A 144,179-nucleotide genomic window follows, 5' to 3' on the forward strand; every position below is an offset into this window, starting at 1 on the left:
AAACAGGAGTGGCAATGCAAGACCTTTCTCTGTCGCTCTGAAAATATACCTTCAACTTCCTTTACCCCAAGGGACTACATCATATGTTGTTTCGCCACACAGGGAAAATCAGAAATAAGTATCCCTACATAAGCAAAAGGCTCACTCTTTAAATACTAGCTGTTTCTTATTTTTTGTGTGGGTTGGTTTTTGCTTTTTTGTTTGTTTGTTTTTTTCTTCACACTTGGGTCCCTGTTTTCATTTCCTTACCTCACTTTCTTTCTCCAGGGACCAAAAAAAAAAAAAAAAAAAAAAAAAAAAAATCCTATATCATTCACTCTCCTTTTGTCTTTCCTTCCCCCCTGTAATTCTTCACTTTAGAGGAACACCACAGAGTTGAGAAGCTGGAGGAGTAGAGAGGTTGTCACAGCTGGATACAGAGAGGTAGCAATATCTCTTAATTGTCACCACCTTGCAGGAACAGTGGGACTTCCTCTTTTCTGCCTGACTTCTAAAACACTCCTCAACAAAAAGCAGGCTAGCTGCAGAGCTGCTGTTAAAATGGCTCCACTTTCCACCAAAGAACTTTCACAAAAGTCAAAAAAGTGGCAGTGTACCAGTGTTCTCAGCACATAATACATACAAAACAAATGCATCAAGCCTGCTCTACTGTAGTTTTACGGCTGCTCTCTGAGGCAGAAATGGAGCTAGCTTTACGGACTTGGATTTGTATTCTAATGACAGGGACTAAATTCTGCTCTGTACCCCACGTTTGTCTCCACACTTCTCTAATAGTATATATTCCAGTTTTAATGTGAAATAGCTTCTGGAAGCTCCTGTGCTTGAACACAACATCCCCAGCTGGTGATGCTGATTGGGAAAATGGAGAAATTTCTAGGAGGTAGAGCTGAGCTTTAAGAGGTAGGTGCCAAGCCTGGGGATTAGGGGCTTCGGGGTTTATCTCATCCAACCCTACTTCTGGCCCAACTCTGTTTGCTTCCAAATCTGCTGGATGCCACAAAATTATCACCATGAGGCAGCCCCTGCCACCACCTTTTTCCATGTCCCAACGGACTGTATTCCAGACTATAAGCCAAAATAAACCCTTTGAGTTGCTTCTGTTAGGTATTTTGTCACCGTGAGGAGGAAATGAAGTCTTCCCGAGAATTTAAGGAATCACTGAACATAATTAGTTTCACAATAATAGGATCACAGGTCATATTTACTTGTAATTACAGAAATTACTCTCAGGACATGGGCTGTTATATAAGCTTCAGTATGGTTATTATGCACCGTAGGAACAAAAGAAGACATGGGCTAATGAAGATGTTGTCCTCATGTTACCCCCCTACCCCCCAACCCCAGTGTTTATAGCTTCAAGGAACACATCTGCCCTTGTGTTTTGCAGAATATGACTTGTGTGCTTTGTACTGAACACCAGCTTTTCTAAGCACCTCTGCCTCTAATGAGGTTTGGAGCTGAGCACTGGACAGAGTAAAATCTACTTTTAATATTCTGTGTGCCCTGCTTCACATTTCAGTTATCCTTGGTTACCCACTTGAACTAGGAATCTTCCTCTTTATTGCTCTGTCTCTCCCTACTCATGAGATATTCTCTGCCCTTTACTGATCTACAGCAGTCCGTAACCCTGCAAGGAAGCCCTGCTTCATGAGAAACCTCCCTCAATTATCAACTACTCAAAGAATACTATCCCCTTGTCTGGCCCTTCTAGAAGGCCTCACTTTTCCTGCCTCACCCAGAGTGGACACTTTTTCTTCTCCTGAGCTTCACATGACACAGATCTTAAAGAATTCATTCCTCCTCCCCATGGGGCACATTGCACATTGTATGAGCAGAGGACAAAGAGATTATTCTTCAGGGTTCTTTTCAATGCTCGCGATTTACATTGCAAGGTTATTGATGGCAATACACTCTTATAAACACTTGTTTTAGGTTACACCTAAAACTAGACATTAATCCTAAGAGATTTGAATATAATTTAATTAGGAAGTAACTTCTAAGAAACATGGTTGAGAACACAGAAGTGACCTAGGAAAAAAGAGTAAGTTGCCGTTGCACATAAAATGTGGGTCACATAGAAAAATCTGGAAGTCTGTGTAGAATCTGTCTTCAGATTGTCCCACATCAGGGTTAATTAAGAAAGCTGTGAACTTTGTAAAATCAATCCCCACCCCCACCCCCAGCAGTGATGGGTTGAGACAACTGAGACATGGCTACAGACACAAAAGCAGATCTGCAGATGCTGAAGGGATCATGTTGGAACTCAAGTTAATTATCCTAAAATTAGACAAGCTCCAGACCAGCACTAAACACAACGTAATAATCTAACTCTCAAATCTGGTTCCCTTCTTTCTCTACTTTTATTTTATTTGAGATAATGCTATGTTAACAGTTAACTTCAAAAGACCAACAGAGTCCAATACAAGCTTGTACTCAAGTCCTATTCAATCATCTCTCATAGGGAATTCATCTAGGCTAAGTTTGGTTCTACTTATTTTAATATTAGTTAAATATTCTTCCCCCCCCACAGGAGCAGACTTAATTTAGTTCCATTTTACTTTGGCATCCTACTGGCTTATCATCCTCCTTGGGTTTTTTAATTCAATTTAATAGTATAACCTCTGTGTTTGTCATCTATGGAGTATAAGTTTTAAGTTCATCTATTTTAAAACCACTCAGGTCTTTCTTGCTTTATTAAAAAGACAAATGTGATCATGATGACAGAGGATGCATGAGGAATCACCTCAGTACTGGTAAGCATTAAAAACTGAAATGGAATCTTGTACTCTTAGGCAAAGGTTTAAATACAAAAAGGGATTGGAGACAACACAGATTTCAGGAGAGTCAGGCTGTTTGGCAACAGAAAAATAGACATTTAACTAGATTCATGGATGGGTCTGGGATTTGCTAGTTATGAAGAATGAAGACCTCCTGGCTTTTGAAAACTTTTTTTCTGATAGTTTAAGGGGAATTTTCTAAGTGACAGATATAAATCAAAGACCAAATTGTCTGTGGAGACATTTTGGCATTATTTTTTACCTAGTGGTGTTTTCTCTATTATCAGGTGTGTAAAGCAGGTATGTTCCAACCCTGTTGATAGGAAGGAGAGACACTCAGTAGCTGAAAGTCTTTAAGGATGGTGGCAGGCAAACCCATGGCTTTTCATAACCCTGAGTGTCCCTATCACAAGTTTGACTATTTAAATGCCCCAGCCTTATTTACAAGTCTTCTGTAATGCCTCACAACATGGAAACTCAATCTTGGCTTCTTTGGCATGGCTTATGAGTTTTTAGTGTAGCCTCTGCTTACCCAACCACACTCCACTCAATGTCTAATCTTTTCACAGCTTCTCTGTCATCTAAGACAGGCAGCTACCTCCATATCAACAGAGCATGCCCAGAGATCCATGTCTTAGTTGACAATACACTTTTCGTCCTTAGTATGCCCACAAACTAGTTTATTGCTTCTCCTTCCCAAGCAGGTACACACTGTGTTCTTCATATTACAGACAACATGTTCTTCTGATCATCTCAGGTTTGGAAGTTTTCCTAAGTATTTCTGGATGGCAAATTATCTTCATAATGAAGTTAAGTTTGTTAAGTAATGCACAGTTATGTGTTCAACTTTGTGTTTTAAATGCCTAGTACTATACTTGGTATATAGTATTCTTTTGGAACTACATTTTAAGAAAAATGAATAATGAAATTATTTTTTATATAATGTTTTTCCTCTTCCCAGTAGTCTCATTTGCCTTGTATTTCTTATTCTACTTCTAATATCTGGTATACACACAATTTTTTAATAAAATTAGAAATATGAACTTTTTGTTACAATGATGAATGATTATAAACATGTCTCTTCAGAGACAACTATATGTCATCAATTTAATATAAATGTGAAATGTCTGTTAGCTTTCATACCAATGAATAATATTTTAAATAGCTATTTTTTAAGTAATTTTTTTAAAATGTGTACTTCATTTATGTGTCAAGAAAACACACAACTCACTTGATTAGCATAAATCAAGTTGCCACAAACTGTTATCTGAACCACTACCATGCTGTTTTGACTGTGTGTTAAGTAGTAAATCAACTTCATTGGAACTGTTGGGTATCATCATTATATTGAGAATGCTGTACACTCTTTCCAGAGATGTAATAAGTCTTTCACATCTCTGGAGTGTCTTCAATAAATTGCTCCCTATTTACTAAATTATCACACCACTAAATAACACAAAATAATGAAAGTATTAAAATACATCCAAAAGCCACATTTCTGCGTTCTTCTGAAACTGGGCTGAATTCCGGTTGCCTTCTCCTTTCAGAGATTTCTCATTCACCTTTGACCAACTTAGGACAGTTATGTGTCACCATCCATTGGCAAACATCAGATAGTGTGGTATGCTTTTGGAGAGTTACTAGACTAAATGATAATAAAAATTATAGTGAAGTATTTAATGAAACAATATTATCCTTCATTGGATGTATGAAAGTCATAGCATGCCACAAACATCACCTGTATATGCATATACTAAATTATCTATACTCTAGGTTTTTTCTATTTTATAGAAAATTTATCACCAGTGTACTGAAAGCAAGACTAGTTTGGCTTCACATTTAAGCCTGTTGGCATCCAGGTGCTGTGAAGTGTAGTGTCAAGTTTATTGCAGAAAAGTAATATATGTTTTAAACTTTTTAAGGTAGGAGAAGGTACATTTGGTACATGAAAAGTTCTTTCTTGAACAGTGTGAATACAAGAGGGCAGCTTTTTTCTTAAACTGAAATAGTTTTCATGTCCCTTGTGACATGATGGCTTCTATTTTCCAGGAAGTGCACACATATATGATCTGCTCAAATAAAATTATTCATGATTTCGAATCTGGGATCAGGTACATAATAAGTTAACACACTTTAACTGGCTGTTAGGATGGCATTTTAGTCCACCTAGTTTTAGAAGCAGTTTTCAGTGCAGCCTGGTGCCTTGGTAGCAACTGTGGGTTGCGTGGTCCTTTGAAAGCACTTCTACAAATATTTCTTTGCAGGAATGATCTGCTCATATTACATTTGCTAATGCTATCTTATAGCAGAACAAACAAATAGTTCAGATATCACATCACCACACATGGGAACAGTAAGGGGAACCCTGGTGAGTGTACCTCATCACCAAGAATCACATCACTGATTGTCTCTGGGGGAGACATATCTCTTGGTAACTTGTCAGAAGGAGACATGTGAATGTTCTGCGAACAAAGAATAACGTTGTTAACATTACCTTTAATCTCCCAGCCTGTGACAAAATGGAAACATCTTTTTTAAGGTCTATACTGAATTAACAGAATCACAAGAGAATATCACACTGAAAGTTTAAAAAAAAATTACTGTGTCTGATTAAAATGCTTTTAATTTATAGCAAATGTGGAAGCCATTCATACAAAAAATAAATTTATTTTTGATGAGTAAGTGGATGTTGTTTGTATTTATCCTGATAATTTCATCTATTGGCTATTTATGCAAAATTTTACTAGAATTTATTTATGTTTCTATCAAATGATTACTATTTTTTTGTGAAACAAGAGAAAATGAAAACATTTGCTAGTTGATGGTAATTTGAATTAAACACATGAATGTCGAATGATTGGGTCTTTATTATTTTTTTTTCTTCCTTTCATAAAAAAAAGGGCTACTTCTGATCCTTGAAGGGAAGACCCTTAAACAAATGGGGGAAACCATAATTTTAATTCAGCTCGACAAACTGTGGCAATCATAGCAGATAACAGATTTTAATAACCAGGCATCTATCTCACGTTATGCAGCCCTCAGAACAAGCCAATCACAGCTCCAATCCCACTGCCTGCAGCTTCGCGTTCTCATCCTTCTGTCATAATCTTACAACCAGAAGGCCACTTAGGACTTTTATGTGTCTGGATGCAAATGCTTCTGCTTGGCAGCTTGAAAATAGTTTCCTTACACGAATCAAATAGAAGCTTTAACACTCACCAGAAACAGCTAGTTCTGGGCGAGTGTTAACACCTGGGAGCTGTAGCTTGTTGTACTCTCCCGGTGTAACACCAAATAAACTGCTCAGCTTTCCGGTCTGCTTCCTGCCTTTGAGGTTTCTGAAATGTGTCATCTTGTAGAAAAATACAGTACAAATTAAGGAGGTTCCTTGTTCTAAGATTTACACTGGGTCAACGTGACTACTTCACTACATGGTGAGGGAGGGGGAAGAGCTATGCTTAAAAAGATAGCTATTCTGTGATTCATAACTTTTTTAAATTCATTTTTTTTACAATAGACATCAATGTATAAAAAAAGCTCTATAATTTTTCCAAGTTGCCTTGCTCAATGAGACTAGGAAAAGATCTTACGATTCTCAAAACTCCTGTTTCACCCTAACCTGCCTCTTCAGAGACAATGGAGAACCAGCTCAGCTCTGTGGACCAAGTGTTAATCTAGCTATCTTCCTTTATCTTCATTCTCCCTCTCTCCTGACCAGCTTTCCCCATTCCTCCTTTCTTTTTGTCCTTTTATGTTTGTTTTAAGTCAAAGAATCTCATTATAAACTGGTCAGTACCCTGCTTGAACATGATACTCTCCCAGCTCAGTCACCCAAATGATGAAATTAACAGTTGCAATACTTATTTTAACACCCTTTGTTGTCTCTCTTCTCAACCTGTACAGATAAATGAAAAATATTTGATGGCCTACAAAAGTGGCCCTATTATGAAAGTATTATTTGGAGAATGTGCTGGAATCTTCATAGGAACTTATAGTATGTGAGAAAATTACTACTAACACTGATTATTAGGCTAAACAGAAGACAAACAGAAAATTCTACAAGTCTCAAACCAAGCAACAGCTGTTACAAGAGCAGAACAGCAAGGAGGCGCCACCTCCTCAAGACTCTGATGTGCATTGGATGAAATTCTTTCCAGCAGCTATAGATTGTCTGCTTAATGGGACTTCTATTCAAACTTTTACCAGGTAGTTTCATTAGTGAATTGTGATTTTGGAGAAATGAAAAGAATCCAAAGTACAAAAACCCCTTAGAGGTCCCAATCGCATAGATCTGCTAACTGTGTTCTGCAATGCTAACACAGTTATCTTTATAGGTGCAGTGTATAGGCCTTTACTGTATGCACAATGCCCTAGGAGATAAGGAATAATAAGATTCCAGGAAGACATACTTCCCTTTCTTCCCAAAGGAACATTCAGACTACCTAATCAGGAGCTTGTGCCTCACAGCTAGCATGGGGCTCGTGCAGCACAAGTGAGTCCAGCCAACAGTGATTTAGAACGCTCCTGTGACCAATTTATATTCTCACTCAGTTGAGAGAAAACCCACCCTGAGGACTTTAAATGACCCACTGAAAATCATTTTCTCTACCATCTATTTCCCTGCCTTAAAGTTAGTGAGAAACAAGCTGTTGGAATCTGAAAGAACTCTATCTGCATGCACTGTTCACAGCTCAGATGTGTGGACTCACTTCTGCTACTGCCCTGGAACTCAGGGAGGCCATAAGTGGTTTTCTTTAAGCACTGATATTGTAATAAGGAGTACTTTCCCTGCCTATTAGTTTGAGTTTTGAAATCCTAAGAATATAGTTAGGAGCATTGTATCTGATGATTAGAGACATTTATCCATTTCATAACACACACACACACACACACTTACGAATAATGGAGGGGAGATTATCTGTTGCATACCAACACTGTATACTATATCATTTCCCGAGGACCTAATAACCACTACCAAATTTGTATAAACTTTGTGACACCCATAAATGGTCGATAATTCAGGAGTAATATATTTTCATGATAATACTGACCAAAGTGTGATGGGAGATGTCATTCTGTAAATATGTTTATCAGACTGGTTAATGAATAAAGCACTGTTGGCCAATAGGAAAAGAAGATAGGAGGTACTAGGAGAGAATGAGGAAAGAGGAAGTAATAAGGATGAGTCAACATGGAGAGTCAGGAGAATGCCAGCCGGCTCCCTGATAATAGAAGACCACGTGAAAATACATAGATCAGCAGAAATGGGTTAATACTTAAGACAGAGCTAGCCGATAAGAAACTAGTACCTGGCCAACAGCGTTATATCTAATACAGAATCTCTGTGCATTATTTGGGGCTGGTGCAGTGGTGGGACAAAACCAGGTGGCAGGAGGAAAAAACCTTACTCCTTACAAAAGTGACCTTTGATATATACTTAAGAAAAGGGAGAGAGGGATGTATGAATGCAAAAGAGAAGAAAGGAAAATTTCATGGACACTACGTTTACTATCTGGAAATTTCTCAGTACAGAAATATTTAAATACTTGAAAATTTTCCAAAAACTTCTCCCCTGATAACATAAAATTTGTAATTAGTTAGGATATAATAATTAGTTAAATCCTTCCCTTTAAAGGGCTTTAAGATGACAAGCTAAAGTTTGAGCAGACCCATGGAGAGAGTAGGTACCATCTGATGCCTTGTAGTGGAGGCTGCAAAAGATGTTTTTTTTGTTTAGTTCCTCTGCAACCAAGCAGGAGGACACAGGGCACACATGTTAATGATAATATGCAATAAGTAAGAGGCAATCATCATCCTGTTAACAAACTTGAGACCTTGGGTTACAGCCACACATGGACACTGCTGATAGCTTGGAAACTTCAGGATGCTTGGGCAGACAGTCTTTTGCTTTATCTCTAGAAAGGCACTATTCTTGTCTGTAGATATTTCTAGAACTTTCTCTGAAGTAAATGTAACAGTGACACAAGACAGAAAAAATGGCAGGGGGATCCAAAATATGTTTAATAATGGTTTGTCAAAATGCAGTAAATTTTAGAATAATAGGCTTTAACAAAAGCAACAACAAATTCACAATTTATAAAAGACATTAATGAAAGATTTGTGAAAAACATAAAACATTGGTATAGAAGGAGTCAGACTTTCATTGTTATAAAATCAAGTTAACACACATCTATTTAATATATTCATAAGTTCTAATCTTCCTTTTAGTCCTAAGCTGTATTGGCTTACCAAAACAGAAAAAAAAAAAAAAGAAAAGAAAAGAAAAAGAAAAAGATATTTCTTAACACTGTAGCCCAGAGTTAATTTTATTACTACTAGGAGAAGCAAACTACAGTGTGTTAGAGGAGTATGTGTACGTGTGTGGGCATACATGCACATACACATGCATGTATTTAAGCGATGGCTTGTATGAATAGTTTTGTTCTGTGTTTTGCTGTCTCTACTTATTTCAGAAGAATTTTAATTCTATGTTATCCAAGAAACAGTTTGCAAAATAAATTAAAATTATGAATCACTCGTGAACAAAATTTGGAAAGTAGGTAAACCTGGGATTTTTTTTTTATAAGAAATTGGCTCCATGAAGATGGTGCTGCCTTTTAGCAACTCCCAGTTCAGCATTCCCAGTGGTCTCAGGCCCTTAGCTCCAGCACTCACTGGGCATGTTATCTATAGATGAATGGAAGTGTGGAGAGCCCCAGAGAAATGATAACAGAGCACTGTTTGAAGATTTAAGGCAAAACATGTTTGAACTATGAATTCAGCCTGTTCAGGGAACTTTTACTTTAATTGGAGAAAGCATTTCAAGAGTCTATAGGAGATACAAGACAGTAAGGCCCATGGTTTTGGTGGGTAAGTTGAACAGTAATGTGAAAGGTGCATTGATGTAGAACAATCTTTATGCACTGTAAATATGTATTGTTCTTATTGTTAATAAAAAGCTGATTGGGTGATGGCTAGGTAGGATTTGGGGGGCAGAAAGAATGCCAGGAAGGAGGACAAAGTCAGTGGAGTCCCCAGCCAGACATAAAGAAGAAACAGGAGGTGCAAGATGAAAGAGAGGTAGCACCATATGGTAGATTGTTTTTTAAATGGATTGATTTAAGTTGTAAGAGCTAGTTAGTAATAAACCTGAGCTACAAGCCAAGCATTTATAATTAATATTAAGTTTCTGTGTGGCTGTTTGGGAACTATCTGGCAGGAATGATAAGTCTGCCTGCATTGCCTCCATTCTAGGAGGCAATAGAAATTCTGTTAAGAAACAGACATAGAATCAAAGGAAATGGAAAGACCTGGGCATCTCCAAAATGACAAAGAATCAGCAGGCAGGACATAGTGAATACTTAGAAGGAAACATTGCAGAATGACCCTATGTTAGTATCAGAGATGGATAATGCAATCCTTGAAAAGAAGAACCAATTCTGCCTAGGATGGTATTAAATGTATTTTCAAACATTGAACTTGAGGGGAAAAAATGAGCATTCACATTAAAAATGTTTGCATTAGCATAAATGTTTATATTTTCAAGATGATTTATCATGTTGTTTTGTTAGGATCTCACAGCTCTTGGCACTATTATGTCTGTTTTACAAACAAGAGACTGAAGGTCAAATACACTGAATGAATTATTTAAGGACACACAGCTTGTACATGCTACAGAGCTAGGATCCAACATAAATGTACCAACTCCTAAGTCTAGAATAAATATTCCAATGCTTGCTTTTCAAAGAAAGAGGGTAAGGATTTGTCCACAAGATTTTGTAATTTACCAGTTGAGAGAACCTAATGAATGCCAAACTTGAGCAGCTCAGGTGATGTCCCTGGAGAACAGAAAGAAGGCAACTCAAAACCGTGTGTTCATTGGGTGAACTGTCATGAACTTTATTCCTCTCCCTATCCAGCAAAATAACTTTTTAAATGACATGGAATCTATCCCTTTCCTTAATCATTTCCCATACCACCTTCCCTCTTCTGTATGACTTTTCCCAAGGTAATTTTTTATCTATCCCTTTTTTTTGTAAAAGCCAGGCTAGCTCTGGAGTTTTGTAGGGTGTATTTAGGCTCCAAAAAGAAGAGTAAAAGCTACATCAATGGGGATTGGGAAGTGTTAAAAAAAGAATCAACTCTATCAAGTGAAGATGCAGACATGGCCCAGGATATCTACTGACATGCAAATGATAGTGGCTATGCAGCCCTGCTATGGAAGATAGAAAGGACCAAATATAAGTTTGTGCTCTCAGGTCCCAGTGAAGACCTGACAAGTTGATGTAACAAATTTTGTTCATTTGATCCATCTTCTTTTTTAATTAGGTTACATTTTATTTATAATATTTGGTAAAAACTTTCCAGATGAAAATTAGTCAGTCTATGCTTTACTCAGAATGGTGTTTAATAAAATATTTAAAGCAATTTATAGATCTTCTCCCTCATTAGAAGATATGTGGTCATCTGTTCCACTATGTTCATAGCAGCATTATTTGTAATAGCCAGAACCTGGAGGCAACCTAGATGCTTCTCAACTGAAGAATGAAGGGAGAAAATGTGGTACATTTACACAATGGAGTAACTACTCAGCAGAAAAACACAATGGCATCCGGAAATTTGCAGGGAAATGGATGGAACTAGAATCCGTCCTGAGTGAGGTAACCCAGTTACAATAAGACAAACACAGTATGTACTCACTTCTATATGGATTTTAGACATAGAGCAAAGGATTACTAGACTACAATTCACACTGCCAGAAAAGCTAGGAAACAAGGAGGACCCTAAGAGAGACATACATGGTTCCCCTGAGAAAGGGAAGGGACGAGATCTCCAGAGAAATTTGGGAGCATGGAGGGAGGGAGAGGGAGTTAGGAGAAAGAGAAAGGGAGAAGAGGTGAGGAGAGGTGGGCATGAGGAAACAGGAAGATTGAGACAGGGAAAGAATGGTGGAGAACAAGAAAAGAGATACCATAATAGAAGGAGCCATTATTGATAAAGAGAAATCTAGCACTGGGAAAATGCCCAGAGATGTACAAGGTTGAATCCAAGCAATGGTGGAGAAGCTATCTTTAATGCCCTTCCAAGATAATGAGATTGATGACTACCTTATATGCCATCCTAGAGCCTTCATCTAGGAAACCAGCATAGGATCAACTTGAATGTGCTTGTTAGTTAAGAGGACTTTGAGAGCCCATCCCATATAGGGGATACTTTCTCAGCCTGGACACATGGGGGAGGGCCTAGGCCCTGCTCCAAATGATATGACAGACTTTGAAGACTTCCCATGGAAGGCCTCACCCTCCCTGGGAAGCAGAAAGGGGATGGGCTGCGGCTTGGTAGGGTTGTTAGGGGAGGATGGGAGGGCAAGGGAACTGGGATTGACATGCAAAAAAACAACCTTGTTTCAAATTTAAATTTAAAAAATGAAAAAAAATATGTGGTCTTAGTCTATTTTCCGTTGTTTTGACAGAATGTCTGGCTCTGGATAATTTAGAAAACAGAAATCTACCGGTTGCTTCTGGAGGCAAAAAGTTCCCCGCATGGAGCTAAAACTCTGTATTGTTCCACTGGAGAAGGAGGGGGTGGCAAGCCAGAGCTGCTGCCCTGCTCTTCAAATCATCTGTCCTCACAATAACCAGCCTAGTCCCTCAGGAAGTAACCCACTTCTGAGAGAGTGACAAGCAACATTAATACCTCTACAATACTCAACTGTCTCCCTCAGAACTATTACATTGGGAAAAAAAAAAAAAGATTTCCTGTGAATTGCAGAGGGGCGAAGCAACATTTGAACTACAGTGGTTAAAAAATTAGTTATTTAAAGAGAAACAGTTTAGGAAGAGAAAGAATAAAGTTAGGAAACTATATAATTTTCTGGGCCTGCCATGAACATATATGTATGTATACATATATGTAAAGTATATGTATATGTATAATGGATCATTAAATGGCATAACAGTTAAAAAATAAATGATGACATTTGCCTTATAGCCCCTTTCTTAGTATCCATACAAAACACTCAAAAGGACAGAGATAGACACATGTCAGAATAGCAGCAGAAATCAGTTTAACAGAACTCGCTAAACTCAGTGCTGTCTTCTAAGCTGTAAGGCTGCTGTAATTACACTGCTCATATGGGCACTCATCAAGAAAGTAGGAGAGTCCTTTGAGCCCCATCTTGCCTGGAGCTATTCACCACTGTTCAATTCCAGACCAAAGGCAGTGCAGTTTCTCCTCAGTTCCATGGCTATGATTCCCGGGGGTAGTTAGACTTAATGTAGTCTCCTTTATATAACCCGAGTTTGCAACTCTGAACATCACGAGCACAAAGTGGAGTGGACCGAAAGGCACTGGTGTTGCACACTTCAGCGTGAGTCTAGAAATGATTGAGGTGAGTTTCTTTTCAGTGTTTTTTAACTGCATCTCTGTATTCTGTTCTGCGGTTTTTAATAAGACTAAGTTCAGATCTCCACACATGGCTCCTGCTTCTTTACCAGTTTCTTTCTAATTGAACCTTCTCCTTCCAGCGGAAGAAGACGCCTTATACCCAGGAAGCTCCCGATTTACAGAATTCATAAAGCTCCTCCCAGAGATTAGATGCCCAGTTACAACCATCGTGGAGAGAAGAATTTCTAGCCTGTCTACAAGTCGCAGCAGGAGCTTCAGGGAAGTCACTTTCTTGAGTCATCACCCATGTTAGGGTGAGAATTTGGTGACTTCAGTGACTTTGAATTTACACACACTCTTGTAAGGAATGCCACACTATGGTCTTGGGAATAACTGGCAATTATTCTCTGCCATTGGTACCCAATCTGGGATGAACAAATATTAGTTCATGGCTCCCCTGGAAAAATCACACAGTCTTTACATTTATTAAAGCTCTAGACCAGCTAAAGTATAGTGATAGAAGAACTCTTAAACTACAGTTAAGTGCCACTCAGAGTTTTCTTTTGCTTGAGCTAAGATAGAGTGATTAAATGTAAGACCCGGGTTTGCAGAAATATTCAGTGTTATATTCAAGGTTTTGTTTTTATTATATACACATCTTTTTTGGTACTCAAAATTAACACAGCACCTAAGAAATTACAGTAGTTTCTTCTCATCTACCCTCAACGAATATCTCAAAGCACACTATAGACATTTATAATGATGACACAGTTGAATCTATAAATTAGGCAGAGAAAGAAACATAGCTAATAATAAGAGAAAATTATAGTAACATATTACAATGAAACTGTGTGAATGTAGTCTGAGTCTGTGCTGCTTCTGTGCATGAGTTTTTGAAGATAAGAAGTAGAATGATACTGTAGTCTCTCTGACAGTCAAGAAAACTCAACAATGACTAGTAAAAGGAGAATTCACAGTATGGATAGAGAGAAGCTCACAGTGTGTACATGCTTGGCAAAGGGGTAACTCCCATTCCAGGCTGGGATGAAGCAGAGCTTTGTTAGCTTCCATCATGCTACTCAGAACAGTACACAATTCCAAGTTCATAAATTATTTCTGGAATTTTCTCTTTAATATTTTTGGCAGTTGACTGAAACACAGACAATGATAGCTTGGAAAACGGGGGTCATCTAGTTTTTGTGTCACCATGGCTGGTGTTAGATGAAAGAGGGTAGGAATTAAATAATTCAGTGTATGTCAACCATCTCTGGGATCTTCACCATAATTTTTCTGTGTCCTAATAGAATCTTTTATAGATTTTCTTCCTTTACCATTAAAAAAGGAGGAGGGAGAGAAAAGAAAAAGTCAGAAATGCCTTATTAGTTTAGCTTAGTCATCCTCCCATGAATCAGTATAGTACCTAATTATAGAACAGTTAATGACATGTGTTACAGATATAAATGGTATGAAAAGATAAATATCCTGTGGGTAAAAAGAGAATAATGGCATTTGCTATACTTTATTGGTTACTAAACCTAAACCAGGGCTATCCCCAATGTGTGAGAGCCTATGGAACAGTTCACAGAGACATCATTAAACAAAATTGAAACTAAAACATTTTTATATGTTATGTGAATTAAATATAGATCTCTTAATTTTTTTTTATTTAAATTGGAAACAAGCTTGTTTTACATTTCAATCCCAGTTCCCTCTCCCTCCCCTGACCCCCAACCAACCCCTATTCCATTCCCTTTCTGCACCCCAGGGAGGGCGAGGCCTTCCATAGGGGATCTTCAAAGTCTGTAGTATCATTTGAAGCAGGGCCCAGCCACCCCCCCCCATGTGTCTAGGCTGAGAAAGTATCCATCTATGTGGAATGGTCTCCCAAAGTCCATTCATATACTAGGGATAAATACTGAACCACTACCAGATATCTCATAGATTGCCCAGACCTCCTAACATTCAGGCAGTCTGGGTCGGTTCTATACTGGTTTCCCAGCTATCACTCTGGGATCCATGAGCTCCCTCTTGTTCAAGTCAGCAGTTTCTTTGGGTTTCTCCATCCTGGTCTTGACCCCTTTGCTCATCACTCCTCCTCTGCAACTGGATTGCAGGAATTTGGCTAGGTGCTTAGCTGTGGGTGTCTGCTTCTGCCTCCATCAGCTACTGGATGAAGGCCCTAGGATGGCACATGAGGTAGTCATCAATCTTGTTATCAGGGAAGGACATATTAGGTAACCTCTCTAATATTGCTTATTGCTGGTTGGGGTCATCCTTGTATGTCTCAGGACATTTTCCTAGTGAGCCCTTAATATAACTTTTAGAAAGTTAACTTGACAGGGCTGGAGAGATGGCTCAGTGGTTAAGAGCACTTACTACTCTTATAGAAGCCCAGAATTCTCAGCATCCAAAAAAAAAAAAAAAAAAAAAAAAAAAATGACTGCCTATACTTCAGATACAAGTGGTCCAGTATTCTTTCTGGTTTCTGTGGACATCTGCATATCCATGCACACATAGACACACATATATAAAACTTGAAAAGAATAAAATTTTGACATTACTGCTAATGGTAAAGCCAATGCTCTCTCACTGGTAAGTTGTTTGGGAACAAGGTTAGCAGGATACAGCTTATCCTTTGACCATCACACTGGAGCATTATTAATTGGGCCAAACATCCTAGATCATCCAACTTACCTGACTTGCCTGATTTTAGGGCTGAAAGTTAATCTGTGAGAAATGCTTGGTTCTTATGAAATCAGGATAGGCAGTTGTCCTCCTTAACCATGGATTATAACATACCCTGGTGAGGTTTGTTTAACCTTGCTATATATTTCTATTTGAGAGCTCATTCTTAGTTATCTTATGTGCTACTTTATAGAGTTGTTTGGCAAGATGAAAATAGATTGTCTGCTACAAAAGATGACCTCAAAAGCTCATGTCCTGAGGACATTGTTTAGTTTTGTATCTACCTAGAATCCTTGTTTTAGTGCTGCTTTTTAAAAGGCTTATAAATAGCCATCTTTTCAAAATGCCTTCCCACTGTATTGATTCTGTCATTAAAAATGAAATAAATCATTGTTGAGTGTTCACTCCATTCTTTTGTAACTGACATATATTAATTTAAAATTGCATACAATGGCATCACTAAAGAAAATGGATCATCATGATTGCAATGCAATTATTTTAGATAATCACATTTTAGCTAAAATATAAATGCATTTGTCTCAACTTTAGTTGAAAGTAGAAGGATAACAGAATGTTTCTGAGATATTTAAGTGAGACAATAGTAGCAATTCTGCAGCAAATGTCACACTATACATATACTTTACAGTATAAAATTTAAGCTGATAATAATAACTGAGATCAATTATTCCATACCAATGGCAGATAATATTATGATAATCTTGTAAATCTTTTTGTTTCCTATATTGATGGGATCTTAGAAGAGGATCATGACTTAACCAGAACATATATATTTTTAATAATGGCAATTAGTTTCATAATCCATGTAATATCCTTAAAGAAATGGTTTGAGAATAGAGCAAAGAATAAGGAATTTGTACAGACCATAGAACACTTGGTAACAAAGATTTAGAATATTGAAAATGGCAATGGAGATCTGCCAAACAGAATGCAAAACATAGAACACTTAGAAAAATGGTTGAGACTATTGAATATGCAATGGAGATCTGACATTAGAATGAAAAACATGGAACATAAAAATGGCCAACTAGATGACAAAATTTGTTCTGTATCTGCTGCTTCAATGACAAAAATAGAAACCATGCAAAAATCAAATGAACATACTAACATACTTGTTCCTTGTCTGAGGACTTGATTAGGAAGATAAAAAAACAAAACAAAACAAAACAAAACAAAAAGCTGAAATATCAGATGGGAAAACTGGAAGATAGAATTTGTTCAATGTCTGAGAATAATGGCAAGGTAGCAGATAGAACATTGTTTCTGGAAGGCAGTTTACATGCCATTCAGATAATATCTAAGGATGAGAATGTTAAATGTATAGAATCATTCATAGTTGGAGAAAACAAGAAACTGATTCAATAAAGTCTTTGGAAAATTATGTGGTTCAAGAAGTTCAAACACTCAGATAAACAATAATAAATAGATTGCAGGCCAAACAAATGGAGAAACCAAAAGCCCTACCCTTAAAGTGGCTAACAGATGAACCTGTTTGGGTAGGACAATGGCCTATGTTCTCTAAGAAGCTAGAGACTTTTAAAAAGCTGGTTCAGGAACAGCTAAATGCTGGACATATCGAAAAATCTACCAGCCCTTGGAATTCTTCTGTATTTGTTATCAAAAAGAAATCTGTAAAAGAATACATACAGACCTGAGAGCCATCAATAAAGTAATCCAGCCCTAGGGTTCTCTACAGCCTGGAATGCACTTGTCTTCTCTGATACCTAAAGAATGGCCTATAATAGTTATTGATTTAAAAGATTGTTTTTTCACTATAGCTTTACAAGAAAAAAATACAAAAAAAAAAAAAAAATGACTTCACCATGCCCAATTACAATAATTCTCAGCCGGTCAAGAGATAGCAATGGTCTTGCCACAGGGAATGCTAAATTGCCCCACTCTGTGTCAATATTTTGTACAAAAACCTTTGGAAATAATTCATAAACAGTTACCATAATCCATAATTTACTACTTACATGGATAATATACTGTTGACTGATTCTAAAGTAAAAATATTAGAAAAAAATGTTTGAGGAAGTAAAGGATTTTTACCTCAATGGGGATTACAAATTGCCCCCCCCCCAAAGTACAAAGAGGAGATTCTATCAAGTACTTGGGATATAAAATAGGTCTACAAAAAAATTAGATCACAAAAAGTACAGATCAGGAGAGATTATTACCAGACACTTAATGATCTTCAAATATACTAGGAGAGATTTCTCAAATACAGACCATTATTGGAGTAAAGGGGGATGACCTAAAATACTTAAAAATGGCCATAAAAGGAGACAAGGACTTACATAGTGCACAAATGCTATCAACTAAAGCTGAAAAGAAATTAGAATGGGTAGAAAAGAAGAAACTAAAAGCACATGTGGACCGTGTAGATCCTAAACTGTAGTGTATTCTGGTTATATTACCCTCTAGAGAATATCCTTTAGGGATTTTGATAGAGGGGAAAGACATCATATTAGAATGGATATTTCTATGACATAAACAGAATAATTAACTAAAAACATACATAAAAAGATTAAGACTTCATCAACTGACAGGAAGGGACCCAGCAGAAATTATAGTACCATTATCAAATGAGAAAATTTCCTCCTTATGGAAAGAATGAATATTGACAGAGAGCTTGCACTAAGTTTTTGGGAATGATAAGCAATAATTATCCCAAAAGTGAGAGAGTATGTTTAGCATGGAATATAGGTAGATTAATTTATCTTCTTGTGAATTATCTTAGTAATTATTAGTTATATACAACTTACATTGTTACAGATTCTTATATTTTGTAACATGTAAAATTAAATTTGTATTCCTTTCTTGGATAATTTGTATATAAATTTTGTCATATTATGTAAGACCTTTCTTTTTATGATGTTTTGTGTACAAAAACCTTTATCTTATTCTTTGTATGCATATTCTTTGTATGCAAAATATTTTGTATATTGAAACAATTTAGGATATTTTTATCATGTTGCACTATACGGTTCTACTCTGGTTAAGACATTTTAATTCTACCTCTGTTTTAGAGATTTACATATATATATATATAAAATCATTGTCCTTGGTAAGTTACTTAGGGAAGTTTCAACCATTTGTACAGCACAGCTATGTTCCTGAGTATTACAGATTATCTTCACCCATGTGTCTTACACCTATGAGATTAGTCAGACATAGATGTTTGATCTTCAAACACTTCATAGGCCTGTAGAACATGGCATTTCAATGTTTTAAAATTAGTACTTTGTTGACATGAGACACTATTGCTCTTGACAATACTGAGCTATTCCCCAGAGTATGTTGGACACTGATGTCACTTCTTCTGGAGTCCATCCTTTCCTCAGCTAATGGCCTCTTGGGCAAAGAACTGCCCCCACCTCAACCACTGACTTTGGACATGCTGTCCTACTGTGCTTGTGGGAGACAAACATAGAAGACTGCTAAAGCTTGCCAAGTCAGGGTAAGACAGCATTTCTACCTCCCTGCTTTGGTATTGGTCTGTCAGATACTTTAGGCCTTAGCCAAAGCTGGTTGTCCCAATGGTTGATATGAGACTTCAGGTGACTTTCCAGGTAGCCTGCTGTTTCTGTCTTCTCTGCACATTTTGGAAGCTGCTTGCTGCTCTTCTTGCCTATCCTAGTATTGTTATCTTCACTCTCAGGTCTTTGATGAGATTGGAGATTAGACTGTCACAATGATTATTCTCTCTTCCTAGATAAAAATATTAGGCACAAGACTTAATCCTTTCATCTTATGACAATTCTACAGTAATCTCTGTTATGCCTTCACCCTAGGGCTGGATATGTAGTTCTTGCCATTTGCTCTTGTTACCTCATAGGCAATAGGCCTTAAGTGTGTATGTTTTTACTTTTCCTTCTCCTACAGCATACTTGATATTTACTATCTTTGTATATAGTTTTGTGTCAATGCCTAAATCTTTTCTTTAGACTAAGTGGGAAATTGTAGTGAGATATCCACCCTGCCCGCACATGTTGCACTGGCCACGCCCATTGGGGGCATGGGGACAGATGCAGGCATGACCTGGGGGGGGGACTAGGTCTGGGGTCCCGGATCCCAGCTCACTCTCTTACTTTCTGGTCATAGACAGAGCATCTGGAGGTATCTTTGGAACAGGAACTTACGGCAGTCATCTTTTTTCTGGTGTAAGTGATTTCTCCCTGAATAAACTTCCATCAGCCAATATCATGTCCTGGAATCTTAATTCCCATGCAACAGGTACCAACTTCAATTTCTTTCCGGTGAAATATTTAACACCCTAGAGTAAAGAAATACTTATGCTAACAGTTATCAACTACATTCCCCTTGGAAAGGCACACATGATTTCAATGTGCTAGGTTTCAATAAAAAGTGTATTGTTCAGTTTTGTTTTGTTTTTTCTTTCTCCAAACTGTCATGCATAATACACTTCATTTTGCATCTGTGGAGGAGATTAATCAGCCCTAAATACAGTTGCATTTATTTTAATGAATTTCATCAAATTTAATTTAGTCTAAATCTCAATCTTTTAGCATCAGACAGAAGTTTTGGTCTAAAATGCCTTGGTCTGAGCATTTTGTAATCTTTTGTGAAGATATTATATTTACAAAACAAGCTGTAGTTGCTGAATGTGGTTGTCAGTTTTCCATATTTAAAACATCTGAGAAAAATTAACTAATACGGAATATTTTAATCTTTCAATAATGCATTTCCATATCATATTCTTTGAATATTTTCTGAGTTTAAAAACATAATTAACCAATTAATCTCCTATGATTTCTACTGTTTTATCAGAAAGGTTTATGTCAATGAGATAGAAAATAAAATACCTAACTAACTCTGTAACTAAAACATTAGATTTTAATTATTTTTAGATGTACCACAGCAATTCTCAACCTTCCTAATGTTGTGAACATCAAATATAGTTCCTCATGTTCAGGTGACTGCCCCCAACTATAAAATTATTTCATTGCTACTTCATTACTGTAATTTTGCTACTGTTATGGCTCATAATGTAATTATCTGTTATGCCGGATATCTGATATGCTACCCTCAAAGGGGTCATGACCCACATATTGAGAACTGTTGATAGCATTATTATGGAATGAATTGCCAATTAAATAGGTATTTAACATCAAACAAATGTTTGACAATAGTAGAATCACACAGATGGTAGAGCAATTGGGTATGATAGGAAAGTTAGGCTTCTCTCCATTTTTGTTTCTTGAATTATTATATAGTTGAGTTTTGATCCAAAAGTAGTTCATGGTTGGTAGAATAAACACCCTCCAGCTGATCCAGAGAGAGACTAAAGGATGGACATTAATCAAAGGATTTGTCATTTTCAAAAGATGCAGAGACAGTTCCATCTTTAATGGGCACATACTACAGAGCACTGTGAGAGTCTTCATTTTTTTTTTTTTTTGAGTCTTCATTTTTATAAGTATTCATTTAAGGCAATATAGGACATGGTCAAATCACTCTGGCAAGATGATAGCCTGTCAAACAAAAGGTTTTGGTTTCCTTGTAAAGGGAAATTTTCATACACATAGCTTAATCTCCCACATCATCTTTAATCAAAAACTATAAGCACTTATGACTTTAGGTACCCTTTGAAAGCATACACTTATATCTTCTCTTTTTAATATAAATCATCACAGGAAGGCAAGATTATTTTCTTGACCATGAGACAGTAAATGTTCCTTGTAAGTCAAACCCAGTTCATATCCTGTTTCTTTTTTTATTTTACATTATTATTACTGTTCTTATTTTACATATAGATCCCTGCTCCCTCTCCTTTCCATCCTCCCATAGCCCCACCCCCCATCCCATCTCATTCCCCCTTTTCATGTTACTGATCTATGAATACTTTTACATTTTTAAATGTTTGGGAGAAAAAGAAGATTGTATAGCAGAAGCTGCTGTGGTTCCAAAGCCAAACATTTACAACTGGAATCTACAGAAAACATCTAGCACCCTTTATTTCAGAACTGTCATCCCAGGTCCAACTCTAAGAGCCTTCTCTAACAAATCAGCAAACATTTTCTGTAAATGACCCAACAGTAAATATTTCATGCATTGGGTGCCAAATGGCTACTGATATAAACAGGTCAACTTGATTGTTGTATTAAGAAAGCAGTCACAGATGATTGGAAAATGAATGCATGTGTCTGTTTTCCAGTAATGTGTTATTTGCACTAACAGTAGGTCAGATTTTGTGTCTAGATCTTTATTCTAGAAGACTGCTCTGTAGTTTCAACTTGACCTATATATTTCTGTTCACATATATTTTTGCCTTGTTCTTATAGACCCAGAACTCTATTTGCAACCCATCTTTTGCTTTCTTCAAGTATACATCCTTTAGTTTTCTAGATTGTTAAAGATCTTGACAATGACTGTGTTCACCTGTACGCCTATCATCCACCCAGCTATGCTTTGTCTTTCTCTGCCTATCTGTTCTGATGTCCAGATGGAGAACTGTAGTTTAGACAGTCAATGAAAACAATCCTGTTTCCCCATAGAGGGCAGTTTGACATGTGTGAGTGAATATAGGGTTAGGACTCAGATACACTGTGTTCAACTCCTTCTCTATTGATTTTCTACCAAAGAACCTTGGATACTTGGATAGGTTTTTCTCTCTGAGCTCTTCTCCCCTCATCCTAGGCACCTATGCTTCAGCAGATTTTTTTTTTTTTTTTTTTTTTATGTAAAGAGAGGTTGTGTAAGACATTGGGTGTGCTCTGTTAGCAGCCAGTATCATCTTGATGATGGCGGGAAACCATGTCTGCAGTAATTGTCTCCTTTAATGAACTTTCAGATACTTGGCTAATCTTCCTATGACACCATGTCCAAAATCTGTCTCTTTGCTTAAAACACTTCAAACAGTTTCCAGTTCTTCAGATGGTCTCTAATATTCTAATGATTTAAGTCCATATGGTCTTAGAACTAAATTTACTCCAATAGGGTAATTCAGACTAAAACTCTCTGAAAACTAAGGGTAAGGGCTAGTTTGGGCCATAGTGGTGATGAATTGAAAACGTCCACAAGGAACATTCTGATAATTTATGTACCCCATGTACTTTCATATAATCCAGATAATAGAGAGAAAGAGAGACACAGAGAGTCACACATAACTAATTGTACTAGCATCTATACTTATATTTATATTTATTTTTTTTAAATCTAAGTTGTACTGAAAATTGAGTGTTTACTATTTAACTCCTGTGTAAAAGATATCTATAAAGCAATGCTAGAGACCTGGTCCTGCCTGGATTTGTCTCAGGGACTTACAGGAAGTCCCTGGAAGAAAACTCATAAGTAAGAATGCAGATAATTTATTGGAGGTAATTCCTTGAAGAATAAATATCAAAGGAGGAAGCAGGGCTATGTTAAAAAGCATTTAGTTATGATGAAGAGTCCAAAACTCTTGGTCAATACAACAGAGGGCTCTAGAGCAAACTTGCCTGTAAGAGGAGTCACATGCTTGGCAGCAGTGGCCATATCCCCTGATGTATGAACAGGGCTACATTAACAGACTGTGCGGAAAAGGATGGCCTTGTTTGAAATCTGAGGTAGGTCTTTAAGGGGAACCAGCTGCTGATCTCTACAGCCTATAGTGTACACAGCTAATCTTTGGAGGGATAACTGACCAACATTCTTCCACAGGTGTCACTGTGAGACAAAGGCCAGAAGAAGAAACTACTGAGACCTATAAAATCACAGAAACACGTATCAGCAATGGGTGTTAAATACACATCCATGCTGAGAAAGACAGCATGGAACAAACCCCAAATGAGTCTTACCTGACTTCAAGAATGAAAACAAAAGTCAAGAGACATCTTTGAAATGGTCAGTGTTTCCAGAGACAAATGTTTATGTTTGCTTTGGTTTATGTCTAAGTTACTGTCAATGCTTAAAACAGAATTTCTTAATTGCAGAATTAATTTTTAGACTAAACAGTTTTAGACTAAAATTAATTATTAACCTTTATGTTTTAAAAATATTTTTATGCTCACACTTACTAGGGAAAATAATGGAAGATGAACAAGGTAGCAGAGATCCTCATTGCAAAATTTCTTAGGGTCTTTAATATGGTAATATACATTAGAATCCCAAATAGAGGAAGAACAGGGTAAAGTGTACATAATTTCTAACATGTAACAAAGAACCACAGCAAGTTTGGTAATATTGTACTAATGATGTTTGAGTTTATCAATATGAAATAATTCAGTTTATCCTCGTAGTGTTTTGAAGCCTTTTCATCTAGACCACTTTCTACTTTAATTTTTAATCCCCATATAGGACAGTAAGTAGACAAAGCCTAATTTCCAATTTCACCGTTAAAGAAAAATGTTCTTTCCAAAATAAATCTTATGTTTTGAAACCATTAGTTAATAGCCCTAACTAGAGGCTAAAGGCAGCTATAATTATTTGTATCATCATCTGGAATTGGCTTTCCTTTTAATAGAGCCCATTTTCACTATAATAAAAAGCATGATCGGAACTGATTAAAACTGGATAGAGCAGTTTTCATTTAAGAATTTCTCTTCCTGTGTCAGCTGATGTTTCTCTCTTAATGTTATTTTAATGCAATCGTTTTGTGTTTGAAAATGAAGGCAATCATGTCAGTCTGTGAGCTGGCAAAAGACAGTTATTGATTTTTACAAATCAGTCACCTTTAAAAATCCATAGGAGATGAATATTTATTATTTCGTAAGTACAAATCAGTTTCTGCAGAAACAAGAATGGATGCATGAGAAGGCAATGCATCTTAGAAGAACAAAATGTGAGATACAGCTTGCTTTAATGGGTTCTTTACCCTGTCATTGTAATAAACATCCCTCATTGATTCTCCCAAAGTAGAAGCATTTTTTTTTTTTTTTCATTAGCTTGCAGTGTACCAAATAAATAAGTAACTGATAGGGTTTAAAAATTACATAGTCTAGAACCACCTTTTTCTGTCTTGAGTGATTGGAGCTTACATGTGCTAGCACTGGTTCATCTAACTTCATTCATGGGACTGCTCCTGTAATGTGGTACAAAAATGAGTTGTTGGATAATTTGGACTACAGGGTACACATGTAGGGGCAGAACTTTTGAATTGTTTTCTACATACCCTCTGGCAAAGAGCAGGGAAGAACTGGCTTTACAGGTTTTTCCAGGTTTCAGAGACAAAGGAAGAGCCCTGTGGTGCTCCTAGTCTTCCCCAGAGCCCATTTGTACCAAAATTTTATCTGTTAGGGTTCTCTGTGGTAGCAGTGCTTGGCTGTTTATAGGAACAAACCCAAAACAATAATGAACAATCTAAAAATCTTTAAATGTTTTCTGTGTGAATTCTTCAGAAACAAAACTACCAATACATTCTATAAGAATATGTCCATTTTGTACAAAAGCAAATGCCCAGATTTACTTGAACGTAGTACACTTGTCTGTAGCTAATGGTTGATGAAATATACCCCCATTTTCTTCACATCTTAGAAGTCACCAAAGACTTTGGAAAAGAAATTATTCCAGAAAGTCTATGCAAAGATTAAAGTATGGAAACACGAAATGTCTCCTTTTTACAAAGCTAAGGCTAGCTAATACAAGGCTGTGGGCAAACTGTTATTATCCGATAAACAATGATGACTTCCATATTAAAAATAAGTGTGAGGTTTCCTGCATCTTCATAGTCCACCTAGAAATCCTTTCACTCCTTGCTCTATGTCATTTTTTACAACAAAGGCTGCCAGTCTTGGCATTAAGCAGCCTAGAAATAATTAACTTGACAGAAAAAATAAAGGTTAAAAGATCATCCAAATGTGACCTAGCATCCAGAGCAGGTAGCTTGTACATTGACAGCAGGTTATAGACACATTAAGGCAAATCATATCCAATTTAGCAGGGACCTTATTCCCAACAAGACTCAGTCAAAGCAAGAGGTCCCTGTTCATGAGCTGAAGTAGGGAGAGTGTATTTCTTCCCATTCTCCTGGTATGGAAAGGTTTGTTTCATTTACCACATTAGCCCAAATGTCTTATCCTCATAGCTACACCAAAAGATGTAACTACATGCTCTCATTTATGTTAGACTTGGAAAAAGAATTTTTAGAATGCATTCACCTAGTAACTTCACTCTTTCAGGTCTGAAGATCATTTTTGTTCTAGGGAAATCATTTCAGTCATCGGGAAGAGAAAGTTAGGCTTTTCGGGGGAGTCTGCAAATATTTAGTATCAAGTCTCCTGCAGCATCTCCTAATTAATATCCAGCAATATTGATGAATTCTTCATGGGCAAAGCAGCATTAAATTATGACAATGGATTCTGAGTATCAGGCAAGGTCACTGCCACCATGTGGGGGTGAGGTCAGTGGCATTGGAGCAAGCTCATCTGGCTCAGATTTAGGGGAAAATTCTCCATACACACATCACTCAGCATCGTGGTGTGGTCCTGCAAGTCAACTAAATTTTTCTACATCAATTCTAGAAGGGTTTGTTTCTATTTTGAAGAGAAGGAAAATCCCAGCTTCATTTGCTTCCTTGCATAATTAGATGTGTCACCCATCCCAAGGAGAAACAAAGAGACCAAAATCAACTTTTTTTTTAAGGACTGAAGTCAATAAGTGATGAGATTCAAACACAAGATCCTAGAAAAGGAGATGAAAGTTGGTAAAGCCATTGTAGCATACAGTAAAATGAAATCTTAAACAGGCATTTTTTTTTCATATGAAAACATATTCAAATTTAATAGCCATCAGAGAAATGTAAACCAATTCTACATTAAGATTCAATTTCACCAAAGTTGGAATGATACTTTAGAAATTAATAATAACAAATAATAAAGATGTATACAAAAGGGAAACCTTATCTATTGCTGGTGAGAACACATCAGTCTAGCAGATATGGAAATCAGCATAGATGTTAAACAGGTAATTTTAGCAAATAGTTTAAAAATGTTTTATGTTTCAATTGAGAGAAGTTGTACATAGTTACACATCCATGGAGAACAGTTTCCCATTGTAGTATGTGCATGTAATAAGGATCAGATCATAGTAACAGATACATTTATCATCTCAGATACTTATCATTTCTTTTTGGTGGATAGTTATGGAGACAAATAGGTTAATAGTGCATAGCTTGGGAAACACGCAGTTTCCCTAATGACCCATCCTGGATCATCTTTGATTCCAGCTTGGTGCTACCAGGAGGTGGTAGAGACATCAATAGGTGGGGCCTGCTAGCAGTCATTTGGGTCCCTGAGGGCAAGCCAGTATAGGCAAGAAGGAGAGCTGGCTACTTCTGTACTTTTTCTCTTTGATGGCCTTCACTCCATCATGTACATCCACCATAATGTGCTTCCTTGTCCACTGTGGTGGGGCTACCAGCTATGGACAGAATCCTCTAAACTGAGAGACAAAACAAAAATTAAAAACAGAATATTTAAGTGAATTTTCTGGAAAGGATAGAGTTTCAGCAAGTACTTTTTTCTTTCATATTTATTTACTTATTTATTTCAAGATGATATATAGCACAGGCTGGCCTAGATGCTTCCATCCTCCTGCCTCGACTATTCAAGTCCTAAGATTACAGACATAGTCCACTATATCTCGCACATTACTTTTTCCTTGAATTACTTTACTTTTAAATGAACTTTCCCATGTTCATATAGTATAAATGTTACCATAGCCCAGTTTTGAAAAATAGGTATTTATAGTACACAGATGCTAATTCTTTTGACCAAGGACACATATATGTAACAGATATATAAGTTATATATATATATATATATATATATTATATATATGTGTGTGTTATATACAATATATATGTATATATATGTTATATAACACACATATATAATATATAATAATATATATATTATATAACACAATATATAAGTGACAGAGCTAGAATATCTTGCTTTTACTTCATTGATGTTGCTATTGTTTGTTTTTGTTCTTGTCTTCTAAAGCATGGTCTCACTGTGCCAGCCTTGGACTCCTAATTCTCCTGTTTCAGCTTGTTTCAAGTATCCTATTGCTGAGATTTCAGGGCTACATCACCATTCCTAGCTTTGGAGCTAGCATGTCTGTAATGAGTACGGTTTTTTCCGCCTGCCGCCTGGTCTTGTCCTGTCACCGCGCCAGCCCCAATTAACACACTGAGACTCTGTATTTGATACAATGCTGTTGGCCCAGTTACTTGTTTCTTATGGGCTAGCTCTGTCTTAATTATTAACCCATTTCTATGTATTTCCACGGGGTCTCCTTACTTAGGAGTGGGGCAGGCATCTGGTCTCCCCGATGGTCTCTCCATGCTGACTCTCCATACTACTTCCTATTTCCTCCTTGTCTCCTAGTCCCTTCTATCTTCCTTTCCTATTGGCCAACAGTGCTTTATTCATTAAACAAGTATGAGAAACATATACAGAATGACATCTCCCATCACATGTCCATCAAATTCAACTGTTTAAGTCCCAAAATCTAAACTGTAAATCTTGAGTTGGCTTCACTTGGCAGCATTTCAGAGTTGTAGACTACTCAGAGCCTTGAGGGCAACAAGCTTCAAGATGATCACATACACACCAAAGGCTAAAGCCTAAATCAATACATCTTAGTTTGTAGTGTCATAGGTAGACCTGGTAAGAGTGGTAAATTGTTTCTCTGTCACAAAAGCACACTCATCAACTTTCAACCCTGTCACAAAAGCACACTCATCAACTTTCAACCCAGTGCTCTATATTATTGATCAAAATTCAAATATCACATTTTTGAATAAAATTTAGCATTTCATTCATGGGAAGACATTGGGATTTTGTCAAATTCTCCACAGTACTTTTATCTGCATCCAGAGTTTACAAACATGACTCTAGATACCAAATACTGGCTTTCACTTTGATTAAATCTCTGTGAGCTATCTCTGTTGTTGCCAATTTCTTTGTTTTATGAGCTATGCTTTCTACACAGTCCATGCCAGCTATCAAAACCCTTAAGCATTCAAATAAAAGCATTTTCACTTACCCTTCAGTGGTTCTGGATACAAGGGGTAAAGGATGAAATTCGACACTGGGATAGAATGTTCTCTGCTGTCTTCTAGCTATCCCTGCCAATGGTGTTCTGATAATCTTTGATTAAGTTTAAGAATAAAAAGAGTAAGTGGAAAGTGACTAGTGTTACTGGTGGTCAAAGTCTAAGGCAAGGTTATAAATGTGCACACAAATTGTAAAGGGAAACTTTATTCAAAATGAAGAACTAGTACTGATTATAAGGGAAGACACTGTCAGGATTGACGGAGGGGCAAAGGGGCAAAGCTAGTCAATGACATCAGGAAGGGGTTATGCCATTCTTCCTGGGGATATGTGAACAAACATCTCACTCAAGACAGGGTATTAGAGAGGAACTAAATTAAGCGCATCATCAATGTGGTATCCAGTTCGGTGAGCCAATGACTTTATTGTTGTTCCTAATGGGTGAGGGGTTACTTATAGGAGGATGGACAACTCAAAGAAAGATGAGCCACCAAATTTCCACCCCAGCATTCATAAAGACCATGAAAGCCTGAACTTTTGATCTCTGCTTTGCCTTGCACATAGACCCATGCATTAGAAAGCCTTTCCCCTCAGCAATCTTTCCTACTTTTATAATCTAGTAAATATGCTATATCTCAGGGATTCCCTCAGACTTGTGCATTGTTTATTTCCCGAACTTTCAGGACCTTCCTTCCAAGATGGGGTATTTCAATTTAGAGGAAATTGCTATATATCCAGGGTTCATTTGGGGTGGTTCTCTATTTTAGTTCACAGATTCAGTTACATACCCATCTGTCTGCTGTACTTGTCCCTTCTTATAGTGCACCTGATTATAGCCTTGTTCATAACTGATTATACATAGACACAAAATCAGCAATAGGATATTTTCCCTAGCAATTCGCTTTGTGGGCACTCTAAGTTTGCCTTATTGGGCCAGAACCAGTGCAGGAAGGATTGGCCTACTTAATCTTGTATTCCACACTTAAGACAACTGAAAAGAATTTGTTTAGATTTTGTGATTGCTGATGTGTGCAGGTCTCTGCAAACACCAGAGGTGGCAGAGTAATGTATATATGAGGTAAGAAGGAAATCCAGTTCAACATGACTTAGTTAGTTGGTGCTGGCTCAAACTTCGATGGTTTAACCACAGGCAGTTTATCTTTGACATATTCAAGCACAGTACAACTTTGGAAAAAAAGTTTCCTAGTGCCAATTATCACAAAAAGACTTAAGGCATGACTGCATCAAAAATCTTTTGCAAAGTACAAGTGGCCTCTTCCATAAGGATGGGTTCTATTGACTGAGAAACAATGCTCAGGATAAAGGTCTAGGGAAGGAAGAGTATTGGATAAACACGATAGTTTGGGGGATTTGGGTGAGGTCTAGTCCTACAGATGGCATAGATCACGTGGCTATTAACTACATTCACTCCCAGCTGTCTGGCAGAAACACATATTTATCCCTTCCTTGAAGAGACAAGCCCATGTGTTCTACAGTCCTGGTTTCCCTAGTGCTTATCTGTGAGCACAAGAATCTCATGCCCTCCACACTGAGGGAAGGAGAAATCCATTCTATTGTTCAGAGTAGGGTATACATGCCTCTTAGTGAAAAAGGTCAGAGTCCTATGTTGCTGATATGCTGCTAAATGCATGGTTTAGAGAGAGATATGTATTCATAGTGTATACTGTTAAGGGCTCCTAGGCACCAAATAAATTATTAGAAGGGGTGTCCCAGGTTGCTAAACTATTCCCTATGCTTTCCTGTTTCATTGTGGTGCAGTTAACATATATGTGGCCTTTGGGGGCAGAAATATAATTGATATGTGTTTTGCTTTTACCTCAAGGGTGCCCCTTTGGAGATTTCTAGATGACACCCTATAAGAAATTACAACCATAGCTGCCAGGAAAAGGCTTGCTTCTCCTTCTGCCTCATCATTCTCAACCTTCTGAAATAGTGACCTCTCTGCTGGCAAACTGTGTCCATTACTTAATTTTTCTAGATTTTTACTTAATCATCTATGAATAATGATTTGATTAGTACTGGCAATTTTAGACAAATCATTTTTATGTGCTTCATATGGCTCACTGTAGATATCTTATCATTAAGGTCAACATGCTGATCCATTTGCTGCATTTATGGGATGCATACTACTCATGGTCACCTACCTACAAGACCATTTTCTCCATGTAACAGGGCATCCTCATTCTTCCTCGAAATTTCTCAGAAACTGAAGTCTTGAATATGGGAGCTCCATAATGGTGTTTACAGCTTTTGCCACAAGGCAAGGCTACATTAGACCGGAATCAAAGATCAGTTTTATAAAACCACATCTTTAATATTTATCAAGTGATAGAACATATTTGGAAGACTTTTTTAAAAAGAAGAAAAGCATAGAGAGATGCCCTGAAAAATCTATGTATATTAAAAAAATTATTCATTTCAAAACACAAATTACCAGGCTTCCTGAGATCACTTTCCTTATCAGCCCAGCTACTCCAGGCACCCAAGATCCCTTCTTGGGTGATTTCCCTGTCCCCTGCAGTCATGGAGTCCTGCATTCTAATACCTGTTACCACCTGTTCTCAGAAGGCCACATGGCTTTGCAGCCCCTTTTACTTTCAGTGAGCAGATAAAATGAATACAAGCAGCTTCAGGAACACATTATGGGGATATAGGAGAAGGAAGAGGAAAAAATGAAAGCCCTTAGGTAGAAACAGGCTTAAGCGATTTAAAATGTTGAACTTCAGGTCAGCTTGCAATCAAATAAGCAGCTGAAATTATTTAGGGGAGAATTCAGAAGCAGATAGCTAAGGTTCAGTTGTCAAGAGGGTTTAAGGCCTTTACCACAGCTCCAGAACCAGGATACTTTGGCATGAATATCTGTGATAACCCAAAGGATACTTTTAGCTTATCAGCAAATAATAAATATACTTTTAAAATAATATCTTTCACTCTCCAGCTGGCTTTAAGATTAAAAAACAAACAAACTGTGTGTCTGGTGCAGGGGCTGGAGTATGTGTGGTGCTGGTGGAAGCCAGAGGATGGTGCTGGGTGCTCCATGCAGGGTGCTGAGTGCTGGGTGCTCTACAGATAGAGTTAGAAGTGTGAGCCACTGGACACAGCTGCTGGGAATAGAACCTGGTTCTGCAAAAGCAGTAAGTACTCTTACACAGCCACCTCTCTAGGCCCTTCCACTTGTTTTTTAAATAGTATTTAGGAATATGGAAATTAGTGTTAATATTGACATGCCTCCTAACACTTTTTATGCCTTTGAATAAAATGCTGATTTTACAGTATGCAAAGTCATAGAAATCAAGAAAAGGTACATGCTAGAAAAAGAACAGCTAAGAACTTGAGAGTTCTAAAATGCTAAGCATTCTTTAAGGCAGATGAGACATCCCAGATCCAGAGCTGTGTTCTGTATCCTGTGTTACTAAGTCTTTTTCTGCCCAGGAAAGAAGAACTGTTTGAGAGGTAATGGCTGATTCTGTGAAATATGGTCTGAAGTGATTATCTCAGGCAAGTTCTGTGAAACAGGGTCTGGAGTGGCCATCTCAGACAATTCTGCTCCTTCTATTTTGTAGTCACAGGATGCTGTGCCGTTTTTCTTACAGGTAAAGCAGGATTGCAGCCCTTCTTGTGATACAAAGCATTACAAATCTATATCTGCTTTGATTCTTTCTCAAAACTTTAATGTTGATCCTGTTGTCCTTACTCACTGTTAACTCCCTTTACATTACTTTCATTTGAGGGAAATGCTTGTGTTAGCCACAGTACCTCTGTCAAGGAGAACAGCGCTTCCTCTGCTGGGCTGGTACACCTTTTGCATTTGTCACATTTTGGCTTCAGCAGCATCTATAATGTTCACTATAGTATTACAGTGCCTTCATGATTTTCACCCTACTCTCTCATGTTTTTGGTTGTGAGCCTAGCCTTTAATGGCTGAGCCATCTCTCCAGCCCTCACCCTATTCTCATCATTCATTCATGACAGACCTGTGTTACCTGAATAGCCCAGATGACTCCTGAATACAGACACTGCTCTGACTGGAAGGCAGAAATGGCCACAGTCCACTGTACTTCAAGATTCAGGACAGACATATGCTATTTCCAAATTCTATGCTCGCCACCTGAAGGAGTTTTCTGTAGCAGTTATTATGGCACTGTGCAAACACCAGACACCAGCATTTTACAGTTATATTACAGTCTTAAGCTTTCCTTTCCTCACTTTGACCCTCTAGCTCTTTTTCTATAAACATGCCAGATTTATGGTGGAAATTAGTTGACACTTTGTGACATTGCCACCATTGAATAACCCTGTCTTCAGCATTATCTTGTGTGGGAAAGACACAGTTTGCTACAGTCAGGGTGTCTGGTCACCCATCCCAGCTCCGATCTCATGGACTCTTGGTTACTTGGCTTTCTCTCCAGTTCCCTGTGCCTTCCTTTTCATCCTAGAAAGAGGAAAGGAACACAGATTGCCTAATAGTTTTGCTCATAAGATTTAAATGACTATTTTCAGCCTTCCTTACCATGGTGCCTAGCTTCTTGTGACTGTTCTATAAACATTAGCTGTGGTTAATTATGAATCTTAAAATTCTACATCATCCTCCTGCTTTTGCATACATGCACACAGAACACAGAAACATTAACAGGATTACCATATGTACTAAGTGCATACAGGAAAGGCATTTAATAATATTTTTTGGTAAAAGAAAATGCACAGTATATTTTAAAAGTCACAAAATATGCCTCACATGACATATATAACTAAGGGATTACTTCTGTAACTCCCCTCACTAATGAGAAAGAAACATGAGAACCCCAAACTGCAGTCCACTGAATCCCTAACACCTTTTTATTATGCCCCTTTACTCATTAAGCAATCGCTGCTGATTCCACAACTCACAACAGATCCTTACTAGGAAAACTCTAGAATGACCTTTCACTAAAAGAATACAATTCCAATACTTATCACTTGAATGAAGTTGATTTCACTCCCTGTATCTGTGGTGTAGGTACCATGGTCACTAAGCTAAGTTCAGTTGTGTAGAAAAAGCAGGTGGTTTGAGAGTACCTGCCTTCCTTCCTTCCTTCGTTCCTTTTTTCCTTACTTCTTTCCTTCCTTCATTCCTTCCTTCCTCCCTCCCTCCCTCCCTCTCTCCCTTCTTCCCTCCCTCTTTTCTTCCTTCATGGATTTTTGTGTGTATGTTGTGCATGGGAAAGTGTGGCTCCTGAGCATACATACAGAGGCCAGAGGGGGATGTTGAGTGTCTTCCTTTGTTGCTCCCTGCCTTACTGTGCAGGGACAGGCAAGGTCTCTCACTGAACTGGACGCTCACTGTTGGGAAGTTCGACTTTGAGACAAGGTTGTCTGGCCAGTGAGCTCCTGGAACCTGTGTGCTCTTGTCCCAGTGCTGGGTTTATGAACTCACACAGCCATGCCTGGCTTTTTATATGGGTTCTGGGAATCTGAACTTAAATATCATGCTTCACAGAAAGCAGCCTTACCTACTGTACATTGCTGGGTTTCATAAAAATCACCCATACTAATAAAGTCCTTGTGAATGAGAGGGTCTAAATATTTTGTTTCTCTCCTACCAATGCCCAGTAAGTGCATAACTAAGTGCTTAGTAAGACATTTGGGCTTAAAGTGATAACTTCCCCTTTGCGAAAATCACTTAAAATGGGGGAAACAGTAATTTATTTTGGGGAAAGCAAAATCCTGATTCATTCTATTAATGTGTTCTTAATAACTAAATTGCAGTTTCCCTTTTATTTCATTAACTTGTTTTCACAGTCAACATTCTCCCCCTTGAAGGATAAATCTGTGTACCATTATAGCCAGAGGGGCATTTAAGGCAGTGCTTTGCACCTGGAAAGCCATTTAATTACTGGAGCTGTCAAAATGTTTTATTGTAAACAGCTTTTCTGATAGGCCCTGCTTCCTGCCTGTGAAGGATCTTCCCCAGAAGACGCTGTACCTTTCAGAGAGGCCAAGAGCACAAGCACCATCACTTAGAGGAATGAAGGTTTTATGTCTTAAAATATCCCATCCTTCTTCTCATGTCTGATTAGGAAATATTATATACTCATTTTTCCTACTTTATGGGTATTATAAAATGATATCATATTTAAAAATTAAAAATTAAATAGAATAGACAACTGAAAGTAGAGAAAAATGTAAAGTTTTATCTAAAATCTTTAGAAGATACTCAAAGTCATACCCTACTGATCTATTTAGAATATACTCTAATGACATGAAGGAAAAAAGTGTATGGGTTATAAAATTTTATAACTTTTACAATTCACTTATATAAGTATCACAGAAATAAACTGAAGAAATGTAAACCAAGTTTCTGCTTACTCCCAAATCTTCACATAATAACTAGTGTTACAGAGCGTTGTCTGGATTTGGAGAGATAACATTCAGTAAATGCTCACCACACAAGTATAAGGACTTACTTAAAATTGGATCCTAAGGCCCCCATACAAGAGGCAGGGATGGTGGAAGTTGTCTCTAAGTCATATGTTGAAGAGATACAGAGAAACAAATGCTAAAGCTCATTGGCTGTCCATCCCTAGCAAAATACATGAACTCCAGGTTCAAGGAAAGACCTTATGTCAAAAAATAAAGTGCAAAGTGATTGGGGGTATCATACAATGTTAACTTCTGTCCTCCTCAAGCACACACACGCACACACATACACACATACATACATATATGTACATGTTCATCCATATGCACATACATATATACATATATATATATACACACTCTCACATGAACATGCATATATACTCCTACACATGGTCATATAGATATATATACTTTTGTCTTATTGGCTTATAGTCCAGATCTGTTAAATCCCTCTTTCATAAAATCCTACTGTAATTTTAGGTATCACCAATCAATTCACCGAGTCCTTCTGCCTCTAGAAAGTGCTTTGAGGCCACTTTTTCTTCTCTAATTAGAGCCTTTTATCCTTCTTAAGTCTCACTCTTCACTCTATCTTGTCTCCACTGTTTCCCCCTCTTTTCATTCTGGCTCTATTTCTATCTTCTTGCCTTCTCCTCTCCTTCCCCTCCCCTTTCTGTCTTGACTGCTCTCATACTGTTCAGCAGATTCCTCAGCTTCCAGATAGCTAGCTCCTGCCCGATCCCTTCCATAGCTCAGCTGCCTTGAGACTATTTGGACTGAGTCCCTCCAGAAGGACTGAATTTAGGAGCAGGACATGCATTGGGCTGCTTGGATGCTGGGTGCCAAGTATCTAGCTGCACTACAGCTGGGGTTGCTCAGGCAAGGGATGCCACTCTCACTATTAGGACTGTTGCAGGTCCACCATATTTCAACTGTCAGGAAGTGGTACTGCTTTCACTGGGCTCACCAAGTGCTTGGCTTCCACTGCTGTTGTGGCTGCCTTCATTAATGTTCCACTGTCTCTGATGTGTCTTTCTTCATGTTACCAACTCACCCTGCACTATTGAAACTAGGCAAGAAAGCCCACTTAAGAAATATCTATTCAGAGGGGTCCCTGCCAGTAGGACCACGATACAAACCTGGTACATGAGCTAGCTTGTTGGAGCCCATTCCTTATGGTGGGATGTGATGTTCAGCCTTAATTCGTGGAAGAAGGGCTGAGCTCTGCCCCAACCTATTGTGCCTGACTATGTTGACTTCTCATGGGAGCCCTTACCTGTGAGGAGGAGTGGACTGTGCGTGAGCTAGTGGGGAGGTAAGGGTAGGAGGTGAGGGGTTGTGGAAAGAGGAAGGGGTGGGAGGGAAAACTGTGGTTGGAATGTAAAATGACATCAAAATTTAAAAAATGGAGAGAAAAAGAAATATCTATTGGATCTGATGCTACAGCATTATGAAAAGCAGCAGAGGAGAGTGTCTTCTAGCCATTCACAGAATAAGCTCTGCCTACATAGCTCAGAAGGGATGCTTGAAACAATCAGAGACCTGTCTCTTAGTGCCACAGTTTTAGAGAGGATTGTGGTTTGGACCACTCATGCCTTTCCTGTCAGCATTAATCACAGCACTCCCTCTGCTAGGTTACCAGGGGAAGAGTTCTTTTTCTAGCCAAAGTAGAAATTATTTTAAGATCATCTAGAGCTCACCAAAACTCATAATAACAAAAAAAACTCTTTCAAAAGATTTCAAGGATCTCTGCTGGGGCTGAACTCTCAGGACCCAGGGCAGTAACCTATAACCTTTTGCACAGTTGTCTCAATGCATTTATAGAGTGTTGAAGATGGCTGGTGCTGCTGACATGACTGTAGTCTGATTGTTAGGCTGAGTCCTTTTATTAAAGACAGCTGGGCAACAAGGGAGAGTCCAACCAAGGTAATTATGGAGTCAAATGCTCCAAGACCAATGGATTATCTTATTTACAGCAAAACAAACAGCAGGAGCACTTCCAATACAGACTTACAGGACTCACCACAGGGCTATCCCCAAGCTTGGAGTATCAAGAGCATTTTCTTTTTCTTCTTTTTCTTCTTAATGCAACAAAGCAGGGTTCCACATTCATGAGATGTCAATTTTCAGTTCTGGAGTTTTCTCATAGGAGCACAAGAATGGTTGGTTAGGCAGATAAATAGTGAAGGCTGCATTATGGCTTGAAAAGATCATCAGTAGCTAATGGCCATAATTAGGAAAGAATAATTGGCATATTCATTTAAATTAGACTCCTATCTGAAGTCCTATTGTGAAGGATCTTCTTATTTCCTTATGCAGTGATAGCTGTCACACAGAAATATGGACAAATTAACAGTATCTGTGAAATATGTATAAAATTTAAACAAATGATTTCATTATTCTATAGGATAATTAACAGGGAACTACAGCCACAGTTTATGGATTATTATTGTTTTAAACAGAGCTCTACACTCAATCTTAAGAATGGGGTCATTAGTAGTTTTTCTCTGCTAAGTAGTCAAATAGTTCCATCTGTTCTCTCAAATGAATATAGACACCAAAATCTACACCATTAGTGTTATTCACACTGTGCAGGTGTGGTGCTTTTACTGAAAATGGCCATGTAGGCTCACAGGGAGGGGTACTATTTGAAAAGATTAGGACACATGGCTTTGTTGTACTGGTGTGGCCTTGTTGGATGTGGGTATGGGCAGCTTTAGCTGTCCATCAAGAAAAACAGGAGGAGACTGGAGAGATGGTTCTGCAGTTAAGAGCCCCTGCTGACCAATCATGAGGACCAGAATTCAAATTCTAACACCTATAACAAGCTGGGCATCCTGAAAATGCCAGTGATGTTACCTCCTTCTTGGAGGTACAGGAAACCTTCTTAGGGCCTTTGAGCTTACATAAGCATGCACCTGTCCAGACATGTACATGCACTTAGAAAGACAGACAGACACTCTCTGGGCCAGAAGAAAATTACCTTGGAGTTGTTCCAAAAAACCCTGTGAGAGAAGATAATACATTGTCTGGTATTCTCTTTCATTTTTTCCCCATAATGCCTTTATTATCTTTTCCTAATTGAGCTGATAAAACTTAGTCTGTTTCTGTGGTTTCTTATCCTCTCCATACCCCTGAATGGATTCTGAGTTTGAAAAATGAAAATGTAGATTTTTAACTGACATAATTCCTCACCAAGTGACTGAGAATTTTTCTTTCAAGGCCACACAACATCTGTGAACTCATAGGACAGATTCAAGAAGGCTTTTTGTCATTACTGCCATTCTCTCTCTGATTATGAGAAAACCTGGTTCACGGATCTTTAATTTTAAGGTAACACCATTAAATTACATCTCTATTTCCATCCAGCTCTTTGACTTGCAGTCAACATAATAAAGTCCCCACAATGCTGAAGTATACGAGTCTGCCACAGTCTAAGTTCCTGCAACCCACAATTGCAACAGAGGATATAGCACACATGATCTCAGAGGGCCCAGATTGGGAAATAAAATGACAGTAGGACTTTGGAGACTTTATGGATGTCTGTGAGGATGTGTGGTAGGTATTTTGTCTTGGTTTTGCCTCAGGTCTTCCATACACAAAATTCTGAAGCTCATGACTCATTAAAAAAAAATCAAACAAATTAAGAGCACATGGTTGAAATGATTCAGATTGGCTAGTGAAAATCCCTTGAGATGACTATGGCCTGATTGCCTCCGACTAAAAAAAAATGATAAAACAGCCATCTAGGTAAAACAAGAAAATTTAGAGCAACCAACCAGGTGATAACTTTCTATGTTTGCCTCTAGAATTCCAATGGCAGAACAAAAACAGGTTTGCATAATATAGCCACACTTGTTTTGCACAGAGTCTCACCTGATTAGAGGGAACTTTTTTATTGATATATTTTTGCCTGCAACAGTGGTTTCAGCTGTACCGACTTTTGGAGGCTTGCCCTAACCAGTTTGTTCTAATTGTGCAGTTCACGAACTCACAGCATCACCTGGAAGCTTTTTAGAACTACAGATTCTTGGACTTGTCCCAGACATAGAGAACCAGACCTTTGTGACTTGAGTCTCACAGTTGGTGACCTAATGAGCCTTTGGGCTGACACTGATCTGCACTGATGTTTTATCTACAACCTAACTATCCCTTACCATAGGCGAATCCCTGGAGCTTAGGATTTGATTGTATTTGGTCCCAATTCTGTCATTCTCCTTTACTTTATCTCCACCGATTTTAGAGGTAAGTGCTGGTATAAATGACAACTGGCAAGTATGGCACACCTTCTGGGATTCCAGCTGCAGGAAGAAGCATCTTTTCTTACCATCCATCTATGATAGAAGATGGAAGAGACTCGAGGGTTGGCCAAGCTCTTTTCCTAGGGGAGCACCCTGACCATGTCCCACTACCATTAGGGAAAACATTTAGATAAAGTTACCTCCACTAGATTCTAACACATCAGAGAATTATATCATTTTACCTAGCAAATTGTCCTAATTTGACTAATACTAGAGTCACATTAATCCCTTGAGTGACTGGGAAGGAGACCCAGAAGCATGACTATCCTCCAGGAAAGCATTCTGGATACTATGGGTTACATAGTGCACAATTCAGGCCTGAGAGGTTCCAAGGCACATGGTCTCAGGTGTATATTACAGGAACCAGCACTGTGGTATTGTCTCTAAGAGAACCTTATTTAGTTTCTTCTACAAAAATTTGGGGGCCAACAACTGAAAGCAATAGTACAACTAGAGCATTTCATTGTATGTTGTATCCATTTCCTAGGTGGTGGTTTTAGACCACCCTCAATAAAATCATAGGCGGATTTTGTGATAGTTTTCATTTGTTCACGAGGCATTTTCATGGTGTGTGTGTGTGTTCTTTTGCTCTTTTCCACCTCATTTTTGACACAAAATTTCCCAGACTGAATGTAGGGCTTACTGATTGACTAGACTAGCTGGCCTTTAAGCTTAAGGGATCCTTCTGCCTCTGCCTCTGCCTCTGCCTCTTAGAGCTTGTATGACAGGCATATACCAACATACCTGGCTTTTAAAGATGGGGTCTGGGCATCCAGATCAGTTCTCTAGGCTTGTACAGGAAGTGCTTTCCTGGTATTCCCTGCTCCATCATTGCATGTACACTTTTAGAAGTCCTTCCACATGCCCCATCTCAGAACACCGAGGGTAAAAATGGCACTGTGTTGAGAGTGCAACTATTTTATTTTAAGTAGTTATTGGAAAAAAGTTCATGCATACATATATCCGTGTCCATATGTTCTTTACAGAGGTCAATGCCATGAGTGCAGGCACTATGGAACAAGCTTCTACAGGCTAGTCAAAGCAAAATACCTTTTCCCTCTTAGAAATAATTAACGTCAGGTGCAAGGGCTCTGAGGCCCAGCTGCATTCAGGGAAACAATTTGAATTACTGGGTGGAGTACTTCTATACTTGGAAAAAGATTATGGAGGCAATTTGCACAGTATATTACCAAGAAAATGTTAATATCATCTATTTGGAAGTCATAATTTCAAAGTATGGAACAGGGCTGAAAACCAACCAAGAGTTATCTCTATCTGGTGGAGGGAGGCCTCTGAAGAACACATTTTTATCCTGACATAAGAGAGGAGAGAGCTACTCTCTGAGGACTTTCCTCTTGGCCTGAGGCTAGACCATATCTTTTTAGACAAGTGTGAAAGCAGCCAAGGCAGCAGCTCTGGCTTACAGGTGGGAACAAATGATTCTCTGGTCATAGATATCAAATCCCAGCCAGCTGCTTTGGGAGCACTTGCCAATAATCAGAAATGGTTTGTAGAAGCCATTGAAGCTGTTACTACTATAACAGGGACAGCAAAGTTCATTTCACACCAGCACAAGAAGCAATGGCTTCATCTCTATCATGTGTTTTGTTTAAATGGATTTCAAGGTGGTGTGAGGATGAAAAAATGAAGTAAAGTAAGGGTGGATTTCAAATTACCTAATGTGGACAGAGCCTCATCTTTTTTTTTTTTTTTTAAACACATACTAGTTAACATGTATATGTAAGGTGAGTAGAAGGCATTGCTGGTATTACTAGAAATATAATCATGACTCTGTTTATGATTATCTCTCTTTTACAGGCAAATTACCTATCTGTGGTTTTCTCATCATCCTTTTGTTTTGTTTTAAACCTGGCCAGCTTAACATATGATATGTCAATCCTAAAACTATGTTTTGGTTCTGGCTAAGTTCTTTTATTTACTATATAGCATAATTTCTATAGTATATAATATATTACATATACCACACTATAGACACTGTAGTTACTACACTAATTCTAACTAGGAAAGTTCATCTTAACTATGATGACTGCATAAGGAGCCCACATCCTTTCCCACTGGGTAGGAACATCATATGTATCCCAGAAACACATTTACAGTGAGAGTCACACTGTTTTCTCTAAAGAGAAAACAATAAAAGGATAAACCAAAGGGAGAATCCAGTCCAATATATTTTTTAAATTCTAACCTTTTTCTTTTTGTTGTTCTGAAATGTCTTCATTCAAACAGTTGGGGGAGGGGCAGTTAAATAAAAAATAAAACAAAACAAAAACAAAAACAAATAATTTTGTTAGAGTAAGTTTTGATGGCCAGAGCCAACTAGAGGAAAACAACAATTAAAGCAGAAGCCCACAGATAAGAAGCTGTAACGGTTTGTGGGACAACATGTCACTGAGGCGGAGCCAGTACACCACTACTGGAACTTGTTCACAATAGAGTGCCTTAAGCTGTCAGCTCAACAAGTGGCACTGGATGTGAATGTGTCAAAGTTATGAGCTTGTAAAGAAACACTCTATAGACATCAGCCTTTACCAAATTAATTTGTGGTGAAGCAGAGTGTAATGAATATTTTGCCCTATCTATAGCCACGTGTTTCCAGATGAGAATGATCCAAGACAGAAGACCTACACAAGGGCACTCAGTGGACTGGGTACAATATTCCACAGCTAGCAAAGACAGTCACATTTTTGTCACTAGAGTGATTTGACAGCTTTAAAGATGATTAAAAAGATAAAGCAAACCGGGCACTGGTGGTGCATGCCTTTAATCCCAGCTCTAGGGAAGCAGAGGCAGGAGGATCTCTGTGAGTTCCAGGCCAGCCTGGTTTACAGAACTAGTTCCAGGACAGGCTCCAAAACAATACAGAGAAACCCCATCTTCAAAAACCAAAAACCCAAACCAAACCAACCAAACAAACAAACAAAAAGCCAGAAATATCATCAATGATGCTCTTAACTCCTACTCAATCCTTTATCCTCTCTAAATATCCCACTGTTCTCTCATCTGCATGAATCCCCTCCTTTCAGCTTCCATCATCTTTCAACCCATCCCTGATGTGCCTCTTCCAATCTGCCCCATATCTCAGATTTTTCTCAATTTGGGAGGCTCATGAATATAAAGAGATTAAAAGTGTCCATTGTTTTTCATTACTTAAGTTTGTTTTACATTTGATAGCCATTTCAGTTGTCCTTATGGAGACTACATCAACATATCCAGCTTTGCAATAGATATGTCTCATAAGAAAAGTCCAGTAATATTAGAAGAGAGATGTCACATTTTAACTTCTAGTTAAAATTTTACAGACAATTGTATCCTTTATGCTCTTCTATTCACCCTACCTCAGTTGTCTGGTTAATCACATAATTGTGGAAGGCATTTCTGAGAGTGTATTTGGCAAAGAGATGCAGGTGTGCTGTACTGGTGACATTTTAGGCATTCCTTTAGGCTCTGCTTGTCTCTGATACTCCCAGATCTTCCCTGTTATCCTAGATGGAGGAGTCACTCCCCATCCAGCCTTGGTACTCAAGCATGCACTACTCAAAAGTGGCTCAACCTTTTCACCAATTAGAAATGGAATACAGTGAAACATCATTAAACTTTCTTCCTCCCCACTCTGTGTGGGTTCAGCATACATTGCTTTGGAGCATTCACGCTCCTGGATTAGGTCATTAGGTTCAGCACACATTGCTCTAGGATGACCAAGTCCCTGTATTAGGTCATTAGTGCATTTTACTGTTTGTTTCTACTTTTCCCACTTTCCCACTCTTGTCTCAGATTTGTTCTCTGGATTTCACTTTCTAATCAAGTAAGAGTCTTCAGTCCTCAGCCTGTTTTCCAGGCAATGCAGCCTAAGAAACCATGTAGTGATGTATAAATTTTATATTCCAGTGAGTCTCAGAATTATATCAGATGATATTTACAATATAAGACAACAGTTTCCAATTACATAACTAAATGCATTAAAAAAATTCAAGAGCCTGTGACATGACTCAGAGAGTAAAAGCATTACCTCAACATCCAGATAGTCAACCATATAAAGGTGAAAAGAAAGAGCCAACCCATTAAAACTATCCTCTGATCTCTGCAGAAAACTCAGGTTTAGTTCCTAGCACCCACATGAGGTAGATCCTAATTGCCTGTAATTCCACCTCTGGGCAATCCCACATCCTCTTTTTATTGCAGTTAAATAAGGATCAGGATAAACAAATAGGCCGAATAGATGTTTATTCAGGGAGAAATAACTTACAAGCTAGACAGATGAACACCAGCAAGTTCCACCGGATCCTCTCCGCATCCCGCCACCAAGAGAGCGTTCCCAGGCTCCTCCTTAGACCTCTTTCCACAGGTCACTTCCGCCCATGGCTCCACCACCAATGGGCGTGGTCAGTGCCACAGAAGAAGACAAAGTGAATATCCCACTACATCTTTTGACCTACATAGGTACTGCACTCACACACATGTCCACAAAATTAAAAATAAAATCTTTAAGACTGTGTTTTTTTACCTATAAAATTAAGTGACTTTTGTCTGATTGTACAATTTCTTACAAGTATTCAGTCAAAGTAACCACCACAAACTTATTTTATGTATGTATTAATTATTTTAGGCATGTATCAAGGAATTAGAATCTGGAGATTTAATAGTGGACAAAAATAGAAAAATCTAACCTTAAGCCCACAGAATTAAGACCAACACCAATATATTGATTGTGTAAATGAATATAAACCTGCAAATGTGAACAGTGTGTTAAAGAGGAGTTACACAATGAACAAGAGTTTGAATATCTAAAGAGAATAATGTATATGCTACTTGCTGACATAACTTGATTATAACAAATTTTCAATGGAGTATTTCTTTTGAGGTTACTGTTGGATTAGAAATAAGTTTGTTTGTATTTGAGAAACAGTGTTTAAAACTGAGCTATTGAAAATGACTTTTTATTAAGTGTTGTTATTTATTTTATATGCCAACCACAGTTTACCCTCACTCCTTTCCTCCCACTCCCTCCCCCACCTCCTTTCTCCCCTGCCCTGCCCACCATCCACACCTCAGAAAGGGGTTCTTAACCTCTGTGCCTTAGCTGAAATGACACATTTACCCATATCAATCATCAGTGAATTTTTTTGTTATCACAATAATGCATGATTGAAAAATTCTAACTAAATTGCTTAGAGATTTCGAATACATTGTTGTGATTGTTTTTCCTAAGACTTAAGTTACAATATTTTTGTTACTCTAATTGCTATTTATTATCTCCATTTGAACTATAATATGGGAAATTGAAATTATGTAATCTGTAATATAAAATTCTATTTATTTCTACCTTGAATTGGGAGAGAGATCAAAGACATTTTCCTCTCAGCTTGAATCATGGCAGAAGCCATAGTAGTACCCTGTGGTCAGAGAAGAAAAAAAATTTAATGTCAAAAAAGTTTGAGGTTGAGAATTCATCCATGCCTTCTCTTTGGTGGCCACTGCAGACAATAAATGAACTGATAAAAGAAAACTTCTGCATTAATATGCTTACAACTCAAATCCCTAAAATGACAAAAACAATTTTGAAAGTAAAATGAAAACAAATGTCTACTTCAAGTACTTCCCAAATAATCATGATTTTCTTGTTTTCTCAGCAGACCCTGGCTTATCATATACAAATTTTGGAACATCTTTCTTTTCCTCATCACAAGCTTCTCTGTATGAACCTTTGCACTGAAATTAACTAATCTGATCTGCAAGTTCATTTTACAAACCAGATGAGACAACACATGATGACAAACAGGTTCCCCTGTGTGAAAGGGGCTTTACAGACACAATGCATCTTGTTTATCTCTATAGATCATTGCTTTAAGATAAACATCTAGAAATTTAACATTACCTTATTAAATCCTGGGATAATATAGGGAACTTGTATAATTTAGTCTTTCTCAGTTATAATAGTTGATTACAAAACACACAAGTCAATTAAGAAAATACTACAAATTCACTACTATCTACTGTCAGCATCAAATACAGCAACTTCTTAAAGATTAAATACTTGGTGTAAACAGGAACAATTAGACAGAACTTCATGGGCTTATTCTAGGCAATGAGAAATCAATAGTCTGTGAGTAATTGAAGAGGATTTGGATAAATGAGCAAAAGGAACAGGACAAAGAAAAGATTCAAAAGAGGCAAAAGCAGCAAAAAACTGAATGATCAGAGCATGTAAATGATTTCTCAAGTGACATGGAAGATGCTTGTTTAAACAAAAAAACCTTAAATTCTTTAATTCTTGCCTTTTGTAGAATCCAATCCCTCTCATTCTTTGCCTTAGAGAAATATGAGGAAGAATTCCACACCACCAGATCACTAAACAATAGCTTATCCTCAAACACCCAATGCCTCCTTTCTCTTGAGTTTTTCCTCCACCAAATACAACGTAGACCATTACTGACAACTTGTTACCACACAGCCTGTCACCACACTAATTAATATGTCTACCGCTGAAAAGCAATAAGAGAAACGACAGTCTGGGTCTCACGTGAGAGATAGCCCTTTCCCAAAGTTCAACTTGCAAACTTTAAAAATCTAAACAAGTAACTGCCCCTACCTTACCAAACCACACTTGCCAGACTGGAGTCAGCTTGATTTGATTTCTAAACACTAATTTTGTCTGAACAGAATAAGTCTGTCTCAAGAGTAAGGGAAGCATAGAAGTAAAGACCTAAGAAAACAGAAAAACATAAGAATGTTTTTTGCCATGATAATATTTAGGATTAACATGTAACCAGAGGGAAACATGGTATTATTGTGTTTTATCCCTTAAATTGTGATGGTTAAGTCAGAAACCTAGAAGGTGTATGTATATGGCATGCCAGAGCACTTTTAAAATGTGCTTTTTGTGCACAGTCTTCCTCAGTGGAGGACACTTCTCCCATGTATATGTAATCCCCAAGGAGGACAGTCATTTCTGTTGGGGAAACTACTGCAAGATGATTCAAAATGGCCTTGTGACACATCTTTTCCTGTTTGTCTGGTAGGTTTAAGCCACAACTGGGTTGCTACTTATTAAACAAAGGCTTCATCTTAAACTAATTTTATCTTTGTGACCCCTGCATAGCAACACCCTCTGATAGACTCATTGTGTAGCATTCTGTGGAGTTCTAAGTGCTTGCTAGGGTAGGAGGATGAAATACTTGACTTGGGAAGTTATTTATTCAAGTCCCTTGCACTGCAATTTTATTTTACTACTCACATTGTCAAGGTACCTTGTTTATTCATTTGCTGTTGTCTTAGTTTTGTAAGCACTACCTTTTGTGTAAAAGCTACACTTAATGGCAGTCAAGATATATTAAGTTCATCTCTATTGACCTTATATCATATTGTTTAACCATAGATTAATTGGGCACAGATATAGGGATGAAAAGTGTGTATCCTAGTGGCTGCCTTTATTGGTCACACCTTGCTTTTAGTATAACCGAAGAGGAATGGGTGGAGCATGAGGTCATGTCTTCCTGTGACTAGTTCATGATTTGGAATTAGCACTTGATCATTCATCAAAAGTAAACAGTAAACTTCAATAATAGACAAAGTAGCTTCTTACCACAAAGACTTCAGTAGAGACAGATTTCCAAACCATCATATCAAAACATTGAATTGTTGACAAACCCAATGCCCTCCTAATAAATTACAGCCTTGTGGAAGGAATTCTATAAAAGAGAAACCGTTATTCCAAGTTCACAAGGTACCTACCTGGGCTTGAAATCAAGTCTGAATCTCAGTGGAGCCATGCTATCATGTTTTTCCTTTTGGTCACATGCTCTTTCCATTACCTGGAAGTACCACTTCTTTCCTGATCTCCCCAAAGCAGGGAAAAGCATTTCCCTTTCTATTATTTCACTGTGTGTGCCCATTGAACACTTTTCTCATTGGAACACTCATTATTTGTTTTGATGCTCAGTTCAGCTCTGATCTCATCTCTTTGAAAACAGTGCTGTGTTTGTTTGTTTGTTTGCTAATTAACAGGGTCCTGTTTGTGAAGTCAGCATTGTCAGGGTCACATGAAGTGGCAACAATAAATAAACAAGGGGCAGGTATGTAAAACCATTTGTTCATGTTCCCAATAACTGTTCCAGCTGTGAAAAGGTGAGAGTAACTATCACCATTTATCGTATTCATGCTGATAAAATCAATTATGAATAAAATATGGATGCCAAGGGGAGCTTTCAAATGGAAAGGTATCCCTTCACTCAGTAAACATTCACTGATTAATCACTATATGCCACTAAAGGTGAGATAAATGGCACAGTCCCTGCTCCCAAGCAGACAAGAAATAAATCACTAAAGTCCAGGGTAGTGAGGGCTGGTGTATGCTAGGAGAGGAGAGAGATGTCATCCACACTAGGGAAGTCAGGAAGGAGCCTCTTGGGAGGATATAGCCAATGTCCTTGAAAGGCTCAGAAGACTGGTGTAAGAAGAATGCACAGAGAACATTTCAAGCAAGTGGCAAAGCCATGGGGAAGTTCAGTGTTTGGAACAAGCCAGCAAGTCTTTCTTGGAATCTGGAAGAATTTTGGCATGGCTGGCTTTGTGGCTTCAGCAATAAGAACAGAATAGAGGAAGAGACATTCTATCCACTTACATGCTCATACTGGTAAAAATGAATGCACAGAGTCTGTAAACACTCTAAGTCCATGGATTCCAACCGTAGATGCTAGCTAAGTTCCTATAGGGCTATTCTGCTCAAATCAGACTCTGGGATAGCCAATCTAACTTAATCTATTTTAGGATAAACTTCTTATGATTTGGGAAACTTAAGCAGATCCTATTTGGTAACAGTCTTAGACTGCATTAAAAAGTAAGAAGGACTGATCACGTGGCTCATTGGCAGAACATTTACACAGCGTATGCAAGGACTTGGTGTCCAGCACCATAAATACTTAAATAATAAATGTTCTAAAATGTAAATGTATTAAACATTTTATGCAGATATTAAAATAACATTAAATTTTTCCTTCTAGATCTAGATTAAAAGCAAATCAGCTAGTTTGGAAGATAGTGTCAAACAAACTGCACGTTGTAATTAGTTAGCCCTTCCTACCCACCAGATGGGATTGCTGTCTCACAGTTTTCTCCTCATGGATGACTGATTTTATTTAGGGGAAGACTAAAGTGTCCACAAGAAATTTCAATAGTAATTTCTTCAGTTAATCTTAATCCAAATTCATTTCTGTATTCAACAGACTACATGCATGGTAACTTCAATTCCAGTGCCTAACTTTGAATCCTTTAATCAACATTCCCTCTCTGTAGTATGCAGGTGTCAGTTTACCAAGTTCTTTTTTTTCAATTTATAATAGGAAGAATTTATTTGGGCTTAACTTTCCAGAGGATTGAGTCCATGACTGTTGGAAATGGTGACACAAACCTTTAATTTCAGTACTTGGGAAGTGGAGGCAGATATCTGAATTCGACAGCCTAGTCTACATTGACAATTCCAGGACAGCCAGAGCAGAACTATATGGTGAGATCCTGTATGAAAAGGAGTCCCATGCCTTGAGTTTGATCACAAGTTCATCCAAACCTGGAATTGTGGCAGGCATGATGACTGGAGCAGCAAGCAGAGAGTGCTTCTAAAATCAAGGCTACACAGAGATACCTTGTCTCTTAAAAAAAAAATAATTAGGAATGGCATATGGCTTTTGATACATCAAAGCCCACCTCCAGTGACATACTTCACTGATGTCCACTTCCTAAACCTACCTTGGAGACAGATGCCTGGCTTAGTGCACGGTAGTAGGCATACTACCAACAGAACTGCATCCCTGACAGGGTCAAGAAGCAATTAGAGCAGGTTCTGACAGGTTCAGTCCTTTTAAGACCAGTTAAAACTGGTTCTGACAAGCTCAACTCGGTTCTGGCTGGCTCAAGCAGGTTTTGACTGGTTCAAACTGGTTGGTCAGAACCAGATTGGACCAGTCAAAACAAGATTGAACCAGTCAGAACTGGGTTGAACTGGTCTGAACCGAATTGGACCAGTCAAAACCTGTCTGAACCAGATTGGACCGGTCTAAACCGGATTGGACTGGTCTGAAACAGATTGGAACAGTCAGAACCAGTCTGAACCGGACTAAACCAGATTGGACCAACCAGAACCGGTCTGAACTGGTCTGGACGGATTGGACCAGTCTGAAATGGTCTGAACCAGATTGGACCAGTCAGAACTGGTCTAAACTGGATTGGACCGGTCTGAACCAGTCTAAACTGGATTGGACAAGTCTGAGCTGGTCTGAACCAGATTGGACCAATCAGAACCGGTCTAAACCAGATTGGACCAGTCTGAACTGGTCTGAACCAGATTGGACCGGTTAGAACTGGATAGGACCAGTCTGAATCGGTCTGAACCAGTCTAAACCGGATTGGATCGGTATGAACCAGATTGGACAAGTCTGAACTGTTCTAAACTGGATTGGATCAGTCTGAGCCAAATTGGACCAGTCTGAACCGGTCTGAACCGGATAGGACTAGTCTAAACAGGTCTGAACCGGTATAAACCAGATTGGACTGGTATAAACCGGATTGGACTGGTATAAACCAGATTGGACGGATTGGACCAGTCTGAATCATATAGGACCAGTCTGAACCGGTCTGAACCAGTCTAACTGCATTGGACCGGTCAGAACCGGTCTGAACCAGATTGGACCAGTCTAAACAGGTCTGAACTGGCCTATACCGGATTGGACCGGTATAAACTGGATTGAACCAGTCAAAACTGGTCTGAACCAGATTGGAATGTTAGAACCGGTCTAAACCGGATTGTACCAGTCAGAACCGGTCTAAACTGGATTGGATGGGTCTAAACCAGATTGGACCAGTCTGACCCGGGTAGGACCAATCAAAACCGGTCTAAACCTGTCTAAACCGGATTGGACCAGTCTGAACCGGCCTAAAGCGGTCTAAACCAGATTGGACCAGTCTGAACTGGATTGGAACAGTCAGTACCAGTCTGAACTGGATTGAACCAGTCAGAACTGGATTGATCCTGTCTGAAACGGATTGATTTGGTTAGAACCGGTCTAAACCTGATTGGACCAGTCTAAACCGGTCTGAACCGGTCTAAACAGGATTGTACCAGTCAGAACCGGTCTGAAGTGGGTTGGACCAGTCTGAACCAGATTCAACGGGTCTAAACCAGATTGGACCGATCTGAACCGGGTAGGACTAATCAGAACCGGCCTAAACCGGTCTAAACCGGATTGGACCAGTCTGAACTGGATTGGACCAGTCTGAACTGGATTGAACCGCACTGAACCAGACTTAACCACTCTGAACCAGATTGAACCTGTCTGAACCAGATTGAAACAGTCTAAACCAGTTTGAATTGGATAGAACCAGTCTAAATCGGTGTGAACTAGATAGAACTAATCTGAACTGGTCTGAAACCTGTCAGATCTTTTTTGAACTGGGTTGGAAGTGATTGAACCAGCCTCAACCAGCCTTAACTGGATTCGCTGACTCTGAACTGGTTTGAACTAGCTAGTTTACCAAGGTTTTGTATAGACTTCCTTGTCTCTCTGAGAAAGTGAAGAAACTAAGGAAAAGATTTATTTCTAAAGCCATAATAATAACCTCCAATGCCAAATATAAACATTTTAAAGAAATATTGACACTGTTTGAGAGGTAGACAGAACTGTGTCAATTGCAGTGATTGAGTATATCTCAACTTCTATATGATGTATATAAATAGAATCATTCATTATCTACTTCAAGATTTTCAAATCTCAAAACTATGTTTGAACTTTTCAGTGGAAAATAAGAGAACAGAAAAGCACACTTTTGCTTTATCAAGTGACTTTAGACAGCAACCTCCCAAAATAAACTCGGTTCACCTTTCAAGTTGTATGCAGAGATGCTCAGCACATGTTCAGTCCCAAGGTATCTTCAGTGTATATGCACTGGTAACTATTCCCAAGCCTGCCATCTCTATTATTCACAGAAAACACTTATCTTCTGAATAAACACTCTCTTTTATCTCACATCAACTTGTAAACATACCAAGGCCTTTTGGAAAAGACCAAAGATTAAGATAGATGTGCTGGCATTTGCAAATAATCTGGAGGAAGTTGAAACAGGAAAATCATGTTTGAGTATAGCTTGAGCTACACAGTGTGGCCCTACATATAAAACATAAAATAAAAGCAGGGAAGATGGGCTGACAGATATTTTCTAAATTTTATTATAATGTAATTTAGAAATTTTCATTATAGATAAACCATCAGATCAGAGCAACATCCTCATAATAAAAAAACAAAATCTAGAATTAACATTTCTATCAGTAAATAAAGCTCCTTGAAAATCAGATGGGAAATAGTTTAGTTTTTAAAATATGCATAATGTATGCAGGAAAAGGAAGCATGAACAAAGAGAATTATTTTAAGCTTTAAATTTTCTAGCAGTCCTAGATGGATAAATACATGAAAAAGGCATGCTTTGCAAAGGAAATGCTGTGCATGCCTAGGTCTCAAGATATTTCCAAAATAATTTGCACCACACATCTGAGATCAGTAGGTCTCATTTCTTCTACTGGTGAAGAAAGGTGCCAAGCTGCCTAGTATACAGCTTGTCACAGTGAGAATTAGCATTAAAATAGAACACCCCTTTCTCTGGATTTCAGAGTTCCGATTCAGCAGACATCAGCCTTCCACTAAATATTCTTAAAATTGAGCAGTTTTCAGACAGGTTTGTGCTGGTTCACTGAAAAGACTGTCAACTTTTCAAGTGATGGAGGAACTTAATGCTTTGCGAGCTGGTATGTCCTCAATGACCATTTCCACTGTTGTTCAATGTTAGATGGTAGTACGCATCCAAGAAGCACACATTCAAAATATATATTCTTATTAAAGTACTTACATTAATGTCTTACAAGAACAAGCCCTATCTAGACCTTGGATGAAGAGCTTCAAGTCTATGTTTAGGTAAGAGATAGTCTTACCTTGATATTGATGAAGTGAATCAAGGGGGTTGCACAGTGTCAACACAACCTCTTAACAAAATCCGGTAAATGAAAGAGAGAGGGCAAGTATGCATATGCATGCTCATGTAGGACTAGAAATGTTTTATACCAGGTCACTTCTGGCTCTTTGGCACTGAACATAAAAACATTTAATGCTCAGTCTTTAGACACTTTTGGTATCAAGGAAAATAACTCATGCTTAGAAACATGATTTTTTGGTTCTATGATGGAAGCACCTGACATTAACAGACTATTGAAAGTTGAACACATGCAGAAGAATATATGAACTATGGAAGTGTGAAAGGAAGAACGACGAAATGAGAATGATCAAGTGAAATGTACCTTTCATGCAACGGCTGCTTATTGGGAAAGCACTGTTCTCATTACCAAACAAAGTTGATATTCTGAGGAGAAAAGAAAAAGCAATAAATAGCAATAAATAGGCCTAAATTTTGTCATGTACCATAAGAGAATAAATCATATTGTTATATTGCTGTTTTAAACAGGATTTACTTAAAAATGTAAGCTGGTTTCCACGAAGTGTTCACAGAGTCATCATGTATCAGGAAGTAATCTAAAACATTTAAAATAAAACCTATCGACCTAACTCATTGAATTTATAGAATGATACTTGGTGTAATTTTCAAAGTAGCTATTCTAGCTTTCCCCTCCTATTGCCAAATTCTTGGTTTTTGAATCTTTATTGCTTTGGATATTAACAACAGAGGTAAGAATTGGGTCTCCTTGGATGGACTAGTACTCTAAAATTAGATTGATAGTTTCTATTCAGCTCATACATCCCTGGAGCATCATAATAATTGATTAAAGAGTGAACAGGTAAAAATAATGAAATGATGCCACAAAGGGGACCTTAAAAGATGACACACATATCAGCAGACTGTGAATGCATCACTCTTACTTTTTCAAAGAATATGCACATACTCCTGAAAGTACTTGTTCTGTATCACTGATAGTTCAAAAGCTCACACAGGGTTACTGTGTTTCTTTCTTCAATATACAACTTTACAGAAAGAAAAAGAAACTTCTTTTCAATCAATACAATATGCATAGCAGAGTCTTAGATTTGCTTACATTCTTTAATACTAGAACTTGAAACTTCTTCCAAATATACACAGGAGTTTCAGTACCTAATGGTTAGATTGGAAGGTGGGAATTGCTGCGCCCTCTGTAATTTATTCAGTCGTGTCACAATTTATATGGACACCTACATGCCACAATACTATATAAACTAGGACCACAACACTTTACTAAGATCTTGAGATTTAGACATAAAAGACTGGTTTTCTCTAACTATAGAAGATAGGCAAATTTGAATAACTGCAATGCTATGACAGTGTGCTGTCATAGAAATGTGAACAGAGAAGATGGGGTGGTGCCTAACTTGCCCTCAGGATAGAGCTTTGGTGAAGAATACTCAAGGAGCTTACACTTGTATTAGGCCTTGAAGAATCAGTCGTATAGGTATCAAGGAGGTCAGAAAAGGGAAGAGTCTTATAGATAGTCCTCCTGTTTCCTAATGGAGTTAAAAATGCTCTGAAAGAACTTATATTCAGAAACCCTGTCTCCAAAAACAAAAACAACCCCCCAAAACAAAACAAAAAAATCCCAAAACAAAACAATGCAAAAAAGAAGCCAGACCCTAGACACATGACCAATCAGTTATTTCTGTCTTAAACTAGGTCTATCTTCCTGGGTTTGATTTTTTTTTTGAAAGAAAGCACACACACAAATAATGACATTTATGTTGTATTTAGTATGGAGGACTCAGACATTCCATAAGAAGCCCGAGTTATGGGTAACTAGCCAGGGAGAAAAATTGGCAGTGTTCCCAACAGTATCAAATGTTTGATGCTTCTACAGTGTAGTGAAATAAGGGAGATCTCATGGGAACTCCAGCCTGCTAACTAGCACTCCTGTCTACAGTAATACAGGTGAATAGTAAAAGGTGGATGTATAAGGCAGCTGTAATTCCTCGGGGCATCTGTGGACACATAGTCCACATCTACCCATACATAGGGTGGAAAAAACATGCTCTGCCTTTAGATTGTTAAAATTTCCATGAACACACCAAGATGAAATTGATATCCATTTTGTAGAAGATTCAAGGGATTAATTGATGTGGATGCAATGTCTATAAATTCTGAATATACATACATGGAATATACCACTACAAGTCCCAAACTTAAGGGATAAAAAGTAGTTCTGGGCAGTATTATCCAATGGGCAAGGTTTCTATATAACCCAATGAATTTCTCATCTTGCAGCTCACTATGACATCTTTTTTCTATGTCTATGATGGCATACTATGTTATAATCTAGAAGTACTGCTGCAGGCTGTCTGTCTACTCAACACACACATTGCAGTGGTCAAGTTGCCTTCTCTGAGAGTATGAGAGTGATATGGGGAGAGGAGGGAGGGAGTGGATATTTTTCTAGAGTCGTGTGTGTGTGTGTGTGTGTGTGTGTGTGTGTGTGTGTGTGTGTGTAATTCTACCCAAAGACATCGAGTGCTCTTGCTTCTAGCTCTTTCTTACTTTAATGCTCCCTTCTTTCATCCATTCAGAAGTGAAGAGGCCAGGTCCTTCTGTTCGTTTTCTGTTTGTCTGCCTGTGATTTTGCTTGGCTAAAATTCAATAACAGATTTTTCTAGGTTCACACTTTGTTATACAGAATGGAGAACTTAGGGATTTATAAATCTCTTTTTCTAATTCCACAAAACTTGGCTCCTTTCAAAACTATACTCTTGCTACATTTGACAGCAACTTTGTTCTATGAGTGCTTGCTGGTGCCTTCCCTGAGGAAATGAAGTCATAGCTCAGCATTGCAGATAGAATGTGGCAAGATGCCATGATATATGAGAAAAATGAGAGAATGAATAATTTAATAATTGCAAAATATTCCTAAATCACTGGAGGGAAAATCCCAAAGAATTGAAATATTTACTTACTCAGTAAGTAAAATAAGGAAAGTCCAGACATCCAAATTGTTAGAAGTGTAGCTGCTGTACCCTAGGTAGTTTCTAATGGTATCCTGATCAAGATATTCCTATGGTATGGGGAAGAACCGAGTATTACAAAGCTTTGGGAGCTAATTAGCTGTAGGTTAGTGCCTTAGTTAGGGTTCCTATTTCTGTGATAAAACATATAACAAAAAGCTACTTGGAGAAGGAAGGGTTTACTTCAGCTTACAACTCTCGGGTCACACTATGACTGAGAAAAGCAAAAATGGCAGGAATCTGGAGGCAGGAACTGGAGCACAAACACTGCTTACAGGCTTGATCCTCATGCCTTGCTCAGCCTGCTTTCTTATACAACTCAGGACTACCTGCCTAGGGTCTGCACCATCATAAGTGATCCTGGCCCTTCCATATTGATCATCAGTCAAGGAGATTCCCCATGGACTTGCCTATAAGCTGACATAATGGGGTATTTTTTTTAAAAATCAATTTAGGTTCCTATTCCCAGATAACTATAGCATGGTTCAAGTAGACAAAACAACAAGAAAAAAAAGCAGGGCAGTACATAATTATGTTGCTGGTATGGGCATGGAGGTTAGGCAGGGGAAGGCATTTATGAGAAGATCTATAAGCTCACCAGAGTTCTGAGAAAGTGCTAAGTGCATCATAGACCTCCTGACAGAAAACAAAGAACCTGAAGAACATTTTTGCATAAGAGCATGTGCACAAATTTGCTTCTTGTTATTACCTAAAATATAGAGCAAAATAACTATTTACATAGATTTTCATTTTATTGGGTGTTCTTAATCATTTAGCACTGCTTAACGTATTTTAGAAAGCCAGTTTAAAATGGGTTCAAGACCCCAATATAAGACTGGAACTTGTAAAGCGGTTGTAAGAAGGCACAGGGACACAATTCAAGCTATGAGACTAGGCAATGACTTTTAGACAAGGGTACCAGTAGCTCAAAAAGTGATAGCAAGGATTGGAATCAGGATGGAAACAAATTTGCAAAGCTTTATTATGGCAAAGAGGAAAAGTCAGAAGGGTACAGAGAAAAATCCACAAAGTAAAAATATTCTAAATATACATCTGATGGGGGATTTTTATATATGTGTGAATTGAAGAGAAACTTCACAATTGAGCACCAAATAAAGCTTCCAAATAATCACAGCAATAAATGGGCAAATTGATTCAATAGACAGTTATCAAAAGGAGAAACACAAATGGCATATAAGTATTTGGAAAATGTTCAGTATCCTTCTCCATCAAATAAATGCCAATGAAAATTGCTTTGAGATTCCACCTCACATTAACCAGAGGAGCTGTCATTAAAAGAAAAAATAATTGTAGAGAAAACATAAGGAAAAAATAACCCTTATTTTATGTTGCTAAGAAATAACTATAATGTAGCCACTATGGAAGTCAACAAGGGGATACCTCAAAAACCAAACCAAAACTACTATATGACTAAATCATTCATGTGTATGAAAGGGAAACTCTTATAGCATACCACGTACTTATTGCAGCAATATTCCAGTAGCCAGGAAAAGAACCCATGAACAGATGAAAAAATGAGGAAAATGTATGTATGTGCATCTGAATTTTGGTCAGCATTAAATAATAAACTATATCATTTACAGGAAAATGGCTAGAGCTAGAGATCATAATAGTAAACAATACAAGCCAGACCAAGAAGGACAAATACATATTTTTACATATATAGAATCTAAACCTATCTATCTATCTATGTATCTATCTGCCATCAGTCTACCAATCTATCATCTATGCAGCAGGAAGACTATGTGGGGGACTGAGGGGCTCTAAGAGAGGGGAGGAGAGAACAAGGGAAGGTAATGGAGAGGTCTTTCCTCTAGGCTTAACATTAACAACAGGACTACAACAACAACACACACAAGCAGTATAAAAGAAGGAGGTGTACTATTGGAAGAGAGGGGGTGAACCAAGAGGAGATGAGAGGGCCAAGGGATGAAAATTAGGAGCTTAATAATAGAACAGTATAATGATGTATGTATATGGGAATATAAAAATGAAGCTCATTATTTTATAAACTAAAAATTAACTTTAAGATGTACAAAGATACATGACACAAGGTACAGCAATCATAAGCAAAACATAGGTATTTGATGCAGTTTATTGAACACCTATAGATCAAGATAATCTAGGAGTATTTTAGGACCAGTGTCTCAGAAAACGGAGGGCTGAGCTGTATTGCTAAAAATCAAACACAGGTTCACCTCTTAGGGAGGGAAATGTTGAAAACACAGCCAGGAGATAAAAGAGTGAAGCAAGGATTATTAGTTTCAATAGATAAGAACATCAATAAAGACAAGATTCAAACTGTCTCCCTGAACACAGAAAGCAAGGGGTTTTCTTTCAAGAAACTTGCTTATATTCACATGCGAGAGATTTCCATATCATGTAGAGGTAGCATGGGCATCCTGCTTGCTTAAAATTGCGTATTCAGAAACTGACGTTCTGGATAGAGGATTCAGTAGAATGGGTAAAGTTCATTCTAGATCAGCTAAAAAGAGGGAGGGTAACTCAACCATTGACTCATATTCAATGTAAACACCTCTAGAGAGACTTTAACCAGCTTTGAAAGAGCATCGGCAGGGCTGGAGAGGGAACTCTGTGGATAAGAGCACTTGTTGCTCTTGCACAGGATCCCAGTTTAGTTCCCTGTACTTTACATTAGGTGGCTTCCAACTGAGTGTTAACTTCAGTTCCAGGGAATATGACGGATATGACATCATCTGGCCTCTGAGGGCATCTGAATACACATGGTGCACATACAGACAAATAGACACATGCATACACATAAACATGAAAGAAATTAAAATTAAAAAGGAACATAGTTATCTTTCAAAGCAATAGAATCTGCCTTGCCCTAAGCACAGGATATTGTCTCTGAGAACACTTTTTTGGGCTAATACTGCCATTCTTGTAATTGAGGATTATTGGCTGGAAGGGTAAGGACTTTGGTATCAAAAATACTGAACTTAGTATCTTGTTTTTATGACTTGAGGACCTTAAAACATACATTAATGGGGTGTTTACAGTTATTTTACTCCAAGCGTAAAATTACACTTTGGAAAAATGTGCATTTTGACATAGGAAAGCCATTTTTAGTGCAATTTTGGCTTACACATTCATCATAGAAAAATGTAGGCAAAGTCCAAAGTATTCAGAGAATATTTTACACCCCTCCCCCCAGTGTTACTGTCTCCCCTACAAATGGTTCAACTGCAAAAACTTAGTAAGGATTTTATTGCTATCCTCCATTTAACTGGACAATCTCTCTCTCTCTCTCTCTCTCTCTCTCTCTCTCTCTCTCTCTCTCTGTATTTGTCTTTTAGGCCTTCCTCCTTCCTTAAGTATGGGTTTTTATTTATTCATTTGAAAGTGTGCACTGCACTTGATTTTTGTTCATACTTCTGACTGAGGGATTTTTCTTTATCCTTAAAGCCATTCCTTCTCTAGACTTCACTGGAGGAGCTCCCTGGAAACTGACTCATGCTTGCTAATCTCCCTCCTGTGTGCTATCAGATCAGGGCCAGCCAGCTGCCTAAACTTAGGGAAGAGAGACTTGATGATTGGGCATAGTGTATAACCAGACACAGGACTAGGTACTTCAGAACCCAGAACACTAACCATTACAGCATGGAACAGTGTTCAGAACAGAATATTTGAATACATTGTTCTGCCATGTTACAGTTATTGCTGTGTCTGTAGGCATGACAGAGATGGGAAAAGTTTTAAAGGAGAGGCAGCTTCATAAGAGATTGCAGATGGAGGGGTTAAATAATCCCACAGATAATGACAGTTACAGATGCCTCCCTGACAGGTCCTCTTTTGTGTGCCACACTGTGTCTCTCTGGCTAATTGAGTAGTTGGACTGACATCGCTCATCATTTCCACCATCTCACAAATTGTATTGAGTTTCAGATTGGGTCTATATATTTTGCCAAGAAAAATGAGACCAGAAATACCTTTGAAGACAGTGTGATATGTCACATTTGTTTTTGTTTGTTTGGTGAAGGGGAGTCATTTGGACCTGCTCACACTACAGCATCATTTAACTTAATTTTTGGTGCCATAGGAGTCACTCAAGAGATTGGGATTTGACTGAGCACATCTGGCTATGAATGGCTTTGGAAGAAGAGATTATCCATGCATACATGTCATACAAGAGAAGCACAAGGAATTTTACACACCACAGATGAAGCAGGTATGTTTAGATCAAAGAAGAAGTATAAAAACTGTTTAATGTTTCCAGGTGCTCTAATGAGTGCAGAGAAGATGCTGAAGAAGAAAAAGGGAAGAGGGGATAAAGGAGAGTCAAGAATTAAAAATTAAGATCACTAGGGGAGCTGCAGTTGGCAGTTAGCATCAGAGTCAGTGTGGGCAGTGGGGGTAGAGGGGATGCTTCATATAGCCACCTAGCAGCTGAGTTCCCTACAGCAGTCGTAGTCAATGGTATAAGATTGAAGAAAAAGACAGTAACTCTGTGGGCTCAAGCAGGTGACAGACTCCGAGATATTTGAAAGGAAAAATGATTCTTTAAAAAGGAATACATACATGCATTCATGCATACATACATACATACATACATACATATATCTGGAAGGCTTGGAAAAAGTATTTTTTTAAATATTTTCTCTCTCCATAGGCATATTTTCTGTTAGCATCTGGCCCTGTGTAAAACATCTGCTCATATGAGACTTTTAGACTGTAAATCTCTTTACTGAGAACCTGAAACTTGCTGTTCAGTATTTGATAGCATGAATACTAATGTAGTATTAGGGCAAATCACCCAAAACAAACAAAATCCCCCTTCTCCCCATACCAAGTGTCACATGGTTGCCCAACAACCATGGTATGCTGGGTAGTTTCCATTGTCAGTTTTACATAACCCAGAATCTCCTGAGAAGAGGTTATCTCAGTTAAGGAATGAACTAAATCAGAGTAGCCGGTGGCTAGCATTGTCTGTGAGCAATAGTCTTGATTGATGATTGACATGAGTAGGCCTGACACTCTGTGGATGGCACAATTCCTGGATAAAAGAGTCTGGGCTGTATAAGAAGGCTAACCAAGCACCATCCAGTGAACAGCACAGTAAGCACCATTCCTCCTAGACTTCCAGCCCTGACTTCCCTCAATGATGGACCAAGACATAGAAGTTTAAGTTGAAATAAGCTCTTTGCTCCCCAAATTGCTTTTAATCAGAGTGCTTTATCACTGAAACTGAAGAACAAAACAGAATGGGATGCCTTCCTGTAAGATTTCTAAATATTCACAAATATCTTCCCTGCCCCAATTTGGTTTCATACTGAGAGGGAGATAAAAAGACAATCTTTGTTGACTGGCTTGCCTTTGTCTTTGTCTTTCTTTAGTTTTTTTCTCATTCTAGGGGTCCCTGTGTTATTTTACAGTGAACAGTTGGAATTGTAAATATTGGGTGAGGTCAGTCATTCATTGTTCTGCACATGTTGAAGATTTAAAACCCATTGTTTAAAGTATCTGTTTTTTTTTTTTTTTTTTTTTTTTTTTTTAATGCCAGTGCTGTGCTGGCATAGATATTGTGGCCAAGAATCTGAGACAAGACAGTCATAGAGAATCGTCTACAATTATTCTGCTAAATGCATATAAGTTCTTAACTGATTCCTAACAACTTGTTAGACCCATGGTAAGTGCATCTCTCAATTCTCATCAAAGAAGCTCCTTTTTTTTTCTTTTTCTTTTTCTTTTTCAAAAGATGGAGATTAACCAGGACCCACAACTGGTCAAAGAGCAGAGAATAAGACATGGTAGAGTGCTCATCCCTAAATGAGACTGTATGTCATAACTTACTTAGCCCAAGGCTTAGGAATCATTGTTGATGACAGCAAAGAGACTCAAAGAGCCAGAGCAGAGGTTAACTACAAGAAAACAGTGTTTCCTAGAAAAAATAGGGAAATCTCACATTTGAATTCACAGAAGTTGTGAAAGCAGGGACAAGACCTGGACAACATCAAACTAAACAAAATCCCAGCATGGAAGAGGAAGGAGGTGGGCAAAAAGCTCTGTGGCTAAGAAACTACTATCAACTGATTGCTGCTGGGAAAGAAAGGGAATTTGCTTTCCTTAAGGGTGTGGACACTGGTAGGTCTAGCATGCTCCAGGGATGGCCACATACCTAACTTAGTCATTCAATAGGAAACCTAGCTCCAATACATATACTACATTGAAACTCCTGTATCTATGGCCCAGGGAACATCACAGAAGAAGGGGAAGATTGTAAGAGCCAGAACACCAAAAAGTATGGTATAGAATAGTCTCTCCTAGAAATGATTTCATAAACAACACTGGAACAATGGCAATCGTCACACTAAGGCAGAACAGGAGAATCTCATGGGATCTTACACCTAGCCAATAACCTACGAACTTTGGAGAGAGGGAAAATTAGCCCTTCTCTGGGTTTGAAGAGCCCTGAGTGGTTTATCCAACACAAAATGTTCATTCCTGAAAACATGTACAAACATATAGCAAAAATGGACTTAGCAAGTTGTACTTACATATTTGTGGATACTTAGACGTACACACACATATAAAACAACAATAATAGAAAAGATGCTAGCAATTTCAGAGTGGCAGACATGGAAGGAAGAGAACTTGTGAAGAGCTGAAGGAGGAAATGGAAGGGAAAGTGATGTAATTCTACTTAAAATGTATAAGACATGAAGACAAAAAGTTAGGTGGGTGTTAAATGGAGGATTTATCATGTAGTACATGAGAGGAGTATGGATATAATAAAAAATTAATGCAGAAAATTCTCAAATAATTTGTATGTGTGTATATGTGATTGGATTCTATACCTCCAGGGGTCCTGAGAGTTTCTGCTGATTCATAATTATAAATGTTTCATTAGAAATAGTGAGTAGGAAAGATATTGTGATTTTAGTTTGTATTTCCCTGATTGTTTATAGAGTTAAAATTTTTTCATTATTATGTTGGACTTTTGTTAATTGCTTATTTTTGTTGTTTGTCTACTTTTCTTTGACTATTGGATTGTAGTTCAAAGGGAAAAAAAATCTTTCAAAAGTTTTCTGTGAAATAATCCGCCTACATATTAGTAGTATTAAGGAATTAGCAGGTGTTCTGTTTTCAATAAGATTCCTTTTCTTTTCCCTTTAAACATGGATATTGACATATTTAGATGAGATAAAGTAAATCTCAGTTGGGGGCTCAAATTATTCCGGGTCCACACATGATCACTAATGGATTGCCAGTTGGAAGGTACTTGCTGTGTGTCTGTGGTCATTTACTACTTACTTTACATTTTGAAGTGTTTTGATTTTTTTACAATAAAAATTAAAGCATGAACAATAAAAATGATAAGACATAAGTAAAAACAATGTGAATGATGAAGGGTATGGTGATGTATTATTTGTGATTTATTAAAGCTTGCCTGAGGATTCAGGAAGCAGTCAGCCTCAAGCTATAGAGATCAGGCAGTGGTGATACACACCTTTAATCACAGCAACCAGAAACTAGAAGGTGGTGGTACACATCTTTAATTCTAGGACTCAGGATTAAGAGGTAGACAGAGCTCTGTGAGTCCAAGGCCACCTAGATCTACACAAGATTGATCCAGTCCTAAAGAGAAACAGCTCACACAAAGATGAGCTCAGCACCTGGGATCAAACTCCTTTAATCTCAGCACTAGAGGGGTATAAAAGATAGGAGCAGAATCTTCAGTAGTCAGTATCAGGCATTCATTCTTCAGTCACATTAAGGAAAGGAAGACATTGAAGTCTCAGGATTCTCCAGCCACTCTGAGGGGAGTCTTCAGTCTGAGTTTGGAGGAGCCAGGATCGCATTTCAGTTTTCTTCAGTAGTCAGTATCAGGCATTCATTCTTCAGTCACATTAAGGAAAGGAAGACATTGAAGTCTCAGGATTCTCCAGCCACTCTGAGGGGAGTCTTCAGTCTGAGTTTGGAGGAGCCAGGATCGCATTTCAGTTTGAGGTAGAGTGAGAGCTACTGACCAGCTGCTTTGTTTTCTCGTCTTCAGCTTGAAGGCTGAACCCCAAAATCTGTCTCTGGATCTTTTATTTATCTGGCAACAGAAAGGACATAAAGACAGTTATCCAGATTAAAAGTAAATATTTAAGTTATTCTACTCTAACAAATTTGATCACTTAGATAAAAGTCTATAATCTGAACATGTGTAGTGTACTTTAAAATTTGACTTCAGAAGAAATAAAAAACTCCATAAGAGAATCATTATGGGATGTAAAAGAAACACACAGATTTTCAACCACTAAAAAGATGTAGTCCACCCAGAAGTATACATCATGCACCACTTTGCTCAACGTTCATGACACTAAATTTTTATATAAACTATTTCCAAGACTAAACAAAAAGCAAAGGTTTTTAAATTTATTTTACAAGTCTTACATTATCACAACAGCAAGTTCCAAGCAGTAAAATTTAAATAAACAAGTAAGTTAAAGAAAATCTCATTTCTGTATTTAATTCATTATTTTTAAATGTACATATACATGTATTGATGAAGTCAAATTTTCTGACATAATATAAAGCCACAAAATCTATCTGTGTTTTATATCTGCATTAATTACTTAGATTGTGTAATAAAGAAAGGCGACAATTGAAATATCCAGCTTTCTAAATAGCCATCTCTTCATGTTTATGCATGTGTGCTCGCACAGCAAAGTGAAATTGGGATCTGCTAAATATAACTTTATTTAGTTAGTTATTAAAAAACATGCCATAAATATCTTTACGTGTCAGGAAATATAAATATAATAGCCCATTTTAATAGCTACATAGAATTACTTTGTGACAATATCCTGAAATAAAGTCCTAAAGTTGGTAAACAACCCCAAGTTGTACTCACATTATAAACACTATTCTGTTGAACACCCCCACACATAGAATAGCATTTTTGGATTTGTCAGAAATCCCTTTAGAATAAATATTTGGATTTACAATTAACATTTCATGAGCTCAAGGCAATTTTCAATCCTATTCTTTATATTTTTTGAAGACTTAATCAGCTTAAGTTTCATCATGTTCTTTAAAAAAGAAATGTAGTGTCTATTTAGATAATTTTCCTCTTTTGTTTTCTTGCTGTTTTGTTTTCTTGCAGGTCTGAGAACCCTGGGAATTTGCTCAGTTCTGCTTTCTAAGTACAAGCTGGGAGATAATTGGGAAAGCTGACATAGCTTTCACCTTGTGTCATTGGCCATTTCGGGACACCTTAAGCTAAATGCCACCAGTCCTCTCTTTCTCAGTCATTTACCCAGTCACTGGTCTAGTTTCTGACACAATTCAGTGACATTTCCAAAGGAAGTATTCACACTCATTCACTGGCTTTATTACTTCAAGACATCAGCAAGAAAGATTGTTATCCTAAACTCTTATTGGACAGTTCACTTTATACCAAACATACCCACTTACTGCAGTCAGCCCTCTTTGCCCTCTGCAGTGGAGTATTAGTACTTAGCATCCCTACAGCATCACTTGCAAACACCAAGTTTGATTAAGTGACACCAATCAGGACCCCAGTAATATTTCTTGAATATCTTACTCACTGCTCCTGAAATAAAAAGTGCATTTATGAACTACATTTTGTTTGTTTGTTTTTTGTTTTATTTTGTTTTAGACAGAATATGAAGAAAAGCAAGGCCACATATGGAGAATGTGAGCCATTAAAATGTATGTTAAGACAAAAGCTAAATTAATGAAACTTTTAAACCTTCTTTTAAGATTGTATGAATATGTAAGATTTTTACATGATGAAGTATCATTTCCCAGGAGTGTATAATATACCCTTTTAGTTGTTTCTTTTTGTATTTCCACTTGTAATTTGTAAAAATGGTTATCAAAGAACATTTTGCCACTAAATAGCCCATACTGTTCTTAATTTTACGTACATGTAGATCTGTAAATCTGGGAATACTATACAAAAATTTAATGTTGGTAATTAGATAGATATTGGTAGAACTTGTAGCTTTTTCTCTTGTTGCTTAATATTGTATAATTAAAAATTACAGTGTTTTAGTTTCATTTAAACATACTTGAACATAATATTTTAAGTATTTAATAATACAAATTAAAAATGGTATTTGCTTTTTAGATTTATAGTAATTCTGAATGTTTTGGAAGAAAAATGCTGTTTGGGAACATATAACAATGACAATTTTAATTTTCTAATATTTAAATTTTTACTATTTTGAGTTTAATGAAGATATATTTATTTAAACCATAATTATTAATAGAATGAAAATTATATTAACATTTTGTTGAAGTTAAAATAAATTTAATAGAATAATTATAAATAATTTGGATCATATATGCAATGTTTTTATAGGTAAATCTAATATTATCAACACAATATCTGGGCAAGTACAATAGTGATTCAGTTATCTTTGAAATGTTTCCCTACTTTTCAGCCATATAGAACTTACAAAGTTCACATATAATTTCTTTGTCTGAGTGAAAGTGTGTATGTCAATGTGTGAAAACAGAAATATATCATCTTCTCTGAAGAGTGGATGGGATGGGATGGGGAGATGAGCAGATGAGCAGAACGGGAGGACGATGGGAGGGAGAGGGAACTGGGATTGGTATATAAAATAAGATTGCTTCTAATTTAAATAAAAATTAATAAAATTCCTTTTACGAAAAAAGGATAATTCAGCGGTGCAAAAGTGAAAGAAACAGAAATATGTTGTATGGTTGGCTTGATTTAGTCTTGTGTCTTTGAAACCTGAGCATGGATCTTATACTCTTGTCCCGAGTACAAAGCTATAAGTAGCCATAATTCACAGAAGTCAGGTTTTCTGTCAAAAATGTTCATAGGATTGTTCATGTATGATTTTGGCTGAAACACTAGTAGACTCTAAATTCTATAACAGCAGAAATGGTATCCACTGTTACACCATTCAGAACCTCGCTGGCTCAGAGAAGGTGTTGTCTGGGAATTTAGGCAAGTAACAGAAGGATGTTTGATCTTTTTGTGGTGAGACACCTGCAGATGCCACCTACAGGGAGCTCAAACCTGGACCCAAGATCATGGCTTTCGTATGTGCTCACACCCAAATGATCTCACCATAGTTAAAAGAAACAAACAAACAAAACCCTCCCAGGCTAAGATGTTGGGACTGGGGAGAGAGTCCAGCTTCAGTAGTGGGTACTACTGCAACCACCTCTTCTGCAGAGTTCTTTTTCTGAGCCCAAGGCATTAACCTAGTTTTCAAAATAGTTATCTGCACTTTATCTTTCACAGAAAGAAGTAACTCACACCAGGGATGTTGAAAATAAACATTTATTTGGGAGTTGCACTTATTTATACAGTCAGAATAAGACATTAGGGAAGTCGAAATATGTGAATTGAAGAAAATACTTAGTAGTTTGTAAAATGTATGTATAATAGCCAAAGCCTATAATATTTCCAACTTCTTAGTGTACACATGTATATACCAGGAAACCTTGAACCTTTATTATTTAAGATGATATATGTCAATTATTGTTATAATCAGAAAGTTGTATAAAATTTTTCAAGCTACAGATGAAATTCATGATATCATATTTCTGAGGCCAGAAGTTCACAAAACACAAATATTTTTTAGATTGCCTTTTCTTTTTTATATTTTTGGGAGTCTGATCTTTCAGGATTAGTTACTCTGATTCCAGCAACTCAACATTCAAAGTTCTGGAGTTTTGATGGCCTGAGTCATATCAACCTCATACTCCACAAGTGCTACTTATATTGTATTCCAAACCATCACAAAACACTGGTGTGTGTCCCTTATTTAACTTGGAAAATATTTATGCTCTAATAGATATCTTCTGTTATTTCTCAAGGTAACACCACCAAATCTGATTAAGATTGCTCTTCTTTATTATCTTATTCCCACCATAACAACGTTGATTAAAACTTACTGTTGTTTGAATTGATTCCTAACAGTTTATATCTCTAGACTATGTGCTGCCTGGTTAAAACCTAAGGTGTATATGTTCACCACTGTAGTCTTAGCCTTTAACTTGGTACCTACTGTAGAGCAGGCTGGCAATAAATTATCATCAGTTCAGTAAATGAATACATAGAAAGAGCTATTGTATTTGTTGGAACTGTGACCTCCTTCTACACATAGGTTGAAGCACTGACTGAAGTAATCCAGTATGTGATCTTCTGTTAAAATAAGGTCTTTACAGAAGTGATCTAGTTAAAAGAAGGTCATTAGGGCATGGCCTAAGCCAGTATGACTGGGGTTCTCATTAAAATGGGATAATTGAACACAGACACAATAATAAATGGAAGAGAAAGGGAAGATAACTAGAGGGAAGATGGCCCTGGTAAAGCACCAGCATCTACTCCCCCTGACACACACTCAGTAGAAATAATCCAAGCATTCACTTGTGAATTTTGATGTTTCTGAATTTCAACCTTTGGAGTAATGACATTTGGGGCTGTGTCTTTCGCAGTTATGACGGACATGGAAGTGATGGTGTTTGATAATGTCAGGGGAGGGGTAAGAGTGGTCAGATCAAATGAATAATTGGATACTACCTGGTCCTTATAGGGTATTTAAACATGATTAGTTATCTTTATTCTCTAGATTCAAAAGTGACAGGGGTGACGAGGACGTAAGGATACTTGAGGTGGGGCTATGGCATTAATGAAGATGTTAGTCATGTCCAGGGAATGATTGTGAACAATAGAAGTACATAGAGATACTTAGAAAATGAAAATGTCAAGAGCTGATATTGAGTTGGAAAAGAAGAAAGGAAGCCATGTTACAGTTATTCAAACTAACAAACGATGTTTTGTAGAAAACATAATCCATTTGGTTTACAGCTGTTGGAAGTAATTTGGATAGTTTAAAAGTGTTAGTTAGATGATAGGACATATGTTTCCAGATTTCAGAATAAAGAAGATAGTTTATGATTGTAATTTGAGAAACTTGGAAGTTAAGTGGTCTGTTATAGTAAGCCAGAGGAGGAATCACATTGGAGTAGAAGAAAAAGCAGCTGATGGTTGCAAACAGAGAAAGAAAAAAAGATGCTTCAAGGGAGAGTGTGTAGCAAAGAACATCTATGCTGCTTAGACTTGTCCAGGAATATATATGTACGTGCGTTTCTCAGGACTGGGCCCTTTGTTCTACTCCTTGATACATCTCAGGTATAAGACCTTAGATCACAGTAGATGTTCAGTGAATACTAATTACACATTGTGATGGCTAGTTTTACATGTGTATTTGGCAGAGCTCAGAAACATCCAGATATCTGGCCAAGTACTTCTGAATGTATTTCTGGGTGTGTCCAGAAAAATAAAGCTTTTAGTTTGTCTCAGCTGAATAATAACAATTTAGGTTAACATCAAACAATACAGTAAGGACTGGAACAGAAAAACACAAAGATGCACAAAGACTCTCCTCTCTTTTATTCTCTCTTTTATTTAATTAGGCTACCCAGCTCTTGCATTTTAACACTGAATGCTTTTGTTTCAGGGATTTAAACTCTGGAACCCACACCCTCTTGCCCATCCTATCCCATTCTTCCTTTTTAGGCCTTCAGTCTGAAGCTGGGAGTTACACATCATCCATATTGTTTCTGACACAATCACAACCTTAGAAACCCAGCTGCCTGGCTTCTTGTCCCTGAGGATGTAATATTCCTGGACTTCTTTGTAATTATGATTCAGTTTCCATAAATTTCATCTTATCTACACATTTTCCATGGGTTCTGTTACTATGGAGAACTCAAATACAAATATTGAGTCAATAAGACGAAGAAAGCAAGTGTGCAGAACAGTAAACTTTGTGGGGATTATCAGGGTGCAGAAACACAGCATGTGGTTGAGGAAGGGTGTGAGCTATGGAGAAATTTGTGAGTGCTGGCTATCATGTGCAAAATGGAATGTGGGTCCTTTGGGGAGACATGTGGATATGATTTAATTAATTTTTTAATAGAAAAATATCCAAATGTTTGAAAGGAAGGCTCAAGCTGTGGCTAGAGGTTGAACATCCCATGGGGAGAAAGGAAAATGCAAGGAAAAAGATTGTTGTAATGGCAGCAGCGATGGGGATGTAAGTAGCCTTAAACAGCTGAAGGACATGGTGTCAGGATGACATGAAACCAAGTCAGTGTGCCATGGCAGGTTGCATGCTGGAGCTTGAGTTAAGGCACCTAGAGTGGCTCAATAATTTTCACTAAAATGTAGGTGAATTTTTGCTAAAATAAAGAGATGTTTGGTAGCAGAGGGAATTGAATGTTTGAGGAAACTGTCATCCATTTAGTAGTAATTATGAAGTTAAAGAATGTTGACTAGTGATACTAACATAATTAAAGATATTCAGGCATATTAGAGACAGACCATTATTAATTATAGGAAATTTTTTTCTGCTGTGTTTTTATCAGCAGTTTACTTAATAGCTACAGAGACTGTGTCTATTATTTATTCTGGGCATAAGCAGAGCAGTATTGTTTGCTTGTATTTCCCCAGACACTTGTTATATTTCTCCAGGAAAAATGGTAACTCATTCAGTTCAAAATAAATTTTGACTAATAAAATTTCATTGTTACATTAATTTGTATAAATATATATGTGCATTATCTATATAACATTTGGTAAATTGTGTTTTTATTTGAACATACATTTATATGAATTGAAATCCACATTTGATAACAATGTATGTCAATATGACTGCTGTTTAACTGTACTTTCTCCAATATGTCAAAGTTGATTTAATTTAGAAAAGTGACTTGCCAAAGATTAAATTCTTTCTAATCCATATCTGGACATTTAACAAATTCCATAATTCTGGTGGACATTAACTCACAGCAAATCAGTGATAATCAGCTGAATTGGCATGCCATCTTTTACTTCTGAGCTCATTAATATAATGATGTTCAGCTTTATGCACAAAATAAAGAGAAGACAATGTTGATCAATTTTTATCACATATAATCTTTGCAGAAAATAGGCTTGATACATATTTCGGCAATCACTGAAATGCTGAAAGCAACCACACTATAGGTAAGTATATTTTACATTTAAATATTTTTTCATATTTTAAAGTCAGATAGCTTGAGGTTTTCTCAGATGTAATGTGAAGAAATTGATTGTTGCTTGAGAAAGAGAAATTACCTTTAAAGTATGTTAAGGAAATATCTGTTCTAGGTGATTTATTTTTTCAGTAACAGCTGGAAAGAATATAATTAACATAGAGATGATGAGGAAATCAATTTTAAGGCTTTATAATTTCATTGATAACTTAGATGGTTATTAGACTTTTACAATAATTTCCTAATCAGGAATCCCCATATGATTTTAGCAGGCCATTCTTAGCAGGTTATAAAGACAAGAGAGCATAGAATGTAAAATTGAGGAAATACTCTAGATGATATAATTCAATAAAAAATTAAAAATAGCTGTAATTTAGCTGGTAGTTAGCAACCTAACATGGGTATTAATATATCACTTAGTGCTTATGATTAAATCTCACAAAACAATTGGGAGTCAATCATGATTATATGTGAATTAAGAATACATTGTGCCACCAGAGAAGACAGGACAAAGGGGCGACAGTTTAGACTTCATCAGTGAATCCCCCATACATAATCTGCTTCTTGGAGATTTGGCCAATCATTTTGAAATTAAATAAGAGATTGTAGTCTTGCCATTTCCCTGTTTTTGCAGAATCAGTGTGCTGGGTTTTTTGTTTGTTTGTTTTGTTTTTTGCAACATGTCATCTTATATACACACTTGATACATACGTACTTGGTGACTGAAGGATCTTGTTCTCATAGGGAGTTCAGGTTTATGACAGTGGCATGGTTTTGAGATTTCATTTATGGAAACAGAAAAAAAAAAAACCTAAAGGTTTAGAGGAAGAAGAAATGGTCAGGAAATTGAGGAAAAGGAATATAACATTAAAAGCTACTTTCAGTTATTTTGTTTATCTTTTGAATTAATGTTTGCCATGTTCTTGGTTGTGCAGAATATATTAATATACATGAAATCAAATATGTCAGTGTTTACATAATGGTATTTGTGTCATGTCTCACTTGGGAATTATCATCCCTATATGGGAATAAGAATGTTTTTCTGTGTTTTAATAATTTGTGTTTTATAACCTTCTTAAGAACTATAGAATTGATGGCAATTAAATTACATTAATGAATATTGAAATGTTATAGGCATTACAATTGGGCACTGCTATGACTTGAATGAGAAATATCTTTAAGTATTTTAATACTTGGTTCCCAGTTAGTAGTGTTATTTGGGGCAGTTATGGAACTTTTAGGGTATGGAGGCATGCTGAAGGAAGAATATCAATAGGCATGGACTTAGAGGGCATACAGCCTCACCTAGAGTCACTTTGTATTGTCCTCCCTGATTCCTGTGTCCTGTGAGAATGTGATCAGCCACATTCACACTCAGCACTATGAAATAGCCCTCTGGAACCATAAGCCAAAATAAACCCTATCCTCCTCACTTTGCTTATGGCCAGAGTACTTATCACAACACTAAAAGAAACTAATCCACATCTGTAAACAGCATTACAGAAGCAACTCAGTTTTCGGAGACTCAGAACTGCTAGAGGGATGGAGATTCAGTGAGGTGACAACATTCCCCTAAAACACAAATTTAGGAAACATTTCGTAGTTAATGGGATAAGATTTGTTTGTAGAAAATTTGTAAAAGTTTTACTCATATGTTTTGGTGACTTCATGTGTTATTAAGATATTTTAAAATCTACAATTTCTAATGAAAACTGACTTTAGGGTGTATAGGTTTGGTTGGTCTACCTCCACAGAAGAGGTTACTCAGATGAGAAAAATGTCTCTTCACAATTCTGGAGTTTGAAAGTTTGAGATCAAATAGTCGCCAACTGATTTCAGCTGAGGTTTCTCTCAGCTTTATAGCCATCTTCTCCCTCAGGCTTCCATGTATGTATGTTGTAATGTCTTCCTTAAAGGACACTGGCCATGTAGTATATATGTTTATAACCTTATTTTAACTTCATCTTGTAAAACTGCATTCAAACCCAGTCACATTTTCACCACACCTGGATGTCTGCCTATATAGCATCCCCATCTCTTGACATGGGACTCTAGTGACTCTGGGATTGTGCTCTGTTGGTTTCCTCACATCTTTATACTGTGTTCTGCCTAATCAAAAACAATATGTACAAATGCTTAGAGGAGAATGCAACTCAAAATACATGTTTAATTTTTTATGGTTCTAATTGAAATTTTAGTTTTTAGTGTTGGCTAACTCAGCAGCACAGTAATTTTGTCTGTCTGTGTATCTATCTATCTATCTATCATCTATCATCAGTCTGTATGTCTATATCTACCTCTTGGTCATCCACTCTATCATCTATTTTTGCTGGATGTTTTGATTGAATTGCTATATAGTACAAGCTACAAAATTCCAAGCTGAGAGAGATGTCTCCTGAATCCCTTTGACTCTGGAAATTTGGCATCATTTAAAATATCAATTTAGCTAACCTAAAAACATCAGTGTCCCAATGCAAATAAGACATAAAACTAACATAATTTCCTTAATTACCAAGTCAAATGTAATTTGAAATACATTATTCTTAAGAGATTTAGTTGTTAGCACTATTACAGAACACATCAGCACTTTATTCTGTTTAAAAGGAAACCAAAAGTTCCTGTGCTTTTTCAAACCAAATAAGTGATTGAGTTTTTGACACTAAGGAAATAAAAGTAAGACTTTTTCTGAAAATGGGGAAATATCTAAGACACATTTAGACAGTTTCTTCTTAATAATGACCAGTAACTAGAAGTGGTATGAACATTTTGAGCCAGATATTAACTATAACCAGCATATATTTAGTTATAAATATCAGTCCATTTGCCATTACAAATTTGTGATAACCAAATAAATTGTTCATTGATACGCAATTGCATCATCCTACCTTTTGATAATATATATCACATCAGTGAATAACCTTGAATTTGGATTATTTTTAAAAGTTTGTGGCATATCTTAGGAAACAATTGACTAGAAATTTTATTGGGATTTTTTGTTTTGTTTTGTCTTTGTTTTTTTTTAAATAGTGCTTATAAGGATGCATAACATTGTGTTTAATTCTTCTCAACATAAAATGCTGTTTTGCCCTAGTGTAAGTCATGTTTTCTGAAAAGCTAAATCAGGTAATCAGTCCTGTTTCATTCTTGCACCTTTGTAATCTTAAAATCAAGTTTGTGTGTGCCTCTTGCCCTGATCCAATAAGTCCCTTTGGCTATTTGCTGTGTAGGTTCTTCTGTTCTTTAGACGGTAAAATGTGCTCTTTGTTGGCAGAACATATACTTCGGCTTCCTGAGAGTATTCATGGAAAGTAAGTTTTGATGCTGTCTTTTTTGTAAGACTTGTTATGGAACTCCAGATCAGTCAGTCTCCCCTGGGACTTGAAGGCTTGCTTCGGTTATTTTTCTTTAGGAAAAGATGTCAGAGCTCCCTGGTAGCTTATGCCGTTTTTGTTCTTTTACCTCCATGTTGGAGAATATTACTTGAACTATGTAAAGATGTGTTACATTTGTTTATGTTGTGGAATATTACTTTAACTATGTAAAGATGTGTTGCATTCGCATTAGTTAAATGAAATTAACTAGGGCTCAGAAAGGCAAGATTAGAAACTAGTTGATAGGAAGCAGCAGGGAGGAGCATAGCATGGGTTCTTTCTTAAGATATTAGTGTTAACTATACCACTGAGTGCTGATGGGACTTGGTGTAGACTGCTAATGAGGCTGCACTCTGTGCTCTTCTCAGTGGGTGGCTCCTTACTCCATGTGGGCATACCTGACCACAGAACTCCTAAGGGTTCTCTGTGAAAGCATCTGCTCAGGTGTGTGCTCACCTTCTGAGCTGCCTGAAGCCATCATGCCAGCCAATCTCCATGGCGGTCCTTGAGTTCTCTGTCATGAGTTTCTCTTACCCTATCAATCTAAAACTACAAAAAACATCATCATCAGGACTTGTTCTCTCCAGGCAGCTTGTAGGTCAGTTTAGCTTGGAAGCCAGTATTCTTTGGTTCCAGGATAGTATTCTATCCTGTCCTTGGAATTTTCCTACTTTCTCTTTCTGGTACTTCTCTTAGATACATGTTAATCTTTCTGGATTAACTCTCTAATTTTGTCATTTCTTGTATATTGTCCAGTCTTGTCTTTTCTATTTCACAGTTCAAGGGATTTCCTTGAATTCCCTTTCTTTCTAAATTCTCCTTTAAACTTTTTGTTTTGGATCATGTTTTTCACTACAAATGCATTGCTCACACGTTCTTTTTTTATATTTAAATTTTACTTTAAATTTGAAACAAGCTTGTCAATTCCAGTTCTCTCACCCTCCTATCCTCCCCTGTTCCCCCCCACCAACCCCCATCCTATCACCTTTCTGCTCCCCAGGGATGGTGAGGCCTTCCATGGGGAGTCTTCAAAGTCTGTCATATCATTTAGAGCAGGCCCCTCCCCAGTGTGTCTAGGCTGTGTCTCCAGCCTGGTCTTGAGCCTTGTGCTCATCACTTCTCCCTGTCTGCAACTGGATTACAAGAGTTCTGCTCAGAATTTAGCTAAGGGTGTCTGCTTCTTTTTCCATCAGCTCCTAGATGAAGGCTGTCGGATGGCATATAAGGTAATCATCAATCTCATTATTGGGGAAGGGCACTTAAGGTAGCCTCTCCACTATTGCTTAAATTGTTAGTTGGGTCATCCTTGTAGATCTCTGAACATTTCCTTAGTGCTAGATTTCTCTTAAAACTTATAATGGCTTCTTCTATTATGGTATCTCTTTTCTTGCTTTCCTCTATTCTTTGCCTGACTCAATCTTCCTGTTCTGTCAAACCCATCTCTCCCCTCCTCTTCATAGCAGCATTATTTGTAATAGCCAGAACCTGGAAGAAACCTAAATTACCCTCAACTGAAGAATGGATAAGAAAATCTACATTTATACAATGGTGTACTACTCAATGGGGGAAAATGGAATATTGAAATTCACAGGCAAATGGATGGAACTAGAAGAAACCATCCTGAGTGAGGTAATCAAGTCACAAAAAGAAAAGCATGATATATACATCTATGTTTTTAGACATAGAGCAAGGGATTACCAGCCTACAACCCACACTACCAGAAAAGCTAGGAAAGAAGGAGGACCCTAAGAGAGGCATACTTGGTTCCCTGGAGCAGGTGAAAGGGAAAAGATCTCCCAAGTAAATTGGGAACATGAGGGAAGGGGAGAATAAGTTAGGAGGAAGAGAAGGGGAGAGGTGAGCATGACAGAGCACAGTCTTCCTTGTGGGTTTTTTTTTTTTTATTCAATTATTTCTTGGGTACAACATCGTGTTCTGCAATGATTACTTATGGGTTTGCTAAAGCATTTTCCTCTGTTCTTTGCCCTGGCTTTTGATTGCTGTGAATGCCTTTGTTGTCTTTTCTATTACACACTTTTCCTTAATTACTTCACATTTTTTCCACTGTATGTCAGATTAAGACTAAGGAATCAAAAGCTTTTGCAGAAGACATGTGTACATAGATGTTCCCTGTTAACTGGTGAGCGATATAATAGTATACATACAAAAATCCCTTCCTTCAGGAATCCACAAATGCCAGTGTTGGTAAACCTTTTATCTGGAACCTATCACTTTCTCTGAACTAGAATGCTTCATCATTTGTATTTGCCTGGTAGGTTTTCTATTCTATTCATCCCTGCCTGCACTTTGGGCTTGTTAAAATGTGATATGTGGATTCTCATTCACCCTTCTTATCAGTTTAGTGCCTCACCCTTCATCATGTCTAGTGTGTCTGGTGCTTTTGTCCAGAAATTTCTGGCTCAATGTTTTCAGAAAATACCATTTGATTTTATCTCAAGAAAGAAGAGGCTTCACCATCAGCTACTTTAATGTGCCTAGGGTAGACTATTGTCACCCAGGTTGAATGGCAGGTTGTAATACAGATTTTCAAATAATCCTCTTATCTCATCTGTTCACTTTACCTTGTTTGGAGATACTTTCTGAATTCATATATGTATGAATTTATCTCTGTTGATACTACTTCTCTTACATATCTTTTGAGTAATAATCCATGCTCTACCAAGTTCAATTTCACTCAGTTTACATTCTATCCTTAATCAATTTGTTTAACACTCTAGCATGCTGTTAACTCATTCTGTTCACTCATCTTATATTAATTTTTATTCCTATGTGTTTATACATTCTGAGTGAAAGTTTAGGAGTTCCAAAAGATATGAAAATATGTTTTTCACCATGTTAAACCACGAGCTTATCTTCATACTATTTAACTTTATCAACATTGCATTGTATATTAATGCAGCTTTTTAATGTATGTGGCCAACAAATGCTTATTGTATTTACCACTGCCAGAGCTACATGATCTAGTATAGATATGTTCTGAATAAAATAGATGCCATCCCGTTCTTCATACATTTATAGGTTTTTTTTCTCCATAATTTTAAGATTAGATTCCATTGTGAAATTCAGGCTAGCTTTAAACATATGCTTCTCTTGCCTCAGCCCCCCAACTACTGGGATTACACACAGGTTCTACAGTCAAACTATAGTTTAGTAAGAAATGTTCCTTAGGCAAATAATCTTACAATGAAAGCAAAAGAAGGTTAAAACAAAAATGAACTGGTAGCAATAGTTCTCTTAATTAAAATCTGAATAAATGAGTATAAGATAGCTCATAAATAGGACAATGTGCTACTGGAAAGTGGTCTGGTCAGGGAGAAGCAAATGCCAGCAACACAGTTTACAGGATGGATGATAGCACACTGGGAACTGAAAGGACGCCTTTATCATCTTAATATCCAGTTAAAGACCTGGAGGCACAGCTTGGTGATGTTGCATTTGCCCAGCATGTGTGAGATCCTGATACACAGGCCCTGGGGGAAGACCTTCCATTACTGTTATGCTAAATGAACATAGTATTAACACCTGACTTTGCTAAACCCATAGATTAAGGCATCTCTCAACTCTCATGGGAGGTTTATTCTGTAGTAGATGGCCATTAGCACAGAGACCCCCCATTGGTAGAAAGACAGTGCAAAAGTGACTCCAGAGTGCTCAGTCTGAAATAGGGCAACTATATGACAACCCTCCTTCCAAGCCTTGAGGGTCATTTCAGAAAAGGGATAAAAAGATTATTAGAGGCTGGGATGGTAGATAACTATAAGGAAACAGAATTTGCAAGGCCACAAAGGACAGATGGACATAGGAACTCACAGAAGCTGTGACAGCATACACAGGACCTGACAAAACTCCCATAGAGAGAGGTAGGTGGACATGGACTTCCACCTTTAGCTAGGGAGTTTGGGGAAACTGATAGTGGCTGGGAGAGAGAAAGAGTTTTGGAATGTGGGTCCTGAAATGTGGTACATTTACACAATGGGAATGTAGAGGTGGAGTGGAAGGGAAGTGGGAGGGGAGTGGGGGAAATGTATAACTTAATAAAAAAATAGATTAAAATAATAAAAATTTAATCTGAAAAAAGAAAGTGGCTCCTGATAGGCTGACCACACTCCACTGAAAGACCACACGTGTAAGAGCATATGATCAGCACAAATTGGAATCAATGGGTTACAGAAGAATTGAGACTCAAAGATTACTGGATAGGGAAGGGGAATGGATCTGAGAGGAGCTAGGGAATGGAATTAATATGATCAAAAAACCTGGTCTGAACCTCTCAAAGAATCAATAAACATGAGAGAAAACAAAGTTGGATAATTAGGGATAAGATCATAAAAGATCTTGGACACCTGTTAGGAATGTGGTTTGATGGCTTGTGAAAGATTTTAAGCAAACTTCTAAAATAATCCCATGTACAGTGTGGAGACTGGATTAAAAAAGGGTAGGTGTCCAGTTAGAAAACCCAGTGACAGTGATGAGAGTTAACTCAAATTAGTAAACAAGAAGGAACAATAAACTCTTAGATTGTTTGAAGTGCTTAGTGAATTGGTTATGACTGGTCCAGAAGCAGGCAGTGAGGGTTTTCTTAGGTTTCAGCTTTGCATAAGTTCATAGACACTGGTGAAAGCTACTTAGATAGGAAATGCAGGGCAAGGCCAGGTTAGGGGACACTATTACTACAGCTCCTTAGATAATTATACATTGGCACATGAGATATACAATTGGTAATTGAATATAGTCTGAAATTCTGAAGAGTCTGGGTTAGAGATTTGCATTCCCAGGTTTACGGATGGATGGTAAAAAGCCAGAGGCATGGATTCAACTACCTTCAAAGAAAAGGAGAGAATATGCCTTTATACTTACAGAAAATAAAGGACTCATCTGCAAAATATTTGTAATTCAACAGATATACTGAATCCTACAGACATGAAGCCATCTTTAACCCTTTCACGTCACATTTGACTGATGTATATAAATGTATCACATATGTGTGTGTGTGTATGTGTGTGTGTGTGTAGTATTGAATTAAATCACATTGCTTGTTCTGAATCTCTTTTAATTTTCTGTTTTCTTTGGCTTCCAAAGAATTATTGTTACCAACATTCTTCATCTAAATTTATGATTATAAACTGACATATTTTCATAAAGCCTCATGATATATCATTTGTAAGAAAGGATAATTTTTTTCTTGAAGCCATATTTTATTACTATCCTTGCTATGATAACCCTGTCTTCTTAGTTTTCATAATCTTTATTCAGGTCTTATTTCTCCTAAACTTAAGTTTTTGGCATTAATAACTAAGTATTCTTTTATTATACCTTGAATTCTCCACAAGATCTTCCTAAAAAATTATTGGTATATAGTAGATAGTCAATATGTGTTTATTTTAAAAATGCATGAATGCATTGGCATGTTCAGATATCATCCTCTTTAGCCCATGTGTGAACTCTCAGGTCCTTGGCATATTAGTCTAGAATCAGCATCACACTGACTTTTGAGCATCATCACCATATGAATCTAGGTAGTTACTCTGCATTGCATTCATAATGTTTACCCAAGAGGAAGTAGATACATGTCCTTGTAGTTCTACAAAATAGTGAACACAAGCCAACATCAGAGTTTTATTTCCCCTAAGTTATCAATCAAATCAGAAAAGAAAGAAATACTTAAGTTTATTATTCATGTTTGCAGTCTCCAGACAGACTGGGGTTATGTATTTACCAGTATTATTCTAAAGATGTTTTTGAAGATGTTTGGAGAAGAAGGCTTCATATTTTCCTAGAGAGATTATATAATGCAAGCTGTCTTTACAAACTGCAGATTCTTTATGATGAGACTGATGGTTGTAGCACAATCATCACAAAATCCATGATGAATATTCAAAAGCACTTATCAGCATCTCCTATAGAGTACTCAATTATTTGAAAATGATTACTTTGCTGTTTCTAATTAATGTACTAGAGATGACATAACTGAACCTTCTATTAATTTGCAGCTTGTTTTCCACCTCAATATTCTGAAGTCCACTATTGACAACTTCCAGTTTCTATGTATTCTTCAATTTACATTAGCAGTATTTTATTACATTAAATAATTACCTAACTCCAGAATTGCTTGATAGCTTCTTTCACACTTTCTAAGAATATTAAATAAGTAGTACAATTAATGTGTATGCTTAACAGGTACTTTTTCTTGCTAAAATGGTTTTTTACTTTTTTCGTTTCTCTATCTTAAACCAAAGCATTAGTTTGAAGAAGATTGAAATATTTCTATTGAAAAGAAATTCAAATTAAAATAATCCTCAAACAGTAATCTATAACGGAGGTTAATTAAAACTGTATAGTTTTCCCCTAGCTATCAACAACTAGTTTTGGCATAGATTATTGGATTTATAATTAAATCTAATTTGACTTAATTAGTTGTCTATAGCTCTTAATTATGGCATACCTTTTCCCATTATGACCACTGTAACAGTAGCTTAGGATAAACATCCATGATCCCTTCTCTAGTGGGACTGATTCCCTCCCTTGGGTTATTTGTGTGATAATGAGGATGAGATTTGAGAAGCATGACAGACAGGCTATGGATGAAATACTGTGTTGGCAGCTTTTTAAAAATGGCAGCTAATTCCATCCAAAAATGACGTTTTATGAGGATTATTATTGCCTTAGTGTGGTTTGTTATTGGAAGAAACAAAAGGAAACAGGTGAATAAAGAACCAAGAAAGCAAAGTGTTTCCATGAAATTTCTCACATATTAATATAAGGATTTTGTGAATTTGCTTTACCAAATAAATTAAGTCACAAATGTAGTTTGAATCCCTTTGAAAATTTCACAGTGCAGGTTCAGACCTAACCTCAAAATATATTCTTGAAAGGATTATTATATTCTTGAAAGGATTATTATGTAATAATATCATACATTTTGAAGCTAAAAGAAAGCAATTTATGCAATGTTTCCTATGAATACAGTTGAAGTAAAGCCAATTTTCAAGCAAAAAAGTCAAATAAGCTTGATAAAAATGGTTCTATGTAATTGAATATCATCACATATTTGATCATAGTGCGAGAAATGTAGGTTATATATGTCAAAAAATGTTTGGTGGAGAAAACAAAAATGCACATGAAGATTATGTTATAGAAATTTGGTATTACTTCTTAGTCCAAATCATTCTTAGTCCATTTCTTAATAACCAATTACAGTTTACTCAAGGGACATAGATCATGCAAATCAGCTCCTATTTCATTGAGTGACCATTTCTCATGTGTTTGGGGATATTCTCTTCATCACAGTGTGGCACATGAATCCTACTCCATCTGAATTGTAATTGTTATAGATCAAGCATCCATTTGCCATTATTTATTACCAACTACAAAGAGTTTTAATAATATTTAGAGGGGAGTGCAATAAAGGCAATTATTTATTGAGTGTGCTTACAGGTCACTCAAGGTGTTCAACAAAGCCAGTATCATTTCTTAATCTTTTAATATTTATAAGTAGCATCACTTGCAAATGGTACATTATGATTTATAAATATTTTTTTTTTGGCCAAGAACATAAAAGTATTGTTACAGGTTTAGTTTTTTTGTTTGTTAGTTTTTTTTTGTTTGTTTGTTTGTTTTTTGCAAAAACAATGGTCAGATTCTGTGAGGACAAATAGCAAGCCGGGACCAAAGTCCTGGAACCCTGGGTTCCAGACCTAATTTTCTTTCTCTTTTTTTTTTCTTCAGGTTCTTGATCATAACATTTAAAGCTCAGCTCTAAGCTGTAAATTACCAAGGGCTAGCCAGAGTCCTTCAGCAAGGGAAGATTTGCATTAGTACTTGAAAACACTGCGCTTTTGCTTCCTCACCTGAATAACAATAGTGATGGCGTGGAGCTTCAGGACACACAACTTTAAAGAAGAAGATACCAAATCCCAAGTTTACATTCTGTTTTCAGCAGTTTACAACAAGTGTGAGTTCTGGCTAATGAAGCAATTTTGTGTTTTGTTTTGTTTTTTCCACATGAGCCTAGGCAACACTTTCTCTGCTTGTTCAAAGATTCTGCAAGCATGTGTGAAAACCACTTGTAAGATTTAAAGTCCTCCAATTCTATGAACCTTCTTGGGAGAAAGGTGAAAATTATTTGTTTTATAACATGCTTTGTAAAACTATTGTTTACAAGTACTGAAGAAATTTATTACCCAACTAGAAGAATAAAAGAATTTCAGATCTTGGATTCTTTCAACAGCACATATTGTTAAATCTTCTCTATCACATATTGTTAAATCTTCTCTATCACGTTCCCATTCTTTTTGTGGGACCTTCCAGCAATGGGTGACTTGCTGTTACTGAGAGTCAGTATGAAATCTGCTGGTTCACACTCCATTTCAGTGCTGGGACATGTTTTATTGGTGCCAATGACATCTGAAGAAAAATTCCACTTCTCTATTTCTAATTGTCTTAGCAATTCTTTATGAAATAGGATTTCAAGTTATTGATATTTCTCAGTCAAGATAATATAAACAAAAATTCAGCATAATTAGATATAATTCTGAATATATACTGCATACCAGAGACATGAGAGGTATGTGGAAGAAAAAGGCTCTCAAGAAGCCCCTTGGACAGCTAAGTCAGCTTTAAATTTATGACTGACCTCAGCATAATGAAGCCAGCTAAAATGCATACTCCATGCCAAGTCCTTGCTAGGGGCTGCAAATTCAGCAATGAGCCAAGCAGGAATGAGGTCTTTCCTTTCCATGGTGTGTGTGTGTGTGTGTGTGTGTGTGTGTGTGTGTGTGTGTGTGTGTGTGTCTGCGCGTGCATGCTCACGTGAGCACATTTGCACTAAGGGTCATTTGTAAAGATGTTTGTGAGGTATGTCTACAGTCTAAATTTTTGTGTCTACCCAAAATTCATATACTGAAACCTACCAGACTGGTATTGTTAAGAGATTAAGCACTTTGGAGGTGACAATGAGGACCAAGTGTCATGAGTCAGATTAGGGGCTTTTATAGTCTGCACAGAACCTGATGGTAACAGCTTGGTTCATAGCTTGTTCCTAATTGAAGAGAGAGAGACACTAAGCAGTGGGAGCCTAATGCAATTATAGACAAGTAAGAGCTATACTTTGCACACACAGCCATGATGTCCAGTTTTACCTCAGGCCTAAAAGCAGTCTGGATACCCACTCATGGACTTGAACCTGCAATGCTATGAGCCAAAACATTTTTTCATTATAGTTTGACTATTTCAGGTATTTTATTATGATCACTATAGAGAAAATTTTGTCTGTTAGTATTTTTTTCTTTCTAATCATTGAAGGAAAACAAGACATAATACATTAACACAGTCTTCTATTATTAATTTGCCATACATAAATGCATATAAGAATTATTAACTGAGAGACTGAGGAGGTGACTAAGTGGGCAGAGTGCTTGCTGAGCATCATAAAGGCCTCAGATCTTTAGCACCTATGTAAAATCCAGTGTAGTGAGTGATACATGCCTGTAACTGCAGGGCTAGGTATCAGAGACAAGAGGATCCCTGAGACCTGCTGAGCAGCTAGTTCTGGAAAAGCACACTCCAGATTCTGTGAGAAATAATAAACTGGAGAGACAATTAAAGAAACTGGCCTCTGTGTGTTCCCTCATGGGTGTATTCACCTGTATACATATACACACACCCCTATATCACACCCACACACACAAGGATCCTTAATTGCTTCTGACACTGTCACAAAGAAGGATTTTTGCAAAAACTCATTTTTTTACTTTCTGTTTTTACCAAATGTGAGTTGTCCTACCATGAGTATGACTACTGAATTTCTCAAGTGTTAATGCGTAAGAAAGACATTTCTTATTGGCCTAAAATAAAACTAATGTTGTTAACAAATATGTCAATGTACTAATTCTGTTGATCAATGAGGGAGTCTTGTGCTGCTCTGTGTCCACTCTGGGCTGGTTACCTCCCCTAGGAGCTCACCATATGGATGTGTGACTTAGTGAAGACATTTGGATGACATAGCATACTGCATACATCCCTGACTCAGGGGGATCCTCCTGCCTCAGCCTTCTGAGTAGCACTAGAGTGCCCCAGTGTGCTATTTCTAAAACAGAGCTGTAAAGCATTAAAGATGTTCAGGAGATAAAAAATTCTCACCAAAAGTAGAAAAATAGTTATAATTTGATAACCTACAGCATCACTCAAGTTTTCAGTGAAATATAATTAAAGTTGTTCATGGATCCACTAACTTATATTTATATATGTATGAGGAATATCATCTCCAATGACATTTGTTGCCTAATTACTTGGCTATAAAATTTTATAGCATTCTTATGTATAATATCAAAAGTTGAGAAAATCATGCAATAGTCATATAATGATGGGGATGTCCTCCTGTATGCTACAAATATGCATTGCTTTTATTGGTTGAAGAATAAAGCTGTTTCAGCCAAGGACAGACAGAATTTAGATAGGTGGGCAGTCTAAACAAAGATGCATGAGAAGGAAGGAAGGAAAAAGAAGATGCTGGATAGCTGCTAGGGAGGCAAGATGCCAGGGCATCTCCAAGGTAAGCCACAGTCATGTAACAATATAAAAATTAATAGAAATGGGTTAATTTATGAGAGAGATAGCCAATAAGAAACCTAAGTCATTGCCCAAAAAATTGTAACTGATATTAAGTCTCAGAGTGGTTATTTCATAACAGCTATGGGGCCTGGATTGGCACAGAAAAACAAGTCCAGTAGGACCCAGACTAGGTGGAGAAAAGTCTCCTCACACAATACAATGTTAATAAAATAATTATTATTGGTGTATAGAAACATTTTCTCAGGCATTATGAATGTTTATGCAGATTTACAATTACTGATTATAGAGACCATTTTGTTTAAATAAGATTCAAGAAAGTGTACAAAACAGGTGTTAAAATTTACAAAGTACAGGTAGATATACTTACATGATATATCACCTAGAAAATGATTTATCAAAAGGTTAACTTGATTGTTTTTATGGCGGTATCATGAGAGATTAGCTTTTTCATGACATTTGTTTTGCTACCATTAAGATCACACTATAAAAAAATAGCTAATGATGGGAGATGTCATTCTGTAAATATGTTTCTTATATTTGTTAATGAATAAAGCACTGTTGGCCAAGAAGAAAGCAAGATGGGACTAGGGGACGAGGAGAGAGGAAGAAGTAGGGAGGAGTTTCAAGATGTAGGACCAACAGTATAGAACTCCAGGCCCTCTGTCTGGTAAGATAAGACCATGTAGATATATTTAGACTAATAGAAATGGATTAATATTTAAGGCAGAGCTAGCCAATAAGAAATGTTACTAACAGGCCAACAGCTTTATATCGAATACAGCATCTCTGTACTTTATTTGGGGCTGGTGCAACAGTGGGAAGAGGCTGGTGGGAAAAACTATTCATAAAAAAATTACATCCAATGTGGGGCTGAGAATTTCTATTTAAAACTTAACAAAAGCTTTAAAAAGGGTTTTAGAAGCAAAACAACAAAGATAAGCAAGGTTTCTTGGGAGCAGCATTTTTCTCGGTTGGACTCTGTTTTTCTAGAGACAAGATTTCTGCTGTTCCTGTAAGATTTCCTGACTCAAAATAAGTGACAAAAAAAAAAAAACACCACTTTTAAGAAGTGCAGCTAACAATTCAATGGTGTGTATGAGTAGCTGGTTTTAAAAAAAGAAAAATAAAAAGAGAGTAGCTGGGGCTTTGGTGGCACATACCTTTAATTCCTTGCAGACCACTACAGCCAGGATTTCTGCGTCTTCTTAAGATCCCCATGGCAGAGCTCCCTACCAGCAGGAAGCAGTTTGGAAAGAACGATGCTCAAATTCCCAAATATTGTTTATAAACATTTGTTTTCATTTATATGGGGTTAGTTATAAATGGTTAATGATCACAACCAATCTCTTTAAAGGTAAAAAGGGATTATGGTATAGAAATGAATACTTTGGAATGGATTTTCATTTATTGACACAATTTAAGGTCAATTTTATGATATGTATATTTCTCCTCTTGTTTAGGTATTGTGTTTATATAGATCATTTAAAAATTAATGTATAAGTTAGTACAGATTTTAGATAGTTACCTAGAATAGTCAAAACTTAAGTTAGGTTTTACCTATAATAGAAGTTAGTTAGGATTTCTAGCTATACAGAGATGTATTTAAGATGTATAAACATTTTCAAACTTTTCAAAGACATACAGAATATGGCATTTAAAATGGTTTAGGGTTTTTCTTCACAGTGAGGCACAACTGCTCCTGGCAACACCACCTGCGTCAAAAAGGAAGGTGGACATCAAAGAAAGGAATTATGTAGTTTGCTTTCAATATGACAAGACTAGCCCTTTGGGCTAGATACTGCTTTGTCTGGACTGTTTGACTTTCTGCTGTATAAATGGACATACAGGACCCACAGGAAAGTGACTGCTGATACAAGATGGACAATTGCTACAGGGTTCCTGCTTCATGGAAGAGTCTACCAGACATTCCGCAGGACACAGGGAAAAGTGACTGACAAACTGCCAACACAGGTGAGACAGTTTAGTTTTCTGCTTTGCTGAGGAGTCTGCCAGACACACTATAGCCTATAGGCTGAAGATGGAACATTACAAAAAAACTTCTGGTGACTGACCAGGCGAGTTGTCTCTGTCAATTCTAGAGTTTATATATTATCCTTCTGTGGTCTTTGTTGGAGTTGAAGACAGATAATTATGGTTACAGTTTTGCTTAGTTGGGATTAAAGATAATTTACATATAGGACTTTAGACTCACAAAGATAGGATAGATGATGAAATATTTTCTTTAATTCTTGCTTAATGTTAATGGGCTGAATATTGTTAACTATGGTTCTTATTTGATAACTGTTTTGTTATATATTTTGCTACGTTAAGGTTAAAACCTTTCTTTTTACTTAGACAGAAAAGAAGAGATGATGGGAAATGCCATTCTGTAAATATGTTTCTCATATTGGTTAATGAGTAAAGCAGTGTTGGTCAATTAAAAAAAAAAGAAATTAACTGCTAGGAATAAACAAGGTCAGTAGCTTGAATGACAAGTGACAACAGGATGGTTTTTTTCAGGATATATAAATATGTCTTGGTTCTGAATGTCTTAGTTTTGTTCCCACTAGTATAACTATATGTCAGAGATTACATGATTTATAAATAACAGAAATTAATTTCCTTGGATTTCTAGTGGTTGGGAAGTACAAGATCTTTCTTGCCAACACCTTTGTTGCCCACCAAGGGCTTCTCACAGCTTCCAAGATAGCGCCCTCCTTCTTTGTGCTCCAGTAGAAAGGACATAATTGAAGGAAAGGAAATCTACATAGACCTAGCAAGACTATAACCCTTTTCAGAAGTCACCAATCACATTCAAGATACCATTGGTTTTGGTATTTAACTTCTTCCAAAATGGTCTCACTAAATAATATTGTCTCATGAAATTAAAATTTCATCAGGATTTCAAATAGATTTCTTTCACAGTTACTTATTTTAAAAATTGTTATTCATTTGTGTGTAGGTGTTTGGGTGAGTGCCAGTCACAAGTGTGCAGGGGCTGAAGGGAGGGCAGAAGATAATATTGGGTCCCCTCAGACTAGAGTCACAGGTAGTTGTTAGCCATTGGGTGTAGGTAGTAGAACTCAGGTCGTCTGGAAAAGGAATTTGTGTGCACTCTTAATGGCTGAATTGTCTCTCTTGCTTGAAATATGTAATTCTAAACCATTGACCCTAAGAATAAAAGCTCTGAGGGTTTAATGAGGATCCACTGCTATTAAAGCAGATGATACTTGGACCATTATTCCCATTTTAACAGGAAGAATGGCTCCACAGCCTGTAATCCTTGGTGGGATGTAGTTTTAAATCACATCTCACCTGTCCTTTCATAAAGATACATTTCACAGTGATTCACATTAATAAAGCTACCTGCAATGGCTATATTTCAATCACAGTATACATTAATTAACTTAGGGTAAGAAATGCAACTATGAAGTGGCCTGGAATACTTGAGTTGGTCAATACATGGATAGACTTCCTGGGGCCCATTTCTTTTTTAATTTTAAATGGGACACCCATTAGAAAGCAGATTTACTTATTTCTGCTACCAACACAAAAATCTGTAACTGTAGGCAAACCAAGGATAGATGTCCAGTATCCTGTGCATCTCATAGTGCTCTTTCCCTGGGGATCAAGGAATATCTGTTCAGTGTATTAGACATCAAATAAACCTGTAACACGCAGTGCTTACTCAAGTGCTTCAAGCTCTGGTATACGTCAGCCCATCTTCACTGACAGTGTGCTTGTCCCTCCCTTGCCAGATGCAGAACCAGAAACAGCACAGATCTAACAGAGCCTCTCCAGTCCCCAACCCCCTAGGCTGACTATGCATTCTACTTATATCCATCTTTCCCCCAAATAAAACAGAACATGCATGTAGATCTTAAAATAATTTATGCATCTCTCTGTACCATTTCCACATCACTTACTTCCAAGTGGTTCCAGGCCTTTTGGTCAAAAAGTCACACACATTTTCTCAGTGAAGTATCCCTGTTAAGATGACCTAAAGGTGCATAGAGTTTACCCCTTTATAAGTTAAACAGTGTCCCATACCTCATTTCCAGTTTCTAGGAGGGTATTTTCTTGTGGTCCCCATGCTCTAATACGATTCTAGATGTTGCAATTTCTCCGATCGTCTGTTTGGTGTAGAGATTTAAGATGTGCATGGGCAGGTTCCAAATGATCTGCTTATCGATTTGACCTTTCTCATTCTCTGATCAATCTCAGGCACAGAATTAGAGCAGACTCTGTTTTCCAGGCTTTGACTTGATACCTTTCTCAGTGCCAGAATGTGTGTGGCTGCTGGTGAATCCCGGTTTCAATACCGTCTGCCATCTGCAGCTTGTGCTTCTTGGTAATGGCCTGTGCTTTCTTATCCTTGACTTCCTCTTCTCACTAATAGGGGAAGAGAAGCCAACTTTGACAATGTAAATATTTAATAGGTTTAGGACTCTTTCTCTTTTCTCCCTCCTTTTATTTCTTGTCAGAAGAAAACACATCTCTTTATCATGGAGACAATATACATTCTTTAAGAGGACATTTCCAACAAGATTGCTCTGTAGTGGATATTGGCTGTGTTAGAAAATGAATTGAACCATTCAAACATGTTAGCCTGGTGCTGAAAATTTATTCTCTCATTCTAATGAAAGATGATGGCTTCTTCCATCACAAACTCGGTCTGGTTTTATTTAAATGCTGGAAGTGTCATTGGCAGAGGATCTATTGTGCTGCCTTCTGAAAAGACAAGCTAATGGTCACATACTGAGCTCAACTGGGCCTGATGTGGTATGACATGCAGGGTAATTTATTCTTACATTAAGTCCAATTAGGAGTACACAATCCCCAAGACAGCAGAGGGTTTAATGGCCCACACAGAGTTTATATTACAAAGAGGTCCCATGGAAGGAAAATTTACTTTAAGATAGTCTATTCCACTGTTTGTGCCAGGAAAAAAAATGATTTTTCTTCAAAAATTGTTACTGATAAATACCAGAAGTCATTTCCTAGCCTTGAGTTAAGCATACCAACTATAAGGCTGAGTGCTCACCCATCTTAGTGTCCCAGAGGCATGAAATGATAAAGGGGGAGATGGTCTAGAGAAAGCCAGAGAATTATGGCTGTGGCCATACTAGCTGAGTGGGACTTCTACCTCTCTCCTCACTTAGCTACATACCTATCTGACACTTCTTCCTCCATTGTGTAACCTGGGAAAAGGGATGATATTAAATAATGTCCAATATTAGAATTGATCTAAGAATTAAGACATGAAACAGAAGTGTTCCTTGCTAACAGACAAAGTAAGTATTAGGAACAGATAGTAGTTGTATTATGATATTGTTTTAACTATCTATATATTATTTCATTATCCAATTTAGACTCAAATTCTGATACAATTCACGTATCTATTTTTAATATTGTCAAAATTACTTGAGCTTCAGGTTTTTATTTAAATAAAGTTTTGGTTTGTTTTAATGTGACATGACAAAATGGGGATTTAAGAGTTCAGGAGTTGAACCACAATTCTATCATTTTACTGCCTTGGTAATGGGATGGTTATCCTTCTTGTACCTTGCTTTCTTTTCTGCAGAATGGAATCACAATATTTATCCATGGCTAATTTTTATTGAGCACCTACTGAGTATCATAAATGGCTTTAGCCATATTAGGTTCAAGAATTTATTTATAGAACTTGAAAATGGCTTATTAGTTGAGACAATTCTGCTCTCTCGGAGGATCCATGTTCAATTTCCAGCACTCAGCAGACACACCGTCTGTAAATCCAATTCCAGAGCCTCCAGCACCCTTTTTGGCTTCACAGTCACTACATACAGACATGTCTGTAGACAAAATACTCATCCAAATAAAATGAGTAGATTTTTAAAAGAATTAATTAAGACTTCACAACTGTTATGTGAGGGAATCAGCACCTTGTCCTACCTCTGAGGCTATTAAATAGCAGAACCAGGATAGAAATCTAAGAACCTCGATTAAGAATTCCCAATTTAGAAGCAGCATGGATCCATTCTGTCAAAGTTTATTTCATGTTTTGCATATTTCTTAGTGCTATGCGTCTAGCAATGAATAAGGTATATGGAAAAAATAAACAAACAAATGCTTTCTGCCAATGGGACTCACTAAGGTGGCATGTAAGTTCACACACAGCACTACTGTCCATTAGAGACTTAATGTGAGAATGTGAGCCACAAATATAAACCATATATATATGTATATGTATATGTATATGTATATGTATGTGTATGTGTATGTGTATGTGTGTGTGTGTGTGTGTGTGTGTGTGTGTGTGTGTAATTTTCTGGAATCCACATTGTAAAATGTTAAAAGAAATACCTAAAATTCACTTTTGTTCTATTTTATTTCAATTAAATTTTAATCACTTTAATATGCAACCCATATGAAATCATTAATGAGATAATTTTGTTTATATATTAAATTTCAAAACACAAGTATATGTTTAATATGGTATAGCTTGATTCATATTTCTTTTGTGAGATATGTACATATATGTGTTTGGGCAGATGCATGCACATGTGTGAGTGTGAATCAGAGTTCAGTGGACACTCTGTGGAGTTTTCCTCTGAACCCTTCCACTATTGTCTGAGACACAGCTTCTTGCTGTCCTAGAACTTCACCAACTAGGCTAGCCCAGTTGGCCTATGAACCCCAGTGATCTACCTATCTCTTTCTCTCACCTCACCCTCACTAGAATTAGAGTGATGCCCAGATTTATTTCTAGGTTCACTTCTGTAGCTGTGGTAAAAATTACCCTGGGGAAACAACTTGGGGTGGGGAGTTTTATTAGGCTTAAAATTCCAGGTTACAGCTCATTTTTTGGGGGTGGTAAAGGTAGAAAATTGAGGAAGCTACTCACATCCATACTCGAAAGTAGTGCAAGATGAATGCAGGCATGGTCCTATGAGAGTGATTAGCTCACTGTTTCCACTCTTTATCTATGGTCCAGAGAATTGAATCAAGGGAATGGTATTATCTGAAGAAGGCTACATCTTCTCACACCATGTAGCATAATCAAGATAATCTCTCACAGACATGTTCACAGGCTAACCTTATCTAGACAATCCCTTGTTGTAACTTTCTTTCCAGTTGATGGTAAATTGTGTCAAGTTGACAATTGAATTAACCATCATATCTAGGCTCTATGGCTTTGATTAAGGTTCTTCTTTTTAACAACTGGTTCATGTCTTCAATCCCTTTATTCAAGTTTTAATAGCACCTATGACTTGTAGGTACAGTGCAAGTCAGAATAGACCTGTGATGAACGTGAGCCCAGAAGATGAGTACAAGACAGAACAGTGTTCATTTAATGTGTGATCCAATAGAATTTCATCTTTTCAGAGACATGTGTGCAAACCAGCCTTGAAAATTGTGTGAGAAGATGCAGTTTCATTCAAAGTTGGTAAATTCATTAAGGGTGATTTTGATTTCAACTAATTTTTGTAGCTCTCAAAACAGTAAAAACAGAAAAGTTAGCTTTTCCAAATGTTCCATCCCTTCTTCTCAACAACTTTAGAAATAGCAGAAGTGTGTTATAGGGTCATATCAAGAATGAATATCTGTCAAGGCATGAATGTTACTTTCTAGATGATTTTCCTTTCAAATTCTAAAGCACATTCAGGATCTAGGACTATGAAATTTCCTAAGCTGAGGGACCTGGCAACATTAAAGTCAAAAAACCTTTCAATTCTAACAATACGCCTTAAATAATTGCTACATATAATTACAGGTACCTCTCCATGGGTATCTGAGAAGCATTCATTACAAGCTGTAATAATAATAGTAATAATAATAATAATAAAAGATCCTCACACATCTTGTCAAAAAAAATATGTACTTAGCTGCCTACTACCAATGTGTGTCCCATTATAAATTTAGAAATACTTAACATGGAAATATTAGTTTTATATTGCTATACAAATTTAATTATATTTCAAAGACTTGATCTCTAAAATGAAAATGATCATTGCAGAGTTTCCTGTTTTGACCCAAGCCTGCCAGCTTATTCAACTTCTATTTTACAATACAACTGCCTTTATGTAATTGCCTGAGAATTGAGAATTCAAGTCTGTGTTGAGAATGTGAAGCTACTTGGAAATACAGTTGGGACATACTGACAAGCTACTACTTCTCTCCCAGGCCTGTTTTCACTCTCTACAGATATCTGATTTAGTCATGCACCTGTTTTAAAGAGAGACCTCGAGGGAGGACACAGAAAGCTGAACTTGTAGGTACGGTTGTAAAGATGTTGGCTCTTGAAAAAGTTATCAGCATTCTTATAATACAAGTTAGAGTGTGTTACCTGCCTGAAGGTGAGTTTTCAATGATGTGGAGAATTCCAAAAGGAAGATCTTTAAAGGTCTGGTAGTAAAAACAGATGCCCTGCTCAAAGTAGATCACTGTATTCTGCTATTAAGATGAAGTCTCAACAAAAAGGGGCCATGAAGAGAGCAAGGCTGAGAGGCAGAATGCAGTGACCCAGTTCAAGAAAGCTTTGAAAGAGCAAGCTGAACTTAATAAACTTTATTCTCTGGGAAACGGGTACCTAAAGAATTCGCAGCAGAGAAAATGCTTTCCTTTTTTATATTTTAGAAGTTGTGCCTTTTAAAAAAAAATTCTTGCTGTCAGTGTGTAATTTTACTGGTTCACTTACATATGTATGTTCACGTGTTTGTGTGTGGAGGCCAAATATTAACTTCCTGTATTTCTCCTCAAAATGCCACTTAACTTGTTTTGTTCGAGAAAGGGTATCTCACTGACCCGGAAACTGTCTACATGGGTTGCCTGGCCACTGAGCATCAGAACAGACCTGTCTACCTCTACAATGATGAGATCACAAGTACCTATTGCTATGCACTTTGTCGTGGTGGTAGATTTTGTGGTTGTTAAAGCGGTGAGTGCTTTATCTGGTGAACTATACCCCCGCCTGTCTCCCCTAAACGGTTGGCATTTGTTCATTGAACACAATGATGGCTTCATTTTGTTACATGTTTATACTAGTATATTATGTACTTTGACCATATTTAGCCCTCTTTACCTTCTGGAAATTTTAACTCACTAAGCACTTAAGGTGAATTGGAAGGGAAAGTGTGCATTGAACATGAAGACAAATTTCAAAGTAAGTAGGTCTAGTAGTACTATAACAGGTTGCATCCAACAGTTCTTGTGACATTTTGAAACTGAATCTCAAGTCCCACCCTGTGAGCAAAGCAAGTGGACAATGTGCATGAGACAGTTAATCTGGCAAGAAGGAGGTATAGGTTGGTAAGTGAGAATCAGATTTGGAAGGAGGTGGTTAGTGGTCAACGAAGTCTAGCACTGTCTTCTTCATTCTCTAATCTGATAAATGGAAAGACATGTTTCAGTCAAAGTTCGAACCATCTAGAAGGATGGAGCATCAGAGGCAAAACACAAAGACCAACTCAGGCTGGTCCTCTCCTCGGAAGCCTGGGCTTCTAATCTACCATAAATGCCCTTCCCGGATAGTGAGATCAACAACTAATTTATCCACCATCATGGAGCCCTCATCCTAGTACCTGTTGGAAACAGAAGCAAACACCCATAACTAAACACTGAGTCAACCTAGAATCCAGATGCAGAGGGAGAGGACAAGACCAGGTTGCAGGATCACATAGAGACAGGTGACCTGAACAAGGAGGCGCTAACGGACCCTCCAGACTGATAGGAATCCAGTATGGGACTGACTCAGATCCCCTGATATGGGTCTCAGCCAGAAGGGACCTCAGACAGTGGAATGAAGATGCATTTGTGGTGCACAAAAGGACCTTGTGGACACATCCCTCATGGAGGGATAACTGCCTTAACCTAGAGACAGAAGAGAAGTCCTAGTCCCTACTTCAAATGACTTGACAGATCTACATGACCCCACCTGGATGGCATTGCCCTACATGTGGAATTGGGGTGAAGGATGGGAGGGGAGAGTGGTCAGGGTGTATGTTAGGGGGCAGAGAGGATAAGAGGGAGGGATGGAAGGAGGGAGAAGGAACTGGGATCAACATGTAAAATAATAAAATAAATAAATAAATCAATAAATGTTTCTCTTATTGGTTATTGAATAAAGCTCTGTTGGCCATTAGGAAAGCAAGATAGGCAGGATTAGGAGACAAGGTGGAGAGAGGAAGTAGTAAGGAGGAGATCCCAGATAGAGGATGGAGAGAGAATGCCTGCCCCTCTCCGGTAAGATGAGACCATGAGGAATTACTTAGATTAATAGAAATGGGTTGATATTTAAGATAGAGCTAGCTGATAAACTAGTAACTGGCCAACAGAATTATATCTAATACAGTGTCTCTGTGTGTTATTTGGGGCTGGCATGGCTGTGGGCCTACAGGGGCCTACAGGGAAAAACCTTACTCATAACATAATGGTGTCCAACGAGGACCGAAGAAATTCCACTTAAAACTTAACAAAAGCTTAAAAGAGGGTTTTAGAAACAAAAGAACAGAGACAATCAAGGCTTCTTGGTAGTAGCATTTTTCTTGGTTGGACTCTGTTTTACTAGAGACAAGCAGAAACTTTTGCAGTTCCTCTAAGGGAGGTTTCCAAACTCAGCATAAGTTGCAAAAAAATCCTGCAAGGCTTTTTAAAGAGCTCTGCTAACAATGTAATGGTGTGTACGAGAGAGCTGGCAATGGCAGTGACCATATCTCCAAGCCAGCAGCATGCTGCTGGATGGCAACGTAGACCAAGGCAGTAAGCACAGCTCTCAGTTCTGGCAGTAAAAGTACCCGTAGCCATCTTGGATAGACCGCAGCTAATACAGCTGTGGCTTTCATTTTAGCAATGTCGTTGTTTACCAGATAGAGACTCGTGGCCAGAAAAAGATAAAGATTTACGGTAAAGACGGATTCAGATTAAGAAAAACCTCTAAATGTTTACAGTGTGTTTTAAAATATATGTAGGCTTGAGAGAGAAAAAGAATAAAGTGGTTTTAAAAAGACAGAGAGTAGCTGGGTGTGGTGGTACATGCTTTTAATTCCAGCACTTGGGAGGCAGAGGCAAGCAGATCTCTGTGATTTCAAAGTAAACATGGTATACAGAATTAATTCCAGGACAGATAAAAGTTACACAGAAAAACCCTGTCTCAAAAAATAAAAAAATAAAAATAAGAGAAATAGAGTAATAAAAAAAAAGCCACTTAAAGATGGGAAGCACAAAAAGAGTGTGGATACTATATGCTGTTCTGTTATCTTTAAATTATTTGACTGATGAGGAAGTAGCAATAACTGTTAAAACAAATGCTGCTGTATTAATCCAATTTACATATTTTAAAAATGCAGGGAAATACCTTACTCATAACATACCCATACACATAAATAGATATTTGCAACTGGCAAAAACAGAGTATTTTTTGTTGTTGTTGTTTTATTTTTAAAAGGATCTTATGGTTTCGAAATCCCAAATCAGCCATTCTAAAATATTAAATTGCAGTTCTTTCAGGGAATGACCATTTATTTGGCATCTGGCAGCAATTGGCACAATTTCCCCTGGGGAGGGCCCCTCTCCCACTCCCAACTTTCCAGACAGTAGTATTTTAAAGACCGAAAGGGTTATATTTAGGAACATATGAATACTTGCATAAATGATTAGTGGAAACAAAGTTAAGAATCAGAAGGGGATCAGGGAGGGGCATCTGTGAGGGGAAATGTAATAAAATTATAACCTCAAAAAAATTTAAAATGTAGTTGTTCATTCTTTTCTTTCCCTCACTTCCCCTTTCTTCTTCTCCCTCCTCCTCATGCTCCTCCTTTCTCTTCTCCCCACTCCTCACTATCTTGCACGTTAGTCTAGAACTCTTGATTAGGCATCGTTTTGCCTCTGCCTCAGTGCTAGGATGACCACATTTCTTGTTGTCTATTATGGAGTGACTATTGAGCAAATACACCCATAACTTACTCCTTGTATAGTACACTAGGTATTTCTTTAGCATTATTTGACTAGTTTTATTTTGTCTGTAGTATTTGGTGAGCCCAATTCAGTGAACATGTGTTTAGGAAACAGGGTTGCTTTTTTTGTTTTGTTTTGGAGAGAGAGGGAGATATATATATATATATATATATATATATATATATATATATAGAGAGAGAGAGAGAGAGAGAGAGCTTATTTGCTTTAATAAATATTTTTCTGGTTGTTTGAATTTGTTCTGACAAAACAATAGTAATTCCCAAAATAATAGTAAGAAAGACAAGGAGCTATCTCAACTGCAGGAGCAAAGAATGGCTGAAACAGAAAGCCATGCTTTACCTCTCCTGTACACAGCCCATGGCGAGAGACAGGAGTCTTTATACAGCATTGTCTCTGGGGGCAGTACATGCAGAATCTACTCCAGAGGACACTAGCTCCTCATTCACAATACCCACTACTTGTTTAAAAGGACGTCCTCTGTTGCCTCAAATCGGCAAGGTTTTGCACACTATAATAATGACTTGAGATTCTGGATGTATCTACAGGTGTGGATTCATATTAATCTAACTTTTCTTCATTGCTCCTAAATCATGGACATGAGAGCAATTTTAAAACCATTTGTAGGTCTGCTTCTCTTCTCACAGTAAGGTTGTTTGCAAGGTGTGCGTTGAATGTGAATGTGTGTGTGTGACAGCTACACCAAATGGCTTCTGAGATATTATTAGTTTCTTTACACAAAATCTGCTAGGCTCTGACATTTGGAAACTTTACAATACAAAGTAAAAACTTTCTAAACATTAATTGAAACTCAACGGGAAGCAGAGTCATACATAAGCCTGGCTTACTGCTTTCAATTGTGCTCTTAATAAATCTCACTGTGTTAAAATGATGACTCTTGCATTCTGCCTGCATTAAAATCATTTAGAAGGTAATTGGTTTAGCTTATTATGAAACTGCCTGATAATATTTCTTTTCCTTTTCAAGCAAAGAATAAGGTGCCATTAAATTACTGTTGCATGGGGAACTTGTGTATTACTAGTGTTAGTGAGTATAGAATCTGAAATGGACTTGAGAAAAATAAATACACTTCATACAGGAGCCTCACCATATACTTCACAGTATTATTTAGCTCATTCAAACACCTTTCTGCTTGATGGGCTGAATTACATGAAAGCCCATTCTATTTATTTTTATTGTATTGAATTTACTAATTAAAAAATATAAGTACATAACACATTGACATTTCTGTTTGGAAAACCCAATTGACTTGAAATATTAAATATTGAAGGATTAAAGTGAGACATACCATTATTTTGAACATTTAAGAAATAAGACTTATCAGATTTTAAGTTTTGTTACTGAACCTGAAGCTAGACAAAGGGAATAACTGGGTTTACATAATTTAAATGTAATTTAATAATAGCATAATTAGTTAACAGGAAAACTCAAACTATTTTAAGAACTAAAAGAATCCTATGAATTATATATAGATATTTACTACATATACATACATATTTGCATAAATATGTATGTGTGTGTGTAGTGTATGTGATTTGTGTATTTTAATGTCACCAAATTCAGAATGGTTTTAACTGAGTAGATTTTACAAAGAACATTAGTAGCTGGTTTTTGTTTGTTTTTTGTTTTTTTTTTTTTCCTTCCAGTCTTGTTCTTGGGCACTGCCTGACTTTCCTGATTTTCCTGTGTTCTAAAAGAAGCCAGGAAATGCTGGCTAGGGAGATGTTTCACTCAGGAAAAGGCTGTTGCACAAACATGAAGGACTGAGTTCCATGTCCATAATCTATGCAAAAGCTAAGCACTGTAAGCCAGTACTGTGTTGGCAGAAACAAGTGGATCCCTGGGGTTCACTGACTAGCCAGCTAAACTACCCAACCTATTCCAGGTATAGTGACAGATCCTGTCTCAAAAAATAAGGTGAATATATGAAGGAATGATATGCCAGGTTAACACACACAGAGACACAGGGAGACACATACATGCACATGCCATTTAAAAGTAAAATTTTAAAATGAACTGAAAAATAAGAAACTAGAAAACAAAAATGTATAAGGAAAAAAAATGGATTTAGTCAGAGATTGTTCACATCAAGGAAAGACTTGATTTTCCTGGCTTTTCCCATAATAGTCTTGGAAAAGATGAAATAAAACCCAATAAATATGCATATGTAAAATGGACTGTGAGATAAGCAAATGAGGTAAGGTCCTCTTGCTGGCAGCCTGCTTTGGCTTCTCTCTGGTCTAGCATGGGAAACTTCAGTTTCAACAACCGGAAAACTCAAAGGTGGGGGCACTCCTGCTTTAGTGTCCTCTCTCCAGCCAGGACTTCTGCTTTCTGACTCCTGAGAAAGGGAGTGATTCTCAAAGTCACCACCCAGAAACCTAGTAAACCTAGTGCTTCTTTGGCATCCAGTTCAACTTTGCTCTTTTTTTTTTGGGGGGGGGTTCTTTGTTTTTTTAATAAAAAGACTTTTGTTTTAATACATTTTAAGTTAAAATAACATGACATCACATTAATTCCCCCTTCTCTTTCTTACTTTTAGTCCCTCCATGTCCCCCAGTTCTCTGAAAGCTGATACCCTCTTTTTCTCTTATTATTATTGTTACATACAACCTGTTGACTCCATTTATTGTTGTGTATTTATGGTCTCAACTATGCATTGGATAACCACTAAGAGCAATTCATTTCTGGGAGAGGTTAATTCTCCTTCTACTAGCAATCATTAGTTTCCCATAGTTCTTTATTTAAGGGTGGGACCGTGTGAAATTTCTCCCCATCCATGTGCATATCCATTGATATTGATATTGTTCCAGTGTTGTTTATGCATCCATTCCTTGGAGAAACTGCATCAAGGTAGACTTTCTGTTGTTTTCACTCCTGTTTCTGTCCTCTTTTCTGCAATTTCCCCTAAGCCATACATGCCATAGTTACATTGTGTAAATATCATCTGATGGGACTGTGCTTTCAAGGTCCATTGATTTCTACACTGTATTCATTTGTTGTTTTCAGCTCTCTAATAGGACTTAAGACCTACCCAGTAAGTGGGAAATCATTCCTGGTACTAGAAACGTAGCCAGCTTCCTGGTGCTAGTGATGTGATGGACCTTAGGATAGAATCTACTAGATCCACTTTACTATACCCACTTGATTCCTCTCTATATTCTAAATCTTATCCTCATAGCCATAGATAAGTATAGGAGCCATCCCTTGCCAAATGTCTCTTTATAGCAGATAGAGACAAGTGCAGGGTCATTTTAACACTCACCCAGCCTGAGGGTGAGAATCCAGAGCCTTTTGAATGGCTGTGATGTCAGCTAAGTACATAGTGCATAATAGACAACAAGGACCAAGATGAAGAACATTAGAGTAAGAAAAGGCATGGCCAGAGGCTCTGAGTAGAAAGAACAGTTGGGTTTCTGGTGGTAGAAAGACATGCTGGGGTGGGATGATCCAAGGGTAGTCAATGGCCAGGTTCTCTGTAGCACTACAGTTCATAAATTTAAACACTTCACTAAGCTGACAATGATTGAGAAACCGAAAGAACAAAAATCGTGTTTTGTTTTGTTTTTCTTTATTTTACATCAGACATCTTGAAACCTGGACAAATAAAAGTTTACTTTGTGAAAGCCCATGAAAGACTTCTCTTTGAATAACTACCTAAATTGACTCTGATAACAACTTTACATGTAACTTCACATCTCATTATCACAGTCTGGGTGTGTGGATGGTTGGAGAACACAGAAATTAAATGGACTTTATGACTGAAGAAATGGAGCATTCCCCTTCATGAAGATTTCAGAGCAAAAGGATCTATGACAAAAGTGCAGTTTGAATCCCCAGTTACCTGAGGGGGAGATGTCAGAAAAGATGAAATATAAGTATGTGGAACATGTCTCCTGTATAGTGCAGACCATTTTAAAGGAGTCGGCATGGCAGCTGATAAGACAGAAAGGATTGTAGGAGCCAAATCAGCCCAAGGCAAAAAGTTCAAGTACCAATTAAGATAGGAACTAATAGAACTGTTTGTCAGCTATTAGGCAATCCTGCAGTTGTGGAAAGTCTATTTACTTTAGCAATTTGTGTGTGGCTTTAACCATACTTAGTGAGGGTTTCATATATTTTCAGATTTCAGCTGAACTGAAGCGCTGTGGGTCTGGGATAAGATCACCATCACTAAAATGTATAACTAATGAATTTCCAAGGCTTTTGCTTTTTCAATCCCACTGGTTTAATTTACCTTCTGATTTAATATTTATTTCTTTTGCATATGGAAATAATGTTGGGGGGTGAGGCAATGAGGTCGCTCAATGAGAGCATTTGTCACCAAGTTTCACAACCTGAGTTAAATGAGCAGCACCAATAAACTGATGAAATAATCCAAAAATATTTAATATTTAAAGCATGTAACTTAGCATGCAAAGGATATTTAGAAAATTTGTGCCCAACTGATGATCTTTCTATACACATGCACAGCAAAAATTATTTGAATGTTTATTTTGTCTTTGTCCCTCTATTATGTATTTTATCTAACCTTAAAAACTATTTTTTTTAAATGTTAACCTTAACACGTATGATCTGACTACAGCTAAGTGTCTTGCCCTTAGACTTGCTTACTTAGATGCATTATCTCAGTCAAGGCACTGATTTCTTCAGGAATCAGTTTCCTAATTCACGGGATTATTTCTTTGGCCAGTTTGTTTATAAATAACACATGAAATAAGGCTTGCTATTCTATTTTTGACAAGTGTGTAAATTAAAACTTTATGAGCATAACCTTCCTTGTTAGCAAACACAGGAGAGAGAGAGAGAGAAAGAAAGAGAGAGAGAGAGAGAGAGAGAGAGAGAGAGAGAGAGAGAGAAGATTTCCTGGCAATAGTGAGTACTTATAACCTCATTTCCTTGTTTCATATCATGCTTTTATTGCTAGCTAAAGAACACAAAACATGAATATTGTGTCTGTCCTTAAAGACCTTTGACAGGATAGTTTTTAGTCACTTGATGGACAAACTTTGTAAAATTAAAACTCAAGAGAAATAAGAGGCAGAGGATTGAACTGTTACCTGTCTTGTTGAGTTCTCTCAACCGTGTAACTTCCTGAACAAAATGGAACAACAGGGCAGATGGGGTACATAATTTGGATTTAGAATGCTGGGTTCAAATCTCAGCTCCCCAATTTCAAGCTGCATGACATCAAACAAGTTATCTGACACTTGGTGTACCTTGGTTTCCTCACTGTATAAAGTGATTTGATGTAGTCCTATAGAAATATAAACAAACAGATCGATGGTTTGGGTCTGTGTGAATCAGATCTACCTCCATGTACAATTCCAACATCTAATTCTTTAGAGACCCCAGTGGACTGGAATGACCATGGAAAACTGTGAAGGCATAGGATGAGGGTCAGATATATGTTATAGTACTGTGGGTTAAAAAACTGCAATAGACATTCTTTGTACTTAAAATCACATAAGCATCCCACCACTGGGAGTTTTTTCCCCCAGGCATGTATCTGTCTATGCAGTTGTAGTCCACAGTCCCACAACCACCCACACCCCTACCCACCCCTACCATTGTTGCTCTGTTTGTCTTCCCTTTAACAGCTCTTTTAATTTTGCATTTTTTATAATTTCATATACAAAATGGTTTTGCTTCTATTTTTCTTAGTCATTTTTTCTTATTCTCAAGATGTCATGTACCATTTTAAAGCTGAGTGGTGGTGGAACACATCTTTTTTTTTTTTTTTTTAACCGCCCTTCCCTTCCATCCCCTCACCCCAATTCCATATGTAGGGCAACACCATCCAGTTGGGGTCATGTAGATCTGACAGGTCATTTGAAATTGGGACTAGGGCTTCTCTCCTGTCTCTAGGTTAAGGCAGTTTTCCCTCCATGAGGGATGTGTTCGGAAGGTCTTTTGTGCACCAGGGATACATCCTGGTTCCACTGTCTGAGGTCCCTTAGACTGCTCAGTCCTTCTGGCTGAGACCCATATTCAGGGGGGCCTGAGTTAGTCCCATGCTGGCTTCCCAGCTATCAGTCTGGGGGCCCGTTAGCTCCTCCTTGTTCAGGTAAGCTGTCTCTATTTGTTTCTGCCACCTGGTCTTGTCCTCTCCATCTGCATCTGGGTTCTACTTCGACTCAGTGTTTATGTATGGGTGTTTGTTCCTGTTTCCAATAGATATTAGATGAGGGCTCCATGGAAAAGTTAGTTGTTGATCTCACTATCCAGGAAGGACATTTATGGTAGCCTTTCCACGGAAGCTCAAATTGTTATTTGGCAAACCAAGGGTAAAGTAGAACAAATATATTCACAATACCACTGCCAACAACAAACCTAAAACAAACAAGCATAAACAACCAATGGTCCTTACTCACACTCAGCATTAATGGTCTTAACTCACCTATAAAAAGACACAGGCTAACAGAATAGATGCAAAGACAGAATCCATCTTTCTGCTGCATACAAGAAACACATCTAAGCTTCAAAGATAGACATTACCTCGGTGCAAAGGGTTGGGAAACATCTTCCAATCAAATGGAAACAAAAAGCAAGCAGGCGTGGCTATCCTAATATCTAACAAGTTAGACTTCAAACAAAAATTAATCAAAAGAGATGAAGAGGGTCGTTTTGTATTCATCACAGGAGAAATCCATCAACACAAAGTCTCAGTTCTGAACATCTATGCCCCAAATACAAAGACACCCACATTCGTAAAAGAAACGCTACTAAATCTCAAAGCTCATAGCAAACCTCACACACTTATAGTGGGAGACTTCAACACACCACTCTCAACACTAGACAGGACCACCAATCAGAACCTCAACAAAGAAACAAAAGAACTAACAGAAGTTATGTCTCAACTGGGTTTAACAGACATCTATAGATATTCCATCCAAACACAAAAGAATATACCTTCTTTTCTGCTCCACATGGAACCTTCTCTAAAATCAACCACATACTAGGTAGCATAACAAACCTCAGCAGATACAAGATAATAGGAATAGTCCCTGGTGGCACACATCTTTAACTACAGAGACAGGCAGATCTCTGTGAATTTGAGGCCATCCTGATCTACAGAGGGAATTCCAGGACAATCAGGCCTGTTACATAGAGAAACCCTGTCTTGAAAAACCAAAATAAATAAATGAACAAATAATCAAAATTTCCAATTATGCAAAGAGGAAAATTTGTTACTTAAGAGGAAATTTCCAATTTTCAAGATAGTATCTTCCAACTATTTATTCAATTATTTTGCCTTCCTATTTAAAAAAAAAAAAAACCTATATCATTTTCCCACTACTTCTAGGGTAATACTTGAGTTCCTTCAAATGCCCTTAAAAATCCTTTATAATCTGTGCATTAGCTTGTTATGAGTAGTTTTCTTGCCTGCCTGGTCCCACAGTCACGCCAGCCCCAAATAACACACAGAGAGGCTGTATTAAATATATTGTTGTTGGCCAGTTACTAGTTTATTATCAGCTAGCTCTGTCTTAAATATTAACCCATTTCTATCAATCTATATATCTCCACTTGGTCTTATCTTACCAGAGAGAGATCAAGGAATTCTTCTCTCTTGGTCCTACATCTTGAAACTCCTCCCTACTTCTTCTTCTCTCCTCCATGTCTCCTAGTCACACTGAGTTCCTAGCCTGGCATGGAAAATGGCTTATGCCTTTGGATCCCCACTTGGATATGTCTGGGGTCTTGCCTTATGCCACAGAAAAGAATTTTGGGGGAAAAATCAGTGTTATGCACAGTTGGGGTTTATTAGGAGAAAGATAATACAGGCTTAAAGTGTGTGTAGAAGAGCAATACAAGACATGACTAAGTATATTAGGAAAAGCTAAGTACATACAACTTTGTGACTTGTAAAGTTTTATTGTTGGAATTATATAATGTGTAACCCAGGTCAAAGCTTAAGAAAATGGGGGCAAGACCAGGTTGCAGAAACCCACAGAGACAGTTGACCTGAACAAGGGGGAGCCAATGGGCCCCCATACTGATAGCTGGGAAACCAGCATTGGACTGAGTCAGACCCCCTGAACATGGGTCTCAGTTAGGAGGCCTGGGCAGTCTAAGGGACCTCTGACAGTGGAACCAGGATGTATCCCTGGTGCACAAAAGGACTTTGGGAGCCCATTCCCCATGGAAGGATACTTCCTTAACCTAGAGGCAGGAGGGAGGGCCTAGTCCCTACTCCAAATGACTTGAGATTTTGTTGATCCCTCCTGGAAGGCATCACCCTCCCTGTGGAGTGGGGGTGGGAATGGGATGGCAGGGGGAGCATGGGAGGGAGGGAGAAGGAACTGAGATCAATATAAATAAGAAAAAAAAGAATGAAAGAAAAAAGAATCAGATTTAAAATTAAGTAGAATTTAGAAAATAAAATATAAGCCAGGCATGGTGGCACTCTTCTTCAATGTCAGCATATGAGAGGCAGAGGCAGGTGGCTCTCTGTGATTCTGAGGCCAGCTTTCTCTGCCTAGAGTGTTTTAATGAGACCCTGTGTAAAAACAGTGACAGCAAGGATAAAATAGAGCTAGTGCATTTATTTATCTTATGTTAACAAATTTCCCCTTGCAAGTAAAATTTTAAGGTAGGTTTTGTGGGATCTTCAAGTTCACAGTAAGAGTGAAATGCTAATAAAATTGAATTCAAATCCTTCAGCATTGCTTATGAGCTCTGTCAACACTCATGCTTGAGATATCTGTAAGAAAAAAGATTGCCTCTGTAAAGGCAATCTTCATATTGGTTTCTGCTGCTGTGTCAGAATTCTTGACTTTCAGCCAGCAAGAAATGCAAATCAAACCCCAGGGGATGAGAGATGTCTCTGTAATCTTCCCTGTCTTTTTGTCCCATTTCACTATCATGGGGTCTGTTCCACCTTGGCATCCAACACATTTTCACATGAAAGAGGAGACCAGCTGTACATACACAAGCAACCTATCTTATTGGAGATATAGTCCAGGTCCTATGACCAACCCTCCTTGCACAATTAATGTCAGATTCAAAGAATTAAAATAGTCTTACTTTCTAGCAGGTTAAGATATGTTTCACAGTAAAGATCAAAATGGGTTTGTTGAAATACAATTCTGAACACAAAAGAAAAGTCATTTCAAATGTCTGTGCATCTTTTCTAAATGTGGGGGTTTGCTGTCATTTCAGAAAAGGATTGTAAAATGGTAGTTTACATTCTCTCTAGAACTTAGATTTTAAGATTATTATTTTAAGGTTCCTTGTGTCTTATTTAGAAACTGAAATTAATGAATTCAGTATGTACAAGGAATGGATTCTTAGGTAAATATCATTTTTTTGAGGATCCTTTGCTGTCATTTTCCCTAGCTGGTTTACATATGTGACTTTATATAGTGAGGCTTGCCTGAGATGATTCCCCTACTGTTGGTATTCTTAGTGCATGTACAAGACAGGCTAAAATGAAGAAAATCTGAGAATCTCCCCCTAACAATGCCAAACCAGATGTGTTAGGAGACTTGGTGAGGAACGGTGCTGTGAGTTGAGTTACGTTCCTCTCAAAGACAGGCTGAAGACCTACCTTCTGGTTATTGAAGTGCACATTAGGTCAAAATCCTCATTTTGAGGGAGGCCCAATGGACTAGTCTCAGCCATCCATCCCAACAAAACCAATCACAGATATAAGCAATGGAGGGGATAGAAACAGAGCTTTATTAACTGTGATCACACTGGCAAGGACAGAGGTCTAATGACCTCAACTGTGTCTTGAAATGGTTTACAGCAGTCTCAGTAGTATATAGGAAAAAAGAAATAAAGGGAAGGATTGGACATTTCCATGGTTACAGTCCAGGTATTCTTGACCTGACTGGGCCATTATCTCAGAATCTGTTTTTCTTTGTGGCTGTGAAGAAAATCTTTGTTGCTTAGGAAGTAGTTTGGGTTCTTTGTCTTAAGATGCTGTACTGGGATTCAAAGTAACTACAGAGAAGAGGTATATAATTCACAAGGAAAAGTGAGAGAATAGACCTGAAACAAGATGGAGTTTGTCAAGCCAGTCATCCATCCTTCTTTCAGTATTCATGAATGTAGTTTTCTTTGGAAATGGCTCTTTGCATATTTATACACGTAAAAAGTTCATGCTGGGGTAGGATGAACTCTTTCAAATGATAGATGCCTTCAGAAGTGAAAACTTGTAGTTTGTGAATGCAAGATTGGTGTTATAAGACTATGAGTGGAGCTGTGGAGCTGGGAAATCCTCCTTCTCTAGAGCTATATGCCACACAGTCCTGCCAACTGGAGTTCATCCTCAAGACTGTGAGACAGGCTGTTCCCCTCATTTAGAACTCTCAGGTTTTGTTTGTGACATTACAATGTCGAGAGGAAACCAGAGCTTTCTGTGGTAACTTGGCTAGGCAACCCTACCAGACACTTAATCTGTACTAATTCGGGTGTTGCTGCTAATGTCTTAATGTGGTAAACTCCAAGATCTAAAGGGGAGGATATTACTTTCAGTGATATATATGAAGAACTTCAACCAACAGTTCATTGCCTTAAGAATAAAAAACAAAGTTTTCTGGAGAATTTCAAAGTCAAATTCAATATCAACTCTGGTCCAAGCTTTCTTTCTTTCTTTCTTTCTTTCTTTCTTTCTTTCTTTCTTTCTTTCTTTCTTTCTTTCTTCCTTCCTTCCTTCCTTCCTTCCTTCCTTCCTTTCTTTCTTTCTATCTTTTTTTTTTTTCTTTTTCAAGACAGGCTTTCTCTGTGTAACAGCCTTGGCTATCCTGGAACTCTCTCTGTAGACCAGGCTTGTCTCAAATTCACAGAGATCCACCTTTCTCTGCTTCCCAAGTGCTGGGATCAAAGGAGTACACTATCACCACCTGGCAGTCCCAAGTTTTCATATACATGTAGGTATATATGTATGTATGTATATTATTTTTCATTATTAGTCCCAAGTTTTCTTACTGCTAACTTGCCTTAGAGATTTAAACTCAGCAGAGGTGCATGTGCTAATTCTCTGATGTTCTCCCTCTCCCTTGCTTTAGACACACATGCGTGCACGCGCGCGCGCGCGCACACACACACACACACACACACACACACACACACACACTCCCTTTGAGGCTAGCAAACAAACTTTAAGGTGCCCCCATGGTCACTGCTTCCTGCAATTCTTGCCATTATGCAATTCTCTCCTCCTGAGTATGGCTGACACATGACACAAGAAGCAATACGCACTACTATAAGCACAAAACTGGTCTTACTTAGAGAAGTCTTTCCTTGCTGACTTTCAGGAAACAAATGTCCACATTGGGAAGACCCACCAATAAATGAGTTAAGGACAACCTCCAACTGATAGCCCAAAGCCCAAGGGAAAATGGTGTCTTCTAGCTACTAACCCACAAAGAACTGAATCCGGCCACAAGCACATTAGCATGGATGTAGAAACTCCCTCAGTCAAGCTGAAGATGAAGCACTGGTTCTTATATATTTTGATGGCATCCTTTCAGAAACAGAGTCATATTGTTTAGACTAGTCCCCATTCTTGTTAGGACCTTAGCAACTCTATGTACTTCATTAAGTTATTGTATGCATTTTCCTGAGACCTCTTACTTGATGTTTCCCATGCTGACATGCTAAATGGGAAAAATTAAAGTAGGTCTTGAGTCATCAAAGTCCCAGTCAAAAGGCCTCTTTGTTCCTTTTTTTTTTTTTTTTCTGTATTCCTCTTGTCTTACAAAAACTCATATACAAACTTATACCAGCATTGGTACAAGAGTGAGCATGTACACATCTGTCTTCTATACTTTGTGAGACTCTGATCATATACAGCAGTGCTCATCATCACATATCCCTCTGCTGTTCAGAGCAATGTGGCAATAACAAGCATCAAAGTAATAATTTCGTACAAGGAAATAGGGGGTTATTAAGCTATTAGCACTCAGGAAAATTTGCCCTTTCAGCCTCCAGCTTCCTGACTGACATTGATTCAATTGGAAAACTGCAGTGATGTGGCCATTTCTCCTCCATTTAAAATAATTAGAATTAGGGAGGGAACATCTTATTGCCATCCCTATGGCTAGTTCTTATAATTATCATGAACTTCTGGGAAGGGATAGAAAGGAAATGCAAGTTGACCTATGTGAGCTGGGGAGGGGGGAGGAGAAGAGCTGCAATCAACCACAGGAACACAAAATATCCCTTTCAGTAAGTTTTTCTCATTTATTTTCCCATAAATTATGGCATTATACATTGGCTTGGCATTGATCGCTAATTATTGTGTTGAGAAAATGTGAGGAGCCTCATCAGGAACAATCACAAAAGTGCTACCCAGCAACTGAACTACTCAGTCCTGACCTGGGGAAAACAGCCTGAAAGTTGGGTGTGCAACCAAAATGTCAATTCTACTAGATTTAGTACACAGCAGCAGTAGATTTCTGCAAAGTTCCAGAGGGAAATGGGGGAATCCATCCTCTGTCTATGTGGCCCATCTGAGACATAGGATACTAATAAAAAAAAAGCATCTTGAATATAAGAAAATCATTCTCAAGTTAGATGCAAAGATAAATTGTGATTATATTCGAGAGCAAATGTGGGCATAAATAGTTTTAGCAAATACTGACTAAAACTGAAATGAGCACATGAAACACAGCCAGGCTTCATGTCAGTATTAGGCCAGGTGATTTCACAGTATCTCTGAGAGGGAGGGTAAGAAAAATAGCATATTGATTGATTATGGTGTCATTTGTGTAGAGATTATGTACAGATTATCTAAGTGTAGAGATTATGTATAGTTTCTAATCTTCTACAGTATGCTCATTTAAAAACTTAAAATTAATACGTATTCTTAGAGTAACATTAAAGTTATTGAAATGGCAATTTTAAAACAATATGAAGAGAAGATCTCCAATTTTTTGATTATCTACATATAATATGTAATATATAATATTATATATGTTATATATATTATGCATGAGTCAACTCAACTGTGGTTAATAGCTTTCAGCTGTAAGATTGTAATTATTTTACTTCTAAGTATTTTTAAATTTTATGATGGAATAATAATAATTGCATTTTAAGTGTTCAAATACTTGAAAATGTTAAGAGTCATAGTCTAAACTTCTCTTCCTCAATATTCTCCCTTTTAAAAGCCACATTATTAGTTTATAATGCCTGTCCAGGGGCATTGTGATCTGTTATTATTGAAGACTGAACAATATCTCTTAATCTCCAAGCATATTCTGAGAACTTTGGCATTAAAGTCAACTTTTGTCTGAGGGAAGCATGGGGTTGAAACTTTGGGTTCTGGAGACCATCATGGGCATTCTTCCTTTAAGACATTCTGGAAGAGAGAACAAGAATCTTCTTAGAATCTAGATAAGGAGGTAAGAACACAGGCTCTGGTTTGAACATCTAGTTCCAGCCTTTACTAAATGCTAGTCTCAAATGACTGACAAAGCCTCTTTGTGCTGTTGCTTTTTTTCCTGGGTGATGGGAAAATTACAGTCCTTACCTCAGGCTGATGTGAGGGAAATTCAGTTGCTTAATATATGAGGTGCTTAAAAGAGTATTTGGCGCATATTACGCACAATATTAATGATTAATTTTAGCAAGCAGCTCAAATGCTTTTTAATAGCTTCTGTTTTGCTACTCCATCTAAACTGTTCCAAGGAGAGCAGAGAGAACTGTAGAACATAGAGTATCCAGCTTCAGCCACCTTAGATCATGTCTTGTGTTTCTGTGTTCTTGGATGTAAAATAATAGAGTGATATTTGCTCAGAAACAAATACAAATATAGGAAATAAACGAAAGCTTCTACATTTTATGTAAAGCGGCACTATAGTGTGCACAAGAGGGTATCAGATTAGCATTCTGAGTGGAATGAGATGGGGGGAGCTGGGGGTTGGAGGGTCTGACTAGCAAACAAAGCATTGTACTGAAGAAGTACAAAAGTAAGAATCAGAGTCACAGAAGCAGGAGGGAGGAGTGGGCCCTCTGTGAATGCAATTCACAAATAGTTGTGCTCACAACACATAAAGACATTCCTTGGGACCATGGTGATGCCAGGCTATAACGTTTTCCATTTCTTAAATCACATACACCTGCCAACTGGGACAGGCTCATTTTCCCTGTCAGCAAACTGGAGTGAAAGCTTTGTTGATCTCTATCCTGGCAGCTAGAAAATGGATCTCACCAGCAATTTATTCTGGAAGCAAGAAGCTCTTTGCCTCTGGGAGAGATTATAAGATGGAGTCATTTTACTCCTGACACCTTCAGAGTCAGTGATGCCTTGTGGGACGACTCAAGAGTCACACTCTGTGCCTTTGGCAAAAAAACATTTTCTACAAGCTACTGGCTAACACCTCACAGAGGAGTTTTATTTAAGGTCCCTGTGGGACTAGAAACCAAAACCCAATAAATTGACACTTTCTGGAGAACACAAAATGTCTCAACGCTAAAGCTCGCAGACTCCTTTTCTTTTCCTGCATGTTATAAATCACTATTGTTTTAACTGGATGATTGAATTCTGGAGATAATGCATGGTAAGTTTGACATTTTTCTATTCTCTCAATTTCTGAAAGAGATATGTAAGCTAATTCATCTTTCACTTTACTTAGATGGCACACTGCTTTCTATTTTATTATAAAAACCACGTGGGCTTCCTTTCTATGATAATTTTAAAGAGCCATCTGTGCCTAACATTTAAGGGATCTTATATGAATTATGACTGAGCTTGCTTCAGAAGAGCAGAGGTCAATGCAATTGTACCAATTCACTTCCAAGCTTCCCTTGGGCATGTGTGTAGGGAGCTATAGAAGCTGCACTGGGGGACCACAGAGCTCTAGTAAGTTCTGACACCCAGCCACAGGAGCATTGATGCCTTGGGGAGACCATTATGTCTGCCTTATCATAAATCTCCCACTATCCAAAGACAGCAGAAGCATTTCCGCTGGCTTCCTCTTCCCAAACCTCGAAGCTCTGGGAAAGCAAATTTACCAGAGTCTGGCTCTAGAGAAGAGGGTCAGTGGAGAACTCAGGAAGTCTGGATTAAAAACTGTGCAGGCTGACATGTTACTAGACAAAATTGAGATCACACAGAGCCAGCAAGCAAATATATTGCTATGTATCTTTGCTTCATACCATGTAGAAGTTGAGTCTTCAATATTTGTTTCCCTAAAAAAAATCCAGGTAGCTTCCAGGATGTGACATTGTTCAAATCTAACTGAAGAAGCTTACTGAGAGACAGCTCTTCTGTTAAATCCTGTCTCTCAACACCTTCATTTTTCCAAAGTAACTTGTTCCCCTATGCCCTGGGAAAGATAATACCAACACCTAAAAGCAAAGTGAATAGCTTTGCGGCTTTCTATGGACTATAGGCAGAATGAGGATCCCACAAGAAAATTTCAGTGACCAGGTGTTGTGGCACATATCTTTAATCCCTGTCTCAAAACAAACAAACAAAATCTCAATGGCAGTATCTTTTGTGTATAAACAAAATATTACTCACATTCTATAAGATTGCTGAATATTATATCTACCCAGAAAAAAAATGAATTTACACAAAAATAGTGAATGTGGTGGTTTGAAAGAAAATGGCTCCCAAAGGGATTGGCATTATTAGGAGGTGTGGCCTTGTTGAAGCAGGTGTGGCCTTTTGGAGGAAATGTGTCACTATGGGGGAAGACATAGAGGTTTCTTTTGCTCAAACTTCACTCAGTGTAATATATAGACCACTTCTTGTTGTATGTAAGATGTAAGACCCTCAGCTACTTCTCCAGCACCATGTTTACCTGAATGCTGCTGTGTCCTACCATGATGATAATGGACTGAACTTCTGAACTGTAAGTGAGCCACTCCAATTAAATATTTTCCTTTATAAGAGTTGCCATGATCATGTTGTTTCATCACAGAAATTGAAGCCCTACCTAAGACTGTAAATTATAGTATATCTTGGATGGACTCAACTTTTTAATTTGTATGTTTAAATTTGTAATGTGGCTATGAGAAGTTATTGTCAATACTTCATTTCTCTCATCTGTGAAAGGAGGCTGATAAATATATCCATTTCTTATGTGTTTTATGAGGATTTGGTGATATAAAAAAACTTAGGACAAGCATAGAATGGAGATAGCATTCCACTGAAATTATTATCATGATAAGAATCATTTTAAAAATTCCAATGGGATTCAACAAAACTGTTATCCTGTTGGCATTTTCCATTGTTTCATCCAGATGTCCTGGAGGTAAAGCAAAACAGGTTAAAAGAAAAAAGATCTGTAGGTGTTTAGAAAAGTGCTAGAGAATGAAAAAGATGTGGCTGGAACAATGTTCCACAAATAGAAGGAAACAATGAGAAGGGCTTTGTCATGTTTCTATTGAAAGTTTTCTGGCTATGTGATGGTCTGAGGCCTAGAGCAGCATTGATCACCCAGTGCCTCTAGGCCACAGGCCACACAGGAGACTGATACGGTTGGGAGAGACAACAAAAATGTCTGATGATTATGACAAACCCAGTGACATCTCCACATTATCTAATTCTCCATCAAGGGTCAGAGTCATCTGGGGAAAAGAAAATAGTCAAGGCAAGTCAAGGGATAGTGTGGTGGTGATCCTTTCTACTAAGCATCATCATGCTTCAATATTGTGGTCTGCATCAACCCATAGAAGCAGTAGGAGCCATAACCTGGGCCTCATATTTCCTAAAACAAAGTTGACTGAAAATCTGAAAAGCATCAGTTCCATACACAAGAGCAGCAATGCAATGCAGACTACAAATGATAAGTGATCATTCTAGAAAATAAACTCTAAATAAACATAATATTCTCAAAGGTTTAAGATAAAATAATCAGAACAAGATCCAGAAGCAACCATTTGCAATTATGAACACAAAGTCATACTTAGTCTCAAATATTCAAATTTTAAAATAAATTACAAGCGAATTAAATAAGTAAATATAAGGACTCCAGAGAATGAAAAAATATTGCACTGGAAATGGGCTACTAGAGCCCCCATTGGATAGAGGGAAAAAAAAGAGTGAAAAAGAGAGTTTTGGAGCAATAAAAAATCTGTATATCTCTTTAAAAGAAGTCATGTTAAAAAAAAAAAAAAACGAAGACTCAAATATATCCAAGAATTTTTTTTGCAATTAAAAATATTACTTTTGTCTTGCACATGTCTTAGTTGACCCTTTTCTATTCAAATACATGTAAATTTGTCCAAATGTAATAATTTCCCTTTCTTTAATGATTTTTATGAAGTCTTTATATTCTTCTTTAAGTGCAAAGGGAGAATAGCAATCATTTGTCCCAACCAACTATACAGCTTGTGACTCACAAGAATGACTAGCCTGGCAAGATGTTTCCAAGGGTACAATAGTGACACTTATACCTTGGGAATACACAAAAGCTTTTTAATTGGACCAAAGTCATGCTCAACAAGAAGGAACTCATGCCTGGTATTGTAAACCTCGTCAACCACCTATGGCTAATGAGGTTATAGATCTCTGAAGAAGTCCACTACTGACACTTTCCTAAATCAGTGTAATACTAAACTTCATTCTAAATGGTTTTCCTTAGTCCCAGGGATAAGTGTAGGTTTCACTCTCATCAAAGATGCTTTCTTATCTTTTTGACAGAGATTTGCAGAGATCCAAAACTGATCAAAATGCAAATACAGAGAAAAAAGACATGGGTTGCTCAATCCCAATTGATATATCTATAATGATGCTTGCACTCTATGGTGTCTTCTAGACATCAGAGAAAACCTATACCCATGAAATCCAAGCAAGAACTCACTAATAACAATACCAGTTGACCTGCCAAAGTAAGAGAGAGAAATTTCACTAAGTCCCACACCTGAATTAAGATATATAGGTAACCAATGGCCACTGAAAAAGGGAGAATCAGTTTTCTTTAGAGATGAGGTCTCATCTCTTTAGAGATGAGTCTACAACTTCAGTAGTCATATGTGTAAAATGAGCAACACTAAATGGATTCAGATTTTAACACCTCTAGTTTATAACATACATATATGTTATAAATAAAGGTTATATGCCTCCTATGTCTGGTAGTTAGGTTTTCTTGGGTAGTTTATCTGATATAAATCCATTTAAAGTAGATGATTCCACATGGCTTTCCCAAATATCCTTATATCCTTAATGTCAATGCAGGGTGTGTGTGTGTGTGTGTGTGTGTGTGTGTGTGTGTGTGTGTGTGTGTGTGTTTCTGTGTGTGTTTATAACAACAGTAACTAAAGAAGAAGAGGTCATTAATTTCAAAAGGAGTATTGGGGACACATAGCAAGAGTTAAAGGGGAGAGAGTGAGAGGTCACAATGGTGTAAATACAGTACTTAAACATGTAATTAAAACAAAAATGAATTTAAAAGGGTGAAGGGAGAAAAAAGTTGAAAACCCAAGCAATATTTAGTGACACTGATGTAAATAATATTGTTATTGATGTCTTGAAGTAATATGCCTTTTTTTGTAAGTGATGAAAGAACTACATCTGTAGTTCACAAAGTGCTTGCTGTGCATAATCCACTGTCAAATGTTTTCATAGGTTATTCATTGGCTCCATGCCATGAGAACTGAGGGAGATCCCATCTTATTGCCAAAATTAAAAGGATTTGTAGACAAATCTGATGGAAGATGTCATTCTGTAAATCTGTTTCTCTTATTCATTAATGAATAAAGCCCTGTTGGCCTAAACGAAAGCAAGATAGGCTAGACTAAGAGATGAGGAGGATTCCAGGAGATGTAGTATAGAGGAGTCAAGACATAAGGTGTAAGAGAAAAGGTTTGGACTCTCTCCAGTAAGATAAGACCACATGGAAACACATAGATTGATAGAATGGACTAGTATTTAAGACAGAGCTAGCTAACAAGAAGCTATAACGATTGGCCAACAACTTTATAATTGAGTCTTTGTGTGTTATTTTGGAGCTGATGTGACTCTGGGACCAGGCTGGTGGGAAACTGCTTGTAACAAAATGGCATCAACAAGGGGAGTTTGTTTCCAATATGGCAAGACTAGCCATTTTGGCAAGACACTGTTCTTCTCTGGACTGTTTGACTTTATGCTGTATAAAGGATCCACAGAATCCACAGGATCCACAGAAAAGTAACTGCTGAAACAAGATGGACATAGCTACAGGGTTCCTGCTTCATAGAAGAGACTGCCAGACATTCTGCAGGACACAAAGAAAACTGACAAACTGCCAATACAGATGGACAGTTTAAAGTTTCCTGCTTTGCTACGGAGTCTACCAGACACACTATGGCCTATAGACTGAAGATGAATCATTACAGAAGAACTTTGGGTGACAGACCAGCCAGCAAGTTGTCTCTGTCAATTCTAGAGTTTGTATATGATCCTTCTGTGGTCTTTGATGGAGTTGAAGACAGATAATTATGGTTATAGTTTCCTTTAGTTAGGATTAAAGATAAGTTACATATAAGACTTAAGGCTCACAAAGATAGACTAGATGATGGAATATTTTCTTTAAATCTTGCTAAGTGTTAATGGACTAAATATTGTTAACTACAGTTCTTATTTGATAACTGTTTTGTTATATATTTTACTACGTTAAAGTTAAAACTTTTTATTTTAGACAGAAAAGAGATGATGGGAGATGCAAATGAATAAAACACTGTTGGCAATATGAAAGCAATATAGGTGGAACTAGGAGACAAGGAGAATTCTGGGAGATGTAGTAGAGATGGGTCAGGATATACGTCATGGGAGAAGTAAGAGGTCTGGTTCCTTTTTCTAGTAAGATATGACCATGTAGAAATACTTAGATCAATAGAAATGAGTTAATATTTAAGACAGAGCTAGCCAATAAGAAACACTAGTAACATGCCAACAGTTTTATGATTAATAGTGTCTCACATGGCTGTGGGACCAGGCTGGTAGGAAACTGCTCATAACATACATCCTCATAATCAAAAGAAAGACAGGTCCTTAGAACTAGACTGATGACAGAATTTATATACTGGAAATGAGTCATGAGACTAAAGGGGATGTTAGCAATGAAGGGACTGATGATTCATGGTGGAAATAGTAACAGTTTGTGTTTTAGTGGCAGATGGTTTTGTTGCTCCAACATGTTTCCTATACACTATCTACCTACCTTGAATGTTCACTGTCTATTTCTATAATACCAATTCTGTGTCCTCTTTCATGACATGCCTAATTGTCTGGTGACTTCAAATTTATTGTCCATCTGATGTGGCTTGTCTGAAATATCACTATGTAAGATTGGTAATTAAATAACCCCTCCTGGAGACCCTCTATCCATTAGTCCTCCATCTACAGCTTACACACATTTTAACATGAATTTGTACATTTTCTATATTCTTCACCCTATTGCTAGAAATAGAGTTCACAAAATATCTAAATCATGGCACCTTTAAAAAATAACACAGAGATCCTTAAAGAGGACTAGCCATATCTTCACTGCTGAAAACTGACCTCTTTATAGTGATGGTCGGAAACCTCCTTCCTGCTTGAAATGATTTCAATATTGTGATTTCAGTGCCACGAGTGGCCTCAGAGTCAAACAAAGGGAGCCTTTTATATGATTATGAAAAGTGAACACTATTCTTGAGTTAATTCAACTGACCATTTCATGAGCCACCACCAATAATGCATGAAATGAATGAGTCACGATTTATACATTTCCTTTAAAAGAAAATCTTAAATAAGATGAAGAATTATTTTACTATTTTAACATTTTACTACTTAAACATTCAGTCACACCAGCAAATGTCCATGGTTTAGAATGTTCTGCATCTGCTCAATATAGAATTAGGAGAGGAACATATAGTAGTCTTATAGCTGGGAGCTAAAATAATCAGGTGGTAAGGCTAGAGGAAAAAGCCATAGTTTATGCAATAGTTGATACTGTTGAAGGAAGGTTCCTTTTTTTCATTAGACAAAAATATACAAGATCATCTTAATAGTAGATAAAAAGTTGGAGTCCTGGGTACTCAAAGAATATTGAAAAATCCTTCCCTAGGGGAAGATAATAGAATGCTCTTATACTATGATCAACAAATCAACAAATGCAATCTTTCTATTCTCAGGCAATTTATCTAGTTCTGAAAATGTAAACCAATATTAATCTATCATCTTCTGCCTCATGGATTTTGCTGAAAAATAAGGCATGTGATGTCACAAGCCACAGATGTTTAGATTGACTTTTACTACTTTCATTTATATACAGCTTAAATGTATTTGCTGTATTTCTTTTCATTTCCTCTGTCACTTCTATAATTAACAATTTTCACCAGCCTCAGGCTGGGTTTCACTTGATTTGCCATTAAGAGATTAAATGCTTAATTTGAACTGTATGAAGAGCTCACCAGTGAGAGAGAAAGAGTGGAAGAAAGACAGAGAGTACTAGAGAAGTATCCAATATCACACTATATTATCTTTGCATGGATGCTTGTTTTACATCAGAAATGCTGCTCATGGGTCTGTAATAAGAGACAGACATAGACACAAATACAGACTGAGAGACATAAAGTAAGACAGAGATAGGTACAAAGAGACATGGAGAGACAGGGACAGAGGAGAATGGGATTAAATGGAGTTACTTTTAAATAAGGCAACAGAGCCACTACTAGACACTGCAATTTATCAAGTGAAAAGGCTAACCCAATAGGCTGGGGCAGGGTCTGGCCCCTCTTCTATACATTAAGACTAATATGGCATACTGCCCTAAGGAATGGGCTCCAACAAGCTAACTCATGTAACAGGTTTGTATCATGGTCCTACCAGACTATGTTGACTCCTCATGGGAGCTTTTTACCTGTGAGGAGGAGTGGACTGGGTGTGGGCTAGGGGGGTGGGAGGTGGGAGAGGGTGAGAGGAGGGGTGGGATGGATAACTGGGTAGAATGTAAAATGAAATCAAAAGATAAAAAAATGGAAAAAAAAAAGAGGCTAACCTAGTGCTAGGAATGGGTTACTTCTTTTGGAGTTGTTGGTCAGTAAGTTCTATAGACCCTAAAACATTACTAGATATTAGAATGCCTCTTGATTGCACTCCAGAACTTCATGATATGACCCTGTTTCTGAAGACACCACATATTTCAATGATTATATATATGGAGAAATACGAATGTACTCAACAAATGTATAGATTACATAATTATATTATAATCTTAAAAAAAACTTTCAATGAAATTTCTCACAGAAATTTAAAAATGAGTCTTATAATTCATATAGAAACACAAAATACTCAAGATAGCTAAATAATAGTAAACAATGAAACAACTACAGGAGCCACCAGTATCCCAAGCCTCGAGTCATGATACATATGGTACTGACATAGAAACAGACACATTTACCAAGGGATAAGAATTAGTGACCCACATGTAAGTTCACACTCTTAGAGTCACCTGATTTTTGACATTCATTGCAGAAAAGACATTATTTAACACCAGTATATTATATTAATAAGACTATCACTGAAGAGGAAAAGATGACTATGGTTAAACAGAAAATATTTTAACATATAGCTTTGTGCTATTCCATAACTGGCAAGAATTGAGACTAGTCTGAGATGTCACAGTTTTTGCAATCAAATTATTATGCCAAGTTTGATGATCCTCCTAGAAGATATGAAACTCTATGAGAGACAAGTACTCCATCGCTCATAATATTACAGGAATCATGAACAACAACATATTTTATCAGTTTTCTCACTTCCAGATCTCACTATAAGTGACAGAGAAGAATATAGGTATATGGCACACGTGCAGTGGTTTGTCCTATTACTGGAGGAACTATATACTGAAGAAACTTAAATTCTCTATAGTTTTGATTGTTACCCAAGAAGCTATTATGGTATTATACAAGTAGAAGAAGACATGTCTCTATACCTAAACTCCTCACTGGAGGGAAATAGCTTGTATCTCTTTCAAAGCTGTTTACTTCAAAAATATTTCAGGAAAATAGTATTAAACCAAGACAGGCAGTATTTCTACTCAGGAGTTGTACAAAATTGAAAGAAATTCATGGACATGTTTGTCAAGAGGAAACAGCAGCCCTGAATTAGAAGTGAGTACTACTGTGTATAGTGTCAGTAAATCTCATGTGAGGGTAAAAAGTGAGGCCACCCATGTTACTGCTGCTAGGAGGCCTATTACATTTATGTCAGCAGTGCTTCAACAGTCTTCTTCAAAAGAACTGAAGAGATAATTGAGAATGTGGTGATATAGACAAGGAATATAGGAATAAAGACAGACAATGAGAACAAGAAATCACTGCAGCTAGACATGGTATCTAGATGAAGTTTAATTTGTATGTGTGCATGTATATGTTTATGTGTGTGTGTGCCTTGTGTGTGTGTGTGTGTGTGAGATTATGCATGCCACACACATGAAAATCAAAGAACATGTGGAATTTGATTTTCCTTTTTTTCATGGGATAGAACTCAGCCAGCCTTAGCCCACATGTTCCCTTACTCATTCACTCAGCCACCAGCCTGATAGTTCTCATTTGAAATAGTCATTCTTCACTCAGAGTATGGAGATGGAATTGTTGTCTATTATTAAGATGGAAATAGTGATGTGTTAGAAGCTATAAAAAGAAAGCAAACTGGTCCAAAATCTCTATTCCAGAGAGGAGGGAAGGCTATTTATTAAGGAAATATAAAGCATATATATTATCACTAAATGAATATTCACCAAAATTTTGTAGATGTAGATACAGATTAAAGGGTTGTGTGGATTTAAAGTTAATTTTTCACCAGATTCTGATCTGGTTATGGAAGATGGGGATACAAAGATGGATTGCAATGACAATTAGGGAATGAAAGAACTGGATGTTCTCATGTAATCAGAGTTGTTGGAATGCAGCTGCTGTAATAATAGTTAGAAATCGGAGATTAGAGAGGGAGGTACTGGAAAGCTGAGCTTGTTTTCAATGAAGTAGAGCTGGGGAGGAAAATGCCTTGAGGAGAGTCATGTCAGGGAATTGTAGTGCTAGATATTTTGTGGACCATTGTAGTGGATAATAAATCAATAGACTGGAGAATAAAATGAGTAGAGTGTTTCAATGAAACCAGCTATGGGACCCCAAAATGGGAGAATATATGGGAAGTCAGACAATAGCCATAAAATGGAAAGGGGAAAGTGGAAAAAATGCATCTCAATGGACAACAGGCATTGCTGAAGAGGAATGAAAGAAAAATAGGACAGATATTCTATGTAACAAAAAGACTTCTGTCTCTTAGAAATAGGTGTTTGCACTTAAATACATTCAATTGTATTATTGAATGAAAATACAACCTTAAAGTGTGGTGTGTGTTTATAAATGGCATATCAGTTTAGACAGCTTTTAAAATACTAAAGGGGAAATAATTGTTTCAGTATATGTTACAACATAATTATTTCACTTATCACTCCAAAGAATGACTTCTTTGATAAGGAGTAAATGATGAAGATGAAAGAGCGTTTGACTGAATAACCTTCCGCACAGGGACACATCTAATGTGAAACTGGCAAAATATACAGAAATGAATTGAAGGCATTCAATTTCACATAATTAATATTTAGTCTAAGTTTCATTGTTTCTGCATCTATATTTAAAGTGGGAATAAACATAATGAACAGTTGTATAGGTTGGGTAGCATTTAAATAGCAAATCATCTAATTAACTAACCACTTGAAAGCATAAAGGAAAAACGTGGATGTGTTGTTTAATTGGCACATTTCAAGAACACAGATTAAGCTGGCTGAAGCTAAAAAGAAATAATAACATGAGATCATGAAAGCATTTCATAGTAATGATCAGGCTCTGCTTCTGTTGATAACATATACAAGTACACCAACAATAGTTTTGAAAAAACATGAATAAATATTTCAGAATAACTGGCAGAGGTATGAAACACTGGTGTGAGATAAATAAATTCTAATACCATCTCCTAGGAAGAAGATAGATTTTTAAAAGCTATAATGGAAGGTATGTGTTTCTCAGAATTGCACTGTTCCAAGTAGTTCTCTTTGAAACAAATTCTGAATCCAGCCACATACAGTCACAGGCTGAACCTACCTGATTATTAATGATTCATCTGCCATGTATCAACCACCATTGTTTTCATAATTAAGCAGCCATTGGCAGGGACATGAACTTTGAGTGAGTTCTTTTTCTGTAATCTTTATATATAATATCATCTGTACTATGGTCAAAATTAACCGAAGTAAAGAGCAATACTTAATACTTTAAGGTACACAACATTACAATAGTTTCATAGTGATGGGAGTGGAGAGGGACAAATGGAAATTGTGAATGTAGGAGAGAGCCTAAGGTAGAAAAAACCAAGTCTGTCTCCTTTTATCAAGGTGAGTCAAGCTCCATCAGTTGGGTTCGCACTTGGGTCCTCCCCATGGCTCCCTACATGCCCCCCTCACTGCTCTCCGGGTGTATTTCTGAGTAGAAGCCTAGACCTGGCCTTTGTCAGAAATTTCTTTCCCAAGTGTCCACAGGGATGACTGCTTCATCCCTTGTACTTCAACCTTTAGGAGATTTAGTCTGCTTGTGTCCTACTTAAAATATGATGCTCTTTCTAGTATCCCTATACTTTGACCATCATAGAGCTAAACTTTTTAGTAATAACATTACTTCTTTCTCTCTTTTTATTGTTTGCCTTAACACCCCAGAGTTTATTATTTGTGAAAGTGTGGGTTTTTCACTCTGATATATCCTCAGGTTATAAGCAATGTTGGCATTTGATAAATATTTACTGGATAAGTGAAAATAGTATGTTTAGTATATTTTCAGAAATGGACACATATTGATTGTTTCAAATGGAATAATAAAAAATTAAAAGTTAGAATGGTTGAGGTGATAGAATTGTGAAGAAATGCACCTTTTAATTTTAGTGTTTAGTTATCATTGCTAAAAATGTGTGTACAATAAAAATAGGAAAACAATAAAAATGAATGAAAGAGATTCCTTTTCCTTTCATGCCAAGCAAGAGTAGTATAAATTGATATGGTTTTAAAATTCCCACCATATATTCTAAAATGCAATGAATGCTAGACCCATGACCTAATAAATAGTAAAAGTGTTTACCTTCCTTTGAGTAAATTGAATCTTATATCAACAAAAAAACAGGAAGCTCAGAGAGCCCCAGGCCTGAGATCACACATCTACCCTCAGAAATGCCTATAACTAGATGCAAAAAAAATGATTGTAACTGCAATTATATATTACTTCTATAAAGTTCTATATAACATTTTGCTTCATATAAACATGTTCCTTTTTTCAATATGAAGTGTTTCCAAAGATATCTGTATTTCAATTAAAGCTGAATTATGAATAAGTCATAGGGCAACTCATTAAAATTATGCTAAGCATCATAGCCCTAGCACTTAAAGGATAAGCTCACACTTCTCACTTCTTTTTAATTCATAATAATGAGATTTATAGCATGTTAAGTACAGGCTATTGTGTGAGGTGATTGATTTGTCAATGTAACTTGTGGGAAAGTGTAGGTTCCCTGCATTCAGCCTCAGACTCTTTAACTCCTGAGTCATTTTCATGTGCCATAGGGTTAATTGTCAAAAGCATTGTACAGAAAATGTCTTACCTGCTATAATTTTTAAATTATGATTTTTTTCTAACAAAGATGTAGAACAAAAACATGACTTACCTCACTATGAAGTTTTAAAACTCATTTTTAAAACAAGATGGTATCATGAACATTCATTATTTTACTTATTCCCCCCCCCCCCAGGTTTTGTATGAAATGAAAGAAAATACAGAGTATAAGAAAAGGTTAAAAGACAAACTCCTGGAATCCAGTTGCAGAGAGGGAGGAGTGAAAAGAAAATGGGGGTAAGACCAGGCTACAGAAACCCAGAGAGACAGCTGACCTGAACAAGGGGGAGCTCATGGCCCGCAAGACTGATAGCTGGGAAACCAGCATTGTACTGACTCAGATGCATTGAACATGGGTCTCAGTTAGAAGGCCTGGGCAGTAGTCTAAGGGACCTTTGACAGTGGAACCAAGATGTATCCCTGGTGCAGGAAAAGACTTTGGGAGCACATTTTCCATGGAGGGATACTCCCTTAGCCTAGAGGCAGAAGGGAGGGCCTAGAACCTATTCCAAATGACTTGATGATCCCTCCTGGAAGGCGTCACCCTCCCTGTGAAATGAGTAGGGAATAGGATAGGAACGGGGGATTGATATGAAATATATATATATATATATATATATATATATATATATATATAGGTTAAAAGAAAAATAAATTTTAATAGAATTGCAGTCATTTAAGGTAGTATGTTCTGTCAACTTAAAAACTGAAAGGGGAAGATCATTGTGTCATATATCATTAATAAAAATATCCATTTTATATTTTGAAAAGATTACATTGTTTTAAAAGCATGAGAAGTTGATACATTAGGTTAGTAGACTTTAAGCAGTGTCATTTACATAGCCAACATTGATAGAGGGAAGGAGATGTGCTTGTTTTCCACTTGATTCCCTCTTCTGTAACAGATGGAGGAGAAGAAGCAGCCCTCTGCTGACAGCCAAGACTAGCCTCCATTTGAGATCCTTTTGTTTCTGCATCTCCACTGCGCGGGGGTGGGGGGGTTAGGGGGTGGGGGGATGGGGGGGTGAGGGTTTATAGCTATGTGCCTCTATGCCAGCAAGAACTACATTGTTTTAAGCCCATATTCCCTATGGTATAATTTACATAAAGCATTATTCACACTTTTAGTTTTATTAAATTTGTATCTGTGTGTAAGTATCCTCATGAAGTATCCGAATTCACCTCTGTGAATTCGGAGACCAGAAGAGTACTTTAGAGCCCTCAGAATTGGAGTTATAGACATTTGCAGAATGCCCACGCTGACCTGCAGGTGCTGATTTCTGAATTTGGGTCCTCATAATTGCATAGTGGGTCCTCTCTTGCCTGCATCACCATCCCTCCAAACCACCATTCATACTTTTAGTTGTGTAGATCTATGACTTCAGACAATTGTATGGCTAAATCTCTTCAATAATCAAGATATATGTCTTACTCTTGTCATATAAGTTTTTCTCTAAGCACAACACCCACAAAGCTTCAAGATATATTTTTAGTTTCAGTCAGTTCAAGATATTTTCCAGTTAACTTCACAATTTCTTTCTAGATTTAGGGGGTAGCTAGAAGAATGTTGTCTGATTTTCAACTATAAAGATTTTTTTCCAAAGGTCTATTATTAATTTCTTGTTTGCTTATGCTATAGTGTCTTAAAGAAAAGAAGTTGTATGACTTCATTTTTTTTTTAAATCTGTTAATGCTTGCTTTCTATATCAGAGCATAACCTAAGTTGGAGAGAAATACTTGAAAAAACATATAAATATTATCATTAAGCATTCTAAAATTGACCATTAGGTGAAAGTTATTGATTGTATTCTGCAATTTTTTTTATCAGTTTATTTGAGGTGGGTCTACATTATTGAGAGAAGAGAACTGAAGTTGAAAAAATTCATTGTGGATTTTTCTATTTCTCCTTTTGCTTCTATCAAGTTCTGTTTCCAGTTATTGAAGGGTCATTTTTCAAGGCACATGCATTGAGGAACAGTTTGCTTATTGAGTAATTGTACTCTCATCATGTAATTTTCCTCTTTTCTCTGATTGCAGTCATTGGCCTAGTGTCTATTTTGTCTAATATAAATGTAGTCACTCAGGATTATTTTTTAAAGTTAAATTTTAGTAAAGTTCTGCATTTGTATGTGTATTTATTGTGATGGGAGATGTCATTCTGTATATAGGTTTCTCTTATTGTTTAATGAGTAAAGCACTGTTGGCCAATAGGAAAGCAAGACAGGTAGGACTAGGAGACAAAGAGTATTCCAGAATGAGTAGGGAGGAGACTCAAGATGGAGGACAGAGAGAGAGAGAAGAATGCCAGCCCCTCTCTCTGGTGGAAGATGAAACCACGTGGAAGTACTTAGATTAATAGAAATGGGTTAATATTTAAGACAGAGCTAGCTAATAAGAAATGCTAGTAACAGGCTAACAGCAATTATATCAAATACAGAGTTTCAGAGTGTTATTTGGGGCTGGCATGGAGGTGGGCCAAGACCAGCAGGGGAAAACTTTACTTATAACATAATGGCGTCCAACGCAGACCAAAGAAATTCCACTTAAAACTTAACAAAAGCATAAAAAAGGGTTTTAGATTAAAAAAAAAAAAAAAAGAATAGAGACAAGCAAGCCTTCTTGGTAGCAACATTTTTCTCAGTTGGGTTCTGTTTTGCTAGAGACAAGCAGAAATTTTGCAGCTCCTTTAAGGGAGGTTTCCTGACTCAGCATAAGTGGCAAAAAAAGAAAAAAAAAACAAAAAAAAAAAAAAAAAAAAAAACCGCAAGGCTTTAAAGTGCTATGCTAACAACTGAATGGTGTGTACGAGAACTGCCAATGGCAATGAACAAATCTCCAAGCCAGCAACATGCTGCTTGATGGCAACATAGACCAAGGCAGTGAGCGTAGCTCTCAGTTCTGACGGTAAAAGTATCCACAGACATCTTGGATAGACAGCGGCTGAAACAATTGTGGTTTTCATTTTAGTAATGTTGTTTAGCAGATAAAAGACTCATAACCACAAAAAGATAAAGACAGATTCACATTAAGAAAAAAAAATACACATAGGCTTGGGAGAGAAAAAGAATGAGAATAAATTAGCTTGAAAAGACAGAAAGTAGCTGGAGCATTGGTGGCACATGCCTTTAATTACAGCACTCGGGAGGTAGAGGCAAGCAGATCTCTGTGATCTCAAAGTAAACCTGGTATACAGAGTTAATTCCAAGACAGATAAAAGTTATACAGAGAAACCCTGTCTCAAAAAATAAAAGAAAAAAATAAAAGTAAAAAAATAAAGTAATAAAAAAACCACGTAAGATGGGAAGCACAAAAACAGTGTGGATACTATATGCTGTTCTGTTATCTTTAAATTAGTTGACTGCTGAGGAAATAACAACTGTTAAAAGAAATGCTTCTGGATTAAATCAATTTATATATTTTAAAAATGCTTTGACTCAAAAATTTAAATCTAAGGACAGGTTACTGGGGTTTTATTTTTGTTTTCACAGAAAATGAAAAGCTGTGGATTCCTTCCAGACTAACACGGTTTGATCAAGACCCCCTGAAGCCGGGATTTCTGCATCTTCTTAGGATCACCATGACAGCGCCCCCTACCAGCAGGAAGCAGTTTGGAAAGAACAACGTCCAAATTCCCAAATATTGTTTGTAAATGTTTGTTTTCATTTAAATGGGGCTGGTTATAAATGGTTAATGTTCACAACCAATATTTCTTTATAGGTAAAAAGGGGGCTATGGTATAGATGTGAATACTTTATTTTGAAATGGATTTTCATTTATTGATACAGTTTAAGGTCAATTTTGTGATATGTATATTTCTCCTCTTGTTTAGATATTGTGTTCATATAGCTCGTTTAGAAATGTAATGTAAAATTTAGTACAGATTATAGATAGTTACTATAATAGTCAAAACTTATAGTGTTAGTTAGGTTTTTTTAGGTATATAGAGATGCATTTGAGATGGATAGGCATTCTTCAAACCTTTCAAAGATCTACAGAATATGGCATTTAAAATGGTTTATGGTTTTTCTTAACTGAAGCACAACTGCTCCTGCATCAGAAAGGAAGTTGGACATCAGAGAACCTCGCTATTGAGTTTGCTTCCAATATGGCAAGGGCAGCCATTTTGGGCCAGATATAAACTGGACATGCAGGACCCACCGGAAAGTGACTGCTGATACAAGAAGGGCATTGCTACAGGAATGGAAGAGTCTGCCAGGACACAGAGAAAAATGACTGACAAACTGCCAATACAAGAAGACAGTTTAAATTTTCCAGCTTTGCTGAAGAGTCTGCCACCAGACATACTATGGCCTATGGGCTGATAATGGAATATTACAGAAGAACTTTGGGGGACTGACCAGGCAGTGAGTTGTCTCTGTCATTTCTAGAGTTTATATATTATCCTTCTGTGGTCTTTGAAGGAGTTGAAGACAAATAGTTATGGTTATAGTTTTCCTTAGTTAGGATTAAAGATAAGTTACATATAAGACTTTAGACTTACAAAGATAGGATAGATGATAGAATATTTTCTTTAAGTCTTACTAAATGTTAATGGACTAAATAGTGTTAACTTTGGTTCTTATTTGATAACTTTTTGTTAAAAGAAGATTAAAATCCTTCTTTTTATTTAGACAGAAAAGATGAGATGATGAGAGATGTCATTCTGTTTATACATTTCTCTTATTGTTTAATGAGTAAAGCACTATTGGCCAATAGGAAAGCAAGATAGGCAGGACTAGGAGACAAGGAGGATTCTTGAAGGAGTAGGGAAGAGATTCAAGATGGAGGACAGAGAGAGAAGAACGCCAGCCCCTCTCTCTGGTAAGATGAGACCACATGGAGGTACTTAGATTAATAAAATGGGTTAATATTTAAGACAGATCTAGCTGATAAGAAATAAGTAACTGGCCAACAGTTTTATATCTAATACAGCGTCTCTGTGTGTTATTTGGGGCTGGCATGATGTGGGTCCAGGCCGGAAGGAAAAACCTACTCAGAACATTATTGTTTGCATTTGTTTGTTTGTTTAAGATAGTGTTTTTCTGTATAATAGCCCTGGCTGTCCAAGAGCTCACTCTATAGACAAGGCTGGCTTTGAACTCACAAAGATCTGACTGCACTGCCTCACAAGTGCCGGGATTAAAGGTATGTACCACCACCCTCCGGATGTGAGTATTTATTGTATTTGTGGGTGCACATACATGCAAGCAAGTGCCATGACATGCATATGGAGACTAGAGGATTGCCACCTGTAGCTTTCTCCTTCTATCATGTGGTTGTGGCCATAGAACTCAGATAATCAAACTTGACTCAGCACCTTTACCTGATGGGATATTTTACTTGGTCAGCATTCTTTTAATTACTATCGTCAAATGCATATCTTTTCCCATCCTTTTATTTTGATTTATATTTTTCTTTATATTAAAGTTCTTTTAAATGAGTAAAGTTACATTTAATTCAGTCTCGAAATCTCTGTCTTTTAATTAGTGCATTAAAACATTCTATAAAATATAAATATTTATACAGTTAAATTAAAATCTACCATCTTGCTATTTGTTTCCCATCTGTTCTTTGTTCCTTTTTCTCCTTTTGACTAATTATAATTGACTAGTCTACACAATTATATTTCATCACCGTGATTGTATATTATATACATCTTTTTCCAAAATGTATGAGTTGCCACAGACTCTCTGTGCACATAATTATAGTGCACTTTAAATACACTACCTTACCTCAGGTAGAATAGTGTATTTTAAATACACTACCTTACCTCATGTAGAATACAAGCTTTCTTCTGATTGCTTTTTCACCTATCATATTGGTGTTGTGGTCATTCTACATTTACATTTCACATATGCTCTTCTTATAAAGCCAATAGGTTTTTGTTAAATCCTCAATTATCATTTTACATAATTAAGGAAGATAATTTAAATTTATTCTAATTATTTGTAGAGGTCTTTATTTGTATTATTTTTGTCTAAATCCAAATTTTCTTCTATTGGAATTTTTATTTAATCACTGATTGTTGTTTGTAGATCTGAAATAATATTCTTTTATGTAAGCACAACATACTCAGTCTCAAAAACCCTATTCTATCTTTATCTTTGAAAGCTATGTATAATATTTCTTCCCTGCTTGCTTCTATTTTTGCCTCTTTGATAAATTCTTTATCTATTCATGCCTGTTCACTATGATTTCTATTAGAAATTATAGTTTTATGAGAATGAGCACTTAAAATTCTCTTTCTGATATTTTCAATATCTGGGTCACTTCCAATACAGGTTCTAGTGATATCATTTTACTGTTGAGAGTGACTTCCTTTTTGTAGCCATGCCATGTGAATGAATGACACATACATGTAAATGCTTTTCTGGCCCTCAGAAAAAATGTATATAGAAATATGTTCTGGAATTTTGTTCCCCCAGATATAATCCTACAGTCTCATGCCCAGTTCTGCAACAGAATACTTACAGCAGCCTTATTGCCCCACCCCCTTCCTTAGCTCCTTCTCCTGTGGATACCATAGATCTTCCCCATTCTAATGTCCCTTCCCCCACTGCTATGTCTCAGACCCCAATCCCAGCATGTGCTAACCCAAAGACTGCTCTTCCCAGAGCAACAAATAAACTGAAGGCAGACTCAAACCACTCCTACTACTCTGGAGATCCAATCTCCCCAATGTCATCCTCAGCTCTGTAACAGGGAACTTGTAGTATCTCTCTCCTCCGTAATCCCATCCCCAGGGATCACAAAGACCTTCTCCCCCAACCCTCCTTCTGCCAGATCATACCACTATCTAGCTTTCAACAGCAGCAGGCATTCACTGGGACCCAGCAGCTAAGCAGAACAGGGAAACAGCAGACATTCCCTGGGAACACTCTAGCAAAGCAAGTCAAGAAAATAGGCAATGCATAGCTATCAAAGTCTCTAAAAATCCAAAAGAAAATAGAAACAAAGGAACAAAATAGCAACCCAACAAAGACAAACCCAGAAATCAGTACCTAGGTTTACAATCAACCCAAACATGGATGTCTGAAACATTTTCAATAAAAGCCAGGAGAATATAACTCCACCAGAACCCTATTAAAGGAGGATGTGAGTATCCCAGAACAGCTGAAGCACAAGAGAAAGACCCTGAAATAAGATGGTAGAGGTCCTTATAGATGAAAGGAATAAATCCCTTAAAGAAATCAAGGAAAACAAACAATTGAAGGAAATGAATAAATCTTATAAAGAAAGCCAAGAAAACAAAGAATGAACAGTTCGAGAAAATGAATAAAACTGCTCAACACACGAATAGAGGGAATTCTGGAAATGGAAAATACAGGTAAGTGAACAGAAAACAGAACTACAGAGGCAAACTTCACCAACTGAATATAAGAGATGAAGGAGAAAATTGTATACATACAATAGTAGTGGATATACTGGTCAAACAAAATGTTAAATCTATAAAACTTGTGACACAAACCATCCAGGAAATCTGGGACATTGTAAAAAGACCAACCCTAAGAAGCGGGCACCCATAACTAAGCACTGAGTCATACTCCTGGCATCCAATTGTAGAGAGGGAGGACAGATGAGCAAATGAGTCAAGACCGTGCTGGAGAAACATACAGAGCAAATGAGTCAAGACCATGCTGGAGAAACATACAGAGCAAATGAGTCAAGACCATGCTGGAGAAACATACAGAAGCAGCTGACCTGAACTAGTGAGAGCACAAGGATCCAAGTTGTAAATCTGGGAAAGCAGCATTAGACCCAATCAACCCTTTGAATGTGGATGCAAGTTAGGAGGCCTAGGAAGTCTATGGGGCCTCAAACAGTGGAACCAGTATTTATCCCTAGTGCACAAATATACATTGGGAGCCCATTCCCTATTGAGGGATACTATTACAGCCCCATGTAGAGGAGGGCCTAGGTCCTCCCAAAATGATGTGACAGACTTTGATAATTCCCTATGGAAGGCTTCACTATCCTTGGGGAGTAGGTGGAGATGGGATGGGGGATGTTGATAGGGGGCATGGGAGGATGGGAGGAAGAGGGAAAGGGGTATTGATATGTAGAATTATTGTTTCTAAATAAAACAAAACAAATCAAAACAGAATAATAGGAATATAGGAAAGAGAAAAACACCAGCTCAAAGGCTGAGAAAATATTTTCAACAAAATCATAAAATATTTTTCTAACCTAAAGAAGGAGATGCCTATAAAGTTAAAAGAAACATACAGAGCACCAAATGGATTGGACCAGAAAATAAAGTCCCCCTAAAACAGAATAATCAAAACATAAAACATGCATAACAAAGGAAGATTATTAAAACTTCAAGAGAAAAAGATCAGGTAATTCATAAAGGCAGATCTATTAGAAATACACTTAACTTCTCAATGGAGACTCTAAAAGCCAGAAGGACTTGGATGAATATATTGCAGACTGTAAGAGAGCATACAGGCCAGCCTAGACTACTATCCCCAGCAAAACTGTCTATCACCATAGATGGAGAAAATATAACATTTCCTGATACAGTCAAATTTAAATAATATCTATTTAAATTTAGCCCTAAATAATATTCTAGAAGGATAACTCCAAACTATGAAGATTAACTACATACATGAAGACACAGGAAACAAATATTTCACACTAGCAATATCAAAAGAAACAAAACTCACTCTGTCTGTCTGTCTGTCTCTCTCTCTCTCTCACACACACACATACACACACACACACACACACACACACATACACATTACCATCACCACTACTACCAACAACAACAACGACAACAAAATAATAGGAATTATTGGCCATCGATGTCTCTCAATAGCAATGGTCACAATTCCCCAATAAAAAGACAAAGCCTAGTCCAAATGACTTGACAGATTTTGTTGACCCCTCCTGGAAGGCATCACCCTCCCTATGGAGTGTGGGGGTGGGATGGGGGGGTCGGGGACATGGTTGGGAGGGAAGAAGTGAGGGGGAGGGAGCTGGGATCAATATGTAAAATAATAAAAATAATAATAAAAATAAAGATACTAACTTTGCATCTTTTTGTTTTGTTTTGTTTTTTTGGGTTTTTATTTTTTTGCCATCTCTTAGGTGTGCTTAATTTGTAAAAAGGTGATGCCTTCTAGGAGGGATCAACAAAATCTGTCAAGGCCTCCTGCCTCTAGGTTAAGGGAGTATCCCTCCATGGGGAATATGCTCCTAAAATCCTTTCCTGCACCAGAGATACATCCTGGTTCCACTGTCAGAGGTTCCTTAGACTGCCCAGACCTTCTAACAGAGACCCCACGCTCGGGGGGGGGGGGTCTGCGTCAGTCCAATGCTGGATTCCCAGCTATCAGTCTGGGGGTCCATTAGCTCCCCCTTGTTCCAGTCAGCTGACTCTGTGGGTTTCTGTAGCCTGGTCTTGCCCCCATTTTCTTATCACTCCTCCCTCTCTGAACCTGTATTCCAGGAGTTTGACTCAGTGTTTAGCTGTGGGTGTCTGCTTTTGTTTCCATCAGCTACTAGATGAGGGCTCTATGATGGCAGATAAGTTAGTCATCAATCTCACTATCAAGGAAAGGCATGCAAGGTAGCCTTTCCACTGTTGTTCATATTGTTAGTTTGGGTTTATCCTTGTAGTTCTCTGTAATTTCTCTATAGTCAGTTTTCTCTTCAAATCTATAATGGCTCCCTGTATTATGGTATCTCTTTTTTTCTCTCTCATCTATTACTCTCCTGACTCAGTCTTCCTAGTCCCACATGCTCTCCTCTCCTCCTCTTTCTCTTAGCTCCCTCTCCACTCAGTGCTCCCCCACTCCCAATATGCTCAGGAGATCTTGTTTCTTTCTGAGGGACCTTGTATGAATCTCTTAGGTTCTTCCTTGTATCCTAGTTTCTCTGGTGGTGTGAATTATAGGCTGGCTCTGGTGGAAGTGGAAACTTGTACACCATTTTGGAGATCAGTATGGCTGTTCCTCAGGAAAATGGGAATCAATCTACCACAGGATCCGGCAATTCCACTATTAGTTATATACCCAAATGATCCACATCCATGCCACAAAGACATCTGTCCAACTATGTTCATAGCAGCATTATTTGTAATAGCAAGAACCTGGAAGCCCCTCAACTGAAGAATGTATAAAGATGTGGCACATTTACACAATGGAATACTACTCAGCAGGGGAGGAGGGTGGGGGGGGTGAGGACAATGGAATCTTGAAATTCAAAGGCAAATGGATGGAACTTGAAAAAACCATCCTGAGTGAGGTAGCCCAGTCACAAAAAGAGGAGCAAAGTTAGCATCTTAACAGCCATCTTTCCTACTACTTTCTTGGATACTAACATACTGGTAATTTTCTATTCCCTTGCCTGTTCTCCTGTTAAGTATATGATGCAGCCTCACCCTGAAAGAGTTCCAGCTGCAGTCTTAGTGTATAGCAACTTATCTTATAGCGGGACCCCTGTATCCTGCTTGTAAGTTCATTATGCCTCACTCACATCCTCCCTTTGGCCCATTCCCTCATTTCTCCACTACTTAAACCCTATGGTTATATTCGTTAAAGAAGAGTTGATCAGAATATCCTCTTGTCTTTATCTCTCATGTCTCTTGTCCCTCATTCTCATTCCCATCCTCAGGGTCCCGATTGACTGACCCCGTGGGCCAGGGCACAAAATGAGGTCTGAAATCAATAAAATAGAAAAGAGAACAATTGAAGAATCAATGAAACAAATATTTGATTCTTTGAGAAAGAGTCAGACATACTGTTGTCCAAACTAATTAAAAGGTGAATAAAGAATGTCCAAATTAACAAAATCTGTTGCTGGATTTTTTTTTCCAGTCTGGTTCCACAGTGCCTTGTCCCAAAATGAGCACACAAAGATTTATATTAATTATTAAACTGTTGGTCTATGGCTATGGCTTCTTATTGGCTAGATCTGTGTTAATTATTAACCCTTAAATACTAGTCTACGTATTTCTACATGGACTTATCTTACCAGAGAAAGCCTAGTGTATCATATCTTCCTGGTCTCTACATGGCATCCTCTTGCAGTCTCTCTGTGCTTACTTTTCCCAGAATTCTCCTCGTCTTCCAGTCCTGCCTCCATTGACCAAATAATGTTTTATTAATCAACCAATAAGAGAAACATATGTACATAAGGACATCCCCCATCAAATTTCAGAAATTAAAAATTATACATATCAATAGACACCTGGAAAATCCAGAGAATCATATGGACATACTTTAAAAACCTATATTCCACCAAATTGGACAATCTAAAGAAAACTGATAACTTATCAAAGCTAAATCAAGATCAGATTAACAATTTAAATAGACCTATAACCACTAGAAAATAGAAGCAGTCGTTAAAATCTTCCAACTCCTCCCCCCAAAAAGCCCAAATTCATAGCACAGATTCTATAAGAATTTCAAAGAAGAGCTAATACTAATAATCCACAAATTATTCCCCAAAAGAGAAAAAGAAGGAACATTGCCCAATTCATTTTACTGGGCCACAGTTGCCCTGATACCCAAACCTCATAAAGACTCAACAAAGAAAGAGAATTATAGACCAGTTTCATTTATGAACTAGATGAAAAAATACTCAATAAAGTACTTGCAAACAAAATCTAAGAACATATCAAAAAGATCATCCAGCATGATCAAGTAGGCTTTATCCCAGTTATGTAGGGATGGTTCAACATATAAAAATCAGTCACACTTATCCACTATATAAACAAACTGAAAAAAATATCATGATAATTTCATTAGATGTTGAACAACACTTTCACAAAATTCCAACACCCCTTCATGATACATACATGATACAAGGTACATATCTAAATATAATAAATATAGTTTACAGCAATACTGAAGTTTTTAACAATTCTGCTAAAATCAGGAATATGACAAGGTTGCTCACTCTCTCCATATCTATTAAATATAGTACTTGAAGTGTTAGCTAGAGCAACAAGACAAGTGAGGGAGATCAAGGGAATACAAATTGGAAAGAAGTAAGTCAAACTATCATTATTTGCATATGATATGATATGATATGGTAGTATATATAAGTAACCCCAAAAATTCCCACCAGGGGATTCCTACAGCAGATAAACACTTTTAGTAAAATAGCTGAATACAGAATTAACTCATAAAAATCAGTTGCCCTGCTATATACAAATAGCAAACAGACTAAGAAAGAAACCAGGGAAACAACATGTTTCACTACACCCACAAATGATATAAAATATCTTGGGATAACTCTAATCAAGGAAGTATAAGACTTGTATGATAAAATTCCTCAAGTCTTTCAATAAAGAAATTAAAGATACCATAAGATGAAAAGTTCTCCCATGCTTATGGATTAGTAAGATAGACGCAGTAAAAATGACCATCCTAATAATTGCAATCTACAGATTTATGTGATCTACATCAAATTTCCACCACAGTTATTTACAGAAATTTAAAAGATAAACACTTCCTTACTTCATGTGGAAACACACACACACACATATATATGTGTGTGTGTGTGTGTGTGTGTGTGTGTGTGTGTGTGTGTATCTACATCACATATAAATATAAGATAGAAGCACTACCAAAGGTCTTATTTGTCCATCTTGCTTTTTAAAAGGAATAAAAACAGAGTATTTGGCATACTTATAGGAGAATGAGTAAAGGAAACTCAAGAGAACCCATATTTTTATTGGCAGAGGTGGAGGTTGCAAATGGAAGTTAAATGAAAAATGAAAAGTGGTATGATGAGTCTTAAATTTTCAAATGGTTTTGTTTGTTCTACATTTAAAGCTCTAAACTATGATTTTTAATACTGTCTATAATTTAAAGTCATAAAAGTATATATGCATATAAAGTATAGCTACATTGTGAATATTTATAGGTATGTATATATGTTATCAAGGAAGAAGTAGGCTTCTACTCAGAAGCTGTCACCAGAGAAACTTTTCTTCATATGTTGTTGCTCACAAGGCTGAACTAAGGGAAGGTAATTATAGTAATGCTTGAAAATTGGCTTTTGCTAAAACTCTGATTTCTTTTCCACTGTTGAAAGAAAAATGGGATTATAGTAGATATTTCCAATCTGTCTTGAAAAAAACAGTGTTAATGCATTACTGTTAAAAATTAATTATTTGTAACCTAAATCTGTTGATGTTTTCGTTGAACCTTGATTTGCTGAAGTTCAAAGGGCAGTTATTCCTTCCTGATGTCTGAAAAACCAGTAGAAAGAAGTCCTAAGGCAGAAATTAAGACCCAGCTTTCGTGCTTGCTTCTAACACATACATGGAAAAGCCTGTGATGTTATTTCAAAATTGTATATTTTGACTAAACTATAGAAGGAGTCTGAATTTTTAAAGTAGATATGCAAGGAAAACACCACTAGAACTTTATTAAACTTGAAGCCCCATTTTTTTTTTTAAGTTGATAACTCATAACTCCTCTCTCCCCATTAAAGGGATACTCCCTTAGCCTAGAGACAGGAGGGAGGGCCTAGACACTACTCCAAATGACTTGACAGATTTTGATGATCTCTCCTAGAAGGCATCACCCTCCCTGTGGTAGGGAATGGGATGGAAGTGGGGAGAGGGAACTGGGATCGATATGTAAAACAAGAAAAAATTATATATATATATATATATATATATATATATATATATATATAGATGACTTTTTAAAATTTAAATTTGAAAGTTTGTTTTACATGTCTGTAAGGAGTATGGGTTTTTCCTCCCGCCGCCAGTCTTGTCCCGCCACCGCGCCAGCCCCAAATAATACACAGAGACTCTGTATTAGATACTATACTGTTGGCCAGTTACTACTTTCTTATTGGCTAGCTCTGTCTTAAGTATTAACCCATTTGTGTTAATCTATGTATTTCCATGTGGTCTTCTTACCGGGAGCCGACTGCCACATACAGCTCTCTCCAGACTCTCCATCTTTGCCCCCCCCTCCTACTTCCTCTTCCTCCTTGTCTCCTAGTCCCTCCTATCTTCCTTTCCTATTGGCCAACAGTGCTTTATTTCTTAACCAGTATGAGAAACATATACAGAATGACATCTCCCATCATCTCCTCTTTTCTGTCTAAATAAAAAGAAGGGTTTTAACCTTAACATAGCAAAATATATTATACAACAGTTATCAAGTAAGAATCACAGTTGACAATATTTAGTCCATTAACATTTAGCAAGATTTGAAGAAATTATTCCATCATCTATTCTATCTTTGTGTGTCTAAAGTCTAAGTAACTTATCTTTAATCCTAACTAATGAAAACTATAACCATAACTATCTGTCTTCAACTCCTTCAAAGACCACAGAAGGATAATATATAAACTCTAGAAATGACAGAGACATCTTGCCTTTTCAGTCACCCAAAGTTCTTCTGTAATCTTCCATCTTCAGCCCATAGGCCATAGTGTGTCTGGCAGACTCTTCAGTAAAGCAGGAAACTTTAAACTGTCTTCTTGTATTGGCAGTTTGTCAGTCACTTTTCTCTGTGTCCTGCATACTGTCTCGCAGACTCTTCCATGAAGCAGGATCTCTGTAGCAATGTCCATCTTGAATCAGGAGTCACTTTTCTGTGGGTCCTGCATGTCCAGTTTATACATCACAAAGTCAAACAGTCCAGACAAGAGGAGTATCTTGTCCAAATGGCTAGTCTTGCCATATTGGAGGCAAACTCCATAATGAGTTTCTTTAATGTCCATCTTTCTTTCTGGTGCAGGTGGTATTGCCAAGAGCAATTATTCTCACTGTCAAGAAAAACCCTAAGCCATTTTAAATGCCATATTCTGTAGGTCTCTGAAAGGTTTGAAGAATGCCTATCTATCTCAAATACATCTCTGTGTATCTTGAAAACCTAGCTAACTTAACTCTAAGCTTTGATTATCATAGGTAATTATCTATAATCTGTACTACATTATACAATACATTTCTGAATGAACTATATAAACACAATACCTAAACAAAAGGAGAATATACACATCACAAAATTGACCTTAAATTGTATCAATAAATGAAAATCCATTACAAAACAAAGTATTCATATCTATACCATAATCCCCTTTTTACCTTTAAATAGAATTGGCTATGATCATAACCATTTATAACCAAGTCCATTTAAATGAAAACAAACATTTATAAACAATATTTTGGAATTTGGGTGTCGTTTATTCCAAACTACTTCCTGCTAATAGGGGGCGCTGTCATGAGGATCCTAAGAAGAGGCAGAAATCCTGGCTGCAAGACTGCCTTGTTCAAGCTGCTTTGAATGTTGGATCACCAGCTACTCTGTCACTATACATGTCAATCCCAGTTTTCTCACTCTCCCATCCTCTCCTGTGATCCCCACCAAACTCCAGCCCATCACATTTCTGCTCCCCAGGGAGGGTGAGACCTTCTATTAGGAGTCTTCAAAGTCTGTCATATCATTTCAGACAGGGCCTAGGCTCTCTCCTGTGTGTCTAGGCCGAGAAAGCTACCTTTTAAGGATAACATGAATGGTTTCCCAAATTGTGGTGTCAGAGATAGTGTGTGTGTGTGTGGGGGGGGGGTGTATAAGATATTTGGCTAATGAATGGAGAAAATTTCACATGAAGAAATCAATCTAAGAATAACTTATTTTGTGTTGTGTTTTAAGCTAAGGTTTTAGCATGTTTTGGTGCTGGGGATAAAACCTAGGGACTTACACATGTTATGTAACCATTCTGCTCCTGAACCAGAGCCTCAATCTCTCCCGCACCCTGGCTAGGATCATGGGCATTGAACTTATGCCTTTCATGCCTCATCTTCATTAAGGCTGGAACTATAGACCTGTGTCAATAGGCATGATTTCTAAATATCTCTTGCTGTGAGGGGTACAATTTCTATTGATTCTTGATCAGGGACAGGAAGCTTTCTATAGAGAGCAACATATATATATATATATATATATATATATATATATATATATATCCTGTGTGTATATATATGTATGTGTGTATATATATGTATGTGTGTGTGTATAATCTGACAATGTTCCTCACAAGAGCCACAGACTAACCTTAGTAACAAGGCATTAGAAACTTCCATTTAAGTTGCTGCCTATAGTCCAGCTAAAACTCAAAATAACACATGCTATTGCTGTTACCTTTTGTTGCATTTCAGAGGTTGGTAAACCCCTATGGTTGAAGACACTCTGTATTTCACTCACAGATATGAGAATATAGATTCAAGCTAGTTCTAGCCTGAAAGTCTCCTTACTGTTTTCTAGCTTTCATAGTACTAGAAAATCCCATACAAGCTGTCAAGGGAGGAAAACAAACAATAATTCTATCCAGCCTATGGACTATAATAATGACAAGATGTCCTGAAGGCACAATAGTGGCAATCATATCTTGATGTTAACCAACAACTCTCTAATTGGACTTAAGGCACACTCAATATAAGGGAAATCATGTTTGGTACCTAAAACTTAGTAAACTACTTGGGGCTAGTGAGGCCATAGATATTAGGAGGGAACCTACTATTGTCACTTCACTAGATAAGTATAATTCCTAATTGCATTCTGAAACATCATTAAACCCACAGATAAGTGTAGCTCTCACCCCTCATCAAAGAAGATTCCTTTTACAGCAAACAAAGACCATTACAAAAATCTGCAACTGATCATAATTCTGATATTAGTGCATTATGGTTAAAGCAACCCCAATGGATACAGCTACAACACAACTTTGGAATCTTGCAGATCAGGGGTGGAAAGATTGGAAGCACCAGAGGAGCAGGAAGTCTGTCATGAAATTGTATCTCCTAAAAAAGAACAAAAAAAGAAAGCAACACCCATGAACTCCAACATTATGGCTACGTAATCAAGACCTGTACAATGACAATTTCAATAGACATACTAGTGCAGAAATACAAAATGTCCTAGAATCTCACCCCAAGACAAAGGACTTCAACAGGCAAGCATTAACTGTGAAAGGGGTGCTCTTGGGGAGGAGCACCCTAACTTGTTTCCCAATCAAAAATTATTAACCCTAAACAGGGGAAACAGGGGGATTGAGAGAGGGGGACATAGGAAGTGTTGGAGGAAGAAAAAGGAAGGGGAAGAGTGATTTAATTATATTTTAACAAGAATGTTTTAATAAAAATATTTAGTGTATGTGTGTGTGTGTGTGTGTGTGTATGTGTGTGTGCACGCTTGTGTATAAGGCTGGATGCATGTCACCATGTACACATAGAGAACAGAGGACAACTATAAGGGTCTATCTTCATCCTTCCACTTGAACCTTTATTGTTCAGATCGATGGGAGATATCATTCTGTAAATATGTTTTTCATACTGGTTAATGAATAAAGCACTGTTGGCCAATAGGAAAGCAAGATAGGCAGGACTAGGAGACAAGAAGGAAAGAGGAAGTAGTAAGGAGGAGTCAAGATGGAAGACAGAGAGAGCAGATCTCTGGCAGTCTCTCTCTCTCTCTGATAAGATAAGACCACGTGGAGATTAATAGAAATGGGTTAATAATTAAGACAGAGCTAGCCGATAAGAAACTAGTACCTGGCCAACAGCATTATATCAAATACAGAGTCGCTGTGCATTATTTGGGGCTCAGCGGGACAAGACCAGCGGTGGGCAGAAAACCCTAACTCCTTACATCAGATAGCAAACTCTGGCCATCAGGCTTGTGCAGCAATATATTTTGTTCTGTGAACTTCCCTCCCCTCAACCTACTCTCTCTCTTACATATGATCACCATATGCTTGAACAATAGAGGTGATGACAGTAATGTTCTTTTCATGTCTACCTCCAGATTGTACATGTAAGTGTGCTAATTTATGATGCTGTTTCATAGAGCTGTTACTCACACTTAAGTAAATATTGGGCTTTAAAAACCAAACACAGGAAGCTAGAAATTTCAGGTGGTTAAATCAAGAACATGATCATGGAATGCTAAAATCCAAGGATATATTTTAAGAAGAAAAAAACTCATTGAATTAAAAAACAAACAAAAACCATTATTTCCTATCACTCCCTATAATGAGAATAGATTTGTTAGAGGGTATAGAGAGATGGCTCAACATTTGGGAGCACTTACTGCTCTTCTAGAGGACCTGGGTTCAGTTCCCAGTACCTGCATGGCGGCTTGCACCTGTCTGTAGCTCCAGTTCCAGGGCTTCTGATACCCTCACAATGATATATACAGGCAAAGTACCAATGAACATTAAGTAGAAATAAATTATTTTTTAAAAGAATAGATTTGTTAGATTTGTTCTATTATTTTAATATGTGTGGTGGACAGAAAAACACCCCTTAATAAAAGGTGTCCAAGACCCAATTTCTGGAAGATGTAGTTATTTTAATGAATTTGGCAAAAAGAAATTTTCAGATGTTATGTTAAAAAACCTTGAGAACACAAGACTACCTTTATTTTTGTTTTGTTTTATTTTTATGGTTATTTGTTGTTGTTTTGTTTTTGTTTTTGTTTTTCGATGCAGGGTTTCTCTATAGTTTTGGAACCTGTCATGGAACTCACTATTAGACCATGCTAACTTTGAACACTTGAACCCACAGAGAGCCACCTGTCTCTGCCTCCCAAGTCCTGGGAGTAAAGGCAGCATGTGCCACTATCACCTGGCAAGACTACATCTTTCTTTATTCAAGATAATTTCAAGGATTCTAAAGAAAGAAGGAAGAGGAAAAAACAGAGGAAATAAGGGGCATGGACAAATTGCTAAAGGGATAGAAAGCTGCTATTTTGAAGACAGAAGACAAAAGACATGAGCTAAGTCATGTAGATCCTCTTTAAGAGGGTGAAAGGAAAGGAAAGGGAATTTCCCCCATCTTCAAAGATAATAGTTTCATAAGCACCTAGTGAGACCACTTCAGACTTCTGACCTACAAAACTGCAAAAGATTTTGTAAATAGTAATGCTTTGATTGTTTGTTATTTAATAAAAATAAATAATGCATCATAGCTCTTAAACTTATTTAGGTTCTATTGATTTTTTTTCTCAACTGTTTAATTAGCATTATTTCTCATTTCTCTATTTTCTGCCTTGACTAGGAATGTATTACTTGAAAGATCTTCCTTCCACTATCTTCTAGGAGGAAGAAATGATTGTCCATACATAAGAATGGTTTTTCAGTTACCCTTGTTGATAAACAGAGAATTTGATAGTATGAAATTCTTGGATGACAATCTTTTATTAATTTATCATTTACCCTATGGACTTTGGTTCATAGTTTTATATCCAGTTCTCTTTCTTATTTTTCCTTGGTAGGCTACAATGAAGTTTTTCCTTTTCTTTCATTGTTGAAACTTCATGCTATCTATAACTTTTCTTTAATTTGCATGAATGTATATACATATTCACACCTCTGTTTTTCTCTTTCCCACTCATAGAGTTTTTGTTTATTTGTTTGCCTCAAAAGACAAATCTTTTCTAATACTTTTATTATTGTTGCTTATTTTTCTCTGTTTATTTAGTTCCTTGTTATTTAAAACTTTCTTATTTATATGTGATAGCATTCTGCTCCAATCTTCATTTCCCTCTTGGGCATGCCATTTCCCACTTTGTCTTGCTATAAGAAGACCATAGCTGTATACCAGCTCTTTGCCTGACTTGTGTACCCCACAAAGTGTATTTGTATGGCTAATGAGAGTATTACCACAGGTTGCTAAACTAGAGAACTAGGGAGGATATGGAGGGTGGGAGAATGGTGGAAACTTTTGAACTTGTTTCCCACAATGATTAACATATTAATGTCCTTTGCTTGGATGCAAATTTCTCAGTTTTTTTAAATGTTATTTCCTGATTTTTCTAATTTTTCCTAGAAATTTTATATCACATTTTTCATTTCACTACATGCGTGGAAAGGGTAAACTAGACATAAATGCTCCAATTAAGGTTATCCCAAACCAACAGTTACCTATAAAGTAAGTCTTTTCTCACGCTCTTCTTATGTTCAATACAGGACTGATTGTTCAAAATCAAGAATCAGTCTGTTTCTTCTGTGTTATTACAAGCTGTGAATCTTTTACCAGATTTTTAAGTTCCCAAATGTTATTTGTGTAGCATCAGAACTTCTATAAAGTCTAGTAATTTCTAAAAGTATTTTGCTCTATTAACCTCAAATCATCTTACCTTGCTTCATTACAATACCAATAAAAACTAATGCAGGTTTTATATTCATTGACTTTTGTTTTATGTTTTTATCTGAAGGAAGTGCCCCTGTAATGCTGTTGGGTCTTTAAATATGTGGTTATGTACAGTAAAAATGAAGCCCCTAGATAATATAAAGCAATCTAAAACACATAAAACACATTTTCAAGGTCATCTCCTTACAACTGTAGCTGAACAGATGTTGAGTATGTTCTATGTTAAGCATTGTCAATGTGATGTGTTCAAATAATCAGGCTTTAAATTTTTCCATTTAAGTCATGGAAAGTAATTGTTCTGTGATGAAGAATTTTCATTTCAGAACACACTCTGCTTTATGAGATTCATTTGATTTTCCACATTTTAATTCTCGTTCTGTGAATTTCTGATTAAAGACAAAAGACTCAGAAATGAGCTCTACTGCCCATTCCTTGTTAAAATCAATTATGTTCAGAGTACCTAAAACAACATTACAAAACCATTTCTGGTCATAAGTAGAAAGCCTGTGGAAGGGCTGGATGCATGCCGTGAGTGATTCTAGCAGTTGAGAAAGATTTACAGTCTAAAGTTAGGAAAGCCTATATGTCGAGCTCTTCTAGAAAGGTAGAATTTGCATATAAAAATAAAATTGGAATTTTCCCAAGGAACTTAATCTTCCCTTAAAGGAACTCTTTCATAGCCTACTGCAAAGATAGATGTTCTACTAATCAGATGATGAATATGTGAATAACAGCTTTATCCAGTTTCGTTTGCCATGTGTGGGGTCTTTGTTCTTTCTCTCCCTCCCCATCTCCTCTCCTCTCCCTGTTCTCCCTTCACCTCCTTTCTCACTCTTTCTTACTTATTGA

The sequence above is a fragment of the Phodopus roborovskii genome, unplaced genomic scaffold (genome assembly GCF_943737965.1).
Source record: "Phodopus roborovskii unplaced genomic scaffold, PHOROB, whole genome shotgun sequence".
Taxonomy (NCBI): domain Eukaryota; kingdom Metazoa; phylum Chordata; class Mammalia; order Rodentia; family Cricetidae; genus Phodopus; species Phodopus roborovskii.